At 49.1% G+C, this 144,179-nt stretch overlaps 1 protein-coding gene across 3 annotated transcripts; it reads left to right on the top strand.

The window, feature by feature from the left end:
- Positions 1-61,135: 61,135 nt before the first annotated feature.
- Positions 61,136-134,318, top strand: Cplx2 (complexin 2). 3 transcript variants are annotated; one of them, XM_028863779.2, is made up of 5 exons: positions 61,136-61,439; positions 70,378-70,457; positions 129,061-129,179; positions 129,305-129,480; positions 130,293-134,318. In XM_028863779.2, exons 3-5 carry the CDS (start codon positions 129,149-129,151, stop codon positions 130,488-130,490), a joined length of 405 nt encoding a protein of 134 aa, XP_028719612.1. In that variant the 5' UTR covers positions 61,136-61,439; positions 70,378-70,457; positions 129,061-129,148; the 3' UTR covers positions 130,491-134,318. The 3 variants fall into 3 exon arrangements, with proteins under 3 accessions (XP_028719612.1, XP_028719613.1, XP_028719611.1); XM_028863780.2 differs by lacking the exon at positions 70,378-70,457; XM_028863778.2 differs by lacking the exons at positions 61,136-61,439; positions 70,378-70,457 and adding an exon at positions 121,948-122,203.
- Positions 134,319-144,179: the final 9,861 nt, after the last annotated feature.

The following is a 144,179-nucleotide window of genomic DNA, read 5'->3' as shown; positions in this document are numbered from 1 at the left end:
CCTCTGCATCATCAGGAAACAGGCTGCAAGCCCTACACGCTGACTTGAGTGAAGTTCATCTATCAGAAAGATGTCCAGAAGCCGAGAAAAATGAGCAGAGGCTGGAGGGCTGAATTCAGTACATGCTGAGGCAGCCTGGGGCTGAGGTCTCTTCTCTCAGCCAGGGTAACCACTTCTGTGATGAATGGTCTGTGATAGGCTGTGAGTCAAAATCCCTGGCAACAGGACACACCCAACCCCAGCTGGCTAGCCTGAAGAACACAAGGCATCCTGATGAGCAACCCCAGGACAATGCGACATGTAATGGAGAAAGGGTAAGTTCCCCCAGGGAGTGGAGGAAGGGATCTGAGTAGCTCAAGGCCAGGCAAGCTTCATGTCACAAACCAATACAGCCAGTCTGGGTTGAGAATCAAGCCTCCCATCACCACACACACACACACACACACACACACACACACACTGATCACTGGGTCAGACTCTGTATCAGAAAGTATGGAATGGTGGGCATGGGAAAGAAACAGGCAATGTTCTTCCTTGGGAGTGTGCAGAGCTGGCTGAGAGGCAGGGCTTGTGGAAAACCAAGTAGAGTGAGCAAATGCCCGAGTGGAAGAGAGAGCCCTTTGTGCGGAAACATGAGTCGCAGCGGCTGCTATTCCCATGGCTTGGCAGTTGTTTGCTGCGTGGACACTGGCAGGTACTTAGCTACTCTGAGTCCAGCTGTATCACCAGTAAAGATTGCTGGACAAGCTCACATGCCCTTGGTTGGCCCCCAGTCCAGCAGTGCTTCCCTTACAAAGAACAGGGATATAGACTCAGTCATCATAACACCACCACACAGCAATCGTGAGCACAGCCACACATGTGCACACTCTTTCTCAATCACCAGGCTCCAGTGAAACAGGGGTCCGCTGCACCACTGGCCATTAAATGACAAGTTCCTAGAACCAGGAGGGCTGGCTTCCCAGGAGCTGATTCCCCCATTCAATAGCTGTGTGGTCCTGGCAAATCGTAAAGGTTAAAGCTCATAGGCATCTGCTTCCCTCAGACCCTGCTCTCCACCTGCAGACCCAGGCCGTAGATTCAGGATGAGACATTTAGAGAGAATGTGACTCAGTGCTGCCCATGCCTGCCACTGGAGATTCAGCCAGCGTGTGGGTCCAGAATCCTATTTATATCCAAAGGTGATATTTACCAAAATCATACGTTAGTACAGAGAGCGCTGTTGTGAAATTAGACCCGGGGACTTATGGGTATTCAAACCCTATAGAAATCTCTGATCTGCAAACATAAGCATCCAAATAAAAAAAAAGGCCCAGAGAGGACTCATTTTTGATGATGTTCTTCCGTTCCTGCTCACATCCTGAACAGTTCTCCCCGGGGTTCAGGGTGATTTTAGAATAGTACACTATGGACAGCACAGCACAGGTGGACAGGCACACAGGAGATTTTAGGCTTCTCACCTCCCCAGGGCCGGAGCCCTTGATCTTCCACATTACTTGAAGAGACAGATCGTTAAGTATTCTGCAACCACACAGTGAGTCCCTGCTTCCCTACCTGAGATCTCTATGCCCTCTCCTCCCACTGCCCATCCCCTGGGCCAGTCCCACGTGATTTAGGTTTGTTGTTATGGCAACATTCTCACTCCCAGATGCTGTTTGCATTAATTATAGTAATGCAAGATGCTGAGATAAGTGGACCCAAAGTGCTCAGAACATCAGAACTTGGTTCCTTCTTCACACGGAAGTCCCTGGGCCCTGTAGTCCTGATAAATAAAGGTTCTCCATGATGATCCTGGTCAGGTTTCCATCACAGCACCCAGCTCCCCTTGAAGAAAAGGGCCCTTTCTTCTGGCTGTGGGGAAGAGAAAATGAGGAGAGATTTGCTTCAATGTCTCAAGGTCTACCACTTCCATCCACCAGAGCAGAGCTCAGAACACAGCTGTGGCCACATTAATGCCAAGGAAGGCGGGAACTCGGAGAAAAACAATCTTCGGAGAAGCCGGCCGTCAAGAGGGATTCCCGACGGCTATCTTTAGGAGTTACTGCCTGACCCCCACATTTCTAGTGGTCCATATGTTGTCATCCGCACGTTCATCTGGCAAGTGTTTGCTTACTGTGTGCTTTGTGCTGGTCTCACACCGAATTGACACAATCCTTGTGCATTTGGCTTCCAGTCACCACAGACACCAAAGGAGCACCAACTTACACCCCAGTGTGATTCACACCAGTAGGAAAATGTGCAAAAAAAAAAAAAAAAGAGCTGATAAAAGTATCAAAGGGGTGTGTGTCAGACTTCTCAGAGGAGATGACCCTGATGCCAAGGCCTATAAGATGTGAGGCAATGTCTTGACAGAGGAGATGGTCAAAGGCAAATCTCAGGTAGTCACAGGTGTCAGGTCATAGCTAACCTGCCCAGTCGGGTGGGGCTGATGGTGAGGAAGGAGACCATTAGTGGAGAGCCCTTGGGAGATGGTTCTATCTTAGGCTGATGAAGGGGAGGCATCCACAAAGTGATATGTCTGCTGCTACGGTGTTTCTTCCATTTCTTCTGCTGCTTTAACAAATGACCACAGACTTAAGGGCTTAAAACAACACAGATGCCAGTTCAGCCAGGAGGCCTGGTGGGGACCCAAAGAGTTCAATTATGGCACAGGCGTATGCCTTCTCCTCTCCTCCTCAAGTGGTGTGCCCCTTGAGAGGCTCCTGGCCTTTTCCAGCATCTGGAGACTATCTATATTCTTGCTTCCGGCCATAATAACAGCATCCCTCCACCCTCTTCTGTCCCCACATCTTTTTCCCCTGATTTACACCTACACATCACCTTTGCAGTGAGGACACCCTCTCAGAACGGTGCCAGGATGGCATGGCACTACAGTGTGAATACTGTAGAGTGGAAAATTCTATCTCCTCAGAAGTACACAGAGTATACCCTGAAATAATAACCAGTGTTACAGTATAGGAAATATACAAACTGGGTCCCCTGGATATTGATTGTTACTATCAAGTTCTCTGTCCTGTCCATCATCCCATATGCTGTACTTGGCAATGACTAAGCAGTGCAATGGTTTATCTGTCTCAGCCTCACCCTATGAGTGAAGCATTATACCATGATGTTAGGACAGCTAAAGAGGTACAAAGTGATGGGCTTTTCAGCTTGCTTTTATTCTGTGATTAGTCATTGACCAAAACACGGCCATTGTGCAGCACATGCCTGGCTTACACAGATAAGCCAGGGTAGCCTCCCTTCTTCAAACTCCTAACTTACCTTTGCCGTTCCCCTTCGCAGTGGAAGGATGAGGAGATGAACATCTCTGGGGGTCGTTATTCAGCCTCCAGAAACTCTTCAACTCTGTCAACAGGCACCAAGGGCGCTCAGACAGGAACAGGGGCATCTGCAGATGGCCGCACTCAAGGACAGAAGAGCCCTCAGTTCTCAGTCAGAAGGAAAAACATCAGCATGGAGTCTGGCAGCCGGTCCTGGCCCCTGCTGAGGACAGCTGTGCATCTAGTCCTGAATCCTTGTCACTTTTTCTGGTGACAATTGCATCCCAATTGTCCTAAGGGACCCAGACCTCCTAAGACAGCCACCTCCTCTATGGTACTGCCTTCAGTGCCCTCGACTCATGGATGCTTTCACCTCTGTCACCCTGGTCTTCTCTCTGATCGCTCATCTCCAGCGAGAACACAGCCTTCCATGAGTCTGTCAGAACCAGATCTGAAACTGCAGGAAGGCCAGCAGCTGCTGTCTGAGCAGGAGAAAAGAAGTGCCATTGGCCCCTTGCCAGAGGTTACCACGACCTAGACTTCACAGGGCACAAAAAGCCAGGCGGGGTTCCTCATTCTGAAATCTCTGCAAGGGCATGGTCATCCCCCAGAGAAGAAGCTGGGTCCCTGAGACTTGTCCCAGACACAGGCAATCAGGAAGCATCCTTGAGGGGCCCAGCGCCTGAGCCCTTACCATCTCTGCCTCATACTCATGTCAAGAGACAAGGTACACACCTCCCATCTGGCCGATCCCTCTCCTGATGACGGTGGGACCCAGTCTACCACATAAACTTGCCTTTTCTCCATCCTCCCAGAAATCTTGGCTGGGTACTGCTCCTCCCGGACATTCATGGGTCCCCAACCTACTGCCCCCACCTACATTTCTATGGAGCCCTTAACCCTGAGTACACCAGCTGTTTTCTGAGGATTCCTCAACAGGTGCACTATGTTCTGAAGGCAAATTCAAGATTCCAGGGCCTCCAGAGCTCTCACTGAGTACCATGACCCCCAGTCAAGTTCAAAGAGGGAAGAAACAGAGAGCCTCTTTCAGACCTGCTGGGGGTGGGTGGGACTGGCAGGAGGTAAGGTGCACGTGGGCACAGTGGTCAGGCCAGGTGTCCGTCTCTCTCCCACTGGGTCACCTATGCTGGGACCTCTGGCTGTCGGAGGCTATGTCCTCACCATAGGGACGGGTAGGTATAGCTGGCCCAGAACACTGACCCTGGGGTAAGCAGCCTATTGAAGCCGGTGTCAGTCCTTGTTCCAGCTTTGAGTTCTCCAGTTCTTCGGGGCCGCAGGGGACCTTTGAGGGCCTGCAGTCTCCGGGGGGTTCTAATGAGTGGCTGCAAGGAGAGTGGTCCTCCGTAAATGTCTGAGGTTAAAGGGGGTGACAGAAAGAAGGAGATGAACTCCTGAACACCTACTGGGTACCAGGCCCTTTCCCAAGGAAGATGGCTTGGACAGGGTCTAACCACCAGTAGTACCAGAGCAGGGATCGCAGCCCAGGCCACCGAGCTTTGCATCTCTCAGGCCTTTCTTCTAAGCACTGTCATGTTTCTGAAGAGGGAAGATCTGGTCACCACAGCCTCTTCCACAGGAAAGACGAGGCACTGCAAAGAGGGGGCTGAGAGGGAAACTCGGGGTGAAAGGCAAAGTGCATTCCTTTCTCCAGACTCTATGAGCCTGCTGCTTGGAACCAGTGGATCAAGGCTCCTGCCCTGCTCTGCTCCAAAAGCCACGCCTAGCCTGGGTGTCCAGAGTCCTTCATGGACACTCAGGTCTCAGTAACCTACAGGGCCACAGCTCTTCTGAGTTTGCCCAAACAAGGGCGGGGGCTGGACTGGCAGCCAGGGCTGTGCTGAGGCCAGGCGGCCCTTCCGCATAGCTTTGATGCTGTGATCACTGCTTACGGGTTCCCACTGTGCATGGTGTAGGTCCAGCAGTACAGCTTCCGGCAACCAGGAGTCTCACTTCCATATGCATCAACTGATGATTCTAGTGTTGGCCTTAAGGGACAGTTGCAGATGAGTAAGTCCTCGTTTGTCAAATAACACTCCACTGTTGTTATGAACCGACTACAATCCCGCCAGCAACACATGGGAGAAGGTACTGCTAGTCTCATTTCACAGAATTCAGAACTGAGGCGAAGGAGCTTCAGGACCCTGCCCAAGGTCCAAGGTGAAAACTTGATAAGAGCAAACGCCTCCTCAGCGCTCCAGGACACAGCATCAGGGAGAGCCATCTTCACTCCCAGTACATCAGGACCAAGGACAAGGAGCCACATCAGCCTGAGTCCCAGGCCAGTGAGGGAAGGCAGGCACAGACACAGAATTGTGGGTCCACGTGCTGAGAGCCGTCTGGAAAACTGGGGATGGACAGATGGGGCTTTGCTGTGGCTTGCATGTGTGCCCCCCAAAAATTCAGTGTTGGAACCTGATCCCCAAATTCAAATGTCAATGTTTAAAGATGGGGCATTTGGGAAATAATTAGGGTGAAATAAGATCATGAGGTAGGGCCCCCAAGACAACATTATCAGCTTTTTTTGTTTTTGTTTTGTTTTTTTGTTTGGTTTGGTTTTGGGTTTTGTTGTTGTTGTTGTTGTTGTTGTTGATGATGATGTTGTTGTTGTTTTGGTTTGGTTTTTGTTTTTTTGTTTTTTTTTGTTTTTTTTGTTTGTTTTTTGAGACAGGGTTTCTCTGCATAGCCTTGACTGTCCTGGAACTCGCTCTGTAGACCAGGCTGGCCTCAAACTCACAAAGATCCGCCTGCCTCTGCCTCCCGAGTGCTGGGATTAAAGGCGTGTGCGGCCGCCGCCGCCGCCGCCACCGCCGCCGCCGCCGCCGCATCCCGGCTGCACTGGCCTCTCTTTAAGCAGAGGGAGCAGACCTGAGTTACCTAGCACCTTTCGCTGTCTCATCATGCCCAAACCTCCACCATGCCCTGCGGCAGCACAAGGCCCTCACCAAATGCCAACTACAAGCTCAGGGACACCCTGGTACCCAGGACACTGTGCCAAATAAACTTCTGTCTTCTACAGATCACCCAGTCTCAGATATTTTGTGCCAGTAACATAAAACAGACTAAGACAACCTAAAGGACAGAGTGCGCAGCAAGCAGCTGGCTGGTACCTGGAAGCAACTGGCACTGGGAGCTGGTGAGCTCAGACCAGTCTCTGCCCTTAGCTGTGTGGTCGTGGAGGAGCGAGTTTGCTTCTCAGGGTGCCTGACTTTTCTAAACAGCTCTGCACTTGGTAAAAGTGAGAAAGGAAGAGGCCCTGGTGAAACAAGAATGCCTGCCTTCTTTACCTCCACTTACTGAGTGTCCCTGAATGTCCCACTGCGGGTGCCCGTTGCATGCCTCGCCATGGGTACTGAGTCGGTATCTCATTGCATACCAAGATACCTGGATCCAAAGAGCAGATGAGACTTTGTCAAGACCACACAGGGATCTGCTAAGCGCTTTCTTCACGGTCGTCATCCACCAAACTCTCCAAACATGTCCATGGAGTTACCTACCTCACCTTGCAGGTGAAGAACCGAAAGTCCCACCATTCTGGCCCAAGTGCTAATGCCAATCTTCATGCGCATCTAGACAGGTCTAGAAGTCAACACGAGATACCTTGCTCCAGAGGACTTCTTGGCCAATGTGATACCTAGGCTCCATTGTCCAAAAGAAGCACTTGTGAGAAAGGGTCGCGTTATCTGCTGACTGAAAGGCAGTGGACACGGGTTGTTTTGTCACCTGTACAACAAACATCTCACATCCTTCTTCTGGTCCTCTTCCTTGGATAGCACAGCTTCCTGCTGATTCACCCTGGGATCTTCCTCACTCCCCAGCTCCAGGCACATAGCTCAGCTGGATGGTGAGGATGTCACACCCTGCCTCTGTGGGATTTGGGGTCAAACCCCAAACTCTTGGCATCTCCTTTAGTGGGACTATGGAGAGGATGAGGCTGAAGCAAAAGTCAGCTGTGACCCCGAGTGAGGACAGCGCAGAGAGAGGTGGGGGTGGGGATCGGAAGCCCTGTGCATCCTTTGTTTCCCTGGAGCAATCTCAACTTTGGCCAAGGCAACACTTTGGCCCTGCAGAACACTTAGAGAAATAAGTAAGTGTCCCCTTTGCCTTGGGCCAGCTTGAATTGGAACTCTGATACTTGCTACAGCCTTGACAAATACAGGAACCCAAAATGGAGCCAAACTATCACGTGCCACAAAAGACTGGGAGACAGTTATTAGCATTTTAATGGTAGTAATTAAACAAACAGGAAAACAATCAAATTAAATAAGAACATTTTCCTTATCTAGAAGGCAGTATTTAAGGAGAAAATTATTTATTCAAGTTAAAACAGACAAACTCAGATGCAAAGAGGAGACTGGTGGCCACCAGGGACTGGGGGAAAGGAGGCGCTGAGCTACCGATCAACAGCTATGAAAGCGAGAGAACGAAGCTGGGGTACCTCGATGACAGAGTACTTGTCTACTGCGCTTGAGGTCTGGCCTTCCATATCCAGAACCATGACTTTTTAAACAGGTGAACAGGTTCTAGTGATCTGTTGTGCCCCGTGGAGAGCACAGGTAATCACATGGTAGTCCACACTTAAAAGTCTGTTCATGCAGTAAGCTTCATATTGTGCTCTTACCTCAAAAAAAGTTATAAATCTTTAAAGAAAGTGAAAATAATGCATAGACTGTTCCAGAGGATAAGGAAGGAGATGGTGGAGTCTTCTGAAGTGCCTGGGTCCCAAAAGGTAGCACCCACTCTGGGCTGAGGGCTGACTATGTGCAGGGAGCAACCACTGGGGGCTGAGGGCTGACTGTGTGCAAGATGCCTCCTACGATGTTTATATCTTTAACCCTCAAACACTTCACACATGCAGGGGTGTGACACCCAGTTACACTAGGGAGGAAATTGTTGTTCAGAGGGAATAGATCCTTAGCCAAGCACACCCACAGTTCACACCACTCATGCCAAATGTGAGGTCATCTTCTCATCACATCATTAATTCCACAATTGTTTGTTAAGCATCTTGACCACAAGGCCCCATAATCAGCATAGAGCATCATGGGGGGCATCTCAAATGAGAAATCATTCTGCACCTAAAGGCGGAAACACCAAAGGCCATCCATCTTCAACCATTCTAGGGTGTCCAAGCCCAAGGTGAAAACTCAGGGCTGTAGAGTCTGTAAATAGCCTATAAGGACAGGGAAACCTCTGTCTCCAGGGCCCAAATACTCTCTGCCCATAGAACCACCCATTCTTTCTCTGATTCCAAAGTCAGCATACCCTCTGTACCTAAGATCAGTAACATATCCTCTGTGTACAGCACAAGTGCATGTTCTCTCTGTCCCTGAGTGATGACAGCCGCTGCCCCAACCCTGGGCAAACACATGCTGCACCCATAGAACCAGTACTCCCAACATCCCCAGGTGCAGCACACCCGGCATCCCCAGGACCAGCACACCTGACATCCCCAGGACCAGCACACCCGGCATCCCCAGGACCAGCACACCCAATATCCCCAGGACCAGCACACCCGACATCCCCAGGACCAGCACACCCGACATCCCCAGGACCAGCACACCCGACATCCCCAGGACCAGCACACCCGGCATCCCCAGGACCAGCACACCTGACATCCCCAGGACCAGCACCCCCAGCATCCCCAGGACCAGCACACCTGATATCCCCAGGACCAGCACACCCGACATCCCCAGGACCAGCACACCCGACATCCCCAGGACCAGCACACCCGACATCCCCAGGACCAGCACACCCGACATCCCCAGGACCAGCACACCCGGCATCCCCAGGACCAGCACACCTGATATCCCCAGGACCAGCACACCTGACATCCCCAGGACCAGCACACCTGGCATCCCCAGGACCAGCACACCTGATATCCCCAGGACCAGCACACCTGGCATCCCAGGACCAGCACACCTGATATCCCAGGACCAGCACACCTGGCATCCCCAGGACCAGCACACCTGATATCCCCAGGACCAGCACACCCGACATCCCCAGGACCAGCACACCTGATATCCCCAGGACCAGCACACCTGATATCCCCAGGACCAGCACACCTGGCATCCCCAGGACCAGCACACCTGATATCCCAGGACCAGCACACCTGACATCCCCAGGACCAGCACACCTGATATCCCCAGGACCAGCACACCTGATATCCCCAGGACCAGCACACCTGGCATCCCCAGGACCAGCACACCTGGTATCCCCAGGACCAGCACACCCGACATCCCCAGGACCAGCACACCTGATATCCCCAGGACCAGCACACCTGGCATCCCCAGGACCAGCACACCCGACATCCCCAGGACCAGCACACCTGATATCCCCAGGACCAGCACACCTCTCACCTAATATGAGCACGGCTCCTGCACTTAGGATTGACACCATCTCTGCTGTGTGACAAGCCCAAGTGCTGCCTGAAAACCCTCCCACTCTTCCTTACTAAACAAAGGAGGAAACCCTTGCAGATAATTATTCAGCCTCTACCCACTGGTTCAAGTGAAAACAAACAAACCCTTTGTAAGGCAAGACAGTGCCATCCAGAAACCTGGCTCTTGATTGGAAACGCAAAGAACTCAGAATCACATAGAGCCAACTGCACCCAGCTTAGCTAGAGCAGAGTGTAGGGCAGCCACTGTGTATACATCAGGGTTGAGTCCTACCCTCTTGGATGTCCCCTGGTCCCTAGGAGGGCAGTGATGCTGGGATCCATCAAACAGAGGGGAAATGGTACTCAGAGAAGACACAGAGAGAGCAAAGGAGAACTTTAACCCAGACTCCTGAACCTCCAGAGGCCTGGAAACTTCACCCCCACCCTTGCCAACACACTGGCATTCACAGGCAGGAGCAGAGCTGAGTGCCAAACCGGTTTTTCTGTTTGTTTTTGGTTTTTTGTTTGTGTTGTTGTTGTTGTTGTTGTTGTTGTTGTTTTATTGCTGCAAAAAGAGAAACAACCCCCCCCTCCCAGATGCACAGAAAGGGTCAACAGGGACTCTAAGGAACCAAGCTGCTCACACTCTTCCCTGGCACCCTCAGAATATATCACCACGCTGTAGGAAAGAGAAACAACCCCCCCCTCCCAGATGCACAGAAAGGGTCAACAGGGACTCTAAGGAACCAAGCTGCTCACACTCTTCCCTGGCACCCTCAGAATATATCACCACGCTGTAGGAACAGGCTCCTCGGTGCCATAAATAATGGAGAACCCGTGCGTTCTGTGGCATTTCTGCTGAAGTCATCATTCACCCACACACCCTGTGCTGCCTGCACAGCCAAAGAAATTTCTTGACGAATTTTTTTTTTTAGTAATGCAGCCTTTTATTGAAGCTAGTGTTTGAATTTAGCATCCACGGAGCGTGTCCTTGGCGACACAAACTGTTTTAGGCTGTGGAGACCCAGGGACGACCTGGTAGTTCCTTACTCAGGAGAGAAGGGGGTAGGGAAAGGAGACAAGGAGACGGAGAGGGAGAGGGGGGAGGAGATGAAAGGAGAGAGGGGGACAGAGAGCTAGGGAGAGGGAGAGAGAATGAATTAGAGTTGCTATCCTGTAAATTATTCACCCACCACAGTTACCAGCGGATGGGAGGGGGGAGAACTAGGGGAAAGGCGGTAGGTAAGTATAGACAGGCCAGGCAGTTCTGGGCTTTGCAAAGAGAGGGGGCCAAAGGAGGGAGAGAGATGAGCATTCCCCCAAGACTGGGTCCAATGAGAAGACCAGGATGGTGTCCAGACGGGTGAAGGACAGTAGGGGTGACCCTAATGGTGAAAAAGCCCACTGTGAGCCCCGCGGTTCCGCGGTGAGCACACCCACAGTCAGGAGACCACCCCAGGCAACAAGCAAGATACAGAACTGAGCCTCCAGAGGAGGCAGCTCTAGGCCCTGTGGAACTTGGAGAAAGCCCTGAGAGCTGAGTGCATAAGCTGTAGACCTGGGGAGGTTAGTCAAGTTCATCAACATCTTCCAAAGGCAAGTGCCCCAACAGGCAACTTCAGCGGAGTCTGGTGTGATGGGTAGAGCCACAGAGAAAGGAGGAACTTACTGTGGGGTGTCATGTGGGGTCAGTAAAATGGGGTGATGCTAGAGGTGGGACCAAGAGATGGAGTGGGGCGTTTCATATAGAGAAAGCGGCATTTCAGACACAGGAACCCTCGAGAGCGGGGCGGGGGGTGGGGGGGGTATCTGCTGTCTTACTTCCCAGCTGCTGTTCCTCAACATATTTGATAGCCAAGCCCTGATTTTCTTTGGGGAATCCCTAGCTATGGTCCTTATGAATTAAGTGGTGCAAATGCCTTCCTAAATGCAAGTGTTAATTCCACTTAGTCAATCAACACATTTCATCTCCCACAGACATAGGTTTACTAGTGGACACATGACCCGAATCAGCCAATGAGTTGCTGCCCTAGAACTTTTGCTGAAATATCTAGGAAACAGACATTATCATTTCCTTTTTCCTGGAGTTGCTAGTTGTTACATGAAAGAGTGCCTATCTAAGAAGGGAGCCAGAGTGGAAAGACATTCTTTAAGCACCTTGCATGCCCGGCGCTCCCTCTGCCTTTGGATATTCCATTATGTAAGTCGGTAATTTCCCCTTTCTGCTTAGCAATGCTTGAGATGGCTTATCACATGCATGACCTCTAGGACCATGACTGAGTGAAAATACCTATGTGTAGAAGATGGTGTGTGCATGGAAGAAAGGATGGAATGTTCACAGTGAGCAGGGCGTGGCAGGAAATGAAGATGCATAGGCAGAATACAACTAGGACCACAAGGTAGGGACAGGTGCATTGCGCCTGCATCACCGTGACCAAACTGCCCCACAGGAGCAATGGGCAGAAGGAAAGGCTTATGGCTTTGAGACGGTTTCAGCCCATCACTGTCAGGGAGCCGCATAGGAGTTCATGGTGGAGAAAGTGAGTGCTGGGTACTCCTCGCGTGTTGGAAGATTAGAAAACAGAGAAAGCAAACAGCCTCAAAGATGGCTATAACCTTTGAAAGGTCGCCCCTAGTGACCTACTTCCTCCAGCTGGACCACATCCCACAACCTCCAAAATAGTGCAAGCTGGGCCCTCACCAATGGAGACGTTCTGATTCAAACCAGCCAGGCATAGGCTGCCGGAGCCTGGCAAGGACTGCAAAGCAGAGGAATGGCACTTTGTATTATATGTATGTGCAATCACTCTGTTTATTCAAATGTGTTTAAAACCTAGAAAGAATTCCCAAGCGTGAGCCAGACATTTTTCTTCTCAGGCGGTGTGGAACGAAGGTGCTATCCAAGGTACTGAGAGCCCCAAGGGGCTGTTCCAAGAAAGGGAGCAGGCTGAGCTTAGTGGGTGGAGATTGGCATGCTGGCTGGCACATTGAAATGCCACCAAGCTCTACCCCCTTCGCCTCTGCACAAGTGTGATCCATCCTGTGCCATGTCCCTACTCCCACAGAAGGTGAGGAAAGTCTGTTTCTGCCCCATCTTCTTGGAAGCCAAGCCCAGGACACCCCAAAACCTTCTCATAGCAATGAGTAATGCAGTCTTTTAGGGTGAGTGATAGATATCATTACTGAGCCCAGCTTTTACTTCTTCTTATATTCTTTGTTGTGTGATTTAGAGTTCTCCTCATTAAATGACTAGGGTAAACCCCCCCCCCTTCCTTTGACCTCAGTCACATGACTTGCTTTGGCCAACACAACATAGTCAGAAATGATAGTGAACCTGTTCCTGGCCTAGACCTTCAGAGGACAGACACTTAGTCTTGCCTCCTTGAGTTCCATCATCACTGTGAAGACAGCAGGCATGAGGGGAAACTACTCCTGGGAGGCCACTCCCCTGCCTCTACCCATCTTGTGAGCAGAGGCCGAGGATGGTTATGTAACTTGAAGGTTATGTAACTGCTGCCAATGATACTGCAGGGTCAAGACACCTATAGCAGGTCACTGAACCCAGCCAGGCCCCAGAAAGCCTACCCTGGTGGAGGCAGTGACAGCCGTTGTTTTGGTCAGATTGGCAGCAAACACAGGTCCTGAAAAGGCCAGTTCACCACCTGGCTTTGGACAAATCACCTAGAGCTACCAATGATTTCTATTTTCAAATAGTTATAAGATATCAAAAGAATGCCATCATTTGGTGACATTTTTAATGACATAAAACTTGAATTTCAGTGTTGAAAAATAAAGTTTTATTGAAACCTAGTCATGTTTGGTCATTGACATCTTCTCTTTCTGCAGCTGCAACAACTACAAGACTACACCATAGTAGACCAGCTGAACAGAGCTGTCATGGCAAAACCTGTATACATCTGAACTATTTACTTCCGGACCTTTTATAGAAACAGTTGACTACATGGGAGTTCTCAGTGAATCCCAGCTCAGGTCAGCACCAAGATGTGGTAGGGAGCATGCCTATTTGAGTGCTATGCTCCTGAGACCACACGAGGTACAGAACACACCAGGACCAACCTCATCCAGAGTAACCTCCGTTAATATTTCACAAAGATCCATATATGGAGGGCCTCCAATGAGGGTGGTGGAACTGTAAAGGACACTGAGTCATCGCAAGGAGCCAGTGTACACATTGTCTCCATTCCCTCTCTTCTTTCACCATGGGGAAGCTTCCTTCATGCTGGCAAGCTTTCTTTGGACACTTTTCTCCTTATTGGTGATTTTTAAAAGCAGCCGTTGAACTCCGCAGGTGATGGTATCTCTGTCGCATAGGACAAGTGCTTGCTTGCATTATACTTGCTATGATTTACTTGCTATTTGTGTAAAATACTGCTGGCCTTCTGTTTATGTCTGTGTCTTAATGTCATTTTAAAAATGCAATTATGTATGTAAAGTTTGAGTTTCTTTTTATAAAAGCTCAAATTTTATTATTTATTTATTTATTTAGCATATGTGTACACATGCAAGTGTGGAGGTCGGAGGACAATGTTCGGGAGCCTGTTCTCTCCTTCCATCATGAGAATCCCAGGGATCAAACACAGGTTATCAGGCTTGGTGGCAGGACCCTTCCCCTGCTAAGCCATCTTGACAGCCCTGAGATAAATTATTAAATTAATTTTAATAATAATATTGAGCTGATCGTTGTGCAGATACAAGACAGTTGTGAGGAAAAAAACAGTGATGGTGGGCAAGAGGCTGACCTTTGGCAAACACTGAAGGTGACGTCCAAGCCTTCCCTTCTGTGACTGCAGCAACAGCACTAAGCACATTTACTGTGAGACAATGTGATTCCAGCTCTTCCTCTGCCAGCTACAACCCCGGACAAGTCACTCGTCCTCTCTGAGCCTCGATCTCTTCGCTGTAAAATGGAGATAACATTTGTCCCCACAGCGATGATGTACAGTGAAGTCAGGCTGCCACGCTCTCTTCTCCCCATACTCACAGTCCTGGTTTGCTTTGTGTCTGCCTCTCCACATGTAGCCATGAGCTTCTCGGGGAAACTGAGCTAGAAGCTATTTAAGTGCCCTCAGCTTTTGCCGGTGTCCTGTTCAGGAGTGGGGCTCTGATCTAATACTACCCACAGGCGTGAGAGACTTGGAGAAAATCATTTAACACCTGAGAAAGTCACTGGAAATAGCGTTCTCTCCTCTGCTGGGTGTCACTGGTCTTTATGTGGATCCTGAGACCAATCTACCCATTACTCCGGTGAGGATGACACCCTCACTGAGTTTGACAGAGCAGTGGTTGGGTAGCCTGGGCTGGGCGAGGCTGTGGAGCAGTTCGCTCAGCCAGCCTGACTCACCTTCCTCGAGACACCAAGTCTGAGGGCTGCAGCTACAGACAATGTTCATGTTTTGTGTTCAGCATCCCTTATCCAGAATGCTTCAGACAACGAGCATTTGGAGTTGGATCTTTTTTCGGATTTGTGAATATGTTAATTTACATAATGAGAAACCCTGGGGTAGGAATCATGTCTAGACATGAAATTCATTCCTATTTCATATGTCCCTTTTACCCAACCTATAATATCATAGAGAGTTTTTAACAATTTGTCTATGAAATTTCATGCTGTGGAATTTTCCTCTTGTTGGAGCCTCTAGAGTTCTGAATTTTGAAACATTTTGTATTTGGGATTTCCAGAGTAGGGGCACTTGGCCAACATTTGCAGCTAAAAGAATCCTGACACAGATTCGTGCAGTGCGCCCCTCCCCCTCTGTGTGTTACTGCCCCCTGCCATTCTCCATGTGATGATACAAAGTCCCTCACCAAATGTGGATCCACCGGCTTTGAAAGTCCCGACCTCCAGAACTGTAAGAAATAAACCTCCACTCTGTATAAGCTACCCACTCTCAAGCATTCTGTTACAGCAGTACCAGTCTAAGACTGTGTTTATGACCCACTTCCTTCCTTCTTCGGGTTCTCTACTTATCTCCCTTCCAATTTCCCTACCTCCTGTAGGGGAAGTGGGAGCCGTGTGACACTGGGTGACTGACATAGCCCTGGAAGGGCATTTTAAGATGTGCCCTCCCAAGAGCCTAAACGGGTGGCCGATTGGAAGTCTCTGGGTGTCCAGTGTTCTTCCCGCTGGAGAAGGGCGCTACACACAGAACTTCATCAGTTTCTGGTACTGGCATGAAGCCAGCCAGCTTGCCTGCAGCTGATGAATTTTAAAAGAAGCATAAAATAATTTTTAATAACCTTGAAGCTGAAAGAGTAATAAATGTTTCAAAGCTTGGCTCGTCTGAAGCCTCTCTGCAGCGGATTAGCTCATTCACCGATGACAGATTTGGCGGTGGGGAAGGGGGAATAAAAAGATTAACAGATTCCAAAAGCTGGGTTGGACATGAAAGTGTCTCTGACCATTTAATTCTTTTTTTTTTTTTTTTTTTTTTTTTTGTGGTTTTTCGAGACAGGGTTTCTCTGTGTAGCTTTGCGCCTTTCCTGGAGCTCACTTGGTAGCCCAGGCTGGCCTCGAACTCACAGAGATCCACCTGGCTCTGCCTCCCGAGTGCTGGGATTAAAGGCGTGCACCACCAACGCCCGGCCCCTGACCATTTAATTCTTAGAGACCCCCATGAAACAGAAACTGTTATCACACTCCCCCAATCCAGCCATAACTAGGGACCCAGCCTCAAGCCTGGCTCATCCTCTGGGTCTGTCATGACTTAGCCTTTCTACTCCAGCCCTGAGACTCCAATCCAACCTATCCAGGCTTAACCTCCCACATGTGCTTGTCCTCTGGCAGTCCCCCTCCCAGCCTAGACAAAGAGTAAAGGCTGTGAGGCAGGGGCGTGGATCTCCCACCCAAGCCGGTTCTCGGTGGGTTAGAAGAAGAGCAAAGCAGACACACCCCTAGAACATACAAGAGAATGTGGCTCTGGGGACCCCAAGACAGAACAAGAGACCCCAGAGAAGCCACAGGGAGACAAGCTTGAAATCCATAGACGACCAATGTCTTACACAGCTGCCCAACTAGGCAGGAGTAAACTTTCTCTTCCTAGGGGTATGTAAATAGAGACTAAACTGTCACCTCCTGGAATAGGGTGTGGGTGGTTGACAATGGGATTGAAATGACCTCAGTTCTTGGAGAGTTTCTCTGAGCCAGCAGGCAATGTATTATGCCCTAAGTGCCTGCTTTGACCAGCCCTGCCTTTCCCCACAACTCTGAAACATGGAGTTACTACTCTGATTGCATGGGTGCTCAAAGAGAGTAAACAGCTTCCCCGAGGTTCCAAAGCTTGCCCCTCATCCACATGTCTCCTGTGCCAGCACGCTGGTCCTTCTGCATGCTCCTTCCGGTCAGCCCCACTTGTGGGAAACAAGATAGTGCTGCCTTGTTTATGATGGCGGTAGTCATTTCTAGGTATTGAGTTTGCGCTTGGTTCCTTCCAGCATGTCACAGTGTTGCCTTCTCTAATCCATTCAAGTCAGCTCTCTCACTGATGAAGAACTGAATCTCAAAGCCAGGGTGGCTTGTATAACACCACAGCCAGCCTGGCAGAGCTAGCCTGGTACAGAAATCCAGCTATGAGATTGCCCCTGTTTCTGCAAGGGCCAACTTGATCACAAGGCACATGAGACTACATACAGAGACAATGAGAAACAGTGGAAGAGAGGTGTTGGGGCAGTGAAAGGAGGGGACTCATATGGACGATGAGAGGCTGAGGAAGACCTTCAGGCCAGCAGCATGACTACAGAAAGGACGAGGTCAGTCCATGACCCAGTGGTTGGTGTGGGTGTCTGTGTGCTTGGGTGAAGGCCCTACCCCTCTCTGAGCTTGGGATAAGCCATGGCTTAAAGCAAAACTCAAGCCTACTAGGACAAGAGGACAATTTGGGAAACTGAGACAGGCAAGTCACTAAAAGCTCACAACTGCATAAAGCCGGAGGTCCCTGGGCTGCTCACTAGTTCCCAGCGAGAAACACAGTCACTTACCTGCTCTATCCCTGGGAGGCTCCAGCGGGGCACTCCCAACATTTGCCAAGAATGAGTCTCACCTCCTCAGAGAAAAACCTGAGGTGGCAGGAAATGAGGGGCTCCTTCCCTTCCTGTGTCTCCATAGCTTTTGTCCTGTCTCTATTTTACTTCAAGGCCACTGTCAGGCAGGTGATGTTCCAGGTCCTACTTGCTCACCCCACATGTAGTACTCTGTAGAGCACCGTGTGTCTACCCCTCTCAGATCCCATTTACGTGTTTTGCCTTTTTCCAGATAGATGCTTCATGGAGCCAAGTTTCCATACATGAGCAGTGGCAGAAAGAGACGGCGCTGCCCTGCCACCTGCCCTAGCCTGGCCCCCTCCCCCTTAGCTTTTAAGTGCCTCCACTTAGGTAAAGCCAGATGCTTCTCCATGGGAAAGAACTTAAGGCAAGCCAACATGAATCCGAGGTGGAGTTTATTGTTTTATTTTAATTTGACATAGATATTGAGCACTGGGAGATGCTCAGGGGTAACAGATATACCCACCTGTGGATATGAGCTTCCTAAGGGAGAGCCACATTGAAGAGGGTTTGTCTCTTACTCCCTGAGCATCTCCCAGTGCTTAAGATCTATGTCAAATGATTGTATATAGGATTTGGGAAGCTCTTGAAACCTCATTGTTGAATGGGTTTCTAAGGGACTCTTACCCTGGCTCTGTCTATGTTCCTCTCTTCAATGACTGAGAGTGTAGGGAGGCTCCGGAGGTTCCCTAGACAGGATTACAACCAGCCAACATAAAAGCAGGAGCCACTAAGGCTGTACAGGGTCAGAGCATGTCCTGTCACTGCAAAGGGATTTCTGATGAGACTCCCGGGAAACTTCAGGCTTACAGCTGGGATGGGAAAAAAATGTCTCAAGCAAAATAATCATGTTGGAATTCTTGATTGGCAAGAGGCTTCAACCAGACTCCAAGATGGGGGTTCTCTTTCCTTCTCCCATCCCCATAACTTTTTCACTGTCTGTCTTGCCTCACAGCCCTTTCCAAGCACTCCATGCTCCGGTCCCCCTTGATCATGTGGTCACTCGCTCCGCCTGTAGTCTTGTGGGACACCATGGGCCCATCCCCACATCAGGCACTTTCAAGACCACAATCCTTGCTGCTCTGGATCAGAGTCCATAGGTCCATAGGTCCCTCAAACCCAGATCAAGGAACAATTCAATCATGTTCACACAGCTAGGAAGAGGTGGAGGCAGTCCTCAAGTCCTGTGTCCTCGATGTCACACTGTGCTTGAGCCGTGTGTGCCTGTTTGTCTGCAGGTCCTGGTTTCCAACCGCCCTGGCACCTGTCACAGTTTAGCAGGTTACCATGGTATCGCTCCCCAGCACCAGGGCAGCAGGGACCACCATCTGTTTACACTGCTGTCAGAGGAATTGATGTCATGTGAAACTGTCAGCTCAGCAGGGAGGGAGGAGGAAGAGTGGGCGGCTACAAAAGCTTCCACGCCATCTAAACTCATCTCCATCAAGAGCCACTGCTCCCTGAGGAAAATGGAGAAGCGGGGGAGCTGTGAGAGCACTTCCCAGGCAGGGAGAAGTGAGTGGCTATTGTATTATTCTTTCCATTTGCTGCAGCCACAATTCACAAGTTCATGTTGCTCTTCTAGCCCCAGGGTGGCCATCATTAGCCATTCCTCTTTACAGATGTTCTAGGGATAAAGCAAAGGCTGGAACAAGAAGAGCTCTTTCAAGGTCAGAGGAAGCTGGGTCCACTAGGAATAGCTCCCCAGTTCTCAGACAGCAAGCCCGGGAACTTGCTCTGAGTCAAGAAAACTCATAGGCTGGCTCTTGGGCAGCAGGTCCAGGGAAACACCAGGAAACTTGCTGTTGGCCACACATGTAAAAAGAGAGAGAGGAAGGCCATGAGGAAGACTGGCTATTGGCCATGATGCTGGACTCCACGGTTCAGCCATGACCAATGCTTCAGTAAGGAGAGAGCAACTGCCCAGGACACCATTTCCAAGGAACGTCTAACTGGTCTAGAAGTATGACCAGAGGCATAGTGTGATTTGTCACTTTCCTGCTCAGAATCCAACCACTCCTCCTCAGTCACAGGCCCTTATGCTCCCGTGGGAAACTGCTGGTCTCATCCATTGGGCCTTGACAAGTCTGATAACCCAGATAAAACCCAACTGACATATCTCAATCTCCGTCCGTAATGGCTGGCCCAAGCAGAGTTCCATGATCTGAAACACAGCAATGAAAATCAGGAATCAGGAAAGGGACCCTCTCTTCTGCTGGATGGCTAGAAGTGTGCAGCCTTCTTGGTTCTGTACAGGAGGAAAGGCTAGCCTGAGAAGACAGCCAGCAGCATCAGGAAAGTAAGCTCAGGAAGTGGAGAACAGCAGGTTTTTCTCTCTGGACCCAATCAATCCCGAAGCACAGTCTTATCCTGAAGCAATCGCTGGGTTTTCAGGCACTTCTTCCTGGGATAGTCTCAGTAGGTTGACTCCATTCACCTCAGGGACAGAGCCCTGTGGAATTGGGAAGAATGGATAAAAAATCTGGGTGAGGCCAGGCTGAGATCCCCAGTAGCAAGATCAATAATAAGAGTGACTGCTTCCTTCAAGGAGAGAGGAGAATAAGTGGTGGGTTTTAACAAGGGAAGACTAGAAACGGGCTGCTAGAGAAGGAGGGCTCAGGCTGCCCCAGGACCCCCTCTTCACCTCACCTCTGCAGCACCAGCCACACCTCCAGGCTGCCCCAGGACCCCCTCTTCACCTCACCTCTGCAGCACCAGCCACACCTCCAGGCTGCCCAGGACCCCCTCTTCACCTCACCTCTGCAGCACCAGCCACACCTCCAGGCTGCCCCAGGACCCCCTCTTCACCTCACCTCTGCAGCACCAGCCACACCTCCAGTCTGCCCCAGGACCCCCTCTTCACCTCACCTCTGCAGCACCAGCCACACCTCCAGGCTGCCCCAGGACCCCCTCTTCACCTCACCTCTGCAGCACCAGCCACACCTCCAGGCTGCCCCAGGACCCCCTCTTCACCTCACCTCTGCAGCACCAGCCACACCTCCAGGCTGCCCCAGGACCCCCTCTTCACCTCACCTCTGCAGCACCAGCCACTTTTCTACAAACAAGTTGACCAGGTATTTAGAAAATTTTGCTCAGAAGAGACTCTGGCCTGCCTTAGTGACCCTCTTGTCCCCAGTTAGCCTAAGTACTTTGGGGAAATCCTTTCCCTTCCTTGGGCCTGAGTTGTCTCCTCTCTAAAGTGGAAATGCTTTCTTGGACAGTGCTGGAGAGGAGGAACACAGGGAGCACACAAGACACACACGGCCTCAGGGGCAGGAGGAGCTCGACCTCCCACAGCCCCCCTGCACACCAGACGCTACAAAACAAGCGAAGATTTCAACTAGGAAGTGCTTCCTTTGCAAGTATATCCGCCATTCGTTTTTAAAGACACAGATTGAAATATGAACAGGTCAGACCACCTGACGTCTCAGATTTCCTTCAGAGTGATGCGGGAAGGGAACCTGGGGAGGGGTAGACGCAGACACTGAGGGAGCTGTAGTGAGAGGCCAGGGAGGCTCACTGCTGTGTTTTCCTAATGGTGTATCATTTGCAATTTTTAAAATAAAATGTTGGAAAACAAATAAGTAAAAGCCTGCCTGATACCAGGGTGGACTACTCCAGTGCATGTCAGTGTAACACACAGCACTGAGCAGGGCCAAGGGATGAAAAGAGGTGATCGGAATAACCGTTGGGGAGACTGCACTTCCTGTGATTTCTCTCTTCCTCTGTCTCAAGCAAGATTCCTAATTTATGCTTTCTGATTTCCAGGGAGGCTAAGGCAGAGCAGAAACAGTTACTTGAGTCTTCATTGGAGAGAAGGAAGACTGCTATAGAAGTTGTTGGGAGACAAGTGGAGAAGTTTCCCCACAGGTAGAAGGGATCCCATCTTGACAAAGTTCCTCAGGTTCCAAGAGCAGCACAGAAGCCCCAGAACTGCCAGCCCTGTGGCATCTCAGAGCTGTTGGAGTGAGATGGGGAACATCTCCATGGTAACCAATGGATACCAATGTCCAGAGACAAGGTGACCCTCAGGGAAGATTCGACAAGTTCTAAAAATGCAAAACCACATGCCTTAAACCAGGGGTGAAATGTTCCCACAAGGTCTGACACTGACCTTCTGATCTGTCAGAGATGATTGAGTTTTAGATTCAAGAAAATAAGAACTATGGGCTAGTGAGCATATGGCAGGGTGACATGGCAAAGCTGGTCATTGTGAGGTCCAAGGAGGAGGATCTGACCTTGTGAGTGAGACCCTGGATACATCCTTTGTCTCCTCATGACATAGTTGGTTCATCTCTAAAAATAAGAATAACAGGACCTGGGAAGGAGGGGCCTGCTGGAAAGATGCCAGCAGCAGGGGCCCTGCCTAGTATGCACAGGGCAATCCTGGCCCCTTCTCCCTCCTCCACACAGGGCAATCCTGGCCCCTTCTCCCTCCTCCACACAGGGCAATCCTGGCCCCTTCTCCCTCCTCCACACAGGGCAATCCTGGCCCCTTCTCCCTCCTCCACACAGGGCAACCCTGGCCCCTTCTCCCTCCTCCACACAGGGCAATCCTGGTCCCATTGCCCTCCTCCACACAAGGCAATCCTGGTCCCATTGTCCTCCTCCACACAGGGCAACCCTGGCCCCTTCTCCCTCCTCCACACAGGGCAATCCTGACTTCTACTTCCTCCTCCTCTCTACTCCCTGCATCTAGGAAAAAGCCGTGTAAATGGAACTATAATTAATATGCACTCAGCAAAGGCTAATTAAGAATTTATTTTTGCTCCTTGACTAATGACAGTTTGAAGTCTGTTTTCTCTTTTTCTTGGTTGGCGACACAGAATCCCCAAAGTCCTCTGCAGCGAGTCAGGAGGCCCTGGTTAGATCAGCAAACAGGAATTAGTCATCACAAGAGCCAACTGCACATCTCCAGGTCATTTGTGTCCACCTGCAGCGAAGACAAACTCACACAGGCAACTCTCAGCTTCCTCTCAGCTCGCTCCTTTCCTGGTCTACTCCACCTCAAGCACTAAAACACCATCTTCCAGAACTATCTTAGATTACCTCCTTTGCCCACACCTCCCCATCCCACCCTGAGCCAAGGCTGCAGGCTGTATCCCACTCCCGCCATCTGCCCACTTGCAGGCGCATCCCCATCTTCTCCCAGTCTCAAGCTGCCGTCTCCTCCTAGCCAGAGCTCCACACTGATCTCCATGCTCCATCCTCCCTACACATGACAGTGAGTTTTTCCCAAGGATGAAGCAGAACACTTGAAATATTAATCAAAACTCTCTCCTGGCTTCACAGGGGGCTAAGAGCAGAGGCACACTCCACCCAGCAGCAGCTACCCAGTCCCCCCACCTTCTCATTAAGCAGGATTCCATCTTTGCTTATATGTGACAAAACCTCTGGGCCTTTCTGTTTCTGCCAGCCTTTTTCTTACTATTAACGTCTTTAAATCTTGCCACAGCTGCCTCCTCCTTTCTCCGGTACCAGCTCTGGTGTCTCTTTCCTCGGGAGACACGCTCCCTGACTATACCCTGTAAAGCAAGCTTCTCTGTCTCATAGCTCTTTGATGTACAAATGTGCCAAAGATAGCCCTGTGTATTGGTCCCAAGGTTATTTCTTCACATCAGGCTGAGTCTAGTTAACTCAAAAGCCCACAGTGGAAAAATCAAATTGTTACACATCTACTTGTTTTTAGAATAGCTCAATAAAGTAAAGTTTTTATTTACTCTGGACCTGAAGCTTTGCATATTTCATAAAACTACACCTTCCTCTGCTGGATATTAACAAAAATAACTTATAAATCTCCGGGCTCTACTGCCTTTGGGGAAAACTGACACGGAGTCCCTGATGTCATCCTGAGCAACATCACCTAGATATGTTAACATAGCCTCCAGCACCTTAGCTTTTAGGTGCTCTTGTCCTCCACCACTTTTGGATGGTGGATCCTTGAATAGCACTTCTTTTAAAAGCCCCTAGGCTCTCCCATTCCCCACACCCTTCATTAGCCATGCTGTATCATTTCCTTCATACTGTTACTTTCCGAGACTGTGTGGTTAGTTTGTTTTTTGTCTCTCTCCCTCGTTAAGATATAACATCCATCTAAACAGCCAAGAAGGCTATGAAGAATACATTTGCATGCTGCCCTAGCTACTCTTCCACGGCTGTGAAGAGACCATGGCAAAGGCAACTTACACAAGAGTTTATTTGGGCTTGCAGTTCTGGAGGGAGAATCCATCATGGTGGGCACATGCAGATGCCTAAGGTCAAGCACTTGTACTTTTCAGTCTCTACCCCAGAGAAGCATCCCCACATCCTTCCAAGGAAGAATGTCTAAAAATGTCCTGGGTATGGTGGCATACACCTTTAATCCCAGCACTCAGGGAGCAGAGCAAGGTGCATTTCTGTGAGTTCAAGGCCAGTCTGTTCTACAAAGTGAGTTCCAGGACTTCCAGAGCTATATAGAGAGATCTTTGTAGATGTAACCAACCGTCTTATTAAATAAGAAACACAGAACCAATGCAAAGAAGAAAGCCAAGAGATCAGAGCTAAGAGTCTTGCCCATCTGCTGCAGCTAGCCTCTTCAGCAAGAGACCTACTTCCTATGTGTTTGTCTTTATATAGACTTTCTGTTCTGCCTTCTCATTGGTTGTAAACCCAACCACATGACTGCCTCATCACTGCCTGTCTGTACAGACCTCCAGGTCTTCTATGGTTGGTGTTGAGATTAAAGGCATGTGTCTCCAATGCTGGCTGTATCCTTGAACACACAGAGATCTATCTAGCTCTGCCTACCAAGTGCTGGGATTAAAGGCGTGCACCACCACTGCCCACCTTTCACTATGGCTCTAATAGCTCTGACCCCTGGGCAACTTTATTTATTAACATACAAATAAAATCACATTTCAGTACAAATAAAATATCACCATAGATCTTATCTCAAAAAAGGATGCTTAAAAACTGTAAAATAAGGCTTTGAACCACCAGGAAGATCAAGTAGACATAGTTTTCCATATTCTTCATGTAGGTATATACAACTGAAACCCCTGGGAATTATGTATACAGCAAACAACAAAGGACTCGAATGTAGAAGAAAGAAGGCAGATTGAACAGGGGCCTTAGGACATAAGGAACACACCTGTGATGTCACAAATTAAAGCTAAGGAAGACAGCTGCTGAGAAATGTCTATGTATGCTGGCCAAAATCATAAAGCCCAAAAAAGGGCTTCCTCTGGGCTAGTTAAGGCTGTTTGCTGCTATGACAAAATATCTGAGAGAAACAATTTGAGTTTATTTTGGCTGGTGGTTTCGGTGTATGGTCAGCTAGCTCCTGTTGCTGGGCCATGGTGAGCAGAGCACCGTGAGAGAGGACAGGAAAGAACAAAGTTGCTCACTGTGTAGCAGCCAGAGACAAAAGAGATGGGCTGAGAGAAAGGGCCCCGGGGAAAGGATGTCTAGCAAAGGCATGGTAACCCTACCTCCTAAGTCTCTATTCCAATTGACGCTGTCAAATTATAACTCTATCAACAGATTAGTCCATTCAAAAAGTCAGAGCCCTCTTATTCCAATCACTTCCAAAAACCTTCAGGGGGATGTTTTACATGCAAAAGACCAGCAAATGTGCAGCCCAGAAAGACAGAAAGCCATTTGTCAACAACTGACAAATTGAGAGGAAGACCCACCTCTTGTCACCAAGCTATGGCCAAGCTGGGAGACTTGGCCTCCACCCCACCTGGCTATAAGCTTCCCATACCCAACCTTAGATACTATCAGCAATGGTCAGATGGGGAGCAGTAGTAAGCCCCTCTCACCTGAGGTAGCAGGGAAGTCTACCCGAGGAAAGATTATCCCTTCCAACCAGGAAATATAAATGGAGATGTTGTAAGGAGCTAGATAAAATGGGTCAATTCCCTGAAAAATACAACGACTTTTATCTTCCCAAATAAGAAGTAGATCATTTGGGTAGCCCCATTAAGGACATCCAATTCATAATTTTAAACCTTCCAAAAACAATCTCCAGACCCAGATGGCCTCACTGAAGAATTCTACCAAATGTTTAAAGTAACACCAGTTCTGTGCAATTTCTCCCAGAAAACAGCAAAAGGAGAAACACATCTAAGTTCATTCTATGAAGCTAGTACTACCACGATACTAAAATCAAAGATAAACACAGAATCCAAAAGAGAGGAGAACCACAGCCAGAGAACAGTATCCTTCATGAATATAGACACAATTTCCTCAAGAAAATATTAGCGAACAGATTTGTAATATTTCACCATGAAATGCATCAATATCTAAAAACCAGTCAATGCCACCCTCTATAGTAACAAACCAAAGAAGAAAAATAATATGATAAGTAATTGATGTCAAAAAAATTCAACAACCCATTCATGATCAAAACTTTGAGGAAAACAGGGCTAGAGCAGACTTCTTCAACTCAATTAAAATGACTACACAAGATCTACAACAACACTGTGCGCACAGTCACGTTTTCTCCGTGAAATCAGAAAGGAATAGCATGTCCAATCTCTGCAGCTTACTCCTCATAGGCACTAGAAGCTATAGCCAGTGTCATAGTGCAAAAAAATTTTTCAAAGGTAAAAGAATTGGGCTTGCAGAGATGGCTCAGCAGTTAAGAGCTCAGCGTGCTCCTCCAGAGGACTGGGGTTTCATTCCCAGCACCCACGTGGCAGTTCACAGCCACGTGTAACTCCAGTTCCAGGTAATCCAATACCCTTTTTTGGCTTCCACAGGTACCAGACACACATATGGTACACAGACATACGCACAGGTAAAGACTCATCCACATAAAATAATAAATTCTTAAAAAGTTAAATACAACAAAGGAAATTAAAAGTATGCAGACTAAGGCTGGGGAGACCACTCAGTGAGCCAAGTACTTCTAGTACCAGAGTGAGGACAGAAGTTCAGATCCCTAGACACCTTGTAAAAGTTGGGGATGTGTGTCCTACCTCTACCTCAGCACTCAGGGGTGGAAACAGGATGTCTCTGGAGCAGGATGGCTAGCCAATCAATCCAGAACTGAGCTCTGGGGTCAGCAAGAGACCCTGCCTCAGTATGTCATGTGGAGAACTTAGTGCCAACCTCGGGCCTTCATATTACACACACACACACACACACACACACACACACACACACACGCATGCATATATGCACATGCACACATGGGCACCCACACACATATGAACATACATATATGTTTGCATGCACACTGTATTCACATCATACGTGCATACAGATGCCCCCTAGAAGTATGCAGACCATACAGGAATAAATGAAAGTATCAATTGCTGCGGATGTCTTTCTGTATGCTGTGAATATGTGTTGCTCTGATTGGTTGGTAAATAAAGCTGTTTGGCCTATGGCAAGGCAGCTTAGAGGCAGGCAGGAAATACAAACAGGAAGAGAAAGGAGAGGCAAGGCAGACCCTGCTAGTCGCCACCAGGGGAAGCAAGATGTAAAGGTATCGGTAAGCCACAAGCCACATGGCAAAGTATAGATTTATAGAAATGGGTTAATTTAAGATATAAGAGCTAGCTAGCAAGAAGCCTGCCATGGCCATAGTTTAAAAATAATATAAGCCTGTGTGTGTTTATTTGGGACCAAGTGGCTGTGGGATGTGGGTGGGAGAGATTCTACATTTCCAGAGAAAACTTCTGGCTACAATCAATATTTTCAGATGCCTTAGTTATATATGTATAACAATATAAGGAACGTAAATATAAAACCAAAATCTGGAACTATGAGTGAATTTGGTAATATTGGGAAGTAAATAAGTGTGCAAAACTCAAGCATGTTTCTGTATGCTAGTGCCAAGACGCAGCAAGCTCCCATTCAATGTCACTTGTAATCACTCAGAAAAGAGGACGTGCCATACCTAACAAGACATGTGCAGGACTTACGTGCTGAAAATATACAATGCTAATAAAAGAAATCAAAGGCCTAAATAAAATTATATAAAGACTGCCATGTTCATGGGGCAGAAGGCTTGACATAGCAAAAATATCAATTTCCCCCAAAATTAATGTACAAATGCAACACATTATCCAAACCCAGGAAATGTGTCTATAGCTATAGGAAAGACTATTCTAAAATTCACATAAAATAAAAAAGCAGCTAGAATAGCTAATGTAATTTTAAAAATCAAGGATAGTGTGAGAGAAATTGGTCTACTTGATTTCAAAACATAGGCTATCCTCACTGTATAGAAGTTCACTGAGGTGTATGGACTTGGGGTCAGGTTAATACTGGTGTACAATGTTGGTTTTATTTGCAACTTTTCATAATAACATGTATAAAATTATTATTTTAAGATTATATAGTTACAGGAATCAAGGCTGTGGTGTTGGTCAAGGACAGATGCACAGATCAATGGGACAGATTAGAGAATCCAGGAAGAGACCCATGTGAATACACCCAAGAGATCTGACAGAGGAGCAAAGGCTGGACAGATCCAGACAATTGGTGCTGAAAGCACTTGGATGTTCACAGCCAAAAAAAAAACCCTTCAAACTAAAGCTCACATCTTATACAAAATTTAAAACGGATCATAGACTTACACAGAAAATGTTAAGCTATAAAACCTTTTTTAAAAATAGAAGATCTTCTGGGTCTAGAGCTAGGCAAAGAATCTCTAGGCTCAACATCAAGACTCTAATTTGCAAAAGGAAAAATTGAAAATGGATCTCATTAAAATTTTAGTTTCTCCTCTGTGAACGATATTGTTACTGGGATGGATGAAAAGGTGAATGGCTGACAAGAAAAAACACAAAACGCTCACCCAACAAAGGACTGGGGGAACAGCCACAAGTGGCAAGTCTAGATCCGAGCTTCACTATTTCATTATACTGAATAGTGAGTGATATGCAGAACTGTTCAAATTCATCATATCAAGCCTGGCCTGGTAGCACCTTCCTGTAATCCCAGCTACTCAGGAGCTGAGGCAGGAGGATGACAAGTTTAAGGCCTGCCTGGGCTACAAAGGGAGTTCAAAGAGAGACTCTGTCTCAAAATATACAAAGAAAACAAAAGGTTCTGGGGATCTAGTTCTGTGGTAGGGTACTTTTCTAGGAATTGAACAATGAGTTCAACCCCCAAAGCTGTAAATTGTATAATTCCAGTTATATCGCATATGTTCTGGTTAATTTTATGTCAACTTGACACACACTAGTCATCTGGGAAGAGGGAACCTCAACTGAGAAGATGCCTCCATCAGAGCGGCCTGTAGGCAAGCCTGTGGTACATTTTCTTGATTAATGATAGATGTGGGAGGGCCCAGCTCACTGTGGATGATACCATTCCTGGGCAGGTGGTCCTGAACTGTATAAGAAGGCAGGCTGACCAAGCCATAGGGAACAACCTAGTAAGCAGCATTCCTCCACGATCTCTACTTCAGTTCCTGCCCCAACTTCTCTCAGTGATGGACTGTGACCATGGAATGTGACCTCAGAGTTGCAGGATGAAGTAAACTCTTTCCTGCCCAAGCTGCCTTTGGTCATGGTGTTTTACTGCTGCAGTAGAAATCCTGACAAAGACATACTACTTTCCAGAAAATGCAAAACTATCAACTATTAAGCAAGGGTGAAAAACACATCTGTGTTGCTTGGCATGGGGTTGACTAAAAAGAGGAATGAGGGAATGTGGGAGATAGTGATAGAAATATTTTATATATTGTTTGAGGTAGTAGTTGCATAATTGAACACATTTACCAAAATTAATAGAACTAGGTACCTAAAATATACCCAATCGTACATAAATGTCACAATAATAGATCTAATTTAAAATGACTCTAAGAATTTAGCAGCAAAGCAATGAACAGTCCAACTGGAAAATAAGCAAGAGCTGTGAAGAGATGTTTCAGCTGAGAAGGAGCACAGCGGACAGTGGTCAGCAGCACTGGCCATCAAGAGGCGGAAAGCAAGGCCCCGGGGCATGTTGCTACAACTGCTGGGAGGGCTCCAGGGGGAAATGATGACAGCATTGAACACTGATGAAGACGCAGAGACATCGCACCACCCCTCTGTTGCTGGGATCAGTGTGAAGTGCTAGTCACTGTTGTAATCAGTTTGGCTGGTTCTTAATAGAACAAACTGCACACCTACCACACAACCAATCATCGACCCCACTCTTGGAACTTCTCACAGAGGAGTCAAACCTAAGCTTATACAAACAACCCATGCAGGGATGTTTAGGATGGTCACAGTAGGATCTAACAAACCAACCGATGGCTGAGGAAAACATCACCAAGGCACAGCAGCCTCGATGACTCTCCAGAGAGTCCTGCTGGGTGAAAAAGTCAGCGTGAAAGATTGCATATTACGGCTGGAGAGATGGCTCGGTGGTTAAGAGCACTGGCTGCTCTTTCAGAGGTCCCAGGTTCAATTCCCAGCAACCATGTGGTGGCTCACAACCATCTGTAATGGGATCTGATTCCCTCTTCTGGTATGGATGAAAATTAGGCACTCATATACATAAAATAAACTAAACAAATAAGATTGCATATTACGTGACTCTATCTGCAGTGTCTTTGGAATGACAAAGCTGGGGGGGGACAGCTTAGTGACCATCAAGGGTGAGTGGAGAGTGGGGTAGAAATGGGTGTGGCTCTGACCAGGCAACCTGAGAGACCCTGTGCTGTGACTTGACTGTAGCCATGTTGTAGACAGGTCCCACCCAGTCCTGCAGCTGTTCAGTCCCAAATAAACACACGGAGGCTTGCATTAACTATAAACTGTTTGGCCTATTGCTCAGGCTTACAGCTAACTAGCTCTTACGCTTAAATTAACCCCTAAGTCTTGTCTATGTTTAGCCACGTAGTTGGTGCCTCTTCTCAGCGCCTTACTGTCGTCTCGCTTCCCGTGCATCTGGCTGGTGACTCCATCTCTGCCTGTCCTCCTGCCAGCCTTCTCCTAGTCTGGTCACCTGCCTGCACTTCCTGCCTGGCTCCTGGCCAATCAGCATTTTATTAAACCAATCAGAGTAACAAATCTTTACAGTGAACAAGAGCATTAGCCCACAGCACCATGTCAATATCCTGATTTTAGCCGGGCGTTGGTGGCGCACGCCTTTAATCCCAGCACTCGGGAGGCAGAGCCAGGCGGATCTCTGTGAGTTCGAGGCCAGCCTGGGCTACCAAGTGAGCTCCAGGAAAGGCGCAAAGCTACACAGAGAAACCCTGTCTCAAAAAACCAAAAAAAAAAAAAAAAAAAAAAAAAAAAAAAAAAAAATATCCTGATTTTTTATTTTTATATAACTTTGCAAGAAACTGGGTAAAGAGACATAAGACTTCTCTGTATTGTGCAAGTATCTCAAATTAAAAGTTTTAATTAAAACTAATGATACTTGGGGCTAGAGAGACAATTCAGTGGCTAAGGGTGCTCACTGCCCTTGCAGTGGACCTGAGTTCAGTTCCCAGCACCCATGCCAAGCAGCTCACAACTGTCTCTAATTCCTGTTACAGGGACTCCTATGTCTGTCTCTTCTGGCCTCTTAGAGCACCTGCGCTCATGGGCACATACCCTGCATAGACACACACTCACATACACAAAATTAAAAATAATAAAAATGAATTTTTTTAAAGTCATAACACTGCAATTGTTAGCAGCATTGCTTGTATTCAAAAGAGAAAAATCTGGAAACCACCTAACTGTTCATCGGTAGAGAAATGGTAGACCATAATGGAATGTTGAACAAAGTATCTAAAGTTATAACACTTCTGTATGCACAAATGTGGTGTGTGTGTGTGTGTGTAAACCTAAGTTTTAATTCCTTGGTGGCAAATGCCCAGAAGTGTAATTACTGGCTTGCAAGATAGATAGATAGATAGATAGATAGATAGATAGATAGATAGATAGATAACAGAACTCTTTATACAGCATGGTATCATTTATAAGAAAATATATACACACAAGTACACACACACACACACACACATACACGTGAACAAACACAGTGTGGCTTCTGTGTAAATACTTTTGCCTTGAATTCTAGGCAATTTATTGTCTCCTAAGGGTCAATAACTGATTATTGGGAACCTAAAAGACTCTTGCAGTTCTTATGTCTAGTGCAGATCTAAGTGAGCTTATCCACACGTTAAAATCCTTCATGGGAGGAGGTGGGACACAACTGGGGGGAAATGTCTAAAAGGCCTCTTCAGAGAACAAGAGCACAAAGAAAGGTTCACTGCCTGGCGGGGATCAAAGCCCCTCGGCTGCAGCACTGCTGGCATTTGGAGTTTGAAAACAACACAAAACAAAAGCACAACAAAACCACAGGCTGCTGCGTCCCCTTCAGCTGCTTGCCAGATGCCAGGAACACACATCCCCAGAGGTGAAGGCCAAAAACATCCTCCTGACAGTGTCTCAGCTCCCCAGCTGGGATGGGAAGGGGGATGGCAGTGAGGAACTGCTGGAAGTGTCAGCCCAGCTGTGGGGCGGAGCTTGCGTGGGGGAGGGGCACCAAGTGTGATGGGCACCCTGCTTCAGTTTTGGCAGGGAGACTATATGCAGGTCTGACTAAGGTCATTAAAATTTCATTTTCCAAGAGCAGCTCTCACCGGGAAATAGCGCCGAGGAGTGGAGAAGAGGCCTGGCAGCCCTGAGATTCCCAGCTTTGCCGGCCCTTCCTCCACTGCTGTAGGAAGGGGGCGCCTGACTCACTGAGGAGGCCACCCTCTGGCAACTGCGCCTGCTCCCCAACTCTTGCACACAGCCCCACACTGACCATCTCCACCTTCTCCCTCAGTCTCCACACTCAGGCCAGTCTGTGAGGAATGCTGTCTGTCCCTCCTGGCCGCTAACCCATCCTTGGACATCCATGGCCTTCGCCTTAGAAAGTTCCCCATCACCTTCCAAGCATTAAACAGTGTGGGGCTGTGATGCCCCAGGATCTCAGTACCCACCTCCACACCACCACCACCCCATGCCTTCCATCTGTGTCTAGGCCCAGCTCCTCTGTTTCCAGATTCATCTTGGCTCAGAAAATACTGACACCAGGAAAAGATGGCAGAGTGGTATGCAATTAGTTTCCACATGCTTCCTGCCAGATCACACCACAGAGAACTTGGTAGCCCCAAGTTCTCTAAGTTCTCTCTGTGGGCTTTCTCCCCTAGGCTGCTGAGCTCCCGGGGTTCCAGTAACCATTCTTCCTTCTTGCCCCTTGAAACTAGCTTCACTGTGGACATGACCTTCAGAGTCCCTTAACCTGGTCCACAGTGCAGAAATCACCGCTTCCTTCACTGAGCTGTTGGTTTCCCTCCCCTGGTCAGTTGCACACATCCCCACTCACCAGCCACCGGAGCAGCACAGCAAGTGTGCCCTCCGGATCTGTGCTCTGGCATGTCCTCAGAAATCCCAAGGGTGGCAGCTGGTTTGGTTCCCAGCACCCACATGGGGCAGTTCACAGCCACCGGTAACTGCAGTTCCAGAGCATCAAATGCCTTCTTTTGTCCTCACAGACACCAGGAACACATGGGGTGCACGTACATACATACATACAGGCAAAACATTCATATCCATAAAATTAAATATTTGAATAAACAAACAAAAAGAGTCTGGGATGGTGCTCACCTTTAATCCCGGCATTCAAGAGGTAGAGGCAGGAAGATGTCTATGAGGCCAGCCTGGTCTACACAGAATAGTACAATACCAGTCAGAGCTACATAGTGAGACCCTGTCTAGAAAGAAAATAAAGAATGAAAGGAATGAAGGAAGCAAGCAAGCAAGATCCCACAGGCCGACTCTGACCGGACTAGGTAATGGGCAGGGTCCAGTAACAGCTCCCTGGATAAATAAGTGAATAGATGACATATGATGGCCAGACATATGGATGGGCAAAATGGCGGGGGGACGTAGGCCTGGATAGACAAATGGGTGGGTGGGTATCCAGATCTCACTTTCACAAACGTTAGTCTCAGCTGAGATGTCTAGAGACCTCACCACTCACCGGGGACAGTGTGGACTCTGTAAAAGAAAAGACAATCTTTTCTTCCACCCACTCACACCCAGGGCAGTACTACCCTACCCCCACCTGTGGTTTTACTTTCCCTTTGGAAAATAATCAACTGGAGTCTTTAATATTAAATGGAAAATTCCAGAAACACATAGTCTGTGAGTTTTCAATTGTGTACCATCCTGACTTGTACAATCCCTTGATCTTCCGGGGATGTGACTCATCCTTTGACCAGCATATCCAGGCTGCATATGCTCCCAGCTGTGCGGTCACTTCGTCACAGTGGGGTTGTCAGATCTACCGTCGCAGCAATCCGCTGTTTGTGTTCAAGTAATCCCCATTTTACTTATTTATAGTCCAAAGTGCAAAAGCGGAGATGTTAGTCACTCGGATATGCCCAAGGGAAGCCAAGAAATGTTTGAAGTGAAAAATGTGTATCATAGACGCATACTGTACATATAGGAATCTTCCAGTTCGCTTCAGCTGTCAACTTAACAAGCCCAGAGTTATCTGAGGGAATCCCAGTTGGGGGAATGCCTCCATCAGATTGGCCCACGGGCATGTCTGTGGGCATTCTCTTGTTCTTGATTATTGACTGGTATGGGAGGGCCCAGCCTACTGTGGGCAGTGCCATCTGGGCAGGTGGTCCTGGGTTGTATAATGAAGCTAGCTGAGCAAGAGCCAGGTGAGCAAGCCACTAAGCAGCATTTCTCGTGGTCTCTGCTTCAAGAGCCTCTGTGAGTCCCTGCCTTGCTGTGGGATGGTCTGTATGTCAAATTGCTCCGATTGGTCAATAAATAAAACACTGATTGGCCAGTGGCCAGGCAGGAAGTAGGTGGGACAAGGAGAGAGGAGAATTGTGGGAAGCAGAAGGCTGAGGCAGAGAGACACTGTAGCCGCCACCATGACCAGCAGCATGTGAAGACGCGGGTAAGCCACCAGCCACGTGGCAAGGTATAGATTTATGGAAATGGTTAATTTAAGCTATAAGAACAGTTAGCAAGAAGCCTGCCACGGCCATACAGTTTGTAAGCAATATAAGTCTCTGTGTTTACTTGGTTGGGTCTGAGCGGCTGTGGGACTGGCGGGTGACAAAGATTTGTCCTGACTGTGGGCAAGGCAGGAAAACTCTAGCTACAAATGGCGCCCAACGAGAGGGCAAGAGTTTCCACCTAAAACCTGAGAAAAGATTCTAAAACGGAGCTCAAAACAGCTTCCTAATTGTCTCTCTCAAATGAGCAGCAGCTGCCGGTTTGAGTTCCTGGCGGGTTCCTGGTGTGTGCGTTTGACCTGCAGTATGGCGGGAATGAGGCCTCTGCAAGTGGCACATTAAGCTGCATGGTGGATTTAGCCTTTGCTAGTACAAAACAAAAAGAGGTTTCTGGGCTACACGCTGCTTTGATAAGAAGCATAGACCCACTATTTCTGAGAGTTGATGGCTCCCAGAGCTGGCGGAAAACGTACCACCGCCATGTTGGGAAGCTGAAGTGGGCGGAGTCAGCAGCCACAGTGCTAAGAAGGCTGCAGTTTAAAGCAATAGGCTCAAGGTAATATAAAACATAAGCCACATAAAGATGGCTACCACACAGAGAATCTGGATTATGTTCTCTTTGATATTCGTAACTGAAGAAAAACATTTGATTGCAAAAGCTGTTGAGTTATGCCAAAATGTATATTTTAAAGGTATCTTGACTTCAAAATTTGGCTATAAGGATATGTTGCTTTGGAAAAGAGGCTCTGCTTTTGTTTCTACAGAAAGCCAAAGGCTATGGATTTGTTCCAGATTAAGATACATCAGGTTTGACCAGCCAAGACCACCTGAAAGGTCTCCGATGACACCATGGCCCAGATGATCCAACATCCAGAATCGTTTCAAGGCAACTGGCTCAGACGATACGGTCTCATGGACTACTCCATGATCCTAAAATTTTGTGTCCCCATAAGATACAGCGCCCCCCTCCAGCAGGAAGTAGTAAGAGAAGCTACGCCCAAATTCCCAAATATACCAAGCTGACTTTGGAGATGTGTAAAAGTTAAAACCTTCCCTTTAAAAAAAAGAAAGGGGAAGTGCTGTGGGACGGTCTGTATGTCAAATTGCTCCGATTGGTCAATAAATAAAACACTGATTGGCCAGTGGCCAGGCAGGAAGTAGGTGGGACAAGGAGAGAGGAGAATTGTGGGAAGCAGAAGGCTGAGGCAGAGAGACACTGTAGCCGCCACCATGACCAGCAGCATGTGAAGACGCGGGTAAGCCACCAGCCACGTGGCAAGGTATAGATTTATGGAAATGGTTAATTTAAGCTATAAGAACAGTTAGCAAGAAGCCTGCCACGGCCATACAGTTTGTAAGCAATATAAGTCTCTGTGTTTACTTGGTTGGGTCTGAGCGGCTGTGGGACTGGCGGGTGACAAAGATTTGTCCTGACTGTGGGCAAGGCAGGAAAACTCTAGCTACACTGCCTTGGTCTCCCTCGATGGTGAGCTAAGCTGTAAGCTAAATAAGCCCTTTCCTTCCCAATGTTGCCTTTTGGTTAGGGTGTCCATCGTAGCAACAGGAAAGCAGCTAGGGCAAGGAAGGGTGCATAAGCCTCGACTCTCTGAGCTTTCCAGCATCCTCAGGGTATTGGGTCACGTTCCCTGACCACCTGATAAAGTGGACGCCTCATCATAGGCACTGCAGCCCAGAGCATGCTCTCTCTGGTCACTGAAATGCCCGGGAGTCTCCACACTAACAGGCAGCTGTCCAGCCAACACCAGCTGGGTGTCCTATGATTTAACCCCATCCTGGCATGATCTACCTGGAGTTACAGATCCAAGGCCAAAGTCACAGCTTGTGACCTATGCTTTTGACTTACTATGAATCACGGTCCCCATGGCCCCTCCTTCAGGTACATTTGTCTGCTAGAGCAACTCACAGGACTTACGGCCAACTACCTATTATTATTAGAGAAACGATGAAGATTTCAGACAAACTGATGCCGGGAAAGCTGCATGGAAGAAAAGTGAAGGCCTCTAGGCTCTACAGCCACTTGTTCAGGAAGGAGCGGCTCCCTGAAACCTGCCTTTTGGGGGGCTTTTACAGAAGCTTCCGTACACAGGCAGACTGAATAAAAAAGAAATCACTGGCCAGTGGTGACCAACCCTCAGTGCCCTGCCCCCACTGGAGATCAGGCAGCTATGAGAAGTTTATCCTCAATCAATTGGCTGGTCTCCCTGGCAACTGGTTCCCACCCAGAGACTAGGCAGGAGCCCCCTACTTATGAGAACAAAAGGTATTTCCATCACTTAGGAAATTGGGGAGGTCTTGGGTACTCTGTGTCAGGAACTAGGGCCAAGGATCAAATATCAGAAACCACAATTCTAGTGCCTTCCCCACCCCATCTCCAGTGGTCTCAGGAGCACTGGGAAATGGAGGGACACAGAGACCAATGTCTCCATTTCTCACTATATAACAAGATCATTATCATCCAATGTCCATGACAGACTGTTAGATAGGAACACTGTAAAAAAAAAAAGGGGGGGGGGGACACCCAGGAAAGCAGTAACTCAGAAGGTGGGAGTCGTTTGCTCAAGGTCACAGGTATGATCACAAGGTCAATGCACACACTTTCAGTCTCCTGGACTTGGGATCCTGATGTCATGGAAATGACTCCAGGACACCACAGTCTGAGACAGGGACTCACCTGGACCCTCTCCTGCCTCCCAGAAACCCCCAGTCTCAGCCCCTGCCTGACTCCTGTTCTTTCAGCTCCTGCTTGGCTTCCACACACTTACGTTCAGGTTTCCGAGAATGTCTGTTCTGTGTGAGAGGCCCAGGGCAGCAGGGAGCCCACCCACGCCTGGCTGAGAACCCTGTTTACCTCTCCAGCCTGCAGGAGCTTTGTAAATCTGAAGATTTCTGTTCAAAGAAAAACTGCCCGGCTTGTGAGGAACAGCCTCAGGCAGCAGCTCTCCTTGGCTTGCCTCCCCTGGCTTTGGGGACAGGGAACACGGCCATGCCAGCTCCACAAATGGCACTGGACAGTATTCCTTGAGACTTAGGGAGCCTTAGGGCTTCCCTACCACATGACAGTGACAAGTTAACAGACTACACAGCTTACCTGGGCCCCCTCCCCCGTGACCTTCCATGGCTTCTGCTCTGCCACCTTTCTGCACTGATTTGGCCTTGGCTGTGAAGACTGATGACCAGCTTTTCCTTCTGTTTGGCTACTGGGAAGCTAAAGTGTGCAAATTTATGGGGCCTGGGAGAAGCCACGCCCCACGGCAGGACATGCAAAGCCAGGTTCCACTGCAAGGTGCAACGTTTGGGGCAGCTCAGCTCAGCCAGGCAGCATCCTCATGGAAGCTACAGGCGGCATTTGTTTCCTTCATTATTTATGCACAACACGTTGGAACAGGGCCCTTGGTGATTAAAGCGCCTCGGGACAGAAACGCCTGCTGAAACATTAGTGACAATACAAAACAACAGCAACAACAGGGACAGCTCAAGACCAACGCTGAGGAGTGCAGCTGAGGACATGACCTCATCACTTTGCACTTGGAAGATGACCCTTCACCAGGGGCTCTGCCATTTTCTAGATTCCTGCCACCCCAGGACCCGGCTGATCACTATTATCATTCTTAACTAGGAGCATCATCCCTGACTCGTATCCAGCTCTGACAGTTCTGGCTATGTGACCTGGGATAGGTAATTAACCTCTCTGAACCACAGTGTAGTAGGCCATTTACTGCTTGGGGAGTATGTGGAATAATGCACATGAAATGGTGAGCTGAAGGTCTGGCATGTTACAGACTTCTGTTCTTTGCATGTTAAAAAGCCTTTCACATACAGCTGTGGGCAGGAGCTCAAGCAGAAGCAGGCTTCTAAAGAAATCTTGTTGGCAGTGCAGTCTGGCTTCAGCTCTGACTCTGCTTGGAGAGAAATGTCTGTGACTTTTAAAGCCTTGTCCTATATGCTTCTTGATGAGTCAACAATAGTGCATCCTATCCTGCTGTATAGCAATCCCCTCATTCTGTCCTGGAGGAAGCTCCTTAAGACTCAGAAAACTCTAAAGAAAGGCTTATAAAGACTCCAGAAGCAAACAACTCACAAGTCTCAGAAATCCCTGAAGTCAACCAGATTCGCACGGCCCCTCCTTCCTCACGATTATATAAGCAGTGATGACTGTTGAGGAGACTCAACCCAGCCAACCTGCTTAGAGAAGCCTCTCTCACCTGTTGATCTGACTAAAAGTCATTCAGAGAGCTCCAGGGCTCCAACTTTTGGGAGTCCTCACCCACACTGGGTTGGGCTTTCAGTTGTCCTTTGAGTTGTCCCTACTCCTGTAAGAGACCACTCACCCAAACTCCTGAAAGAAACTACAATAAACTCATTGATCAGCCACGTTGAACTTAAATGTTATGATTATTTTGGACTGTGATCAGCCCCCTGGGGTCAGTAGATGTGTGTGTGTGTATATTTCCAGGGAAAGCACCATACAGTATCCTGCCTCATATAGCTGTGTAGGGCTTACACGGAATAATGTAAGTAGGGGTTTCATCCATGTGTCTATCCCCAAACAAAGGCTCCATCAGATGGATTGGATGTATCTCTCCTAATGTTCAGGACTTGCCAATGGATCAGAGGTGGGCATGTAAGGAACAGGACCATAACATCATCAAAAACAGGACCAGCTGCCCTGGAAGGGCCCACAGAGGGAGAGCAGGCCTGATCTACTCTTCTACATTTTGCCACACGAGGACACAATTGAGGCACTAGAATAAAAGCAGAGCACAGCCTCACCAAACAACCCAATCTGCCAACACTTTAAGCCTCAACTTACCAGATTGTGAAAGCTTAAGAAACGCAAACCATTTCTGTTCTTTGTGTCATCTAGTCCTGGATATTATGTTACAGCAGTGTAGGAAGTCTCTGACCCCTCTGGAGCCGCAAGCCAGTACTCTTATTAGGGGACTCCTAAGGTGTCGGTTCAACACTGTTTGTAGTCTTCCCAACAGAACAGACTGGAGGAAAGGTCAAGCCACAGCTTCAGGCTGAGCAGGTTCAAGTCTCCTCTTAGCTCTGTGGCATCAGTTGGAACACTCAACCTCTCCAGGCTTTGATTTCTCATCTCTGATTCATTGGTAGTAACTAGCCTTGTCCCTCCAGGTCAATGTGAGTAAAAATTGGGACGTGCATTAACGTGCCTAGCACCCTGCCCCAAACAGCATTGCCTCTATTCCCATCCGTACATCCGTCACCACTTTCCCCGAGGCTTCTGGAACCAGTCAAGTTACCACCCAAGGACTTGAGTGACCTACCCAGTTGACATCCAATTGATAGAGCAGCTCTGCCTCCCTCAGGGCCCTGCAGCCTCCCAGGCTCAGCCCAGTGCTGCTGTCCTGTTTTCTCCTCTGGTCCTCTCTTCCTCTACCCCACTCCCCTCCCAACCATGATGCCTCCCTCTTTCCTCCCACGCCTGTCAAGGAAGCATCTCCAAGGCTTCAAACAGCAACCCAAACATTACTAACATGTCATAAAGGAACAAGACGGCTGACTTCTTCCACAGACTCAGAGCATCCTGGTCAAGGGGCCCTACAAGGACATGAGAGGACAGTAGAATAAGACAGTCTTACCTTGGGAAACCTCCAATAGAACAACCAGGCAGCCATAGCGAAGTGGAAACAATAGGGTGCTCACATGAGTAATCCTCACTCTGCAACGCTCTGTGTGGGCCCCTGTTTATGAACACAGTCAAGGTTCAGAGAGATCATATGTCTTCCCCAAAGTGCCACAGACACTAAAGAATGGTGCTGAAATGCAGACCCAAATCCACTCAATATCAAAATGTGTATTCTAAATTGGCAAGTAAAAATGCTTGCCACCAAATCTGACAACCTGAGTTTGATCCCCAGAACCCACATGGTAAAAAGGAGAGAACTGACTCTTGCTAGTAACCCTCTGACCTCTACATGCACACTGTAGCACATGCGCGCACACACACATACACATGCACGCATATACACACATACAATAAATAAATAAATTTTTAGAATTAGCTTGGGTTCTTTTAATTTGTTAAGCTTCATCTCCATTGGGAATGCCCAAAAGAAATAAATCAATATGCAGCATGGAACATGAAGAGCTCAGATCCAGAGCAACTCACTTTGGAGGAGTCCCATGGAGATGGATGTATCTGGACACAGTTCCCCAGCACCTGCATTTCTATGTCTGCACCTGTGAGCGTGTGTCTGTCCATCCCTGCATTTGTGTCTATCTACAATGGATCCCCTAGCAGCTAGACTCCCAGAACAGAAACACTCTGTGCTCTGTGTGGTTCATTTACCCTCCCGTCACCCCAGGAACCACCACACACAGAGAGTATATTGAACTCTGCAGGTGGTCAAGTTCATTATCTAAAGGGGCAGAGTGATTGCATGGAACCTGTGTATACCCTCCCCCCATCTTTTAGGTCATTTCCAGAGGACATAGTGGCTGACAATGTGTGCTATACAGATAGTGGCTTACTGCATTTTAGGAAGTAATGAAAAGGGGTGGTCTGTAGCTTTCCTGGACCAGTGAAAGTTTTCAAGTTATATTTGAGCCATAGTTGGTTGAATCCATGGCTGCAGAGCCCAAAGACACAAAGGGCCAACTACAATTGTAATTGAGTTCACAGAGTTGGGCCTCAAGTTGACTAGTCAATCAAAGAGAGGAGCAAAGTAGGAAATGTTACAAATGATGAGCTGTACATCAAGATTCTATTCGGACATAAAGCAACTTTTGGTTGTCTTTTGAGTCAGGGTCTCTTGGGTAGCCCCGGGCTGTCCTAGACTAGCTATAGAGACCAGACTGTCCTCAAACTCAAAGATCTGTCTGCCTCTGCCTCCTGAGTACCGGCATTAGAGAAGTGTGCCACCATGCCTGGCTCTCTAACTAACCTAAAACATTTAAGTGAGCTTGCATCAAACAATTTTAAAAGAAGCTTTAGGAAGAGGTCTGGGGCTAGAGATATGGTTTAGCAGTTAATAGGACGGGCTGCTCCTCCAGAGTTCAATTCCCAGCATCCACATGGTGGCTCACAGCCATCTGTAACTCCAGTTCCAGGGGATCTGATGCCCTCTTCTGATTTCCAAGGGCACTGTGCAAACAAAACACTCATACACATAAAATAAAAAATAAATGACTTTCCCAAAGCAGGTCTGTACCTATTACAGGAATGTATGGAAATCTCATAATGAAACTTATTCTGTATGATCAATATATGATAATGATCATGAAACAGTCTTGTTGAAAGACTAAATGCTGATGTAATTCTGTTCTCCTTCTACTCTGAGCCACAGCAAGAAAAATCTTCTGCACTGTACTCTAGGCTACCCACGGTGGGCAAGAAGAAGCAACTTGCCTACAGTCCTTTGGAATCTAAACTTTTTATTTTTTTTTGGGGGGGGGAGTAAATTTGCATGTCTGTGTGCCATGTGTACAGTGCCCCTAAGGTCCAGAGGAGGATGTTGGATCCCCTGGTACCAGAGTTACAGACATTTTTGTACACTATGTGGATGCTGGAAATTGAACCCAGGTCATATGGAAGATCTTACATCTGAGCAATCTCTCCAGCCTCATCTTTTAGAATAATTATGGTTTCCACCTAACACTTTCAAGTTCTCTCTCCCTCTCCCTCCCTCCCTCCCCCCAACCCCCCTCCCCCGCACACACTTTTGTGTGTCTTCCCAAAGTATTGGACTTGGCTTGCACAGAACTTCCTTCCGTTCCTGTGTTTCATTTGTAAGGAACTCACCATTGTAACCATGTATTTTAGTTTAGTCCGGTGTGAACCAATGAAACACAACACAGAAGGATCTGCTGTCCTTACAAAATCAAAACGGAAGCACTCCGCAGAAATGAGTAGTTGGCCATGGCAATGCTACAGACTCCTGCTAGGCTGCAGCCGGCTGGTGACATCATGAGGCTGAGAGTGTCACCTATGGCTGTGGGGTGCAGCTTGCCATCAACATCAGGCAATATCGCTGCAGATGACAAGTCTCTGAGGCCGAGAGGAAGGTTCACACAAGCCCCATACCCAGCTGTCCTGTGCTCACTGTGAACTCCTAAGGTCCCCCAGCAGCAGCATACGGAGTGAAGAGCAGTCCAAACTCTGTCCCACTCCTCATCCCTCTTCTTATTCTCCCAAGAGAAGGGAATGCACTTGTAACTAAGAGAGCCTACAACTCTGTGCAGAAGACTTTTACCGGAGGGCCAGCTCACTGTTACAATCATGTCTCTCCTGCTTTTCTGCAATCTTAGGTCTTATCTTCTAGCCCATACTGATGATTTCAAATTATCAAGAGATTATATTTTGAGGAGATGACAAAAGAGGGGGTATGTTAGAGAAGAGGTCAGGGAAGCAGACAAGCATCCATTATGAAGACTCTGGATGTCTCCCAAGGCATTTGGATCTAATCCTACAATGCAGTTTAACGGGTGTTGAATCTCTGCTAAAGAAATGATACCAACAAAACAGATATGGGGAATAGATGGGAGGAGACTGGAGGCAGGGAAGCTGTGAAGGAAGCTACTGTAATAACCAGAGCAAGAGATGATGAATATTAAAATAATACGGGGAGCTGAAGTGGTGTTGGGGTACCACACAACATGACTGCCCTAGTTCACTTTCCATTGCTGTGACAGAACATGGACCAGAAGCGACTTGGGAATGATAGGGCTTCTTCAGCTTCCGTGTCCCAATTCAAGTCCATCGTGGGGGGTGGGGGGGCAGCCAACGCAGGAGTTAGCAAGAAGCAGGGAGACCAGGAAGGGTGCTGCTTTCAGGCTTATTCAGTTTGATTCCCAAGGGTGGGATCATCCACAATGGGCTGGGCCCTTCCACATCTATCATTCATCAAGAAAACGCTCACAGACATGCCCGCAGGACAATCAGATACTCTCTCAATTGACATTCTGTCTTCACAGATGACTCTACTTTATGTCACACTGACAAAATAACTGTCCATCCAGCACAATGACCCATCAATAGATTAGGCATGAGAAAAGGGAAGGAAAAGGCCTCTGCTAATGACCACAGTTCTGTCTTGTTCAATGGGCCACACCCAGTGAAATGAAGAAGAAGAAAGTAGGAGCTTTGGGATGGAGGAGACGAAGGCTTTGTACTGGCCACATACCTTTGAAGCACCTAGCAGGGACATTCCTTGGACACAAATATGCTTATGCCTACTGGGAAGGTAACAGGACTGTTGTAGCTCCTTTAATTGGGTAAGAACTCTTTCTCTGAGATTTCTGATTACTCCTCTTCCATAATGAGCATTAGAACAAGTAGAGTGGAGAAGCCATGGCCTTGAGGCCATCTGATCTGACTGGAAATGCCTGATTATGCTGGCATGCATTCTGTGCAGCTTTGGGTGTATGAGTTAATTAACTCTCCTGTACCTCTGCTCCTTCATCTGCAAGGCAGAAATGGATAGTAACACATTCTTCATGAACCAAATGAGCATCCATGAGCTCACAGATAGAAAGCACTAAGCTACTACTGCCTGGCACATAGTAGGTATTCCATATATGGTGTCAACAAAATCTATAAAAGCTATCTATGGTTTTGTTAATGCAACACCAAAGATATAAATATTGAAATTCTAACGACTTGAAGAGATTTGAGAAGCAGATGTTTGTCCATCCCAATTTAACAAACCTTTGCTCCTATCTCCTGGCTCTACTAAGTTCTGGGAAAGGAGAAAGTGCCCCCATGTTTACCCATGCTCTTCTATCCCCCTACAACACACACATCCAAGCAACAATCATAATCACTGAAGTGGAGTGGAATCCCCCTCAACTGTGTACAAGCTCTCAAGAGCTCCATGCCAAATACCAGAATATAAAGAGAAGTCACACCAAACCTGGACTCCAGGGGCTCAGAGCCCAGTGTCTCAGGGAATCAGCAAATCCTGAATGAGCCTTTTCACAGGAACCAGTGTCCACCCCCGCCTCAGGCTCCCTGCCCATGCCCAAGGCTGCCAACCCATCTGTGTCCTTGAGAGCATGCTGGGCTCCTGACCCAGGCAGCAGCTGGTCCTCTACCTGCTGCCCCTGATCTGGCATTTGTCCAGTGCTGAGACAGCAAGGAGAGTGAGAGAGAATCTGAGAGCTGGGAAAGAATGGGAAGGCATCCAGAATGCAGGGTGTGCAGCTCCTTGATCCTGGAGTGAAGGGGGCCTAGACTTAACAAGCTTGGACCTAAGCCAGTTGATTCTTTAAACTGAGCCTCAGTTTCCTTATCTGTAAAACAGGAACAGTAAGTGTCTACAATAGAAGTATTTCATGAATTGGTATGCTACCCGGACTCCTGAGTGAGATGAGAGGCACCAACAAAAATCAACAAGGAAGGTGATTAATGTTTCAAAGCATTACTGAAAAGTTAAACAGAAGGTCTAGCTTTAGACACAGCTGAAAGTAGGTATGTGAATGTCACCAAAAATCCCCCCTCTCTCTTCTGTTCTAATGTGCTCCACATGGCTATGTTTTCAAACACAGTTTCCCTTCTTCGTGACAATCTGGCCACCAGTGGCTCTCGGTTCACTTTCCCCAGCCGAGAGAGTGCTTCTTTCCCAGCAGTCTTAAGGCTGGCCCTCATCACCTCTGATTAGACCACTTGAGGTTCCTTGTTTACTCCCTCAATCAACACTGCACCTGGGGAGATGCCATTTCCCATTGGCCAACACTGGGTCACGCGTCTTTGCCTGGATCCCTGGATTCCAGACTGGCTCAGCTCTAACCAGATAACAGTGGAGAAGGAAGCATGGCAAGGATATCAGGATGCTGTGCAGATGAAGGGAGAGTGGACCCTGGGAGGCCAAAATAAGAGGTGTTAATGAATGTGTGTAGAAGCCATTTCAGAAGATGCTGTCGTCTTCTCCATCAGCATCGTTTGCCATCAGCATCCACACGCATTACACTGTGTGTTCCTGTGCCCTAGTGCTCTTCTCCATACCACCTTCCTGTTCACAGAAGACTTCTGATGCTCAGGTGGAGGTTTCTAAGCACCTACGTTCTCCTGCTTGCCTGCACCCTAAAATTGACCAGCCTTCCTGTCATTGTTCTTGTGTGCCAAGGAGACCTATTAGAGCATGATCTCTTTCATTCCAGCATGGTCTCCACTCTCTCCAGCATCAGGTCTGTATTAGTTACTTTTCCATTGCTCTGATAAAACATTATGACCAAAGGTAACTTAAGAGAGAGAGAGTTTATTTTAGCTTGTGGTTTCGGCAGGATAAGCAGCAGGCATGGCAGCAGAGCAAGAAGCTGAGAGTTCGCGTCTTCAACCATGAGCACAAAGAGAGAATGAGCGGGAAGTGGCTTGCCAGGCTTTTCATCTCAAAGCCCATCCCCAGTGAAGCACTTCCTCCATCAAGGCTGCACCCACTCACTCTGCCTCTCCAAACAGCACCTCTAACTGGAAACCAAGTTTACAAATGCCAGACCCTCTAAGGGACATGCTCACTGCACATGGTACCACACTTCTGGCCTCATCTCTGGGATCTTCTCCATCAGAGGACTTTATCCTTGACCCCAGAAAACTACCATCATGGAGGAAGTATATTAGCAAACTTGTGTTTGCTCAAACTGACTTCCGAAAAACAAAAGGAATTTTTTGGTTGATGGACATAAAGTGTCCCAAAGTGGCCTAGGCCTCAGAGCACTGAACCAGAAGCTCCCACAAAGAACCCTGTCTTCTTCAGCTGACTCCACTCAAGGTGTGTCCCTGAGACTCCTAAAATAATATCAAGTAGATCCAAGAAGTGCATGCTTTTATTTGTCCATAAGGAATTGACAAATCATGTCACCAGAATTCCTAGCATATTTCTGACAAAATTCATGCTTGTTAAACCCACTTAGGTCCCATCTTGATGGGTTTAAGAGAACCATGGTATGGTCGGTCCCAAGCAACTCACCTGTCAAATGAGAGAGAGATGATTTCCCAGAGGAAAAGTGGGATCCTGTTACCATTAAGGGAGAAATCCCTGACATTCAGGCAAAAGATATCCATTATCAGTAATTTTTAAATGTGCCTGGAGGCAAGCCTGAGGTTTGCCTGTTTTCTCTGGGGTACTCTGTTCTCTCTCTCTCTCTCTCTCTCTCTCTCTCTCTCTCTCTCTCTCTCTCTCTCTCTCACTTAAGCTCTGTTTTGGAAACAGGAGGCAATTTATCAACACTATACTTCTTAGATGAGGAATACAGTAGAGTTTTTCCACATTGGTTTTGTCTTTTTTTTTCTGTGAGACTGAAATTATTTCCAAACAAGAATTTTAAAGTAACCATAGCAAATGATGCCCATCCTTTGGTCCCATTGCAAGAGTCCTGTATCCTGATACTTTTCTTATTCTTGCACAGAGATGGTGCAAAGGATAAAAACTTGGCCTGGAAAAAAATTTTGAGGTTTGGTTGGTTAGATGTACATAAAGAAACACATATACCAACCCTTCCAAATGCATTAAAGGGATGGAGCCTCTACAATTAATACCCAAACATGTTGTCAGGATCATAATTCCTGTCTCGATGGCTCTACTGCTCAGTACAGGCCGTGAGATTTCAAGGACTGACCCAGAAGTGCTTGTAGCAGTTGCCCTGAAACATGGAAGTATTTAGAACATTGGTCTTTAGAGCCAAAAGAACAGTACACAAAGAATTGTACCCACAGCAGTGCACCCAAGGATCCTTGTTGTTAGAAAACCTGGGTTAGAAGCCAAGATCATAGATCATGAGCCCAGTACCCAGGTAACAGAGAAATGAGATGTGAGGATGTAGTGTAAAGAGTGTGTTTAGCCCATGAGATAAACACAAATGACTCCCATGGGTTCCTCAGCCCAGAGGTTAGACTGTAGTGATTTTAGAAGATGACCCTAAAACTCAGACATTCCTCCCACATCAAGGTAACTGTGATTATCTCCTGTGCTGGTCAGTTTTTGTCAACTTGACCCAAACTAGAGTCATCTGCAAGAGCGAGCCTCTATTAAGGAATTACCTCCATCAGATTGTCCCATAAGCAAGTCTATGGACATTTTCTTGATTAATGATTGATATGTTATGGATGACATGTTACGGATGTCCCACGGTGGGCTGGGTTATCCTGGACCAGTGGTCCTGGGCGGTATAAAAAGGTAGCTGACAGAGTAAGCCAGCAGGCAGCCTTCCTCCATGGTCTCTCTCAGTTCCTGCCTTGACTTCCCTTCACAACAGACTGTAAACTGAAAGAAGCCACTTCCTCCCCAGGTGACTTCTGGTCATGATGTTTATCACAGCAATAGACAGCAAACTGGAACATCTCTCTTTGAGTTCCAATGTAGTGATTAGTCAACCCACAAGGCAAGAGTTAGTTTGAAATCTTAAGGCTAGACTATAAATGGTCTATAGTGCCTGTCTGTCTCTGAAGATGCTCACTCATGGCATGCAGACAAGAGAAAGAAGGAGAAGCCCACGTGGGCGAGATGAAGGTGCCCTCCGTTCTCAGTCCCAAATGAACTCCCACTACCGGTCAGCAGCCGTGTGCCGCCATGTGAGTGAGCAACCTTGCCGTGGGTGCTCCAGTCAAGCGGGCCTCACCATGTGCAGCAGAGGCCAGCTTTCCTGCTGGCTCCACCCAGACCACAGGTTTGCAAGCTAAGGAGTGATTTTCTCAAGGCACAGACTTTTTGGAGAGACTGACTCAGAAACTGACTGACACACACGCTCTCGGGTGGGAAAGCACTGCAGCGAGGATCTCTCTGATCTCACCACACTAAGGAGATTGATTCCATCAGGGAAAATGCTCGAGTCCAGGAATATTTTGTAAAATAAAATAAAGTCTTCTGGCCAAACATACTACAAAAGTCCAATGAAAATTAATGGAGGCAATAATGGTCATCCAACAATTTTATTGGGAAAATATTACATCTTCAAAAGAATTCTCTTTTAAAAAGATTTGTTTCTATTTTATGTATATGAGTGTTTTCTCCGCATGTATGTAAGTGTACCATATATGTGTCTGGTGTCCATTAAGACAAGAAGAGAGCATCCAAGCCATTGGAACTGGAATTACAGGCAGTTGTGAGCCACCATGTAGGGGCTGGGAATTGAACCCAAGTCCTCTGCAAGAGCAGCAAGTGCTCTTAACAGCTGAGCCATCTCCCCAGCATCCCACCAATAATTCTCACTTTTCATTAAAATCAGATACTATTTCATTTTTTTAACCTCTGTCCTGTTTTTGCTAAATGTAAGACATTTAATTTTATCTTATTTTAGACACTTCTAACTTGCCTCTATGTCAAATTTCTAATTCCTATTTGCAGTAATTCACATTGAGTAGAATTTTTTCCTAGTCCCCAGTTATTTATAGAAAATTCTATTAAGCTTCTGCAGAAAAACTCTGTGTGTGTTTATGTGTATATGTATGCATGTTATGTATGTGCATGCCTGTGTGTATATTTACATATGTATGTGTATATGTGTATGCATATATGTGTGTTTGTATATGTACATGTGTGCATGTGTATATGAAAGTGTGTATACATATATAGGCTTTGTTTCTCAAGAATGCATATATATATGTATATGTATATATATATATATATATCCATATATGTATGAAAAGATTTATTATAAGGAATTGGCTCACACCATTCTGGAGGCTGAGAAACCCCACAGTCTGCTACTGTCTGCAAGCTGGAACCCTAGGAAAACCAATAGTGTAGTTTGAAGGCCTGAGAGCATGAGAGCTGACGTTAAACATCCAGTCTGCATCTAAAAGACTAAGAACCAAGAGGCTAGTAAGAGACGTCAGGCCTTGGTCAGACATAGTGAATGTGCCCTTCTTACACTCCCTTGCTCTGCTCAGGCCCTTGGTGAACTGTGTGATGTCCACACACACTGGGAGGGCCATGTACATTACAGGCTCCACAATTTGAATGCTAAGCCCTTACAGAGTCTCCTTCACAGACACACTCAAATGTTCCATCTGCCTGGACATCCCAAGGCCCAACATAATGGACATAAATGAAGAAGCCAGCTACCTCTGCTGGGTGCCTGGACCATATTGCTGCATCCTTTGGCTCCAGGACTCTGTCTGTCATTCCTCTTTTTCCTGAGCATCAGGAGAAGAGAATTACCTATGTCCCAGCCTCTCAGGGTCTTCACCCCAGTTTCCCTACACATCATAAATGCACATCCCTTCTTTGCACCCACTTAGAAAGATCCTCAAAGATTCCAAAGTCTCATCATGTCTTCCCTACCACACTTTCCTGCCTGTCTCCATCTCCTTGGTGTGGCATCATTGTTCATCCTGGTTCCCTGTGCTGACTTTGGCATGCCTCTGCACTCCATGTGGATGCTTGCATATGCATCTCTGGATGCATCTAAGTATGGATTCTTGGTTATGCATGAGTTTTCCAGACAGACAGATGCTTGGGTGTGAATCTTCATTGCCTATGCATGCTTCGTTCCATATGCACCAGTCTTCTTCTTAGAGGCACCCAAACCCAATCCCAAATACCAGATAACGATGCAGACACTTATTTATATTGGTCTCCAGCAAGTATTTATGCCATACTCATGAAAACCTTTGGAATGGGTCTTGGGGCAGGAAATCTATGGATAATATTTCACACAAATAACTCAAAATCTAACCTTTTTTTCTCCTGCCAAGCTTTGGAAGCTTGTAATTCACTATATATCAGCTAGAACTCTTTGTGTTGAAAATATTAGGAAATGCAATTTAAATTGGTTTGAACAATAGGAGGAATGTGTCACCTGATGGAACAGAAAGGGAAAGTAGCAGCTAGCTTCAGGTCAGGCTTGATCCAGACACTCAGATGGTGTGTGGGAGAATTCTGTCTTCTTCCTTTGTTAGTCTTTTCCTTTTGTAAAAGTAAACTTGTCTCCAGGTCTCATCCCAAAGCTGGCCCTTTTCTTAACTAGAAGATATTGTTCAGTGTCTCCAAAGGTTACACATTCACACCCCTCAGCCCAAAGGGAGGTTCAGCACTGAAGCTATTTGGTTCCAGTTGGGTGACTTGGACTCTATGCCACTAACTCATCTTCCTGCAACCTTTGTGGTCCAGAGGATGTGGTATTGGTGAAATTATTAAGGCCACTCCACATAGATAAAAGGGAGATTTATTTAGTGGTGTAACTTACAAATGAAGGGATAGGTAGGTTGCAAGGTCTGGGAAAGATGCAGTACAGTCCGGTGGTATTCTCTGGAGAACTCTGCTCGGTCTACCTCCAGCATCCAGGGAACAGGAAATAAGAGAAGGCGATGCATCTGGATCTCGGGTCTTCAGTGTCCTCTCTTGGCCCCACCTTGTAGGCATGATAGTTACCGAAGCCTCAATGGGGGTTGGAACTTCCAGACCAAAGCTAGAATGGCCACCCACTACAATGTGGCAAACTGGTTAGTCTAAACTAATGAAGTCCACCCTCTGGAGATTCAACTCATATAGATGAGAAATGCAAGATACATTTAGGAAAAGGGAAATGGGCATTTAAAAGCTAAAGATTCACTCTAGCTCACAAGTTCCACCTACTTCCTGGATGGAGGACATGTTAAACACTTAACCATCCCAAAGATGGTTTACTGGTATGTGTCTGTCACCTTTTTCAAAATAGACTTTCTTTCTGGAAGAATTTTATATTCACAGCAGAACTAAGCTGGAGGAACCTCCCTTCCCCCACAGCACATGTACAGCCACCCACAGGAGTGACATGTTTGTTACATCTGATGGACTGTGTTGACACATAATAATCACATAAAGCCTATAGCTGGAGAGCTTCTCTCCAGGTCCCGCCGAGCCCTGGCAGTCCGACAGCCCACTTATAAAATAAACACATAGACACTTATATTATTTACAAACTGTATGGCCGTGGCAGGCTTCTTGCTAACTGTTCTTATATCTTAAATTAACCCATTCCTATAAATCTATACCTTGCCACGTGGCTCGTGGCTTACTGGCATCTTCACATGCTGCTTGTCATGGCAGCGGCTGGCAGTGTCTCCCTCACTCAACCTTTCACTTCCCAGAATTCTCCTCTCTCCTTGTCCTGCCTACTTCCAGCCTGGCCACTGACCAATCGGTGTTTTATTTATTGACCAATCAGAGCACTTTGACATACAGACCATCCCACAGCAAAAGCCCACAGTTTACTTTGGGTTCTCTCTTGGAGTCAGACAATCTAGGGTGGCATTGGGAATAGATAGTGACATCTACCCACCACTCAAGTACTGTTCAGAAAGTTTCACAGCAACCACTGAACTTTTGGCTACCTCCGTAGTTTTGACTCCTCTAGAATACCATAGAGTTGGAGTGATATGCTTTGTAGCCTTTGTGGATAATCTTCTTTCACTAATCACAAGTGTTTAAACTCTCTGTGTCTATTCAGGACTTGATAGTGCTTTTCTTTTGAACACTAAAAATGCTCCATTATCTGCTGCTCGACACTTGTTTATCTATTCACCAACTGAAGGACGTCTCCAGCTGCTTCCAGTTTTTGCAAAGCTAATGTTTACGGCCACAATAAACATCTGTGTCTAAGATTTTCATGGACATAAGTTTTCATACCACGTGTGTGTGTGTGTGTGTGTGTGTGTGTGTGTGTGTGTGTGTATTTGCATCTCTCTGTGTCTGTGTGTACATGTACCAAAGCACACTTGTCTGAGGGTACAGGTTTACATGTGTGCCCATGAGTAAGAAGACCAGAAGACAACTGTGGGTACCAATCCTCAGGCATCAGTCACCTTGCTTTTTTGAGACAGTATCAGTGATCTGAAGTTCTCCTTGTGACTGGCTGCCCACCCGCCACCACCTGAACCCTGTCTCGTCTCTCCAGTGCTAAAATCACAAACACACACTGCTTTGCTTCCCTTTTTAAAATATGTGTTCTCAGGACTGAATTCTGGTCTTCATACTTGCACGGTGGCCACTTTACTGACTGAATCAGTAACACTGTGTGCCAGACTTTTATAGTTTATCAAGTTCTTTATCATACACTCCTTTGCATAGTCCTGACTTTTTTCTGAAAGGCAGACGCCAGTAACTCTAACAGTGGGCAAAACGAGGACTTTGTGTCAAGAGCTTCTTTTGCTACCAGTCACTGAGAAACACTTGAACTCTGAAATTCTGCTTCTTACTGGCACTGGCTCTGGCTTCCTTGGAGATTGGCTTCTAGAAAGTCCGACTCTGAGCAGCTTCCTAAGGCCAGAGCATAGCCTGCACCCGTTTCATGCACAGATCTGCCCAGCAGACTGGCCTGCCTCTGGATGATCTTTGTCTTGGGGACCACCAAGTTCAAGCATCCCATGAGATTAGCTACAGTATGGCACACCCTTGGGTCCTGACTGTACCTTCATGACCCATCCGATCTACCCAAACTAGCTCCAACTAGCTCCCACTCTCCTTCTTCCCTCTCTTCCCACATTTCTTCATCCAGTGTTTATTGAGCACACGCCAGACCCAGTGCTCAGCCTGCTGTTGAAGCCTCTCATCACTAGTTTTCTGTCCCTCCCCTTAGGCACCTCCTCATTCACACCACCCCAGCCAACTGCCTCTCCACAGCCCCTCAGACATGCTGGCTGCCCATGACTTTTGCAGACTCTGTTCCCTGCCAGCGTGACTCACTCTAAGTTCCCACATAAATATCACCCCAAACATGAGGTCTTCTCCGACCCTGTAGGAAGTAAGTGCACACCCTCAGTTCAGCTAGACCACTCTAGCTTCTATTTCCCTGTGACAGTTACCGTAGGAAATGCCTCCCACAGTTGTGTATTTACTGTTGCCCCTCCATCCCAGGGGACCGTGAATACCACAAATGTGGAGCTCATTGTCCTGTTTTGTTTAATGATCAGTTCTTAAGTATCTGGAATTATACATTGCACATAGTAGGTATGGAACACAGCAGTGGTAGTTCATGCTTTCAGTCCAAGCACCCAGGAAGCTGGGCTGTAAAGACTGCTATGAGTTCAAGGCAAGGCTGAATCTAACCTCCCATTAGTGAAACCCTTTCTCAAAAGAAAAACACGTAATACATATGTACATATTATTGAAATAATGAGTGTGGCCAGCCAGCCCCTTCTTTCTGTTTAGTTTGATTTGATTTGGTTTTGGGTTTGGTTTCAGATAAGGTTTCACTATGTGTATAGTTCTTGCTGGCCTGAACTTGCTTTGTAGACCAGGCTGGCCTTGAACTCACAGAGATCCACATGCTTCTTCCTCCTAGGTGCTGGAATTAAAGATGTGTACTACCACACCCAACATCAGCCATCTCTATTTTATATCTATCAAAACTTATTTCTAGAGTCTTCCAGTCATAATGAGACCAATTTAAGTGCCCTCAAGCCAGTGGATTGGGATGAGCTTCTGGGGACCTTCCCAAAGCACTTCTCACTCAGAAGGTGCTCTGCTCTGTCCCTTATAACAGTAGTGGAGTGGAGTATCACCTGCAAAGAAACTCCTTTTTATTCTCTCTCTAATATCAAGCTTTTATCCCTCCAGCCTGGGCACACTTGTCTCAAAATCCACTCATGTGCCTTTCATGAGTGAGGCGACTCCTCACGTAGCCTGAGAATGCTCAGTGCCTATACTTCATACTGGCCACTGTAAATTTGGCTGACACTGAGATAGAAACAGCCCACTAACACGTCTCTGCACACAGCACCACTCCGTATTGCAGGGGCTCTGCAGCACACAGGCCCTTATCTCTGTTTTACAGATAGGGGAACTGAGGCACAGAGAACTCTTCCTCTCAGGGAAAAGGTTCACAGATCTTGTGTCTCTGCTCCCCAGATGGCAATAAGGAATGTTGTTCCCAGCTCTGAAGATGCCATCCTGGACAATGAGCCAGGGTGGCTGGCTACTGTTTTCACTGTGGGGTCAGCCTCCTAACAGTCATTAGAAATACCCTGTTTGCAGGCAGCCAGAACCTGGAGAAGCTGCAGACCCTGCCAGCCAGGCCTCCTGTCCACCTTAGACTAAGCGGCTTTATGGGGAGATAAATGGGTGTGATTATTGGCTCAAAGTGAGGGTTAGAGATTATCTGTGGATTTTTCTCTCCCCTTGTGGCAGACACAATGGAGAGGGGATTAGCTGTAATTTCAGAGCCCGGGGGAGGGGACCAAGCACCTCGATAACTCACATTCTTTTAAAGCTTGAGAGTTAGATGAGTAGAGGCTTGAAGTCAAGCTCTTTGTCCTTGATCAAGTCCCTTCTCTTGGGCCCATTATTTTCCTCTATACAAGGAACTAGAGACATACTGCACCAGTCAGGGTCTTCTAAAGGAAGAGAACTAGGAGGAGGAACATAACTTAAAGGGCTTTTTCCTTTACTGGATTATGGAATGTGGTCCAGGTAGTCCAGCGATGGCTGTCTTGTGGCAGAAAGGCCAAGGACCTGGTGGTTGCTCAGTCCTTGAAACTGGATGTTATCGGCAGTCCTGATCCAGTGCTGGAGTCCCAGGGGAGTCCTAGAGAGCCACTGGCCTTCTATGTACATTGGGAATCCTGAAGAGGTTGGGTTTAATACTGACTGCAGCAACAGGATGGGTGAACTATCAGCTGGAGTGAGGACCAACAGGTCAAAAGCATAGCTTCTATGTCCCATGTCCTTTATGTGGGCTGCCATCAGAAGGTGTGGCCCAGATTTAGGGTGGATCTTCTTGCTTCTAATAATCAAATTAAGAAAATCCCTGCCAAGAGTGCCCTGCAGCTTAGATTGTAATTGATTCCAGATGTGGTCAACATGACAACCAAGATTAGCCATCATACATGGTTAGATGTGTTCATTCTTTCCCTTCAGAAGAGAATCACTGTTCAAAGTCCTGCTCTGAAGAATTTTACATACAACCATAAAGTGCCACGTTAACCCTGAGCATCTCACCTCTCAACAACTCTTGTACAACATCTTGAGACAGCAAAGAAGATTACTGCGAACAACAGCACCAGCGCCAGCAGCGATGTTACTGATCTCTTTGCATAAGTGAGCACTTCACAGGCATATTACATTCATCCTTCTCAATAAACAATTCTAAGAAATGCATTCTATTTTATTCTTGCCATGCATATGAGGAAACTTAGCTTCACACAGCTTACCTAACTTCAGAAGTCAGTGAGGGGTAAAACTAGCCTAGAACACAAGTCATGGCTCCCCAGAAGCGATATTTTACCTTTCCCTTAATGTCAGAATTGCATGTGGCATGGTCTCTGAAGTGTATTCTGATGTGGATTTGAACAGGGATCATAGGACTATCTTTATGAAATCCAAATGAGCCCTCACTATATTAATACCTGAATCCATTTCTTCATCTGTGAACTAAGGCTGAGAGTTTTGCCTTCAAATGTCCATTTTAAGATCCAAATGAGATATGATGTACATGTTGAAGAATTACATGTCCATTATTCCCCTCTCAAAAAATGAATATAAGTTAAATCACTAAAACAATGACAACCGGGATTTAAGAACATCAGTAAAGACCTGGAGAGATGGCTCAGTGGTTAAAAGCACTTGCTGCTCTTCCAAAGGACCTGAGTTCAGTTCCCAAGACCCACATGGGGCAGTTCATGACTGAATTTAACTCTAGCTCCAGGAAATCTGATGGCCACTTCTGGCCTCCATGGGTACCTAACCATCTCATGTGGGCACACACCCAAGCACATATACATGAATAAAATATGAAATACTTTTTATAAAAACCATGTCAGATGTGGAATGGATAAAGGTGAAAATTCTGTAGCTAAGTGCTAGTATGTGATGTGCTAGAATTTCTGAGGTGTGGTATATTGTTCTGATGGCAAGTGCCTAACAGAAAGGTGTAGAGGGCACATCCTTCCTGACCCAGCATGTAGCAGTTGCTTTCTACAATAACCCAAAAACCCTAATGTAGTACTGTGGAAAGTGGTGCCTTAAGGGTAGTGTCCCCGATGAATTCATACTGAGTAGGAAAGGGCTCGTGGGATAACTATTTCTTCCTACGAGGACATAGTGTTTGTCCCCTCCAGGTGTCAGCTCACTGATCTTGGAGTTCCCAGCCTCCAGAATTCAGAAAATCAATTTCTACACCTTTATGAATTCCCTGGTCTCAGATACCATAGCAACATAAAGCAGACCGAAAGAACAGGTTCAGGGTAACACAGCAGCCTCGGTTCTCGTGAAGGTGGGATTCAGCGAAAGAATGAGAAATAAGGAATAAGTGGGCAGACGTTTCAAAGAGCAGAAAGTATCATCAAAACCAAAATGAGAGGTAATCATACTGTGTATCGGGGTGAAAAGGAAGCACACTGGAGAATGGAGGCAGGTCTGCCTTCTCCTAGGAGACATCTATTCCAGTCTGAATACTGAGGGAGAATCTTCCTCTGTGACTCCACACTGAGAATGAGAGATGTGCAAGGACTCAAAAGACACTGAATGGCAGGTGTGCTGCAAAGTGAGCAGTACTGACCCCAGCCGGCCCTGCAAGGCAGCCAATCCCAGAGCACACAGCACCTCCAGGAGGGGCAGGGCAAGAGGAGGCAAGAGCATCATTAGCACAGCAATCGTCCTTTTAAACCATCAACTCAAACGATGGCATATGATGTGATTGTCACACAACAGAGAACACCAGGATGAAAATCCAGGAGCCAAAAGATATCACACAGCAGAGAAGCCCAGGCCTGGCTGGGTACTGGGAGCCTGGTGCCAACATGCCTTTCTGTAAATGGCAAGGGAGATGAGCTGTGATTGTTTTTACTTGTTATTTTATTTTTTTGGTTTTTCATTCAGCAGCCATTTTGGAAAGCTGAATCCCAGTCTCCCCAAGGTGCTTGGAGGTGGGAAGCAGTAGCTCGGTGCTTTCCAGAGCAGGTATACTAAAGACCTGTGCACTCCTCATGTTCCCGTCCCTTGAGACTCCCTGTGCACAGTCCTTCCTTCTCAGCTGCTTACTGGGCCCCTGCACAGGCCCAGGTTTGCTGCCAGGTGTTATCAACCAATGAGAACCACAGGCATGGTACCCTCATGGAGCTTCTGACCCCCATCGCCTCCGAGTGATGAGTCTGGAGAAAGCACTTTGCACGTCGCCAAGGACAACGCTGATGCCGTGGGATGACAGAGGACATGACAGCAGCTGTCAAGGGGGAAGTCTTTGTCCATGGATGGGTCCCCACTGCCTGTGATAACTGAGTCCAAGCCTGTCCCAGCCTGATTTCCCCTCCTTATAGCTTCACGAGCACACAGCATTTAACTCCGTGCACATATAACAATCCCTTCATTTTCATATCCAAAGGCCCTTGGATATTCTGTCTCCATCTGAAACACTCTCCCTTTTTGTCTGCTTGTGAACACCGCTATTTAGGCCTTAAAAGTTGAAATTGAGCCTCTGTAACCATCCCCAAAGGTAGTGTTCACCCTCCTTTCCACTGCCTGGCAGCACTCCCTACACAACGTTCGCTCAGTAGGAGTGAAGACATCCTATGCACAGGCTTTTTATGACCTAATCATCATATTCAAATTCCTGCTCACCAGAAATTCAAGTTCAGTGGCTCATAATGGTTAAGCTCTCAGGCTTTGAATCAAATAAACTCAGGTTAAGCCCCACCCTACTGCTCACCAGCTTCGTGATTTCAATTTCCTTTGTAAAATGGGGAAGGATAAGCAGGATTGACTAGCTAAGACACAGCATGCAAAATTCTTACCATAGTGTGTCATATCTGGACAGTGCTCAACAAGTTGTAGCTAGTATTCAAGTCTAATTTTCTCCCGATTTGGGTGTCTGTCCGTTTATGCTGCCCCACCTCTATCCTGGGTGAAAACCGTTCTTGAGCTACAATCTACTGCTTAGCCTGTGTATGGTGGTATTTTATTTGTACTGAAATGTGATTTTATTTGTATGTTAATAAATAAAGTTGCTTGGGGGTCAGAGCTAATAGCAAGCCATAGCAGAGCTGGGCATTCGTGGCATACGCCTTTAATCCCAGCACTTGGTAGAAGAGCTAGGTAGATCTCTGTGTGGTCAAGGATACAGCCAGCATTGGAGACACATGCCTTTAATCTCAATACCATAGAAGACCTTGAGGGCTGTACATACAGGCAGTGACGAGGCAGTCATGTGTTTGGGTTTACAACCAATGAGAAGGCAGAACAGAAAGACTATATAAAGACAAACACACAGGAAGTAGGTCTCTTTCGGAGAGGTAGGACCACCGCAGGAGGAAGGGTAAGGTTTTAGCTCTGAGCTCTGACCTCTTGGCTTTCTTCTTTACATTGGTTCTGTGTTTCTTATTTAATAAGACAGTTGGTTACATCTACATCTCCCAGTGATGTGAATTCTTAGATGCAAAAAGTTGTTCCTTACCTCCAGATCCCAGCATGCATCATGGTACCAGGAACAGTATCACCATTTACAAACTATCTGACTTTGGTCAAGTTAGTCTGCTTCTGATGCCCTCGATGGTTTGGGGTATAAGACGGACAGAATAACATCCGCTGGATACAGTTGTCATGTACATCAAGTGAGAGTGATGGTGTGTATTGCCCTGAGTGGTAAGAAGGAAAGGACTACTGCTCAGGCCTGTGACTCCACCCACAGCCACTTATGGACGATTTCCCTGTTGTGACTGACCGTGTCTCTCAAGGCTGATGTATTAGAAATAGAATTCTCTCTTAGGAGGCATTAGTTCACAGTGGCTCTGTCCTCATAAATGGATAAATGACAATTGTAACAGAGCTTGAAGTGAGAAGTTTCTCTTCCCCCTCTCTCTCCTTCCTCTCCCCCTCTCCCTGTTCCTCTCTCACTCCTAACATAACGAAAAGACCCTTGCCAACTCCTCTGCTTAGGATTCACTTGAACAATGAGCCAGTACATTTCTGTTCATGATAAATTGTCCAGTCTGTGGCATATCCCATTAAAGCATGACAAAATGCCCTAAGGCCCTCTCCCAACCGTGTCTTTCCTTTTAAGGATGTCTATGTACCCTCTTTTCAAGCCCTCTCTGGTGACTTCTGGCCCAGAGGTGATTTCACAGTCACCCACATAGCAAGAAAAAGGGGGCTGTGATGTGCAGACTAAGATAAATTCGGCTCAGAATGCTGACAGTACAGTAGGCACGTGTGTCATCTAAAGAGCTGGAGGTAGGGAGGAGACCAAGCCTGGTGGCACGTGCCTGCGATCCCTGCACTTAGGAGGTGGAGGCAGGAGGAGAGGCCAGCTGTGCTACAGGAGACCCTATCCCCAACTAAGAGCATATGGGAAGATTATGTAGGCTGTATGCAAATGCGATGCCATTTTATGTAAGAAATCTAAGCATCTTCAGAGTTTTGTATCAAGTTCCTGGGACCAATCCCCCACACATAACAAGGGATGGCTGTGAAATTACTTCAGAGAAGTAACTACTAAATAATTGAAATTTGACCCTCGGTACAGCAAAGGAAAATTGTGAAGAAATGCTCCAGAGTAAATGGGGAAATCATTAAATCAGGATGCACAACCTTTTGATATTGTGATATGATGCTGTTGTCTACAAATGTGCTGGATGCACTTGTATTAAATACGTGGCCAGAGATAGCATCTTTGAGGGAGTGGTATTAGAACACTGGAGCTAGAACCCAAATGACTACACGGATTCAGCCCTGTGAGTCAAGACGATGAGTGTGGCAAGCAAAGAAAATAGCAACTTATATGTTTTAAGCAGCTCAAGGTGGAAATTGAGGTCATTGTAAGGGGAGTTGGTGACTCAGGGAAGTGTTGGCGATAAGGCTGCCAAGTGGGGCCTTGCAGGCTGCAATGAAAACCTAGACGTCAAATGAGCAGTCACACGGAGAAAGGGGAGTTCTTTGAGTTTTGCTTCACATTAGTCCCGGATCTAGCAGTTACAATTGAACAACTATTGTGTGCTAGGTGGTGGAGATCCGGAGAAGAATATGGATCCAGCTTTTACAAGACTGGTCGCTTTGGGGTGGTGATAAACTATTATAATACGGTGTGATCAAGCATCCAGCATGGGACTTACAGGCGGACCCTACAGCACAGGAGACTTCACTGACAGTGAGGACACTTTACCTTGTGGATTAAACCTAAGTAAGGTTGCAGTCAAAAGGTAAAAGACACAGGTGTAAAGGCCCTGGGGTGAGTCTGCTAAGAACGAGTAGTCCTCTGTCCCGGTGACAACCAGGGAGGAGATTCTTCTGCCTTTTGCTGATGAATGACCTTAAATATCCTATTTTCTGAAAGATGTCCCTGAGGGACGGTTAATGACATACCCGAATGAGATGTCAGAGACAGAGCTGAGGGGAGTCTGCAACTGAACAGGTAAGTGTAAGCATATGTTGTAGTTGCTGGTCACAGAAAGGGAGAGAGGTAGAAAGAGATTTCCATGACGGGATATCCTAGCAACACCCCCCTCCCTCACGCGTCCCCAAACTTCAAGACCGAGCTGTGAGTCTAGGGAACTCCCTTGTCTCCCTTTTGCTTCCCAGCCGTTTTCTTCTGCCACTCGCTGTTGTCCCAGCAGCCAGCCCCCGCCTCCCTTCTCAGGAAGCTCGGGTCTCCCTGGGAGCCCGGCTGCCCTTGGGGGAGGCCTCTGAGCTGTGTGCCCTGCAGCTCCGCCAGCTTTCGGGCCGACGGAAGAGGGGCTCTGCGCCCCCCGCGTGGCGCGCGCTAAGCTCGGCAGGAGGGAGCGTCTCGGCGGAGGAGTGAGGAGGACGGGAGGGAGAGGCGCGCCAGAGCCTCGGTCCCGGGCGCCCTGGTCGGCCCACCGCGGAGGAACTGCTGCCTCCAACAGGTTCGTAGACCGCGCTCGCTCCGTGTCGCCAGCCGAGCGGTCGGGGAGACCCTGGCGGCGGGCGGGCGCTGCCCGGAGCCCTGCACGCCCGCGCTCCGGCCTCTCCCCGCAGCGCTCCCCCCGCTCCCTTCAGCATCGCCCCGGGGACAGCTCCTGGCCTCGTCTGGGCTCAGCGAGCGCTGGGGACCGAGCCGCCCCGGGGCTCCGCGCGCGCTCGCACCGGGACTCGCCCCGCCGCCCTCGCCAGCCGCTGCATCCCGGCGGCGACCCACAAAGCGCGGCGCCCGGGCCTGGGCGCTCCGGGGGCCGAAGGCTGCCCTGTCGGGGACTCCCGCACCTCCCCGAGCGGCGGCGCCGGGGACGCGCTGGACCCGGGCCTAGTCACCGCCGCGGCCCCGGCCTGGGTCTGCAGTCACCGAGGCCTGGCGGGAGCAATGGCGGGGAAAGAGGGCGGAGGGGACGGGCATACGGGGGTCCCCGGCTCCAGCGGGGCGTGCTGGGCCTTGTCTGCGTTGGGAGGACGGAGTGCGCCGCCCCCCTTTCCTGCAAACGCCCACCCCACCTCCGGGCGGCGGACCTGGGAGAGAGCAACCCAGAAGCCCGCGGCTGCCCGCGGCAACCGCTGGCTCCGGAGGTGCCCCGAACATCCCTAGAAAGTGTGAGGCTGAGTTTCCGTCGGGGGTGGGGGGGCGAGGGAAGGGAAGGGGCTGAGGAACAACAGGGAAGCCACAGGAAGGAGCCGGGCAGCTGCAGCCTCCCCTCCCTCTTGCCCAGGGCTCCACCTCCACCTAAAGAGAAATCCCAGCTTGGCAGGGAGGGAGGGAGGCAGAGGCGACCCCGGCAGCAGGTTGCAAAGACTACAATTAAGCGACAAAAGAGGTTGAGGCTGAGAAGCTGGGAGGTTCCCAGACAGGAAAGCCAACTCCTGGGCAGAAAACCAACCGTAGAAGAAAAACCTCCTCTTGGCGAGTTGAAGCAGGGAGGGCCCTGGCATCACGTGATCCTCTAGTTCTCTCAAAGACTCTTCCAGGCAGACAGGGCCCGGGGGCACCGTTGCCCCCCAAAGTCACTCCACAATTTAGAAGCAGAATTGAGCCTAAAACCCAGGCTCTTCAACCCCTGGAACCTTAAGGAGCCAGAGGAGGAAAAACAGGTGGCTTTTATTCTGAACTCAGCCTCAGCTCTGTCACCATGTAGCACACAAGTGTGCTTAAGGGTAAAATAACCTCCGGAAAGCATCTTGACTATTCAAGAAAGGTGACAGCATTAACAGTACACACTATGTTAAGGTTTAATGTCATAGCTAAGCAAGGAGTTTAGTGAGATGCCAGGCACATTAATACTGAAAAAAATGAATAAATAAACCTTGTACTATTACCCTTTCTGAAAACATGTTCTGAGGATACATTTTGGGAGGATGGAGAAGCGCCCCAAGGATGCCACAGGCCAGCAGAGGAAGTGAAAAGTAAAATTAAAATACGGTGTGATAATTACTCGGGCTAGTAAACAAGGCTGTGGGACTTCAGAGGCAGGACTGTTGGATTGTGGGAGAAAAGGGATCTCAGACAGATGGAGCTGTGTATAAAGGCCTAGAGGTGTGAAATCACAGCTACCAGGGTAATGTCACCATGCCAAAAGGTCCTCAGGATGGGAACTATGAAATGCGAATAGAAAGACTGAGCCCGGTCCCCAAAGTGTCTTTCAGGCTGGGATATTTCAAAAAATAATTTTAATAAAGGGAAAAGGGGGGCAATGGATGTGACTCTGTCGTTGGGAACCAGCCTGGCACACACAGAGCCCTGGGTTCAATACCCAGCACCACATAGACCTGGCATAGTGACACACAAATGTGATCCCAGATGGAGACAGGACGATCAGAAGTTCAAGGTTGTCCTTGACTACAAAGTGAGTTCAAGGCCAGTCTGCACTACAGGAAACCCTGGAGAGGGAGGGAGCAGGGTAGGGGGATAACACCATCCAGCTTCAGTGTCTGGCCAGTTTAATTTTCTCTATACCCACACCCACTCTTCTCTCTCTCTCTCTCTCTCTCTCTCTCTCTCTCTCTCTCTCTCTCTCACACACACACACACACACACACACACACAGACTAGTTTTGAAAAAAAATCCCAAGACATCATATAAGACTTGGTATCATTTTGTGTAGAGATATTTTCAACATCAATAACAACTTCTGTCTCTCAGATGCTGCACTGCCTCAGATATCATTAAATCTTGACCCCTCCTGCCTCCACCAGCTCTGGAGGTTTTGAGGAGTAAGCCAGACTGTGGTGACACACACATTAGAAGGAGCGACTTAGGGAGGTGGGGGAGATGACAAGTTTTATCAAGCCAGAATTGTATGATGATGGATCCTTAATGGCTACTGAGCCACAATCCAGAAAGAAAACCAAAAGACAAACTGAGTCCTGTCAAGAAACAGTGAGTTTCCTTTCCAAGTGACCTTCATCATGAATTCATATGGATGGGGGGGCATAGCAATCAGTAAACCACATTCTACAGAAATACGGGTTTCCCTGGTGCTGAGAGCAGCGCCGGGATCTCTGAACGTATCATCCAGAGAGCGTTTCAGTTCACGAGTTTGTCTAGGTTTGTCCTTGGGGTTCCCTGGTACATACAACAGTACGCTGTTTCCTTCCCTGGCTCCTAAAAGTAGGGCAGAGAATGTTTTCCTGGTTTCCAAGATGAAGGTCATGTGTGGTGAGTGGTCCTTGAGACCTAACAAGCTGCCTTTTCATGGGCGGCTTTACAAGTGGTTTTAAGGTTGGTGGCACCAGTCTTCTGGCCCCCATGCTCATCTCCCAGGAGGGTCTTCGATTTTTGTTAACGAAGGGCTCTGAAGTTAGACACGCAGACTTCATCTCTGCGGAGTTCTGCACAGTTTCTTTTAGTCCTGGTAGGGTTAACCCGATGAGCGCGAAGCCTCCTTCTCCATTTGCCCTGAATTTGACCACACATCCCTCTGGGCCACAGACTACAGCTCCTTTGATGTACTCCATGAGTAGTGTTCCGCCCAGGCCCTGGTGGAACTCAGCACTCTTGTGTCTCTTTAAAGCATAAAATCTCTCCATGACTGATGAGATGTAACAGCTGTGTTGAGTGGGTGTGCCCTGATTGGGCTCTGGTGTTTTGACTTAAAAGTTAGCATTTTCCCTTTTCAGGGAAGCCCCTGGCCTGTGACATACTGTGAAAGATAATAGCTCATAAGTTACCCAAAGTTAAAGAAAGACAAACAAAGAAACAGGCAAGGAGCTCTTAGCATCCTTAGTGAGGAAGTCAGCAGGAAACAGCCAATGAACTTGCCTCACGCCTGAGTGTAAGATCGCAGGCAGACAAAGCTAGTGACCGATCTTGAATGCACTCGTGAAGTTAGTCCAAGCGAACAGACCCAGGTCACCACCTTCTCAGGGCAGTGCTGGATCACCTGTATAGAGTCTCAGAGGGACTCTACTCTTCCTTCAAGACACTTGTCACTGACTGGCTCTGCCACATCAGGCACCTCAGGTGCCAGTGCCACAGCAGAACCAGATACATCTGGCACCTGCTTTCCTGGGGCTCACACCTCAGAGTAGATGCTACCATTAATAACAATCCAAAGGTAACTATGGAAACACCTACACAGATAGATATGGAAATGGTGACGTGGAACTGAGGTCCAAAACAGTCAGGTCCTATTGTGGGGAAGAACACTCTGAAAGAGCAAATGGCTAAGTGTGAGCCTGGGCTGTTTGGGGCCAGGTAGGAGGTGAATATGTCTGGAATAGAGTGAATGTTCAGAGAACTGGCCACAGGTGAGGGCGGGGAAAGCCAGGGCAGGGCTAGATGGTGGAGAACCTTCAAGGCCATGGACACAAGGTGGAGTTTTATTCAAAACACATAAAAATGATTTAAAAAATGATTTTTCTTTTTAAATAAGCCTCTGGTGGCTGTGTGGAGAGTGGATGGCCCAGGATGCTGGGCTAGGAGCAGCGGAGGCAGGAGAATGACATTGCTTAACATCCAGCCAAACAAACAAGGACAGCATCAGCTCATGGCAAGGACCAGCCCGGGCAATGTCACTGAGCATAGACTAAGAAGGATTCCCTCAAATGGGGCCCCTGGGGACACCCCTGGATGCAGGCGGGAGAGGAGCAGAGCTGATGCACAGGCAGGCAGAGGCAACAGTGGCAGAGAGGGGTGCATGGCCTGGGATCTAGGCTGCCTAACTCAGATACCAGCCCTCCATGGAGAAGCTTTGTGAATTCCGAGACATTATCTCTTCCTGTGGCCTCCACTTCCTCATTCTTCAGGTGGAGATGAAGAACCCAAGTTCCCCCTTCAAGGGGATTCTGTAGGGATTAAACTGTGAGGTATCCAGAAGTGACCGTGAGGACTGGAGGAGGACGGCTCAGTCACAAGGTGCTTGCTGTGCAGGGTGAGGACCTGAGTTCAGATCCTCAGCACACAGCTAAAACGCCAGGTATGGTTATGTGTACTGTCATCCGCGTGCTGGGGAGGCAAGACAGGCGGCTTCCTGGCCAAGTAGTCTAACCGAATCAGTGAGATCCCCGTCTCAAAAAAATAAGGTAGAAAGGCAACTGAGGCAGGAACCTGACATTGACCTCTGGCATGTGTGTGTGTGCACGCGTGCGCGCGCGCGCACACACACACATGCATCACACATGCAAAATTAATAAAAATAAAAAAGAAAGAGCAGTGTGGATACTGCTAAATAAAAAGGGGGCAAAAGAGAGTGGGTGAGCAAGATGCTCTGAGGGACCTACAATCACAGGCTAGAGAGGACTGTAGTGCTCTGTAATCAGTGAGGGCCACCAGAACATTTTAAGAGGGAGTCGAGTAGTGAAGAGCACCAAAACCCCAAGGCCCAGAGAGGGGAGGGAATTAACCCATAGTCACACATCTGGTTACCAGCAGGAAGGACTCTGCCATCTGTCTCCCCCGTGTCTGTAGGATGGCAACACCAGGTCATATTTTGTCCCTCAGTGACATCCTCAGAGCCTATGAGAGTGCCTAGTATGTATACCCTCAGTCAATATTTATATAATACATGCTGGGTCAGTGACCAAATGGGACAGGATACACCAAAAACCTTGAATCCTGGAGAAGATTCGTGCGTTTAAGGCAACGAGGAAACCACTCTCCTTAAAATGGATCAAACAGCTAGAGAGGTTTGTCTTGAGGGGGTCTCAAGCTTCTCAAGCTTCAGGTTCTATTGTGACAAAAGACACCAACGTGTGCACTTCCCTAGCTGCTGCCCTCTCAAGTCCCAACAAGCAGCCCCTCCACAGGGTTCAGAAGTTAATCTTGGTAATGCACCTGCAAGGTGAAAACCGTTGTCTAGATGTTCAGTGTGGTAATTGCCAATGCAAGGAAAATGCATTTCTCCATTTTCAAGAGGCAGACCTTTGTGTTCCACAAAAACAGCCATTAGAATTCCTGTGGCTAACTGGTTGGGAAGTTGTGACAGCCAGGCAAGCAAGTGGGGTCTTTCAGTTCAAGCAGCAGATGGCTGGAGGAGCCCGGCGCCAGCTCTCTGCTGAACGCCTACTCAGAGCAGGGTAAAGGGCCAGGCACTCCTCCAGCATCAGAGAAGCCCATCCCAGCACTTCGTAGCTGGGCCGTGTAGCCAGCCCCATCCTTCTCTGTGCTTCAGTTTCACAATCCGTAAAGAGAAGGACTGGTGGGATCCCTGGGGTCATTCTGGCTTTGGTAGGCCATGTACAACTGCGTCTTCAATGCTGTCAATAACCCTTTACAGTAGGTATTACCCGCCTGTTTACCAAATGTGCAGACACAAACCCAGAAGTGTCTCCCTGAGCCATCCTTCCCAGGACAGAACAAGGACCTGGCCTTCCCAGAGCTCAAGTTTAATAGAGAGAAAGAAAACAAACACATAAAATCATTTTCCAGGTTCTATAAATTCTAAGAGGTAAATTAAAATTAAAGAGGTGGTGTGTAACAGAGAGTGGGCCTGTTTAGTAAAGCATCTAGGGAAGAATCCAGGAAGAGGTAGTGAAGCTAACATCTTAGGAAGAAGAGGAGGAGGAGGAGGAGGAGGAGGAGGAGGAGGAGGAGGAGGAAGCTGGCCACGGGAAACCTGGAGGCAGAAGAAACAGAAAGGGCAGAAAAGGCCCTGGGTCAGGGGAAAACCCAGCAAGGCTGCAGGATGGGAATGGAGTGAGTAGAGGGAAAGTGGCAGGCAGTGGGGCAGAGGTGGTGGCAGCTGTCAGAGGCTGGTTGCCGAGGTAAGCATGGGGTGATTGCTAGGATGTCATTTGGGAATAGTCAAGGAACTGCTCGGGCTCAGGCGGGAGCTGGGGCAGGGACAAGAGCCTGCCACAGAGAGTTTCTTAAGGTCTGTCGAAGAATCTCCCCAGGGTGGGTCTTCTGAAGCCTCTCCAAGTCACTGTGCCACCCGACCTGAGAGGCTGAGTCCATCTCACTCAAATGGACACCTCCTCAAGCATAAATCCTGCTTCCTGCTTCTCCTCTCCCCATACTCTGAATCTCTGTTCCATGCTCCTCACTGCCCATAGCCTGGCAAGACGATCCCAAGTTCCCATCTTCCCCCACCCAAAACCGATCCTCCCACTACTCCAGAGGCACAAATCTGGGGCCCATCAGGGGTTCTCTACCACCCCTGGCTGCTCTGAGGCCCCATGTAAGTGTGTTCTGCTGACCCCGCCCCAAGCCAAGCCACATGCTTCTAAGTGTCCATGTGGACCACATTGTCTCCATGATTTTGCAGGTGATGTCCCTTCTATTCAGCAAGCCCTTCCCATCCACTGCCCTCTTGGTCTCTCTAGGTTTCAGGCCCCGGTCCATGTTCTCAGGGAAGCCCCTGCTATTCCTGGAGGGGGGCACCCTTGAGAAGCCTGCAGCAGAGTGCAACTCATTGAATTTCAGTTGACTGCTTTCTTGGTAGCTGTCCTCATCTCACTTGTAAGGTAGGATAGGGGATCTGGGCTTCAACTATGGGCCAGATCCTTCCTGAGCCTCCTTGCCATGCTCTGTAGAAGGGAGCTGGGACACTGGACTGGCCAGTGAGATAAGGTAGGGGGCTGGAACTGAGGCCCTCCCTGTGCGGTTAGAATAGCTAACTTGTGGAAGGGTCTGCAGCCAGCCTGAGAGTTGACGAGTTTGACTCCCACAAGCCCTGAGATGGAAGGTTTCCTGACCTGCTCTCTGCCTGTTCTCCCAGTCACTCAACAGTTGACTAAGCACCTACTATGTGGCAACACTTACTATGTGTCAACACCTCAAGTAACCGTTTGGGACTCAGCAGGAGGTCGACACCAAGCAGTTAACCATACCACCCATTTTTCTTTGTTGACTTCTTAAAGGTCAGGTACTTGACCCTGCACCCAGGTGGCCCAGCCAAACACACACAAGTTGCCATTTACACTGGAGATGTTGTTCCTGTGCGGAATGCAGTCCCTCCATCCCTTTGTTCCCCAAAACACACACACACACACACACACACACACACACACACACACACACACTCACAGCTCCAACTCCCCAACCCAGCCAATCAGAAAGCAATAACTTGGCCATGGTTTCATTCCAGTTGCTGATTTTCCCTGAGAGTAGGACTCACATCTGCCCCATTTACTGCTGCACCACAACATTCGAACATGGTCTGGCCTCTCACTCAGCCACACAGTTAACTCATTCATTACCAGATACCTACCCAAGTCCTGCTCAGTCCTGGGCTCTAAGGAGCAGCCTGAAGGAGCCCCTATTCCAACAATGAGCTTAAAGGCTGGAACTGTGTATGGTGAAAGTTAGAGGGTCACACGAGGGGTGTGTGTGGTGGCGGGTGTCGGATGCATTGTCCAAAGTGGACCTGAAGGCTGATGGTGACAAACGACCCAGAGTCCTCTCGGTGGGATGCCCTGTGTCACCACACAGTGGCTCTGTGAGCCAGGCAGCCCTTCATCCTTCTGCACCTCGGTGCCCACACTGGTAAATGACAGATACACCTGCTCCTGGGGCGCTGGAAGAAGGACTGTTATTGGAAAGAAGACAGAGTCCAAGAGGAAGTAACGAGTTGTGCTGGGAGGAAGTAGATAAGCAGGCATTGAAGACCTCACCACAGCCCACATCTGGTGCTCAGTCAAGAAGAGCCCCCCACCCCCACCCCTGCAGTCCCTGAGATCAGCAGCTGGGGTGGACAGTGTAAGGAGTATGGGTTGGGGTCCCAGCTCCATGGATACTTCTGTGTACTCTTGACGGTCAGGTCAAATGCCCGCCTGCCTCTCTAATCCTCAGTGTGTAAAGACAGCTCCACCAGACCATGGGAGCAGGCTCAGTCAACAAACCCTGGCGGGGCACTGACATTGGCAGACCTGGTGCAAGGTCTGGACACAGACACAGATGCGCCAGCTCCTGCCTCTTAACAGTGAGGTTGGCACCCCCAAGACTAAAGTGAGGGAAGAAACTAGAATTTGAGGGGTGTGTGTTCTGTGTGTCTTCACAGCCAAGATCCAGTTTACATGCAAGGAGTGAGTGACGTTAAAACCCCGTAATACAGGTGAGGAGGCAGAGGGCCAGGGAGATGCAGTGGCTGATCCCAAGGCCAGGACTGGAAACCAGACATGACTGACACACACACACACACACACACACACAATGTGTCTGTTGACACCACTCACATCCTGGTGGCACCATCCTAGTGTTTTGTGAGCCAGTAAACGAGATGGGCAGCTGCCAGCAGATGAAGTGGAGAAGGAGCCAGGAGTTAGATCTGATGCCAGACAGAGCCCCATCCCTCCCAGCCCTTTGCTAGAACCGAGAGAAGCAGTGGTGGCCTTGGCTGGAGACAGTAGTGGCTGAGGACACTGGGGTCTCACGTTCACTTAGGAAGCCCAACCCCTGGCTACACTCTCTCAGCTGCAAATCCTCTCTCCTTCTCTAGGAAGTTAAGCACCTCTGACATGCTATCTACCCTCCTTGGTGCCTGAGGCTCCTGCATCCCAGTTCATCCAGGAAGTACAGGTAAGGGCGCTGCCCAAGGTCATAGCCATGGGTGGCATTGGGGGGGGGGCCTCTTGTCTGGGACGAAGACAAAAGGGGTCACTCTTCCATTCCCAAGTTGGCGTGAGATGGGTCGGCTCGGGACAGTGTGATGGTTTTGGCTGCATCTCTGAAGCATTAGCTTATCCAGTGCTATCTCTCAGGTGAGCATTCTCATCCCTGCTTCCAGGTGAGAAAACTGAAGCTCAGAGGCTAGCCTAGTGTACAGGACAGGGCTAGCCCGGTGTACAGGACAGGCAGGGGGCTAAGGCTGATTTCCCATCCACTCTCCTTGTCTGTCGCCCAGGAACCTATGCACACAGCGGGACTTGGTTAGTGTTTAACAAATGAGGAGAATTGATGAATCGTCTGTGATGAGATGACCTGGCTCTCCTGTCACCATCAACTCCTCGTCCTTTCTACTGAATCACAGCACCCTTCCCCCTCTCCTAGCCTGTCCCCATCTCTCAGTAGTGGTGTCCATTGCCCCCTTCTGCAAAGACAGGACCATGGAGGGAACAATCAACTTCACCTCTTGCAGGTTAGCAGGCCAAGCCTAGTCACCCCGCCCCAGCATCCTTCCATCCACATCGTCTCTTCCCCACCATAATGTGCATAGCTGTAAACTTGTTTCTTTAAATAAACAGTCTTGAGTTTCATAGCAAATAGTCTTTTAAGAGGAGGAACGTCTCCGGGCCACCTCATATTTAGCATACAGTGATCCACATATTTGCACAGAGAGAGAGTGTGTGGATACAGAGATCGCTTGAACGCTATAGATACCATGGCTCATCCAGATGGGAGCTATTTACGAGGCTGAGTCATTCACAGACAACGCCACTGAGGAATCCCAGGCTGGGCTCTGAGCCCCAGCACCACAGACCTCATGGCTCTCTGCCTAAGTCACAGGGGTTGGGGGGAGGGAAAGGAGAAATCCCATCACAGAACACGGACAGAGGGGGCGTTTTGGTTCGGAGAAATGGGAATTCTCTCATTAGTATATCCCGTTTCAAGTTAGTGTTCTCCACCCAGGGCATTCCACCTTCCCAGGTCATCAGAGCCAACACTTCACTGTATAGGAAAGAAAACTAAGACCTAAGAAAGTAAGGGTCCTGCCCACTATTCCACAGAGACAGAAGTGACGCCACCTCCAGCCTTCTGGCCACAGCGTGGAGGTCTTTCTGCTCTCTGGCCATCTTCTGCAGCTCCCTAAGGAGCTGTCCCTGCTGCATGAAGACTTCTCAGTCCTGCCTTCCTTGGGTGCTCTCAGCGATGAACAGAATCCTGCTTGCTCAGGCTGTCCTGTTTGGATCAGGGCTCACACACACTGTGTGCTCAGTGCCTGTAGCCTGGGCTTAGTCAAACCTAACTCAATAGCAATTCCTGGAGAACCCTAGTTCTCTGTTTGAAAAAGAGCCCATTGTCTCCACCCTCCTTCTTGTCTCGAAGCCAGTTCTCTATCCATATAAAAATAGGCTTCCTCCCACTTGCCACCCACTTCTGCCCAATTCTATAATGAATCAATTTTATTAATAGGCTTTGGGATAGAAACTTAACAAAGGCTTTTTGTGAAAGTCACCATTTATCTCCCCATATAGTTCACTTCTCAAAGAATTCTAATAAACTAGTCAGGTGGGATTCGGCCCTTCCATAAAATACCCATTAATCCTCTCTTCCCCTCCATGTAGAACGTGTTTCTTTAAGCATCGGTGACTACAGCCTAGTTGGTTGTTCTAACAGACAGCAGAGAGAGACAGGAAGAGCATGGCTTTGGTGTCAGGGCTGAGTTACATTCTCGCTGGCCACTTAAATGGCTCTAGACTTATAGTGATTACGCAGAGACCTGGACAACTTACTTGTCACAGGGAATTAAATGAGCTAATGTCTGTATATTACCGAGCACGTCTGTACTAAGCGTTTAGTGAAGCCTTGTGAGTCAATAAACAACTGACTGAATGAGGAAGGCATGACTCCAGATCCCTACCCAACAGACCCTGAAAGGGGAGGGGCCAGCTAGCTCTGCCACCTGAGGTGTGCCACTCAATACTCCAGGAGGGGGTTTAACTGTGACAGAGCACCTGCCAGCTATTTCAGGGAAGACGGACTATTTTGGCTCATGGTTACAGAGGTTTCAGTCCCCTGTGGCGGTGGGAGCTGCGTCATCTCATCTGCAGCAGCGAGTGTGTGAGGTAACAGCTGTTCGCATGGTGAAGACCGGGAGTGAGATGGGGGCTGAGGGCACACGTGGGCGCCTTCTGCCAGGCAGGCGCCACCTTCCAAAGGCTCTACACCTGGGGACCACTATTCAAACCTTAGGAAGAAGGCCAGAGGCAGAGGCTTCCCTCTCCAGCCTTTCATGCACGGGAAATGTTTTGCTCAGGGAAATTTTGAGACTGGAATCTTGATTCAAAGGAAAAAAAAAATTCCCAGAGAATCAGGAGTGCATCGTGTTCACTAATGGATTCTCTTTCCCTGATGACAGACTGGCTTAGTATGAACAAGCAGGGGCACACAGTAAGTAACTGGCTGGTGTTGACTGACTTGGTTTGACATGAGCAGAGTTATCTAATTGACTTGACATAAATTGACTTGTGAAGTTTTGAACTCAGTAATGTACGTGGGTCCACTGAGACAAAACTTTCCAGAACTTGGACTTAGCCTTAGCTGAGATTTGGCCTTATACCACAAGGGAGAGCCCCAAAGATGATGTTCTGAGGCAGTTTCAGGGCATCTCAGAGAGGACCAGAGCCATATTGAAGACTAAGAGAAATGGGTAGTAGTAGTGTTGGTATGGCCCAAGGGTACAGTGAAGTAGAGTGTCATTTAGAAATATTAAAATTTGTTGGAATTCTGTCCAGACCTGCCCATAGTTTTAAGGCAATAGGTTCCTCTCTTTCTGGGCAAACAGGAGCCTTTAGGAGCTCCCACTTCACAGGGATCCAACCTCTCAGTTAGGGGGGTCAAACAAACCCTGCAGTGAGAAGAGAAAGCAGGCCGAGGCCGAGAGCCAGGCGATTGCAGGGATACCACAAATGGCCCTCGCTGGGAAGAGGATGTAGGGTCTGAGTGAGGTGTGGCTCTACTCCAGACTAAGTCAGACACTGCTGAAGGAACAGTGTCTTAGGATCGAGGCAGGGCTGGGCACCAACCTCTGGCATCACTGTGGAAGGCAGCCAGCATCCTGGGGCATATCAACTGGCACTATCTCAGTCACTACCCAGAAAGCAACCGGGATCCTAAGGAAGACAGGAACCTGAGGAACAAATGAGCTTTGGGTGAGCAGGGGATGCTCACAGCTGCACTCTGAGCATGCCTGTCTCTGTCTCTGATACCAGTGAAAACCTGTGAAAGGAAAGATCTCCTAGTCTTCCCTGTCTGCTTTGTGCCCTCTAAAACACTGGGTACAGGCACATCAGTGGGTGATAGATGAACAATGAGGTCAGAGCAAGGCTTAAAAAGCCAGCGGGATATTTCAAGATGGAAAATTTCAAAATATCAAGGTGGCCAAAGTCTAAAAGCAGAGAGAGAGAGGCCCAACCAGGAAGGTCAGGATAGGCCCACAGCTCACCCCTCAGGGGTCTACAGAGAAAGTTGGACTAAACAGAACCAAGGAACAGTAACAGACTGGGTTTGAAACCATGTCCCTATGAGTCACAGGCTTCTGAGAAAGGGTCTGACTTTGGTGGAAGGGAAGCCACGCACACACACACACACAAAAGAAGACCTGGATTCCCAGCCCATTTTAATTCATAAAAAAATCTCTGCTTTTATTGTTTTATATACTGGACTCCCATGTAAAGTTTTATTTTTAAAGGGGTCTCTGGATTTAAAATTACACACATTTGAAAAGCATAAGTTGAAAAGGCTTAAGCATCCAGAAGTAGCCGGTTGGATTCACATCCAGCACCATCCCTTCACACTGCCGAATGGAACAGGAAGGACTGTTCCTGTCTGTAAAGCATCCTCCCAGGAGTGTGCGTCCCATTAGCTGAGGTGCCGCGGCATTTCCCAAAGGCTGGCATACACAAGATTGATGCTGTGTAAGATGACTTTAGGTGGTATACAGATGCACGTTTGTTATTTTAACAGTTCACAATCGATGCATGTTAGCAATATGGAAGCTATATATCAAACTCTGATTTATGGAAACAATATAGCATTTTCTTTGAACATAAAATTGTGCGTTTTTAAAAAGGCAAATCAGTGTAAAGAGAACCACCAAGTAAATGAATAGTACTTGTAGGGCGGAAGTCCTGGAGGTGGAGCATAAATAAAACTGGAGGAGATTTGAAATAATCTATGTAAAACACCAATCATGGTGTCTGTTGCTTAGGAAGGACTCAAAACTTTGAGTTCTTAGTTCTTAGTTCTAACTTTCTTATGTATGTGGACCTAGCGCCATGCTCATTCACTAAGGCAGAGCAGGTGCCCAGTTCCAGTCTAAAGAAAGAACTGTGTTTAAAAAAAAAAAAAAAGCCAGTTGTGGTAACACACACCGATAGAACATGATAAAGAAGCAGGGACAAGAGGAGAATGAGTTTGAGGTCAGCTGAGGCTACATCATTTGAGCCAGTGAGATGGTTCACATGTGTGTGTGTGTGGGGGGGGGGGAATGTATGCCTCCATGCCTCACAACCTGAGTTTGATCTCCAAAACCTACATGGTAGAGAGAACCAACCCCCAAAGGTTGTTCCTCTGACCTCTAAGAAGCACACAAACAAACCAATAAGTAAATAAGTAAATAAATAAATGTAGTTCTTTAAAAATGTGGACAGTGCCTGAAATGCAACACCAAAGTTGTCCTCTGGCACACATGTACGTACATGCATGCACACACACACATACATACACACACACACACACACACACACACACACACACACACACACAAATAATGTTGGAATCTTGAATTGTGATCTTTTCCTGGGCTATCAACATGCTGTATGCGCCTGTCTCCAGCATTGCCCAACAGGGGCAGGGAGCCCAGCTCCTAGTCAGCCCCCCAGTCACAAAGGGAAACACAACACTCCACCATGTACTGTGGTGCTAAGCTGGGGCATTCCGTAACGGTGTTTAAATGGGTTTCTATTTATGGTATTTTCTCTTTTTTTTTTTTTCCTATTTTACTTTTATTTTAAATCTTTTTTTTTCATTTTACGTACCAACCACAGTTCCCCCACTTCCCCTCCTTCCACTCTCCCACCTCCCCCCAACCTTCCATCTCCCCACCCCATCCACTCCTCAGAGAGAGTAAGGCTACTTACTATGTTTCCTACTTCCAATAAGTTTATCAGGATGCAACCCAATTGTAAATCAAGAAGGGTCTATACTGGATTCTTGCTTATAATGCGTCTCATGTCCCCTTTTCAAAAGCATCGCTGTTGAAGATGAGACGGTGAGACACTCCCTTTGTGACACACAAACTGTAGAGCACTACAAGCAAAATGTGCAGGAGTCACAAAGGTCAGGATAGCCCTTGACTAAGGAAGCGCTCATGAAGCAGGAACACTGTGGGGGTCCCTGAGCTCAGAGCCCACGCTATCCCAGATTCAGGATGCCTCTCACCACCACGCCTCCGACCTTTAGGGGTCATCTGGAGGGAGTAACACAGGCATCAGAGAAGGGGGAAGAATGCTAAGGAAGGAACTGAGGGTTTATTTATTGGGACAAAGGCCTAAAGACCAGGACAGCCATGTGGCCAAAAGTCAGTAAGACCTAGGCCGTGGCTAGAAGTTAGGTCTGGCACAGATCTCAGGCCTCTGGTATCTAGCAAGGCTGATCTTAAAAAGAATGATTGGGTGACTCCACCAGGAGGGAGCTGAGGGTCCAGATGAGGTCGCTTGGGCCAGCTTAGCATTCTGAAGAAGCAGGTGTGAATCCAAACTGCTCGCACCAGCCCTTGAAGGGTCATGTGTGAGTTCAGCAATGTTGATAATAGCACCCAACGTAAGGTCTGCTATCTCCGTAAAGGGGATTCCCAGGTGTCATCGGTTACCCAGGACTCAGTGGGTCTGCAAGAGGAGCTGAGATGGTTCCTCCTATGGGACGCATCAGTCACAGCGAGCTTGAGATTCACAGTCCAGTGGGTCTGGCTCTGTGTACTCTAGGCCAAGAGAAAGCATGGAGGCTAGAACACACAACATGCAGGACTGCAGCTGAGAAAGAGCTGAGACAGAAAGAAGGGAGGAGGCATCCCAGGAAGCCAAAACAGTAGTGATCCCTTCTGAAGAGCCAAGAGATCCCCAGCAATGTGATCCCCTCAGCCTGACTCTTGGGGACAGTCCCTGGGGCCTCCTTTCTCTCACTGTGGCTGGACAAGGGTCACCATCTCAATCAGGCCAGTGCATAAGCTCCTGACTCCCCCCCCCCCAGGTTTCTAGAATCTTCTAGATTAGAGCTCTAGGGAAGATAAAGAGGCTAAACCAGTGGCCTTGGCCTCGTGGTTAAGGTCTAAGATTCACGAGACTGAAAAAATCTAAATGGTGTGTCCAACCTTTTGACACTGCAATAAAGGCATTGTCATATACAAAGTTGACACTTGAGAACCAGGAAATAAAGCTACACAAAGAAAAGGGGGTGGGGGGAAGACTCATAATGTTTTAAGTACATTTGCAATTTTGTATTGAGTACAGGCCACAGGTAGTACACACCTGAAAGAATCTACTGACTAAGGCGTTGTGAACCCTGCTGTCTGTAAGGCAGAGGACAAGGTGCTCTCCAGGGAGCGGTAGCCTGTCCATGTGACGGTCACTGCAGCTCAAGGCATTGAATTGTCACCACACAGGTCCTGGCAGTTTTGTTTTTAGTCATTTTGTAATATTTATTTTGAAGTGAAATGTCAGATCCAGGCTCCTACAGGAAACTCATTCTTAAATCTCCCCAATTAACAAAAGATAGTAATATTGTGCTGACTGAACAATAAATGCCAGTTGGTCGACTCTGAATTCACTTCCGCTTGTCCACTCTAACTCAGCTGAAGTATCACTTCCTGGAGAAAGCCTCCTGTGGTCTTCCGCTCCCTCTGCCTTGTCACCCTTCTTTGGTGACCTTCTTCTACATCCCCTCTTCCTCCTGTCACAGTACTGAACCTCTCTGTTCAAAACACTTAGTGGTTCTTGTCTGCCGTTCTTGGGCTGCAAGCCCTGAGGAGTCACTATGCTGGAAGCTAGGCACTGTGCTTCATGCACAGTACTGTGGCAGTGATGGGGGGGTTACCTGTGGAAGACGGCTAGATCACACTGTGGTAACCGAGAAAAGCCGAGGTCTGTGTGGCTCGACACAGTAGTGGGCATTTCCTTTACATGACATCACCTGCAGAACATGGAGAGTTTTCCTTCCAAGGGGTGACTCTGGGGACAGACTGGCTTCATCACTATGCAGCAGGGGAGGGAAGGCGTGGAGGACCTGCCTGTTCTTAAACACCTCAGCCTGGAAGTCACAGTCACTGATTCTCTTCTCAGCCATTGGCTATAGGCTCAGTAACTGCCTCACTATTAGAGATGGAGAAATTGTTGAAAGCATATATTCCCTAAGCCTGTGTCCCCTACAACAAAGATCATGGCCTGCAGCCAGTGTCCATGAACCCTGGAGTCCAGAGGTGACCTCAGACTCCCAGAGTCTCAGGCATCAGGACCCAAGGTCCTCACAGAGCAATGGGCTCTTCACAGTGTGTGTGGAAGCACCTCTTCCTTTGCGCAATTAATTCTGGGTGCCCTGAGAGGTAGGAAGAGCAGGGAGAACATGCGGAGTTCATGACAGTAAGGCCTTCACTGATGTCAATCCCCTTCCTTTTCCCCAATGAGTCTGGAGCAGTGAGTCTAGTGTCCCCCCAGTCACTCCCAGCTGCTGCCAGCCAGTTCTCATTCGCTTATTTCCAATGACAAGAATTTCATAACTTCCCACCCTCCCTCTAATATCTTGCTCTGTGTTGAACCACTCCCATACTGTTCATAATGAGAGGATCTGGTGTCCCTAGGGAATAAGGGTTAAGGAAAGGGGTCTGCCTCGTCCCCTGACCAATCGCCACTTTGGTGTCCAGAAGTTGTTCTCTTGAACTAAGTGTGGTGAGGATGGAGGTGGTGGGGTCAGGAGAAGGGCTGTGTGCCCATTTGTGCTTCTCTAACAAAAGAAAAAGAAAGAAATCCATCCTGTGGGATACAGAGTGTAAATATGTAAATTGGGGTCATTTATCCTAGAAAAATAGAAATCTCTAGTACAGCGGTTCTCAACCTATGGGTCAACAACCCCTTTGGAGGTTGAATGATCCTTTCACAGGGGTAACCTAAGACCATCAGAAAATACAGATATTTACATTACAATTCATAACAGTAGCAAAATTACAGTTATGAAGTAGCAACAAAAATAATTTTATGGTTGGGGTCACCACAACATGAGGAGCTGTATTAAATGGTTGCAGCATTAGGAAGGTTGAGAACCAACCACTGCTCTAGAAGGTGTGTCACAAGACAACAAAGGTCTACCTACATCAAATGATGGACTCCCTAGTAAGGCAAATAAGAGCCTAAAATAAAAAAGGGTTCCTAAGTGGAGTCTAGTGGCACACGCCCTTAATCCAACACTCAAGAGGCAGAAGCAGACAAATCTCCGTGAGTTCAAGGCTATCTTGGCCTACATAGCAAGTTCCAGGCTAGCCAGGGCTATATAGTAAATCCCCATCTCAAAAAAGATTTTTTTAAGAATAATTTCCTTCAATTATCCCCCAGCATGCTGTTGGGCCACCATGCCCAGGCTCTATGCTCAGCATGGGAACATAGAAATGGATCAGTCATCGGTCCTGATGTTGGGAAACTGGCAGGATAGGATAACAATATTAAACCACATGAGAACTGCAGAGATAAATGAGGGTATGTGATGGGGCCATGGGAGCTTGGAGAGGGGCAATATGGCCCACCAGGGTGAAGTGTTCAGGAAAAGTGGACAAAAGCCGAGGTGAAAAGCAGCCTGGTGTAAAGAAAACCTCCCTACTGTCCCCTGCTGTTTAAGGTAGGGAGATGTGACAGGTGGATGGCCACAAAGCTGAGACCCTATCCCAAGCTAAGACAGAACCATTGATGGAGTTGCTATTTAACCCTTGTTTTTAGATTATTTCTTCAGAAATTTTTTCTTGACATAGAACTGTGTTAGTTAGCTTTCTATTGCTGTGACAAAACACCAAAGAAAATCAGCTCAAGAAGAGGGAAAGCTGCAGAGATGGCTCAGAGGTTAAAAGCACAAATGCTGCTCTTGCAAAAGAGCCAGGTTCAGTTCCCAGCATCCACATGGGAGTCACTGTGCCTGTGACTCCAATTACAGGGATCCCATGACCTCTTACGACCTCTGTGGGTACTGCACGTATGTGCAGACAAAACACTCATACACATGAAATAAGAATAATTCTTCAAAAAATAGGAAAGATTTACTTTGAATCAAGGTTTCATTCCATGGGTGGTAGAAGAAACGCCACAGCAGAAGGGTGGCAGAGAAAAAGCTGCTTACCACAGGACAGCCAGGAAGCTGGGAAAGGGTGGACTGGATAGGCTCTTCCAGGACACACGTAGGGAGATGACATCCTCCAGCTCTGAACTCATCAGTGAGTTACCCCACTGGGGTAGACAGTGTTCTCACTAGCCCGTTACCTCTTAAGACCCATTTACAAGCCCTGCTTCATTGGGAACCAAACCTTCTAACGAAATTTTCCCAGGGGCCTGCCTGAGAAGATTTCTTCCCGAGTCCTAGGGAAGATGCCATGACCAGAGATGGGGTAATCTGAGGGAAAAGAATCTATGTACACCAGTTTCTTATGTCTGTTTGCTTTATTTCTCTAAGACAAACCTCTATCTACACAGCTTCAGTTCCATTCTGACACTCAGTTCCTCTCTGTCCCTTCTTTTTCTGTCCTCTTATAACCCTAGTAATAACTAAGCTCTTATGCTCTTGATCTCATCTTCATCCTCTGTTCCATCTTTCCTTCCTCTCCTCCTCTCATGACCTGATTCAACCTGCAAAAACTTTTCCTTGCTCCTTACTCCTTGGCCTGAGTCACTCTCTACCAAAACTCTGCCTTCTTCCTCTCTCCTCTGGCCATGCAACTCTGACTGGACCAGGAATTCTGCCCCAGCCTTCACTTGCACCTGGATATGCAAAAAACCCTTTGTTCTGAGTCAACAGCTCTGGAATGCCATTTGGCCTGTCTGGGAAGGAAAGTCTGAGCTTCATTTGCTCAAGAAACAAGCCTATACATCTACAGTCTGCCTGTCTCCTAGGCTCTTTAGGGGTGTTACCTCGTACAGATCAGCAGTAGGTCTGAGAAGCTTATACTGCTTGCCATGTGGCATAGTAGTATATGAGTGCACAAGAAATTCATAGCAAGAAACAATTGAATATTAAAAGCTGAATAACACCAAATGTTCCCTGATATATGGATTACCTCTAGAAAGATTCCTTGACCTTTCTAGGTATAGCTTTATTATTTACAGCTGAATCTCTTTAATACATTCTTGTGGCTTGTAGCAGCCTTCAACACAGGAAGCTATTTCAACCGTGCATTCACAAAGGTTTTCATATTGTTCCAAAAGAGACAGTGCCTACATTACCCACCCCAAACCAGGAATGGATGTTGACAGCATTGCATACAGCCCTATTTTCTCTTCTTCATGGTTCCCACCTCCCTGCCAAAGGAACTGCCACCCCAACTTTTAACCTCATAAGAGCACTTGGTTTGGTTTTGAACTTCATATAAATGAAGTCACATCAAGATTAAACTCTTAACTCTCTGTCTACATTGCCTCATTGTTATAGCTAAGATTCTTTAGTGCTTTTGTACTTGGTTATAATTCTTTCTCATTGCTAGATTATATTCCACTGTCTGCTTTCATGAACTGTCTCTTCAAGCCCCTGGAGGGATTTGGACAAGACACACATTTTGTTTTGGGTGGAGTGACTTAAGTTGTGCAAAAGGCCTCAGGTCTATGGCTAATCCATATAGCATCACTTAGGTTCTTAGTAGGCTTCACTCACTTCCTCTGCCTCCTTGAATCCTTGCTGTGCCTTAGGGTTTCCAATTTGTTATCAGCATCATCACACAGATAGGGGAGATTTGCCCATTGTCCCACAGTTGGAGATAAGAATGAAGCCTATGAGTTGGGGCCCTTGTATCCATTTTCATAACAATCTCAGATAAGAACAGGCAGTCCTAGGAAGGATTAGAACAGAAAAAAAAAAAATTCTAAAAACATCCATCTCACCCCTATTTTGCTGGACAGCAATTCTACCTGTTTGTTCTTCCTGGTTGACCCTCTCACATCAAGAATCCTGGCAGAGATGAGCAGCCCACCCTGATGTCATGTTGAACACCCACTCATTTAGACCAAGGTGATCAAGCCCTGGTTATGCCACAATTGAGGGATGAACCTGGGCTGATTCCTTTAGCTCCCTGAGCTTATGTGTCTTGATAGTCTTCCTCTGAGCCCATGTTGAGAAGGGGGTGGGGGATGGGACACGATACACAAACTAGCAAAAGAAAGTGTCCAGCATGCTCTTCCTGGTTTACTTGGCACACATTCATTCATGTCCCTCCCTGTGTTCTAGGACTGATGCCCCCTTCCTGCCCAGTCCAGTGCCGAGGCTCCCTCACCTCTAAGTAGTGATGTTAGCATCCTTTTGCCCTTACAAAGACAGCCAGCCCCTCGTGGATTTCCTTGCTGCCTGCGAGCAGGTGTCCCGGGGGTTGGGTCTGCATCCCTCCCTCAGGACCTCCCTGTCTCCAGTCTCCCAGCAGCTGCTGTGCTCCAGCTCACAGCACACAATTAGCCCTAGTCAAAAGGGCCTTTTGCTTCTCAAGGGCTCTCATCTCACAGCTTAGATGCCTTTATTTTTGGAGCCTTGCTTGGTAAAATGGTTCATCAACACCGCATCAAAGCATGTCCCATCCCCACCCCATCTATCCACCTGTCCTCCCATTCACTAATCTGCCCAGCATTCTGTGAGTGTCTCCAGGTGCTAGGCTAGACACTGGGAGACCCACAGAGTCCCTGCCTTAGAGTCTTCCACAGTGGGAGAGACAGACAATAAACAAGCAGATGGACAGAATAAATGAGATTACCCTAGACAGTCCTCAGGACCACAGAGGATAAAGAGAAGAGCTATGATGGACAGGGACTGCTGGTCAGCCATCTGGTTCCAGAGCAGAGGGGAAATATTCAGAGACCAGCAACCTGTGAAGCTGGGTCCTTTCCTGGGTTAGAATCCAAAGGCAGCTACTGAAGGGAAGGATCACACCACAGACTCTGGGAAAGACCCATGATGCAGCCACACCAAGGCACCTGGCTGCTTCCAGCGGCCAGCTTTCCCACCTTTGGTGGCTGCTCCATCCTTTCGCCATGGTCTTGCATGCCATGCCCCCAGCGGCAGGGATAGGAACTATAAGGACTCTGTGCACCCATCCTATAGGATTATTCCTCCCAATTCTATGGAACTCTGAGTAGACTGAGTCCTTTCCAGATGATCCCCCCATAAAATATGATGGGGCACTTTCCAAAGACCAAGGCCAGATTAATTGGAGAAGTCCAGTGGACTCTGAGCTTCGACCTAGGCTGCACTCTGGCCTCTCCTCAGATATCCCTCTTCCCTGTCTACGTTCCTCACTGACTTGGTCTCTCTGTTTCACTTGCTTTTCCTGCCTCTATCCTCTGTCACACTTACATCCTGACTTTAAGCCTTATCTGGCATTCATTTCCTTCAAATAAACTCTTTTTAAAAATATGCATTCAGCCCCAAATGGGTGCCAGGCATGGGGTTAGGAGCTCGGGTCTAATCACAGCCGAGGAAGTCGTAGACTTCCCCAGAGGAAGATGAGTCATACTTGGTGAAACAGGGAGACCAATGTGACCAGTGATACAAAGGAAACATGGGAGGGAGGACTCAGGAGTCCCCAGGAAGGAACCTGGGGGAGGGCACTTCCTAGAGGAGGTCAGATCTTGAGATACAGTCAAGAAACAAAATACAGGCTGGCTCGGAGGAGCAAGGTCCTCTATGGTGGGCCAGTTGCCCGGATGTAAGCTTGTTTGGCCGGGATGTAGCAAACTTGGAGCTTGGATGCGGTTACCACTCGTCCACTTCTACAATTCTCCCATTCTAACTCACTCCCTTACAAGTCCAGCTCCTCTCCTCTTTTTACTCACAATGGTCTGATCACAGACCAGTGCCTCTGAGCTATCTCCAGGTCCTTTCCATCCATCCTATCCTCTCAAACCTAAGTCTTTCTCTAGCACCCTTTCTGTTTCATCTCTGCAGTCACAGAGTAAGGGCTGACTTCCCTGTCTAACAGGCCAGGGTCAGAGTCTGCTCTCTGGACTGTCTAGGCCTTCATTTCATCACCTGAAAACAGCCTCCTGGGGCTGTTGTGAAATCAAATAAGACAAAGGATGTGGAAATGTGTCCTGCTGTTACTGGAGGATCTTGGCTGTTAATGAGGGCTCTTTTGACTGCATGTGACAGAGCCCAACTCCAAATGGTGTAAAGGGAAAGCCTGGCATCGCTGTGAGCAGACAGGTCTGGATGGGGGGTTCTGGAGAAGTTTAGGACTGCCTTCCTGTCTCCATCTGCTCTCTACTTGTGGTCCTCACTCTTTGGCAAGCTCTTCCTTCAAATGGCAAAATAACAGACCACCTCTCTACCAGCCAGGAAACTCTAATGGAAATAGGCACCCTGCTTACCATGGTGATCAACAAACTTAGCCCTGCCCCCTTCCCACAGCCAGGCTCAGGTCACGTTTCATCACCTGGAACTGGTGACAATGTGATCTTCCCACCCAGGCCAAAAAAGACCAGGAGGAAGAAGGACAGGAAGAGGACTCCTCCCAAAGTGGTACTGTCACCGCGGGTAGAAACAAGGAACCGTGGGGAGAGAAGGAGGCACCCTCCTTATCTCTCAGGAGTCTGCTTAGGCATCATCACATTAAAAACTGTGTTCAGTATCCACCAGGATTACAGAGTGCCTCTCCCTCTGCTCCTGCGGCACCTCATCCTCTCCTATACCCACTGTGTCTATTACAGTAGTACTCACCTGCATGCTGTCATCACAAGATTTTAAGTATGGAGAGGACCAACCCAGTCTGTGTTGCCTGTCACTGTACTCTCAATATTGACAAATGCTAGACTCTAAGTAAACAGTGAGTGGATAGATGGACAGATGGATAAAGAGGTGGACGAATGAGTGGTAGTAAAAATGATGGACAGGTGAATGTGTAAGTAGTGAGTGGATGTATGGGTGATGGCTGGCTGAGTGAATGGTGGGCAGACGGAGGAAAAGACAGAGAACTAGGACAGATGGAAGGAGTGGATAGTTGGGAGAAAACTGGTCATGTCAACTTGGAGCTGGCTGGCTTGAACAGCCAGCAGCTGCCCCGCAAGCAGGTTGTAGATGGACCTGAAGATCAGGGTGCAGTTCTGTGTTGTAGACAGAGGTGAGGAGCCATTGATAAGGACACTAGGAAGGGAGCCATGAAATAAGTCAAGATCACAGGAGAGGGGCAAGGCGGTGCACCCAAGGTCTCTTGGTGCATAAGGAACTCTAGAGCCTGGGGCTGTGTGGTATCAAGGTCCACTGTCACCCCTCACTACAAGACACCCTGGCTGAGACCTGAGGTGGCAGTATAGAGTTAATAACTCCTCCCTCCCCTCCTCAAACCACTCAGCCAGAAGGGAGCAGCTGCCTGGGAGGACAGAGAGACAGATTATGTAAACTGTGATTGCCACCCACAGGAGGAGGGGAGAGAATAGGTATTGAAATGTGCTTTCAATAATGCATGTCCTCCTCCGCACAGGCTTGGGGCTCTGGAGAGGGAGAGGAGCCTTAAAGGGACCAAGCCTCCTGTCCAAGCAGCAGTACCCAGCTGTCTGCTGCTGCACAGGTCCTCTGTCCACAGCCAGACTCCATGGCTATCCACATAGGTCCCACCCTCTGACCCCAAAGGATACTATGATTCCCTTCTTGGCCCTCTCGGGTTTGGCTTTTTAAAGAGTGTGTTTCCCAAACACGCTGAATTGAAGTCATGATTAATTCATTTCCCCCATTTTTTATTAATCAAAGGCACTTAACTGCCAGTCAGAGCTTTGATCAGCAAGAGGCAGGCCACAAGGTGAAATTACTCTAACTCGGAGTGAAGAAATAAGACGATATTGGTAGTCAGCTTGCCTGGCTGCCAGATACTCTCCATCACTTTCCTACGTGGGGAGAACTCCGGAAATAGTCAAGCCATAGCTTGGGGAAGAGGGACACTCCACGGCACTCCCCTTACCCAGACTCTACAACTGAGACTCAGAAACAAGACCGGGCTTGCCTCCATGGCAGGATCAGGGAGATGTGAAGACAAGAGCCTGGCCCCTCCAGGTTTGACTGACCTAGAACTTGGCAATGAGACCAGCCACCCAGGAGACCCTAACAGTGGAGTGGAGAACAGGATGTGGCTTCAGAGCCAGCACCTACACTGTGTCCTCACTACACACCAGACTCGGCAGAGTCCCCTGGAGGCAAGTCCACTCCCTCCTGTACACAGAGGAAACGGAGCATTTAAGGGTTTGCATAAGCCACTCAGTTGGAAGTGAGGGGCTGGGATTCCCTCAAGCTCGCCCAACTGCCTGTGCAATTCTCTCCTCCTGGGACAGCATCTGGTTCCCAAGCCAAGATCATTCATCCCAAAGACTAGAGAGATGATTGGTTGGTGCCCATGCTCACCTCAGCACACTGTTTGGGACTGATGCCCTCTCCTTCCAACCTCCCCTCACCAAGCTGGCATAGCCAGAATGTGCCATCTTGTCTGCTTCTGTCTTTGGTGCTCTCCTGGGCCGTGGGACAAGAGACTGTTGCTTTTCTCTGTTGTCAGTTAGCTGGGCTGTTTCCTCTGGCCTGCCGATTCCAAGACAAGGTCTGAAGAAGGGCTCCATCGCTCTCCCAGATGTGGCTAGCTGCTTCGATTCCTGTTTGGTTGATGTTGTGTTGGGGATGGCTTGAAAATGTCCACACTCCCCTGGAAAACCTGTGTACTTCTGGAGGCTGCCTCGTGAAGCTGGAATGAAATCCCAGCTCCTAAAAACTAAAGGAGGTGACCCTGTCCCCTTTCCTCCTGTTTCTTGGACAAAGTAGAAGTTGAGTGTTTGACTGGTCTCTCCCTGGAAGTTGCTCTAAGTGAAAAAATTTAACACACAAACACACACACACACACACACACACACACACACACACAGAGCGCCTTTAGTAACTTAGTGACTGGGCTAGAGCAATGAGCAAATTCTCAGACAGAAATTCAATGTGCAGCCATCCCTTATATGTGTAGGGCTGTGTCCCAATGCCCAAACTCACTTGTTTTGGTGTTGGATGACAGAGGAAGTAAAGTGAGTGCGACCCTAGGTGCTGTGATAACCAAAATGGTTGCTAAGTGACCAAAAAGTGGGCATCATATATAGCATGGATACTCTGAACAAAAGGATGATTCACATCTATGGAGGGAAGACAGGGGACAGTTTGAGATTTCACCCCACTACTCAGAGGGCATACAATGTAAAACTTGTGAATTTTCTGGAATCTTCTGTTTAATATTTTGAACGATGGTGATGAAAGAAATTGAACTACTAAAAGGGAAGCTTTGGAAGTACCTCCCTGCACCAGTGTGGACAGGGCTCCAGTGTGCACAGGGCTCCAGTGTGGACAGGGCTCTAGTGTGGACAGGTCACCAGTGTGGACAGGACTCCAGTGTGGACAGGGCTCCAGTGTGGACAGGGCTCCAGTGTGGACAAGACAGGGCTCCAGTGTGGACAGGGCTCCAGCGTGGACAGAGCTCCAGTGTGGACAAGGCTCCAGTGTGGACAGGGCTCCAGTGTGGACAGGACTCCAGTGTGGACAGGGCTCCAGTGTGGACAGGTCACCAGTGTGGACAGGTCACCAGTGTGGACAGGACTCCAGTGTGGACAGGGCTCCAGTGTGGACAGGACTCCAGTGTGGACAGGTCACCAGTGTGGACAGGACTCCAGTGTGGACAGGGCTCCAGTGTGGACAGGACAGGGCTCCAGTGTGGACAGGGCTCCAGTGTGGACAGGGCTCCAGTGTGGACAAGACAGGGCTCCAGTGTGGACAGGGCTCCAGCGTGGACAGAGCTCCAGTGTGGACAAGGCTCCAGGGTGGACAGGGCTCCAGTTTGAACAGGACTCCAGTGTGGACAAGGCTCCAGTGTGGACAGGTCACCAGTGTGGACAGGTCACCAGTGTGGACAGGACTCCAGTGTGGACAGGGCTCCAGTGTGGACAGGACTCCAGTGTGGACAGGTCACCAGTGTGGACAGGACTCCAGTGTGGACAGGGCTCCAGTGTGGACAGGACAGGGCTCCAGTGTGGACAGGGCTCCAGTGTGGACAGGGCTCCAGTGTGGACAGGGCTCCAGTGTGGACAGGACAGGGCACCAGTGTGGACAGGGCTCCAGTGTGCATAGGGCTCCAGTGTGGACAGAGCACCAGTGTGGACAGGGCTCCAGTGTGGACAGGGCTCCAGTGTGGACAGGGCTCCAGTGTGGACAGGGCTCCAGTGTGGACAGGGCTCCAGTGTGGACAGGCTCCAGTGTGAACATGGACTGCAAGACAAGCAACTCACTCAGTACCCCCACAGCAGCCTGGGCTGCCCCGGGTGGCCCAGAATTACAGTAGTTGACATCCACACCATGGGATTCTACCAGGTTCCCTCAAGCCATGTGTGAAGTCCAAAGGCTGAATGAATACACTGGAATATCAACCAGCCAGAACTAGCCATATATCTGTGTCTTTGCTCCAGTGTGTGCCAGCCAGCTCTGGCAGACAGAGTTAGAGAGACCCTGGCTCTGACCTGCAGGAGTTCTCAGTAAGGAGAGGCCAATTTCGGCTGTGACAGTTTGGCATGGACAGAGCCACCTTCCAAAACCTGCATTGTACTGCACACTTCCCCCAGCCCCTGGATGCTTTCATCTGCTTGCCAACTTAACTGACTTCTGCAAAAGTCAGGAATTGAAAATGCCTTTAAAATCCTCTGTTTACTTCTGAGTCAATTTTGTTTTCACTGATAAAAATACCTAATTGTTATTACATTTATTGAACGGTCTCACAAAGGCAGCCTCTGGGAGCTTCATGGTTTATCCTCTTTCAAGTCTGGCCCTGCATTCTGAGGAAGTGTGGTCTTCAGTGGCGGGTGGGGGAGGGTCTGGAAGCCTCTGGATTAAGAGGAACTATGCAATTACAGTCCAGACAAAGACTCGGAGCATGCAAGCTCATTGTAGAGGGTCAGTGTGCAGAGCCATACTTGTTGATCTCGTGGGTAGCACGTCTAGTGACTGGGAGCAGGTTTTTAGCTCCATGTAACAGCGAGGGACCCTAGCTGCTGTAAAAGGCACAGACTGCCATAGGAGGCAGTAGACTCCTTGTCCCTAGAAGTGTGGAAGGTCTCCAGCTTTTTCTAGAGAGTAGCTCACTGAACCACGGATCATAGTTCTAGCTTCTTAGTTACTGTTCTTGTTGTGTGGCTTTGGATGAAATGTCACCCCCTCTGAGCCTTAGTGACCTAGATAACCCCTATGGCCCCTTCACTTCAGAGTGATTTGCCTACTCTTGGTATCATGCCTGCCTCTGCACATTTCAAAGCTCCCAGTGTCTGGTGTCTGCACAACCAGCCCAGCAAGCCTGCAAATGTGAAGCACTTCTGTCTCAGCCTTCTGTCTAGAGACGCTGGGATTCATCACTCCAGGGAGCACCTCCCCTGTGACAGGCAGGGAGTGAAGTCTGGGGCAGGAGACTAGCCACCAGGGCAGCACTTCCCACCCCAACAAACATGCTGCCCTGGACCTGTCCCCCCCCCTTGCCCGGCTCCCATGACAGTCTAGTCAGCCAAGGTCAGACGTAGGTCGACTCTAGAGGTAGAGGCAAGATCCACCCTAGAGCTGGAAAGTGTCCCCACTGGCCCTTCTATAAGCTGCCCAAGGCTCTTCTCATCCAGGCCTTGCTGTGACAGCCCTGCACAGGAGGCCTTGCCTTCTCCAACTTGTGGGGAGGAAACTGAGGCTCGGGGATGCTGGCAACTGTTTGTGACCAGTTAGCAAGCACGTGGTGGTGAGCGCTGGAGTCGCATGCCCCTGAGGAGAGGTGCGAGCTTGCCTTTGAGAAGTGGGACCCACCCCTCCTAGGAGACACTGCTGAGACGGACGGACGGACAGACAGACGGACGGACGGTAGGCCAGAGTCAGACCTGAGCTCCAAGTCTCTCTGTACTCCAAAGGATGGGGTGGGAAGTAGGAGAGCCCCGCATGCCCTCTGAACTCACTGGGTCGTTAGAAGCCACTCGTTTGCTCTCTCTGAGCCTCTGTTTCCCTATCATTTCACGGGACTTTGTCTTCCCAACTCTGTTCCTAGGAATCCATGCTAGGAATAGTCTCCTCACCCCAGATCCCCACCTGGCCACACTCATAATGTCTTATACCGCTAGTTTTCCCTGATATAACCCTATAATACAGACAGTATGGAGCCTGGTGTACAGAGGAAGAAACCAGAGGGTACCTCTCACTCCCAAGACCCCAGGAGGCAGAAGTCAGGGCAGAGGGCCAAACCCTTTCTGTCATACAGTGCTTACCCAGAGCTCTCCCAGAAACAAGCCGAGACCCTCACCCCCATGACAGTGTCTACCCAGGGCACTCACAAAGACAGTGTCAGACCCTCCCCACTGTGACGATGTCTTCTAGGGTTCTTCAAGAGACTTAGTCTGTGGCCCCAAGATTCACACTAATGTGAGGAAAATGTGGCTGCTAGCTCCTGTTTCCCAGGGCCTCGCCAAAGCCGTTTCTGTTCCATCAAAATGTCAGTGTTCTTTGCCTTTAATGGGATCCGGTCACCGCCTAGTGGTCCCTCTCACCCTCCCCCCTTGCCTGATGTCTCTCTGAGCTCTCTGAGATTCTGAAGATGAAAGGACGCGATGCCTGGTTATTCAATAGAAAGGCAAAGTGAGCTGGAGGGGCAAACGATGATGGCCATACACACAAAAGGGCTAGGGAGGTCGATAGGCAGGAGAGCAAGTGCTGTCGCAGCCCGGGGCACGTGACTGCAGCTGGGTAAGCCCCTCTGAGCAGAAGACTCGGTGGCCGTCTCCTGCTTCCACTCCCGCAGACATGATGAGGGCAGACAGAACTTGCTCCACTTTCTTGCTAACACTGATGCTCACAAACATGAAGCACAGCCAGTCAGGTATAAACCGCCACCGTGTGCTGTCCCCCTGGATGTGTATCAGGATATGTGTGAGGCAGGCTCCCTCCAGGAAGGCAGGTTCTATGTGGAGTCGCCAACCCTCACCCCTGCCCCCAGCCACTCTTCGTCTCTTCTTCTGCCCCGGGCTCCAGGACAGCAACGCGGACTCTGGCGGTCTCTCAGGGGGCCCCTTGCATAGGGCTCTACCAGCGGGCATGGGGCCAGGCAAATCCAGTCTTTGGAGCCTCATTCCCCAGAGATTTCCTGGAAACAGCAGGAAGTTATTTTTAAAAAGCACATCCCTCAGCAGTAACCTGGGAGACAAGCTTATCCCCATCTTCACCCCTGTGGGCTACCCCGCTCAGAGCTCAGCAGCTGTATCTCCCCCACCTGCCCAAAGGTTATGGGAGAGGCTGGGGCAATCACCTGCCAGAGGAGAGGATGTGGGTCTGCTTAAGTGACCTCATCTCCACTAGGGGGAGGGGCCTTGGATTCCCAAGGGGAGTGCTCTGTGCATGTATGCCCGGTGTCCATGTCTATGGCTTCGATGAGACTATGTTGAGTTCAGCCTTCCAAGTCCCAGCTGAGAACACCGGGTGTATGTGTTTCTGCAGCAGCCCAAGTGTCTCTACACCCTGTGCAAATGTGGCATTTAGGCCCGTGTATGCATCTACATGTCTGAAAGTCAGTGCGTGGTGATCCGCTTCTGCATTTATGTATTATATACCCCTGCATGTGTTTGCTCCTGTGTGCATATGTGTAGGTGTGTGTATACATGAGTATTTATGTGTGTCTGTCAGTCTCCAAGAATCCCAGGAAATAAACATATTGACTTCTAGAAGTAGGAGGAACATTGGCTTTCTCGGCAGCTCAATTCCTTCCCTCCCACTGCTCACTCACTCACCGCTCCAGTCAGAGACGTACTCCAAGGGTAGTTAGCTGCGAAGAGAACCAGACCCCAGATGTTCTGCTTGGCTCCCAAAGCCTAGTCATGTGGTGGCCCATCCAAGTTCCATTTCCAGGGTCAACAGCTGCTCCCTCCCTGCTTCCATGGATGACACCAACTGGACCACCCACCCACTGAGCTCCAAGGGGGTGGAGGAGAAACAGGTACATCTGATGCATGTGTTATAGACTCTGAATAGAATCCTGGCTAGCTCAACAAACCTCACTGTGAGGAAAGGGAATTAACTCAACCCGCTAGCCATCCAGCTCTGAAACCATGGAGATCCTGGGAGGTAGGACATGGCCTCGGCCTTCAAGAACTCACAGTGTAACAGGAGGCCACGTAGGTAAACTGAAAACTATGGCATGAAGCTAAAAGGGCCTAGTGAGGATGTGGGCATGGAGGCCCAAAAAGGCACAGAAGGAGAAGCAACTGATTCTGTCCAGAGGGCTAAACAAAGCTCATCAGGAGATGACATTTGGGTCAGAATTTAACAAATAAACAAGTTTGACACAGAAAGAAAAAGGGCATTGCAAGCTGAGGGCACAGTTTATGCACCAGCGCCTCCCCTTCCTTTGTTCTAGAGATTCAGCCCCTCCCCATGCTCTGCTTGGTCTGCCCTCCACGTCTCTTGTGCAAACTCTAGTTCTACCCACCATCTGGAATTCATTCACTCATTCCCACCATCTGGAATTCATTCACTCATTCCCACCATCTGGAATTCATTCACTCATTCAGCAAAAACTACCAGATTCTGAGCATGATCTGTGTCCGAAGGCAGGGGCCACTGCAAGCCCCCGTTTCTTCCATACCTGGCTTAGGGCCAGAGCAGTGAGGAGTAGAGAAGGCCTGGACAGAGGCAGGAGCTCTCTGAGCGCTGCAGGAGGGAAGTTGTCAGCCACCAGGCTTAAAGAGACCCACCTCCCCTATGGAGGGACCAGTGTGGGCCCAACAGGCTTGAGGCCAGAGTTAGGGTGATTTGGGGGTACGTGGAAAACTAAGGGGACCTCAGGCTCCTGTCCTGCCAGGAAAGTTCCTCTACCCAGAACCCTTCACGGCCCAAAGTAAAAGGAAGAAACATGCTCTGAGAAGACCTGAGCAGGCCACAGGCAGGAAGTGACTGGCACCTGCTCTTCAACTTTAGCCCAGAAAACCTGCTTCCTCCACATTGGCCTCAACTATAGAGTTTGGGAGCCTCGTGTATTGCTGAGTCTCCAGTGTGTGGCCTCTGAGGAGGAACTGCCACCCTCACTTTGCAGAGGAAAACCACTGACTGTCATGATGGAGAGACTGAAGAAGCCTAGTCCCTAGCCTCCAAGAACCTGTGCTCAATAATCACACTTGGCATGGTGGGGCACACTTTTAATCTCAACACTGAGGAGGCAGAGGCAGGTGGATCTCTGTAGTTCAAGGCCAGCCTGGTCTACAGAGTGAGTTCCAGGACAGCAAGTACTATGTAAAGAGACCCTGTCTCAAAAAGAAAGGGGAAAGGAAAGGAGGGAGGGAGGAAGGGAGGGAGAAGAATAAGAATAGGAATAGGAGGAGAAGGAGGAAGAGGAAGAAGAGGAGGAAGAAGAGGAGGAGGAGGAGAAAGAAAAGAACGAAGAAGAAGAAGAAGAGGAAGAAGAAGAAGAAGAGGAAGAGGAAGAGGAAGAAGAAGAAGAAGAAGAAGAAGAAGAAGAAGAAGAAGAAGAAGAAGAAGAAGAAGAAGAAGAAGAAGAAGAAGAAGAAGAAGAAAGTGAGCCTCCAGGCCAACACATTTGGATCAAAAGATGAGCAGGAGGGGAATACAAGGAACTCCCTTCCCAACATGGAGAATCTGAAAGGCTTCATACATGTCCAAACTGAGCCCTAAAGATGATCTAGACAGAAATGAGAAAGAACAGTCTGTGACAGTTCAAAGGCTTGGGCAACTCCAGATGCCAACCTGTGTGTCTTGTAAGAGCCCTATTTTGCTGTATGTTAGTCAGTTGTGGTCTGAAAGTTTGGTAACAAGGATGTGGAGTGAATTTCAGAGACTGGACAGAAAGTAGCTGGTCCTAGCCCCAAAGTCAGCAAGTTCCCAGACTGGAGGGGGCTCTCCACCTACAGTAGCCAGGCTCCTTGGAAATCGGGGCTGCTGCTGCCTGCCCATGCTATCTCACGTCTCCTTTCCTGCTGAGCAGAGAGCCCATCTGACTTAGAAGTGAAGCTTCTGTGGGTGCATGGCTTCAGGCCACAGATGGAGAAATGGCAGTCCTTCCTCCCTGGAACACCCTCTCTGGCTGCATTCTGTAAGAGTCCACTTACAACTGAACCCTGAGTCATCCCTAGGCCACCGCTGTCTTGGCATGGAACTGGAACTCAGAGGAATCCCTGGATTTGGAGCCCAAGGGGGCAGCCTTTGACATTAGCGCGGCCATTTGTAGAGCGTGGCAAGTCACTATGTCTCCGAATCTGTGTCCACAAATACAATGGGTGTTGTCAGCAAGTACATGAGCCTCTCTGAGATGTGAATGCCGGCGTGATGACCACCATCATGAATAGCAATAAACTCAACAAGAATTCTACCAGGGTCCCTGTGCCACCCAGTTCATGTTTCCCATGTCTTTGGGTTGCATGGAGGCCAGTCAAATGACTGACATGTCCCACCTAGGTTTCTGCCAGTGCTCTGTGACATTCACACTATGGCTCATTTCTCAGGACGTGTCTCCATTGTTAAGTGATGCATCGCTGTAATATGGCTCGTGCCTGAGTGGATCAAGCATGGGGGATAGAGTTGCCAAGGGGGTCACCTAGCCCAGCCTGGGAGGTGCAGAAAAGTCTTACGGAAGTGTCATTCCAATGGAGCAAACCAAGCCAGGCTCTAGGGAAGGTATCTGAGAGAAAGATGGCAGTGCAGGCCGAGGCCAGGAGGCAGGAGCAGGGGCCAGTCTGGGACACCCGAGTGAAAGAGGAAGCGGAATCCATGGCAGTGTAGGACCAGAGTTAACTGCATTCCTTTCATTTCTTTTAAACAGATTGCAAGCAATTTGTTGCATCTTTTGAAAAGTAAAATCTGAAAAATCACAACACATAAATTTAGATCATATTACAGTCATTGGAGCCCGGTAGAACCCAAAACAAGAATCCAGGGGAAATGTTGGGAAACAAAATGTTGGGAAATAGTTCACTCCACACAAGCCAGAAATAGTGGTTAAAACAGCTCCTTTTTTTCTAAAAGTAATTTATAGCATCAGAAATCTGAATCGTGATTCGCCGGTAAATTCCATCAAACATTTAAGGAACAAATAATATGAATTCTATCCAAGTCTTCTAGAAAACAGCAGAGAACCTTCCCAACTCATTTTAGGAGGTCAGCATGATTGTGGTCCTCAAGCCAGACAAGGCACTGTAAGAAAACTATAGCCCATGCCACATAGGAACACAGATGCAGAAACTGTACAGAACACCAACACATTTAACACAACCATCCACACCATCTCCACAGCCGCTCACATCTGAGTTACCCCTGCTGTTGAACCCTAAGTCTTGTTAGCCCCAAGCATTACTGTGGTGACTCGGTTAGAAAAGCTTCAGTTGCAAGTGAAGGTAAAGTGTTGCGTCACGTGGAAGCTCAGGTGTAGCCTGAACCCACCGCTCGTGTTCAGGGAGCCAGCTCTCTCCGTCCTTCCTCTTCCTCTTCCAGACTGTGCCAGTGTCTCAGGCAAACTCTGCCCTAGAGGTGGCAAGATGGAGCCCTTAACACCAGGTGTTTCTCCACCTGACTGCAAGGCATCCTGGGAGAGAGAGTGGGTGGGTTATCTGTGGGGTTTGTCCACACGTCCACCTCCAACACCGTCCCTGCACAGAGGCATTTGCTGAGGGTAGGAAGGAGACAGGAGTCACTGTCCCCACAGCATTGGCCCTTACTTGTAACACAGGGTCTCCTACCCTGAGCAAGGCCAGGGAAGTGCCACTGTCACAGCCGGTTTATACATAAGGAACACAAGGTCCAAAGTGGAGGCGTTCACACAGGACCAAAGCTTGGGTTCAGATGTGTCTACAAGATTCCATATCCCAAATGTTCTCTGATCTTAGGAGGCCTCTGCAGGGGAAACTTCACCCCTACCCGCACCCCCTCCCACTCCCCGACTCCCCTTCACCCCAGCTTGGGTCTCCTAAAGGAGAGAGAAAGAACTAAGGTTCCCTGTGCTTCCTCACTACTTTTATGCTTCCCTCAAGGCAATGCCACCAGCCTGAGCCTTGAGAGGTGAGGGCCCTGCTCAAGGTCATGTGTCTAGGAGGCCATGCTGCTTTCCTGTAAGCCTGGCAAGACTGCTGGAGAGACCTCCCACCACCCACGGCTCAATGGAGTTCACTGGAAACCCAAGCCTTGCTCACTTCCCACTTGGTCCCACCCTCCTTCTCCCCACCTGAAGCCAGGGCCATCTGTTCTCTCCTGTGAGGATGCGGGGAGGATGAAACTAAATTTAAATACTGATAATACTTCCCATTTGTCTGGGAAGGGTTCTGCACACTAATTGCTGATTAATCCTCTGGCCCCAGAGAGCCATCTCTGTCATTATGTCCCGTTTTGTAGACAGGCTGGTGACTTTCAGACTGAAAGAAGCTGAACCCAACATCAGAAGGGGAGATTAGGGCTTAATAAATACATTTATCCAGGCCATTGTTGCCCACCGCTAACAAAGTTAGGAGCTGGGTCCAAATGAGGCCTTGGCTCTGCAGCAGTGACTTGACCATGGGAGCTCTCAACCCACCCACCCCAACCCTTGGTTCTCTTACCTGTAAAAGGAAGACAGTCCAAGCGGTGGTGGTGCACACCTTTAATCCTAGCACTCAGAGGCGGATCTCTGTGTGTTCAAGGCCAGCCTGCGCCTGATCTACAGAGGGAGATCCAGGACAGGCACCAAAATGACACAGAGAAACCCTGTCTCAAAAAAACAAAAAAGGGAAGATAATGATCCCTGTTGGCCTGCCTGATCCTAACCAGGGTTTCACTGTGTTGCCTGAGCTGACCTTGAACTCTAGACCACTCTGCCTCAACCTCCCAAGTGCCCATATATATATATATATATATATATATATATATATATATATATAGAGAGAGAGAGAGAGAGAGAGAGAGAGAGAGAGAGAGGAGACAGAGAGACAGAGAGACAGAGAGACAGAGAGAGACAGAGAGAGACAGAGAGACAGAGACAGAGAGACAGAGAGAGAGACAGAGAGAGACAGAGACAGAGACAGAGAGAGTCATGCAGACTTCTTAAGTGCTTACCATGGCTAGTCATTGGGCCAGCACCTAAGATGCCGAACTTATCAGGCAAGGTCCTTCTCCCGTGCTGTTCACAGTCTACTTGGAGAAGTGAACATCACAGGGTTATTAAGACAACAATCTTGTATATGTATTTTTAAAACTTTATATACCTCAAAAATCCTTCTAGATGGTGGAGTCCTATTTTTCTTGCCACATTTATCAAGAAATCCCAGATGTTTTCCCTAAGAACATATCCTAAGAAATGGGAACAATGGACACAATCATGGAGCTGTGAGTTTTGCTGGGACGGTCAGGGAGCACCCTAGGGAGTCGACCCCCGGTGCTAAGGGCTACTCGGAGCCAGCAGCATGGTGCCCTCACGTTCTTTTGCAAGGGCAGCCATCTCTAGCACTTTTATTTTCATATTTTCCTCTTTTGTCACTTACCTGGACTGGGCTTTTCTTGGGGAATTGATCACTGTAGCCACATGGGTTTCCAGCTGTGTTCTTTGAAGTCCCAAGATTCCACAGCAGGTCTCACTGGCCACCTCAGAGAATGAGAGCAGATTCAGGGGTCCCTAAGGCCACCACAGCCTCAGCCAGCATCAATCACCAATTTGGTTTCCATACCAATTCACCTGAGCCATGGGTTCCCTTAAGGGCTTCAACTTGGAGTCAGAGGACCAAGATTTAAACCCTGGCTATAACTCCTAAAGGCACACAGCCCCGAGCAAGCTGAGCCCACTACCTGTGAAAACTGGAGTGCTGCCTGGCGGCAGAAAACACAAGTCACATGAGCAGCAAACTCAGTGTGATCCTAGCTCGGTGGGAGCACTTGGTCAACATTTCTAAATCTTCACCTTTCCCTCCGGTATTGAACAAGGCAAAATAAAACAAGGGTGAAATATCCAACTTGTCCACCAGGTGGACCCTGCTTGAGAAAGCCTTAAGTCTGTGAAGCCAATTCATACCTGAGTTTATAGAGCCTACAATAGCTTCAAAGATTCTGTATATCCCATTCATCTTAAATAGAAAATGTCTCTCTTGTCTGAAAGCTGGATGGCTAACCCTCCATGCAGGTGAAGTACCAGGGTAGAGGCAGAGTAAGGAAAGCCCACTTAAGCCACATTTTTCCATGCCAACACATGCAGTTATTCGGAGATCCACAGCAGGTTTATGAAGGTCTCACGTGTTCTGTACAAGCTGTTGCCAGAGAAAAGGGTGAGCATGGCTAGGATATACTAAGATTGCCTTGTAAGAGTGCCAAGGCATCATCCCTGCTTACACACACATGGGGAAGCAAGCATTCTTGTAGATGAACGGTCTTGTTAAATAAACACAGAGCCAATGCAGAGATGAAAGCCCAAAAGGTCAGAGCTAAAAACCATACCCTTCACTGCTCCTGTTGTCCTCTTCAGCAAGAGACCTACTTCCTGTCTGTCTTTTTTTATAGACTTTCTATTTTGCTTTCTCATTGGTTGTAACCCAATCACATGACCTCCTTGTCACTGCCTGTCTGTGCAGATCTCCAGGTCTTCTATGGTTGGTATTGAGATTAAAGACGTGTGTCTCCATGCTGGCTGTATCCTTGAACACACAGAGATCTACCTAGCTCTGCCTCCCAAGAGCTGGGGTTAAAGGCGTGCACCACCACCGCCCAGTTTCTGCTATGGCTTGCTATTAGCTCTGACCCCCAGGCAACTTTATTTATTAACATACAAGTAAAATCACATTTCAGTACAAATAAAATATCACCATACATTCTTGCACACAGCTTGACAAGGTTTCTTTCTACAGAACACTTGACCCAGAGATTCTCCTCAGGCACAATGGTGCCACCTCCCAGACACACACAGTCTGACTGTCCCCATCTCACGGGACATCAGCACCTAGGAATGTGGGTAACTCACTAGCCTCCAGCACAGCAAATGCTGATGGTGACATTCAAGCCAAGGACTCTCTGGGGTGCCAGGCCAGGACTGTTTGAAGGTGCACACGGGAAGCCACGCCAGGACTGTTTGAAGGTGCACACAGGGGAGCCATGCCAGGACTGTTTGAAGGTGCACACGGGGTGCCAGGCCAGGACTGTTTGAAGGTGCACATGGGGTGCCATGCCAGGACTGTTTGAAGGTGCACATGAGGTGCCATGCCAGGACTGTGAAGGTGCACATGGGGAGCCATGCCAGGACTGTTTGAAGGTGCACATGGGGGAGGGGGAGCACTGACTTTCCATGCTCCACTCATGAAGCAAAGACCCTGAGGTGAAGGAAAGCCCAAGACAGAGGTTGCCCAAGGCTCCAGTCTCCTTGTGCTCCCTCAGGTGGCTTGTCAGGCTGCACCGTCCCAGCTCCCACACAGGTGCACACATGCCCCAAGTGTGCAGCTCAGACATGGGTACAGACCCTGCGACACGTGATCTGAACTCTCAACTGCACAGAGGCCCTCTGTGGTCTCCCAGCAGGCCCACCCTGGCCTGCATGCATTCTCACAGGGACAGCACTCACCTGGGGACAAGGGCCCCCCAAGGAAGCAGCACACCTAGGAGGGAGCACAAGAGAAGCCGCTCCAAGAAGCTGCTGATGCAGTTTACAGAGGGACCTGCAACTCTGAGCTGCTCCACACTACAAACACTCAGCACCCACATTCTTGTTGCTACAAGAGCTCTGTCTCTGATCCATAGACTCTAGAAACCCTGAGGCCTCCTCCACATGGCAGGCTTAGGAGGATCAACCCCCCTCCCCCCATCAACAAGTACACAAAGCATCTTATTATACACAGTCTCAGGATCCCTCCGATACATGGGGGTCACAGGGCTCCAGGCATGGGGGCTGGGACAGGAGGTGTCTTCTGTGTCTTAGGCCAAACTGCCATAGCAGTTAAAAGCACAGACTGATAAGGCCCCAAGCTCCCCTCCTGCCTGGCTCAGAGAGACCTCAGACATACCCCCTTTTCTCTTGGAACCCTCACTGTGCCTCCTCCCCAGGTTCAGTGCTGTTATAGCTTGGATATGGAGTCTTCTCCAAAATGCAAATTTGTGTGGTCACCAGGGTCTTTGCCCAGCAGGATCTGGTGGAGCCCTTGCAGGGAGTAGCCTACCCTAAGGGGGTCCAATCTTGCAAAAGTGCCCCCCCCCCCCCGAGTGACACCTCTCCCCTTTCCTTTCCCCTAGTGCCTGCCGGGCCTTATTCCCTTCAGAGCATCTATGTCCGTCCAAACTGATCCTGCCATTTGTTTGCTTGTGTGTTGTCTGCCATTGGTGCTGGTCCCAGGGCTGGCACTCTGCCGGGCACAGAGTAAGAGAGAGGGTTTGCAAGACAGCTGGGTGAATGCTCTGCCTGTGCTGACATCCCTGGCACCTAACAGCAGCTGAGCCCGCTCTCTGCCTCTGCCTCCTTCCAGGGCTTCAAAGGGTACCCGCTGCTTCCAGCCCCTCCCCCACCCCCACCCCGCTTCATCTCCAGCAGCCTAAGTAAAAGGAGTGGCCATCTACTCTCCTACCCTTGCCAACTCTGTCCCTCCTGGAATCAGTGGGGGCCAGACCTTAGGGAATGACCAGTCCCTGGCCACACAGCTCCCGCAGATTTTCCCTCATTTTAAGGCTTGTCTTAAAACTGTCCACTTCCGGGTAGACACACAACCCTCACCCCAACACCTGACCACATCCTCTCCAGAGAAGGCAAGGACCAGGCATTAGCCATTTTGTATGCAGTCTGCAGCCCCACAGGACAAGGATGTCGCATCAGCCCTGTGCTCATTATGCTTCTGGGACAAACATGATCAGCTCCACGGTGGAAACGATACAAGAGGGCTGGGTGAAAAGCCAGGAGGAAGGGCCTCAAGTGAGCTGCTTCCTGCCTCTGAGGTTTGAGTTCCTTGTCTGCAAAATGAAATGAAAACAGGGAACTAATGTTCTCAAGGGAAGTTTTTGTTCCAGTGAGAAAGGGAGTTTTTCTTAAGATATGGTGCATTTATTAAACTCCCATTGTATACTTTTGTCACGTTATATTCTCACAACAAACCACACTCCCAGACACAGCAAACAGGAACCTGCCCGAGTCCTCACAGCTAGTGGTGGCAGAGCTGAGACTTGGCCCAGGCCTGCTTCACTCCTTACACCAGCTGCTGGGCAAACCATCACCGCTCAGGCCTCCCTCGGTGCCCACCCCAGGCCTGCAGGCACTTCTTCACTAGCCATGTGTGGATTTGTCTCCACATCTGGTATCTGGGGGACCTCACAGCAGCAGGCCTGGGGACTCAGAGGCCCCCACAGGTTTGCAGAAGCAACTAGAGTCGAGCCGGACAGCCTTGCAAGTCAGGCAGCCTCCTCTTCCTCACACATAACATAACCCGCTGCTTCTTACACTTGAGGATGCTCCTAAGACCTCAGGGTGCAAAGGGAGAGTGTGGGACTGCAGCGGGCTCCCGGGGATGGGAGGTCACAGGTAGCTCGAGGCCATTGCAGAAAGTCTCAACAGGGAGGTGACAGTGCAGTGTGATGTGCACGGTATTTCAGGAAGGTTCTTTTGGCAACAGAATGCAGGTTGAGTTGAGGAGCTGTGTGGGGGAGTATGAGTGGTATTCATGCCTGGAAAATACTTGCAAACGGTCCCCCCTCTAAGCCCTCCGGTGTCTAAGGCAATGTGAGAAATGGGCCCCCATCCCAGATTGCACCCAAAACTCCAGGGCTGTCAGCATCCCCCAGGGAATGGAACCAGGCCCTCTTCTGAGCGGCACCAACTCCTTTACCATAAAGCACTTTTGATATAGCCATCAAGCTCAGAGCAGCCACCAGAGCAGACGGGCTGGCATTGGAACTCAGGTGTGCAAGACCGCTCTGAGCTAGCATGACAGATACACACAGGAACAAAGCCTTCCATGTGGAGGACCACATGGAACCCCAGTATGCTTCTGATGGGCTTCCACAGACAGGAAGCCCTATGCAGCCCATTGCCCCACCACCCAGGGAGGGCTGTGAGCCCACAAACAACAAGGACCCCATTTCTTGGGAGCAATACTTTAGTGCTTCCCCCAGACCCCACTAGTGGAGCAACGGGCCCAGAAGGGAAGGCCTCGGATGCTCTGCCTGGACCCCAGCCCCCCCCCCTCCTGCTTAAGGAGACACCAGCTCCCGGCCACTCACACCACCGGTCCATATACATAGCTTATACACAGCAAGCGGTGGCCTGTTGCCATTCATTCCACAGTGCTTGCTCGGTGCTAGGCCTTGAGCCTGGTCCTGGGGCCAGCTGAGCATCCAGACAGTCCTGTCCTCAAGCAACCCTAAGGCTGGCAGTGGACATCATGATGGTAAAGGGTGATGGGAAAAACAGATGGCCCCAGGAGACAGGGATGTTACCTCATCCACCAGGTTCCAGGAAGGTCCCCGAAGGTGGGACAGGGTACCCAAGGTCAGGGAAGGAGAAGAACAGATGAAGGAAGACAGGGTAGGGGAAGGAGGAATCCATGAAGAGACACAATAAGGACCCAGATGGCGACTAGCAGGGCCAGTGTATAAAACAGGGTCGAGAGGTGCCCTGAACCAAGTGGTGTTGGGCTGAGCTGTGTGGACACACACGTGCAAACCAGGTGACAGGAGGGGACAGAAGGCAAAGCAGGAACAGCGTGGAGGCCAGAGAACAGGTGTCAGCAGGAGCAGCAAGTGGACCACCGTGACTAAAGCTCACGGTGACTGAAGGAGTGGCCAGGGGACTGAGGGTAAGCCACCACAGGGCAGTGTGAGTAGTGTGCTGCAGGGGGCAGAGGAATGTGTAGGGCCTGAGCCTCCTCTCCTCGTGGAGATGCGCTTGTAACAACATAGATGCAAGCAAACATAGCCAAACAAAGGCAGTTTTAGACAGCAGAGGTGCTACAAAAACAGAGCATTGTGATAGGAAGTGACGCCATGCTTTCAAACGCACCACACACCTTTAGTCCCAGCACTCGGGAGGCAGAGGCAGGCGGATCTCTGTGAGTTCAAGGCCAGCCTGGTCTCCAAAGCAAGTTCCAGGAAAGGCGCAAAGCTACACAGAGAAACCCTGTCTCAGAAAGAAAGAAAGAAAGAAAGAAAGAAAGAAAGAGAGAGAGAGAGAGAGAGAGAGAGAGAGAGAGAAAGAAAGAAAGAAAGAAAGAAAGAAAGAAAGAAAGAAAGAAAGAAAGAAAGAAAGAAAGAAAGAAAGAAAGAAAGAAAGAAGGAAGGAAGGAAGGAAAGAAACCAAAAAAAAAAAAAATCAAATGCACTACACAGTGGAGGAAGCACATTGATAAAAGATCATTGAAGCCAGAATGCAGAAACCAAGGGGCCAACCAAGTGAGGACGTAAGGCAGGAGTGCTTCGTGCAGAGGAATAGCAAAGGCCGAGGTCCTGGGGCAGGAACAAGCCTGGCAGTTCAAAGCAGACTAGGAGCCCAAGTGGTTATCTCCTGTGTTTGGACTCAAAATAGTGCCCTCCCTGTGGTGAATAGCAAGCTAGCTACCCTCCAGCCACAAGAGAAAAGTGTGCTCACCAGGCAGGATGGTGAGTTTCACGACAGGACCTCCGGGTGTGTCTTTTTGGGACTGTCCCCCAAAGGCTCAGAATCTTCCTTAGACCGAGAAATACTGGTCCCTTGTTTCGTGCATACAAGGTGCGGTGAAGCGGGACCCTGTAGAACTTGTTGGACTTGGAGGGCATCCCTCTGGAGAAGATAGATGTGCATGGGTCAGATGTCCTTCCTGACCCTGGGGTGCTGCAGTGGCCTGAAGGAGCCTCGAGGGAAGAGATGGTGCAGGGTACTGGGCAGACAGACATCGGTCCTGCCTGAGTCCTTCCAGGAAAAGAGCTGGGGAGCTGTTTCCACCCAAGGGGAATTCTCGGCGTGGTTACTTTCCAGCGTGGCATCTTGACAGGCTCTGTCACCTTTGGAGCTCTCGTTTGGCAATAACCAATGCAGTGGGCTCTCTCTCTGTCTTCAGTCCCCGCTAGGCTCTCTGTGGAACCATCTCTGCAGGGGTGATCACGTGACTGGAAGTGCAGGAAGCATGTGGTTTCTCATTTCATCTTTCTTCGGGCCATCTGTTTACTACTGAATGGACTGGGGTGGGCAGTGCACCGAATGGGCCACATGCAATTGTGCAGCCCTAGCACAGGGTCCTGCCACTCATCAGGACACAGCAGTGGTGTAATGTGGCAGGTGCCTGCTGGCAGTGCTCGTTAAAACACTGAAGTTCACGAATGAATTTTTTTTCCAAATTAGAGTGTATTCAAAAGGTTCATCAGGCTTGGTGTGACCCAACCAGCCAAATTCAGGGTCCTTGGGTAAGAGGGGAGCAGAGGCCTCCCTCCTCATTTACCTGCCTCCTTTACTCTCTGCCACTACTAGAGGAATCGGCAGCAAGGCCAGGCATGCTGGCATTTGCACTGTGCAGGTTAGGACATGTGAGGAGAGTGGTCCTGGCGGGAGGGGAGTGGGCAGCAGGCAGGCAGGTGCCCCAGGAGGCCCCACGAGCATCTGGAATGGTGTTGCTTTGGTTTGTTTTGGCTTGGTCTTTCTTTTTCCTTTTTTTTTTCATTCATCTTTTTTTCTCGCTGAAATTTTTGGATATCAGAGGATTGGCCAGAGCAGCTGTTGGATAAGTAGATGAGAGTCACCCCCGGAAGGGCCTTAGCCATCAAAGGCAGGAGTTTCAGCTCCAACCCACATACCAGCATTTCCTAAGAGTGCTGCCCCTGCCCTCCACGCTCTGCATCGGAAAAACTATGAGCGAGCAAGCTCTGGAAATATCACATTGTGTACCCTCTCTGAAAATCACAGCTCACAACGGCATATCCACAGCCCTGGGAGGTCCTACAACCCCAGCCATCCGCATCCCCTTGACCACAGGCCCTTAGCTGCACAGAGAACACCCACACACACACTTAATGCCCTGCACAGGCCACTTTGAAGAATGCCATCTAGAAAGAGGCGGTTGGGGACTGACTTTTTCAAACAGGGTCAGAGCTGAGCTTGCAGAGGCAGCTTGAGAGGCAGACAGAAATGAGACAGGGATGTAAGAGAGCCAGGGAGCTGGGCAGAGGCTGGAGGTCACACCTAGGAGGCTCCAAGGTAGCACATGGAGCGCGAAGAATGCAGAAGGCAGGGTGGGTGAGAAACGGGTGCGAGATGGATGATGCCACACACATCTGGGAATCCAAAGGTGACGTTCCTGGGAGCTGGCTGAGTCCACTTCTGAGCACCTCCTGTGGGGAGCCTGTGGCAGGTGGCTGCCCCACTCTTCTCTCTCTCTCCCTGGAATGAGAAGCTTCCTCCATGGGTTTGAGTGGCAGTACCTCACTGAAGCACACCAGCGCCACTCATCATTACTTATCAACATCTATTCGTCCCCACATCTCAGAGTTGGAGGACAAGAGGAGTCACCGGGCAGGAAAATAAGGGACCTGTGAATTTGTACAAGGGAGCAGTCCTGTCTAGGGTGAGTGCATGGGCCCTGGGCTATGAACAGTCCCAAGAGAGAAGGCTTGCAGGGAGAGGGTTAATGTGGCTTCAGGATGCAGAGGGGCTTGACTGGAAGGAAGCACCAGGCTGCGGGGAGACTCCACTACAGCTAATCAGTCCTTCCGGGCCCTGCTTACCTGCCCAGGGAACAGACACTGCTCCACTACAGCCCCTCTGTAGGGCCACAGGAGAGCGGCTTGGACACCCCGGCCTTGGGGCCACACAAGTAAATAAACCTCAATACCAAGATACCACTTCATGCCCCTCCAGAGCTTAGGAGGTGGTTGCCACTGGAACCAAAGCTGGTTGTCCTCAGCTCCCAGGAGTCAAGTTCCAGATGTAAGCGTCTGGCATCTGCACTGTGGTCCTGGCTGCGTCTCAGGATCCGTGGGCAGCGTAAGAAGAGGCAGATGTATTTTGACAAGGCTGCCACAGCTTCAGCAGCATCCTGAGTCAAAATAAGCCCTTGTCTTGGGCAGCCCCTGGGACGGGCTATTTCTGCACCATGTTCTTTCCACAGGGGGCTGAGCGGTGACTTCAGCTAAAAACAGAAGCTGCTGTGACTAGAAACTGCAATACCCCTCTTGATGGCAGCCACTTCCGCTGTCAGGGACCCAGACCCTTCCTTGGGGGCTTATATTTCCTAGGAGGCAGGCTGGCTGATCCAGGAGCACACTGGACCTGTCACTGCCAGGGAGTTATAGAGAGCAGAGATGGGACTTCACATGTGTGTACATTTTCACTGTGAGACAAGCTTGGCTCTGCAGAAACCTTGCGAGGTAGCTGCTACTGATCCATTTTAGAACGTGAGCAAGCTAAGGTGCAGAAGGGAGAGCTGACCCTGGAGGATTGTGAGGGAGGACTGTGAGGGAAAGAACTTGTACCCATGGCTGTCAGGTTCTCTGGGCAGTTTCTCAAATTGCTCAGGATCAAGGGACAGTACCAGCGTTTCCATTCTTGGTGCCAGGCAACTGGCCATCACTTCCACACACGCACAGTGCCTGACTATAATCCTTTGGAAATGAGAACCATACCTGCAGTTTCCCAATTGCTAGGACTTGGGGAAACTGAGGGGCAGAGCAGCAAGTCCATCCTTGTCTTTGGGCTACAGGATAATCCACAAAGGAAGTCTGTCTGACTCTTCAGCTCTTTTGGTGTGCATACATCATTTGTATGTGAGGATCCAACATGCCCTTAGCACCGCTCTCTCATTTACCCCCACATTTCACTGAGCATAGGGCGAGCCTCAGACTCAAGGCCCATCCTGAGACCCAGTGCCTCAGCAGCCTGAGGCTCACTGTTCCCACGGCATCTTTCTCATTGCTTTTATAGAGATTGTTCATCCTGTGCACAGAAGAAACGCAGGCTTACCAGTGTAAAGTGGCCCTCTGAGGGTTCTTTGTAAAATAAATGCAATGAAGGGTTTTATTTTTGTAAGTGAGTGCATTAGAGAGGAATGTTAAGTCAACAGCACAGGTGCCATGTAGACATGGCAAAACTCATGGAGGTGCTACTCCAGGGAGTAATGCCAGAGACACAGTGCTCCTGGGGCCAGGTCCTGGTACCTGGCACCATTCCCTGGGGTTGTCATGATGGCCACATGAGTGCAGACAGGTGGAAAATCTCCAGCGTCCCTGGCCTGCAGTCTGCACTCACACACGGTGCCTGAGACGTGGTGTAGACCATCTCTGGTGTTATTCCAGCCCTGGCGTCAGTTCTGCAAAGTCTACTCAGAGAGGTAAAGCGCCTCACCCCGGGGGCACACAGCCAAGATGTGCTGGGACCCAGATAGGAACACTTTAAGGCTTTTCCCTTTCTCCAGCCTTCCTGAGCTCTTGTCCACCCCCCACCTTTTGACCTAAGGTTCTCCCTACTCCTCACAGGTCCTCGTTCCTTTGATTGGTCCCACAAAGGTCTCTTTCTAAGAGAGGACAGCCAGGCCTCCACCAAGCAAGTCAGTCTTGCATGTCCACCATAGACTCACCAGAAAACAAGGGCTCTTGATCCCATGAAAAGGAGTCCAGCTCAAACTGACGAGACAAAAGCAGGCAGGAACCCTCCGAGCCTCGGCTTTCCACGAGTGCCGTGGGTCACAGAAGTTCAGAGGCCAGCTGCCATGGGACTAAATGGGGAGGCGGTGGGAGAGCCCCACAGCTGAGCCTGCCACACAGTGGGGAGCATTACTGGTCTATTAGTTTGTGCTGCTGCCATTATCTGTATCACCAAGGAAAGAGTCAGCAATTGGCCACTCTCTACAGAATCCAACCCACACATACAGAGGCAAAGGAGAGCGTTATGGCTAAGGAGCCACAGTACATTTATATATTCATATACGTATAAATAGATGTTACTTATTTATTTATTTACTTATTTAGTGTGTGCTTGTGTGTATGTGTGTGGTGTGTGGGGTGTGTGTATGTGTGTGTGTGTGTGTGTGTGTGTGTGTGTGTGTGTGTGTGTGTGATGGGAGGGCACATGTGTGTAGAGGTCAGAGGACAACTTGCTGGAGCTGGTTCTTCCCTCCACTTTCACGTGTGCTCTGGGGATTGTACTTAGGCTGCCAGGTTTTCGTGGCAAGTGCCTTTCTTTACCTGCTCTGCCAACTTCAACCGAGCAGGAAGGAATTCTGCAGAGTCAAAATAATTCGGCACTTTCCGACAGATGTGTGATTCATTACTGGGGGTAAGCCACAGGCCAGGCCCTGGACCAGAGCCTCGAGGCTGCCACAAAGGCCAGACCAAGGTCATCGCTGCCCCATTGCACTCCCACATAGTATAAGAGCTAAACCTGGACCAGATACGATATTGAGGTTCAGTCAAGCTAAGAAACCCATCGGGCTGTAATAACACCTTCCAGGAGACAGTTTAGTCTGAAGGTGCGGCCAGCAAAGGCTTCTTCCCTAGGGAGGCAAGGACAGGAGAGGAGAGAGAGGGGCTGCATGGGAGCTGGAGAGTAGGCAGCACATAGCCAAACTTCAGTTCCATCCCCAGTACCAAGCAGGGCAAGTAAGCCAGCCTGCCGCCATAGTACCAAGCAGGGGTGAGTAAGCCAGCCTGCTGCCATAGTACCAAGCAGGGGTGAGTAAGCCAGCCTGCCGCCATAGTACCAAGCAGGGGTGGGTAAGCCAGCCATATTACCAAGCAGGGGTGGGTAAGCCAGCCATAGTACCAAGCAGGGGTGGGTAAGCCAGCCATAGTACCAAGCAGGGGTGGGTAAGCCAGCCATAGTACCAAGCAGGGGTGGGTAAGCCAGCCTGCTGCCATAGTACCAAGCAGGGGTGGGTACGCCAGCCTGCTGCCATAGTATTAACTCGGAGGTCATTGTCAGTACCGAACGGGGGCTCAGCAGGCCTGCTGCCGTAAGATGGACTTGCAGAAGTACAGTCAGAGTCAGAATGCCCGGGTTCTAATCCCAGCCTTCCCGTGTACCCTTAGCTAATGTGACCCATGTCTCTTAGCCCTGTCCCTTTCTGCACAACAGACACATTAGCTGCCTCGCTGGCTTAAGTAGAATAACAAACAATGGCACACTGAGCACAATGTCACCAATTCTATTTTAGATGCAGTAGATGCAGTCGGTAGGAAAACGAGCTAAACTGGCTTCTCAGGGGGGATGCTGGTTCAAGCGGTGGATAAATGTAGGGAGAGAACTGGAGTTCAGGAAAGGCTTGATGCAGCTGCTTGCCCTTGTCCCCAGTCCCCAGATTCACTCCCCGCTGGCTCTGCTTACCTCCTGCCTGACCCCTGCTAAGCAAGCATTTTCCCCCACACCATGACTCTGCAGCTCTACACTTCGCTCTCTCCTGACTCAGCAATTCCAAGCATATTTCAAATATTCCTGAGCAAGTCCCAGGATTGTGTCTCACTAGCCCCTCAGGCGCATGCCCAGTCCTAAATCAAATGCCTGGGTTCCACAGCAATATCTAGAACTTAAGGGGAGAGGGATTCAATCCTGTCTAGACAGCGTGGCGGGGGCAGGGCAGCTTCCCCAAGGAGTGTTGAGGCATTCAAAGGAAGAAACTCACAGGGCCCGAGGAGGCAGCCTGTGCCCACCACGGCAATTTGCCTTAGCCCATGTTTTCTGTTGCTATAACTGAGCACCTCCGAGTGGGTGGCTTGTAAACAGCAGAGGTTTGTTGTGGTGGTGAAGCCACCCTAGGGTACGGTAGACCTGCTCTTCTGGTGGTGACAGCCTTGTGCCGCTTCTGCTTGAAGCTGAAGGTGGAAGGGCCAGTGAGCCCATGAGAAAGACACAAACATTCTGGAACAATGTTCTCCGGCAGTGACTAATCAGGCCTGACAGAGAGGACTCACATCCAGGAAGAAGGCATTCACCCAGTGTGAGGGCTCCACCCACGACTTGAGCACCTCCCAAACAGGGCTGCAATGAGAGATTTAATTTCCTTTTCAGGAACGTTGGCAAAACACTCTCAAAGCATAGCTCAGCCACGGAGACTAGGCCGTATAGGCAGTCTCCTGAGACATCTTGTACACAAGCGTGGAGTGAACCCATCTCCATTCAGAAGGACAGAAGGCCCGGGTGCAAATCCTTCTGGCCCCTTCCCAGCAGTGTGACCTTGGCCTGTTTTTCCTGCATTCTCTCTACCCTTTTCTTCATCTGAGAAACGGGCCTGGCAGTGGGATTTGTCTCTCAAGGTTGTTGCACAGCTTAATGACGTAGTGTATGTGAGACTCGTTTTTCAGTGATCCCCTCCGTGTGCCTCACACCCAGCCAGGCACTGAGTACGACAGTCTTCACTCATCTTAGACGTTAGCTGTCATACCCCTGCATTGTAACCTGGGAAACTGAGGCTCAGAGAGGTAGTGATGGGCCAAAGGTCAATCCGCGGGTAGATGCCTGAGCTAGCCCCAGCTCTAAGCCTGGCACTGCTGCCCGAGTTCCTGCCATGCTCTGCACAGAGCCGAGCAGGGAAATCTGACAACCCAAGTCCAAAGACAGAACAGGTTTCCAAGGAGAAGAGGGAGAGGTGTTGGGAACATGCAGTTATTTACAGGATGCTGTGTGGGCTGCTGCATGCAGGAGGGAGATGTCCTGAGGTGAGCAGTGACAGGAAGATGCCGGGTCCTCAGTTTCCTTACTTACAGAAGGAAACGACAGAGAAAGGACATGGCGCGTGTGACATCTGCTCTGCCCAGAGTCCAGGGAGGCCAGAGAAGGGCAGTTGGGTGGCAGTCTTCGTCAGTGAGGCCAGGATATGACCCCAACCACTGCGGGCTTTGGCTTCCCCAGAAGTGACAGAGGAGTCTGTATAGAATCTTTAGAGCCTTTGGGTCTCCAAAAACAGCCATTTGCTAAAGAAACTGACCAGATCAAAGAAATCAGTGAATTTGAAGCTAAGGACACGCCAATTCAGCCATGGATTCAGGGTGAACTTGTTTGTACAAAGAACAACCTCTCAGCAGGAATTGTGAATTTCAGCTGAGGGACACTCCAGCCACACTCTCTTCTTTGCTCCTCATCCCTGCTAACACTTTTTTGATAAAACCCGACTGGAACCCACAGACAAGGGAGCCTGCTGACTGGGCCATGTGGGCCAGGCTCCTTGGCACAAAGCAGGGTAAAGAAGAGAGGAACCAGGAGGACACATGGGAAGCGCCCTGCAAGGTCATTGCTTGGCCTGGAAAAACTTTTTGACAACTTGACTCCCTCCCCCTACTGCCCTGCTCCTGAAAGCCACATACTAAGACCATGGCTTCATGAGCCGCTGGAACCACCATGAGTCCACACACACACACATGCACACACACATGCTCACACACACACACACACACACACACACACACACACACAGCTTCCTTCTTCCCACTTTTTATTGCCTTGCATACCTAACCATGATGGTGGCGATGAAACAACCAGAAGAAGCTGAGGAGAGCTGGCAGAGAGGCCACTGGAAAACAAAGGGCACCTTTGGGAAAAGGTTTTTAAACCAGATGCCTTGGAACCAAGAGATCCACTCGAGGCAGAGAGGCCGAAAAATTACACAGTCCAAAAATACCCCAAAAGTCACCTTGAAAAAGACTATACAGCCAAGAATAAGAGACCTTTCAAATATATCAAACACAAAAGAGGTCAAAGTCCTGGGAAGATGCTCGAAGGGACAGCTCTCTGGGATAGAGCTGGGAGCTGAAGTGATCCAGAAGCCCTGTTCCCACTGGGGAGGACCTTGGGGAAAATTCCTGCCCCCAAACTGTCTTTTGTAAGCAGGGTCCCCCCAAACACTGTTACCACATGGGGAAAATTCTAGCTGCAATTGACAAACTAAACTCAGACAAGTCTTCAGGAGCAGCAGCACCCACTCAACAAAGCTGATGCACTCGTGTTGAGGGAGGTGGGTGGACTGAAGACGGAACTCTGTGACTGTTTTCATTGATACGGCCACGGGAGATGGAGCCGTGGATACGGAGCTGGGACCCAGACACAGCTCTAAGTTGAGATTCACATTGCAAGCTCCTTCTTGACCTTGTGAGTGTAGGGCCATGCCATGGCGGGCCACATGGCAGCCCGGAGGCCAGCAGTGCCTGGCTCCTCCTTTAAATGGGAAAGTATTACACAGCAGCCCTTTCTGAAAGAGAGAAGGCACACCAGAAGGTCTCCAGTGGGCAGAAACTGCCACAATGCTGCAGCACATTAGAAAGGTAGTATTTAGTGGCCGTCACCCCTGACCACATGAGCAGAGGGGGCAGAAAGGGGTCTGGTCCTCACAGTATCAACAGGGATTCACCTTTTGCCCTTCTCAAAACTCTGGGCTTCTCTGTCCTGGTATTGTCTTCAAGTGGGCTCTCCTGGAAGGTGGAAAACACACCCAGAGCCTCAGCTAACAAACCCCACAGCTAACACCCAAAGCAAATTCTTACTGGCTTAATGTCACTTGCCATGCAGGGACAGTTCCCAAGGCCAGGTAGGCACCTAGTGCTCTAATTAAGCTGGCTCTGAGTTGGATGTCCACCCACAGAAGTAGGACATGAAATCAGCTCCACCCAGATCATAATGACTGAGGTATTCCAAATAAGATCCAGAAGGACAGTTCAAAACAGTGTTGTCCCCACAGAAAATGACTTCCAAAACATTCTAAGGACAGAACACCATTGTGGGCTCAAGCATGGAAGAAATCCAAAGAGGTTATACGTGTGACTTCCAGCTAGGTGAGTAGAGGATTACAACAAGAGTCCCAGAACTATCTATTTGCCCGGGGCCTGGGTCTACAAATCCCACCCCTGAGATAGAAATATTAGGTGCCACAGGCCACCTCAAGCCATTGCAAATGGCTTGACGCCACACATGTACTCCATGCATTCTGGAAACAGTCACTGACCATCAGACAAAAGAGAGGCTTGGGTTTGACCCTGAAGATTTACAGATGAAGAAGACACGTTCTGTGTCCTCCAGCTTCTTATATCCAGTGGGAGCAAACAAGACGAAAGAAACATTTTACGGAGTGGTGTTTGGGAGCAGAGCCACAGTGCACAGGCTGGGGAGGGGGAAGAATCCTAGCCAGGGCTCATGGATCTGGACTCCGTGCTGCAGGCAGCTGTGAGTCAGAGGAGGAGCCCGAACATGGGAGTGACAGGAGCCAGAGGAAGCTTCACCGTCCTAATGGAGCCAGATGAGGCACAATGGAAAGTCACAGAGCTGATCAAAGGGGCGACAACAGGCCTGTGGAGGGAGACTGGAAAACCAAGACAGGGGGAGCCCTGATCAAAGTCATGGGAGAGCCGACTGTCCTGCCGCTGGGCTGAGGCAGGAATGAGCAGCACTGGGGAACCAAAGAGAACGTGGCTTTGTTCAGCTCCCATCAGAAGAGGTGAGTACTGCACACACAAAAAGATGTTACTTATGTAACCGTGACCCCGCCCACCCCGAGAGATACAGTCTGAAAATGGGAGAAAAAATCACCAACGAAGAGTTCTGGGAGAGTCCTGGTGACATCACAGAGGATGTCTGGGGATGGTCCCTCTTCATTTACTAAGCAAATTCTTCCTAGATCTCTGCTCTGGTGTGAAGACTCTGGACCCAATGACGCAAAACAAGCAGCTACCCCTTGTCTTACTCTGCTCCGGCCCTATCAGGAATCTCCCTGACTCTGTGCCAAATTCCACAACTAAAGAGGCAAAAGTTAGTATATGTTTTCTCAGGAGTTCCCCATACCAAGAAAGACTCCGATGTCTAGCTCATGCTCAGAGAGTCACCCCCTAGTTTTCACAGGGGACTAGTTCCAAGATGCCCTAAAGACATGGAGGCCCACAGATATGGATCATCTGTAAGCCAGGCATGGGGGTACACAGGGATAACCCCAGCACTCCAGATGTGGAGCCAAGACTAAAAGGAATTCAAGGTCATCTTTGGCTACATAGTGAGTTCCAGGCCATCCTGGGCTACATGAGACCCTATCTTTAAAACAAACTAACAAACAAAAAAAAAAAACAGAAAACATCTCTAGATTATTTATAATGCCTAACATGGTGTAAATGCTGTGTGAAATCCACTGTCCTGTATCGCTTGAGGTATAATGTAAAAGAAAACTCCATATATCCTCAGTACAGAGGCAATATTTTTCCAATGATTTTTGGATTATAGCTCAGTTGAGCCCAAGGAGATATGGAGGGCCTCTGTGTTTCTTCTGGATCACAAAGCCTAAGCCAAGAAAAATCAACACACACGGTCATCCTGGCTGCAAAACACACACCCAGGTTATATAAATAGTGCTCTGTTTTAGACAAGAGGCTTGAGCATCCAGGAATGTTGGTACCCACGGGGGTCCTGGAGCTGATTCGCCCATGGACACTGAGAGACCGCTACACAGATGGCTCCGCCAAGGCTGTCGGCACCTGAGGGAGGAGTGGGTGCTGGGTGGGAAAGGAAACCGTGGCCACCGTGTGCCTCCAGGAGAGGGATGCAGTCAGATGTATGTTCTACAAGCACCATTCTCCTATAGATCTGAAAGCAGTTAGGAAGGAAATTAGCCGGCAAGGACAGAGGCAGGAGGTTGAGGCTGAGTGGAAATGAGCAGAAGCCTGCTAGAGAAGGACGTTCTCACGAAAGTCCTCAGGGAAGCATTCTGGAGCCTTAACCTATAGCTCCCAACCCTTGACCAACTTCAGAGCTGAAACATCCAGCCCTGTGAAGGAACAATCCCTGACAAGGTCGCCAGGATGTCCCGTCAGAGTCACCCAAACTCTAGGGCCAGCTGCCCTGCAGCTACACATTCATCCTGGCCTTCCAGAAAACTACCCAGCTCTTCCCTAAACTATGACCAACTAGAAACACATACCAACTTCAAATGCTGATGCTGATATTTCTTAGCTCTGTTACCCCGGACGAGGAGTTTAACCTCTCTGCACCCAAATATCACAAACTGAAAATGAAGTGGAGGTAATAATGTGCAGCGTACGGACCAAGTCCATTAGAGACTGTGAATCTACCCACCGAGAGGCCTGGTGACAGAATCCCCTCTCTAAGCTTTTTTCTGGCTATGTCTTTGTAAGACCTTTTGCTTGCCAAATAAAAGGGGTTTTTGGTTTTATTTTCTTTTCTTACCAGAAAGAAACAAACAGCTAGAGGTTGAGAAGAAACAGAAACAGCCATTTCTGAATTTGTGTGCGGAAAATTCCTCCTGTTCTTGAGCCTGACTGGACTTCCTTCGGGTGGTTCCCAATGGGGAGTGCCGCATCCTAGTCTCCTGTGTGTAGAGAGGAAGCCAGCGAAGGGAAGAAGGAAGAAAAGGGTGGCACTACTTAGCTGAGCGTCCCCTTCTTTTCTTTCTCATCTCAACTTAAACTCTGGGGGATTTGAAGGTAGAACTCCTGGCCAAGAAGGTCATAAAAGTAGGCTGTGTCTAATGGCCACACTGTCCTGGGCTCCAGAAGAGAGCCCCATGTGTGGCCAGAGAGCTGGAGAGGGGGCTGATGCTCCAGGGGGTGAGCTGTCATTTTTAAAAGCAAAGCTCCCTCCAAGTCTTACAACCGCCCTGGGAGGTAGAGATGGCTCTCCCATTGTACTGATGAGGAAACTGAGTCTCAGTACTCATCACACAGACAGGAAGGCCGGAGGGCAATTGAGACTCCACCCTCCCCTCTCCATGGCAGAACCATGGCCGTCTCCTCTGGGGAGCATCTGAGACGATTCAGATGCCCTAGAGCCTTTGAAGTCAGGAGCATGTAGCCTGTGTCTCTTCCCTGCGTGGAGCTTTCAGTTCCATCTGGCTGGCAAGCTGTGTGTCGTCTTCTCCCTCCAGCTCCCTCTCTGTTAGGACAGCACTTCGCATGTTGTAATAGTGTGGACTGTTTGTGAGTATCTCTCCCCCGCTCCCGTCAGAGTCTGGGAACCAAAAGGACCTTGAAAGTGTGAATAAGAGCATGTGTGTCTCTTGGTGTGAAGCAGAGGAGAGCAGTTAGAAAGCACTTGGTATGCCATAGGTACTCCATCCATGTTTAACAAATAAACACACACATGAAAAACAGCTACCACAAAGGGTAGTTGTATGGCTATAGAGCTGGCATCTGTAATGTCCCTAAAATAGCACCTAGTATGAAGGGCATTGTTAAGAAAGGTGTGGCTAGGTGCTCACTTACAGCTACAAAGGAATAATTACCTAGGAATTAGAAGGTTCATGAACTTGCTGTTTGACTTTAAGAAAGGCTCTTCCCTTTTCTGGCTCCATTTTCCCAAGCGTACAAGTACAGAAAATTATTGGTTTTACCATTGACTGTTTCTCCTTTTTATGTGCTTCTCCAATTGAACTTAGGGCCATGTGTATGCCAGGCAAGCGTCCCACCACTGAGCATCATTAACTTTTGGTGCATTTTAACTGCTTTCTGTCATCCCTGTCTCCTAACGCATGTATTCCTCCCCACCATCAGTCTCAAAAAATAGCATTCTGGGGCCCTTCAGCACATTCTTTCATTTCCTGAGCAGAGGCCCAGGAGCCTATTATCATCTGTCCATGATCTTCAATACCTCTTGCTTTAATAAAACAGCAATAAAGTCCTCGCCAATTCATTTTATCAATAAGCAAGATCTGCCTGTGGGCCACCACATGCTGGTCCTAAATGGACACAGACGCCATTTTCTGCTCACCCACCCTGAGCACAGGGCCCTGGCAGTCTCCTTTGCACCAATGGGGAGAATATTGGGTCTCACAAAGGCAAGTGACATGTGACAACAGTCCTTGAAGGGGAAGGGGAGCTTTCTACAGCAAAAGGAGCAAGGAGCCTGGAAAGTAAAAGTCCTTCCCAGACGGAGAACCTCCCAACTCCAAGCTCTAGCACAGATTTGCAGAACTGAAGGCTGTGGCACCAAGTGAGTGTGTGGAACCTCTGTTAAGCCTAAGACAGTCTGTGACTCCGTGATTCATTTTTTGCATAGGATTGGGTCCTGAATCACAGCATTCTCAGGTTCTACAGGCTCAAGACTGGGGCTTTCCAGCCAGCACGTGGGTCAGAAACTCCTGGGGAGCCAAGAAAACGCAATTCTCCAGGCCCAGAGACCACTTCGTTGTATGTGGAAACAGCCCGAGAATCTGCAGAGTATTTGAAAGCATATTCCTACTCCGTATCTTCTGAGTAGGAACGGGGCCCTTTGACACACTGCATCTGAGAGAGCAGAGTCCCGTGACTTAAAGTGGGATTCCCACATGGACTTCTGCTTCCGTGAGCTGTTTCCACATGCTGAAAGAGAGGCTTCTGTGTGGTAAGGACCACCTTTGAGTAGGTTTCTCACAGGAAAGGGAAGAGGCCAAGAGTCTAGGAGGATCATCAAGAAGGGCTTCCTCCAAGGCCCGGTTAGCAGAAGTTAATGCTGCACCCACTGTACAAGAGCAAGAGCTTGGAAATTAGGGACTGATAGAACATGCTCAGGAGACCATCAGAGAACAGGGACATCTGACCATGTCCAGGAGGGCTGGAAGGGCTAGGAGTAGAAATAAGGGGGTGGAAGTCCCACGGGGAGCTTGAAAAAGAGCGTGAGACAAGAGAAGGGAGAATCGGCACCCAAACACCCTCCTTTTGGTGGCTGGTGGGGTGCTGCAGACTGGTACACAGACAGGAAAAGGCAAGGCTTCAGAAAAGCTCCAAATGAGAGGAAGCTACTGTGTAGGGATGCCCCAGGGTACACTGTGTGGGCTGGAACAAGGCTGCTTTGACATGCTAATGGGTGCCTAGATGGGAAGATGGGCATGGATAAGGGCATGCAGGACCCATGAGGAACTGGTAGGCGGATGCAGCGGGGTGGGCTGAACTGGAGACAAGGCTCTCGGGACAAGAAAGGATCCCTAGAGAATTTCCACAGACACACCCATATGTCACCAGTGAGTCAGGGTGCAGATGTGGAATCAGAACTTTCTGAAAAACTGAAGTGAAAAATGTGGGGTTCCAGGATTCTTGCTCCTTTCCAAGTGGGCTGCATGTTGGCTTGCTCGTGGCCTTTATGGCATGGAGGAAGTGGAAAGGAGAGCTCATCACCTCCAGTAACATGTTTTGCATGTTTGCACAACGGTTTCTGGCTGCACTTGTACACATCTACACACTTCTGCTGACCCACACAGTGACAGTAACCTGTGTGCCCACCCCTTGTGGGCATCCACAGCTGCTGATAGTGACACAAGACCACCATCCTAATATCTGGGTCAGCTCTAGTTGATAGCAACATTAGTAACCAGAAATAATGGCACGCTATTAGAACCTTGAATTTGGCAGTCTATGGAAATTGGGCACCATGGTACACAGACTACACAATTGTGTATACCCTTGCCTTACACCAGAATCCTCCATAGTACCGTTGACATATTACACTGTAAAAATGAAGTTAGCTATGTACCATCACATTGGTTCTTAACAGGACAGGAGGGACTCACCACCAAATAATGAGAGTCACATGGCAGCAGACCCACGCATGTCATCCAATATAACAATAATGGCACCTGCATCCTCCATGGCTGCTGTATGGTCCCACACTGGCCACATGCACAGGTACACCATTGAACAATGACAGAGTTTGCCTTCACACCGTGTCATTCCATGTTGACAGAGACTCACATCGTACCCTAGCCATTGTTGGTGACAAGAAGGAAGGCACTCGCCAGAGGAGCAAAGTGGCTTAGATCCTTTCTCTGTGCTCCAACCCCCACAGTTCTCTTTCTTCTTCTGGCCCCAGGCCACTCTTTCAAACCAAGGCCAATGCTGCCCCTCCAGGCTCAAGCTAGAACCACAGAATGTGGGGCAGCTCAGGTCTCCCTGCACCCAACCCATAGGAGGTGAGTTGAGAAGCCGGCAGCAGCAAAGCCCCAGTTCAGAGCAGATCTGTCACGGAGTGCTCCCTGGAGTGAGGTGACTGCAGGGGAGCAATGAGCTGACCTTTGGACAGACACCCTCTGGAAGCTGTTTTCACTGACGAGCACATTTGCAGTCTGTGACAGCTGTCGTTCCTCACACACTGTTCCTCGGTCCTTGTGAAAGTCCTAGCATTGGCGTTCCTAATTGGCTTCCTAGTGAACATCCAAGGCATATCCGCACCATTCTGTGAATTTTTCCAGACCTGGCTCCCTCTCCCTTCTCTCAGCACTCTGTGAGGACCAGAGGCTGCCTGCTTGTACCTTCCACGCTCCTGCTCACTCACAGTAAGCTGGATTTAGAGAGGCAGGCGGGGGAAGGAAATACTGCAGTCTGCATGACATGAGAGCCCTGATCTGACTGTAAATATATGATATGTGTGTGTGTGTGTGTGTGTGTGTGTGTGTGTGTGTGTGTGTGTGTTAGAAACTAAACAACAGAAATGACTATAAATGCCAGGGCTATATATACATATATGTGTGTGTGTGTGTGTGTATGTATGTATGTATGTATGTATGTATGTATGTATGTATATGTGCTGCAAAAGTTCCACTTGCATAGGCTGTGGAATGTTGCAGTGTGTCAGGAGAGAAGCAGCCCATGGTGACATAAGGCCCACGCAGCCCAATTCTGTATCCACTGGAACCCTGGCTCTGCTGAAAACTCACTTTCTGCCCTGGGGCATCAATGTCTGCATCTTGAAAATGAGGGTTTATAGAAATTAAATGAGAAAGTGTGATATATAAAAGCCCAAAGTCAGCACCTCGGACCCTTTGGGTGCTTAGATCGTTGCTGATGGTAGTGGCATTATTGTCATTAGGTGATGTTTGCAACAGTCGGCCACTTTTCTTAAGTAATAACTGAGAATTTGGGAACCATGTCAGGGCTGCTCACAATGAACAGGAAGAAAGGACTCCTTTCTCCACCTCTTTTTGTCCCTGGGAGAGACCCATGGCCCTGCTGTGCGTTACCCCTAATGGATCAACAGGACAAAGCCAACAAAACTTGACCGAGCTGAACTTCTGTTCATCAGAAGATTTCTATGACTAGGCTCAGTTCCTGTCAAATAATGAGGATTTTTTTTTAATAGATTCACAAAAGGCTTGGATTCAACTGTAACTCATGCCTGGATGGTCCTCTTATCCAACTGCGCTAATGGCCTCGAGCCGGGAAGCACAGGCATGGATGAACAGCATTAACTGAGAATTGGGTCTTCCTCTGAGAGCTTCATCCCACCTTTCTTTACCTTCCCCATTGCCCTGAGGTCACCCCCCAGCAATGGTAAAAATAATAATTATTATTATTATTTATTAATTAATTAATTAATTTTAAAATGGCAGTTCTGGTCTTCCCTTGCAATGGTTATTTATCCACTCAGCAAGCATACCATTAGCATCCACTTTGCCAACTATTAAACTGAGTCGATTTCAATTAAGAAAGACTCATCAGCCCTTCCAGAACAAGTGCCCCATCAGTTCTGTCCTGACAAGTAAGCCATCCTCAAATCCTTAAACCTCTCCATCCCCAGACTGGCCTCTTCTCAAGAGCAGTATCCTAGAGCTTACCAAAGTCCATCTTAAGTGCAGTGCCCAGGCCTGAGCTCGGTCTTTTTCTGAAGCCTAAGTTGGGTTTTAATCCTAGTTTGATCAATGTCCATGTCAAAGCTGTAGGCAGAGTGCTGCTGGCACAGGCTCCCTTCGCAGGGCATGTTGCTGAAGAATGTTGTAGAGAGGGAGGGGGGGAGAGGAGACTGCCACTCTCAAAATGACAGAATGTCAGATCTCTTGACTTACAACTCCCTTCAGGCATTAGTGGCAAGTCTAAGTCACTCCAATCAAACAGGAGTGCATGCACACACACACACACACACACACACACACACACACACTTTAGGTGACCTTAGGAAACGAGAGGGAAATAACGAGCATGCTATGCTCCCGCCCCAAGTGCTAAAGAGAGGGTCTGCCTTTATACAGTCGGAAGTCTGAAAAGGAAAAACAGAGGGGAACTCCACAGAGGTGCCTCTTCAGGAAAGCAGTGTGTGTACACCAATGTCTTCTGAATTATGAGGCTCCCCATTTTGCGGCTTCTGCTGCAACCCCCCCCCCATTCCTCTCCTGGAGACTGTCCTCCCACAGCTCTCCCTCCTGGGAGAGAAGCCATCCCTTTCAGAAGCAGAAGCCATCTCCACTCTGACATACCCCTGATGGATGCATGAACTCTTACACAGCTTTCAAAGGCCAGGTTCAAGGCCCTCCTCCCTGGAGCCATTTTCCTGTACCTTGGGCTGGATTAAAGGAAGAGGTTGAGAGCCAATAGACGGCAGGCAGAATGGAAAGATTCATTAGGAGAGAATAAGAGAACAAAAATGAGTGTGAAGGGGGAGAGGTGAGGCTGAGGATGGAGCTGATGCTGCCCCCATCATTGGGGTCCCTTCTCTTCCCTGGGCTTAGGAGGGAAAGGAAGGCCTTCTAGAAGAATACTACCAGAGAGAGGTCTGTCTCCTTCTGAGGGAGCTTGGGAGCAGCTCACCTAAGGCTCCCCCTGCAATTTTGCAGCAGCAAGTTGCTTCTGGGTCCAGAGCAGAGAGTCCCTCACCCCCTAGGAGGGCCTTCCTTATCCTGTGCATCAACGGTTTTGGAGTGAATGTGTAGCTGGACACTGTGGTCACAAACTGCAGAAATGATCTGACAGTGGACAGCCTAGTCCAGAAGCTGCTCACAGCAAGCAGGGAGTGATGGTGGCTGAAATTGGGGTTCCTTTAGGAAAGTGGGCACCCCACGGGGAGTATGCCTATCCTAGTGTGCCTAGAAGAGTGGAAGAGCGTTTCCCCGAGGAGGCAAGGTTTCTGCCTTAGAAACCGGTTTTCCACTGCTGCTGGCATCACCCCTCCAAAGCTGCAAGCTTGTGGTTCTTAGACTGTGGACACAGAGGGGTTGGGAAAGAAGCCTGGCTGAAGGCAGATCAGGAGGGCTATCTGCGACAAGAATCACAGTAGACAGGGAAGGTGACGGAGAAAGGGGAAAGCGGGGAGAATAAAGGAGGGAAGGGAGAAAAGGAAGGAGGGAGGAGGGAGGAGGCAGCAAGAAGAAAGGAGGAGGGAAAGGGGGAGAGGGAAGGGGGAGGAAAAGAGGGAGAGGGAGAGGGGGAGGAAGGGGAGGAGAGAGAGAGGGAGAGAGGGAGAGAGGGAGAGAGGGAGAGAGAGAGAGAGAGAGAGAGAGAGAGAGGGAGAGAGAGAGAGAGAGAGAGAGAGAGAGAGAGAGAGAGAGAGATTTTGAATTTCCCTTCTGGAAGGGGAGCTGTAAGGCGTCAGGGCCTGACTGAGGGGTGTGATTGGAGGGCGCCTTCGGCATCCGCCCGCAGCAGCCGCGGCCCCAGCTCGCCTGGCGGAGTTACACCAGGCGGCGGCGCGAGCTGGCTGAGCACACGGCACCGCCTGCTGGAGTCGCCCGGAGCCCTGCAGTGGCTTAGACGGTTGCTGGGACCACCAGGTCGGTGCTGGCCTCGGGCCGGGGAGGCGGAGCCGGGATGGGGGCAGTCGGGGACCGCTCTGGCCTCAGAACTGCGGGGAAGCCGGGCAGTGCGGCTTTGGGGGGCTCCCCAAGCCCGCGGGGCGCCGGCGTGCTGGGAACTGCGCCCCTGCCCGCTCGGCATGGTGCTGAAGGGACAGCTCCCCGCGGAAACCAGGCTGAGGGCTGGTGTGGTGGACACAGGGCAGGCAGATGTGGGAGGGCAGATGTGGGCACCTAGAGCAGAGACAGTGCGGCTCGGGGAGCCCGGACCGCCCCGAGTGCGGAGACTCAACAGCGAACCTGAAGAACAACTTCGAGCCCACAAGACTAGGGTGGGAGACGTGGTCCTCAGCTACTTCGGGGTGTGGCTACCCCCAAGCCCTCCAGGGCCCTCTGCTCCCTCAGCAGAGAGCCGCCCTCAGGGGCAGTGTTCGGTTCCCCAGGGGAGTCTGAGGGTGGCAGAGGCCAGTTGGAGAGAGGAGTGCCCACGTCGATGGGGGGGAGGGGGACTATTTGTCCTCTTCCCGCAGGAGTGCGTTTGGGGCAGCTCGAGCCCGCGTGGGAGTCAGGATGCTCCCCACTCTGGCTGCCCCTTCTACAGCAAAGTTTAAGATCAGTCTGGGGCTCAGGGTTTAGAGGTGTGGGCTCGGGGAAGGGAATGCGCAGTGGCCGCCTGAAAGCCCCAGGGCAGAGCTGTCGCGAGGGCTGGTCTCCATGAGGGCCTGGGGAGCAGCGCCTGGGAAGCCTACCCTCTCTTCCGTAGGGGGAAGCCCCGCCACTTTCGTGACCCAGACAGGCATCCATTACTCTCACCCATCCTTGGCCGCCCCTTCTCCTCCCCCCAGGACGTCTTGCTTCAAGGGGCGTGGGATGGGGAAGTAAGGGAGATGTCCTCTGTCTTGGCCACCACCATTAGCGTGGGGTCCCTTGCAAAAAGGAGCTGAGTGTTGAATTGAGTTGTGATTGTAGTCCGTACTCGAATCAGAAAAATCAGAAAAACAGCCGCAAAGACAAACACTGCAGGTGCTCGAGTGTGTTTGTCAGAAGGAGGGGGCCGGGTCCCTGGGACTCGACGGAACTGGAGCAGGTGCCTTGGCTGCCTTTGGGCTGGGACTGACTGTAGGAGTGTTGGGGGGGGGGCGGTCTGGAGGGAAGGTTGAGAGCCTGCCCTGGCTCTTCCGTGACTGACAGCATGGAAGCCTTTGCATCAGCCTACCTCCCCCTCTCCTTCCCCAGTCCAACACCCCACCAGCAGCCTCCACCCCCACCAGCACCCTTCCCGCGCGGAGACAGACGGCAGCTTTCCGCAGCCGCTGAGGAGCGCCTCCTGGCGGTGAGGCCGTAATCCTCAACTACACACAATCCGCAGGACCTCTTCTTCCCAAAACCACCCGTGTGTGGTAGCTACAGGCACATGGACGGACGGGGACACACACACACACACACACACACATACACACACACACACACACACACACATACACACACACACACATACACACACACACACACACACACACACACACACACACACACACACACACACACACCAGTGTCTAGGAAGCTCAGAATCAGACATGCAAGCTTACCCTTTGAACACATGCACACAACATTAAATTCCACTGAGCAAACAAGCTGAGGATGTCCTGTGGGGATACTCCTGATAGGTGAAATGGATAAGACACAGGCAACAGAAAAGCTTCTGTGATAAAAATTAAAGATACCCAGGCCGATAGAACATGAGTTAGAGGCAGAAAACTGTCCTAGAAAGTGCCTTAGACCTTTAAAAAGCAAGAATGCGTCCCATCTTGTCAAGGAGAACTGGGAAATTGCATGGAGGGAGAGTGTTGGGAAAGGATGGCAGAAAGTTAAAACTGCCACTGTTGAGGATGGTTCTGGTGACAAGAAGGACGCTTACTACAAGCAGACACTGTTTTAGACACTTGATTTGCATAATCTCGGTGCTCACAGCAGGCCTTGCACACAGCATCAACTGTCTACATTTTACACATGAGAAAACGTTAAGTCAAGTACGCAAGATCATTTCCTAAGTGGTGGTGCCAAGATCTGAACCAGTGAGGTTAGGGGGTTCTAGGGCTATAGGAATAGTACGCCCAAATCACCCTGCCTTGGGTGGAGGTGGGAGTAATGTGTCAGGGGTCTGGTTAAGACACAGCCATGTACAGAACGAGAGGCAGAGAACGATGGTGGGCACTCCACTGCAGGGTTTGAAGGTTAGAGCACAGACTGTGCTAGGTTTAACAGGGCCATGGGAAGCCAGTGCAGGGCGATGGGTTTACATGTATGTGCCTTTCAGGAAGATTAACCTGAGGACAGACAGGGCCATGAGCCAAGACACTGAAGCAGCAGGAGGTGGGGTGAAGAATGTCCAGAATTCTTCCCTGTGCCTATCGTACTCACCACATCAACTGAAGGCTGTGACAGCCAGTGTGTGAGGACACTCTTGTTCTCTTCCACAATGCCTGGTAGACAGCAGGTACTCACAGAGTACAGTATGACTAAGTGAGTGAGTGTGTACTGATGAGAAATACTGACTGGAGTTTTTGGTTGAAGCAATTTAAAGAAGGCATGCTGGAGGACAAGATGGGAGCCCGGCAAGGATGAGATTGATCTTCCAGAGATTGAATTAGAAATGGCATGTGTGGTGCTATACAGCAGAGGGTTAAAAATCTGCAGGCTTTAGAGGGAGAGACATGCGTATACGTGGCTAACTAGGGATCCTAAATCAGTAGGCAGAGATGGGAGGTTTCCATGGGAGGGGCAGAGGAAGGGAAAAGGGCGAGTTTGCTGGAGAAAAAGAGAACCAGCAAAACAGAGAACAAGGACCTGTTTGGAAAGAAGGAAAACCACAGAGTGCTGTGTCATGGAATTCAGAGCTGAGAGGCTGGAATTAGGGGGAGGGGAGTAACGATCAACATCAAATGCTACAAAAAGCGAGGTGGGCAGAGGGCTGTGAGCACTCCTGATCAAGCATAGGTCTCCTAGGCACGCTGATTAGGGTGGCTTCTGGGCTGTGTGCTAAGACAGCAGATCTCGGGCGCAGCACACCTTCACCCGGAGATGAGGGGGAAGCCGCGGCGGCGGCGGCAGTGGTGGCCCAGAGTGCAGACTCTCTGGCACACTCGAGGGCAGAGAGTCAAAGAAGTGCATTGTTTAAGGAAAGGCTTGGAAAAGGGAGGCCCAAGAGACTAGGAAAAGGGCACTAAAGATTTAGGAAGGTGTGGTGATTCGTGGAGAGAAGAAGAGATACAAAGAGAAAAATCTAGATTGCCTTCATCTAGGGGGAGGGAGTTCCCTGGAGCTAGGAGAGGGGAGGTTGCAGGTGTGTGCAATCACCACCATTAATCACTTTAATAATAGCTTTCATCTACTGAGCACCTGTCACGTGACAAACACATCCCACAGATGATTTCTAACCTTCAAACTGGCCATGAAGCCCTCCTTTTATAGAGAAGACTCAGTTTCAAAGAGCTGTCTCACTGGAAGAAAAGGCCCCTCCAACAGCATGCCTGGCCTGCAGGGGGAGGTCTCCTGTAAGAGGCAGGATAAGGAGCAGGTTGGGCCTCTGAAGTCACTTAGGATTATCTTAACCCTATGAGCAAAGAGACTGCCTAACAGCTGAGAGGGCCACACTAAGATCAGCCAACAGGACTTCGGAGTACACCTAAGAAGCCCAACTAAGTAATGCCTCAGAATTACTTAGGACCCACCCGGAACAATAGAGATATAAGCATTGAGAAGATTCAGTCCTTGAGTAGATGTACTTGGAAGATGGGGGCCGTGAGGGGTAGCAGTAATGACCATTGCTGAATGAATGCATGAATGCAAGCGTCCAAATAAGGAGGTAATTGTCGATGGATGGCGTAGTGCATTTGAGTAGTGTCCACAGAACACCCAAGAGAACACAAGTGCATCTCTTGACTTTTTTTTGCACATTTCCCCAAATGCATACACCCATACACAGACACCTCAGAATGTAATCTGCTTGCGGGCACAGCTTTGTCTCTCTAATTCACTGTTATGTCTTTGGTGTCTAAGAGACTAACACATGGTAGGTTCTCAATTAATGCTTGCTACATGAATAAATACAGGGCTCTAAAGCCAAGATAAGAGATCTAGGTGACATTTATGTCAGTGACTAATAAAGCCTCTAGTCTGAATGAACCCCACCAAAAGGAAGTTTACAGAAGAAACAGAAGCAGGGGCTGAGGCCAGAGTCTGAGAAGCAAGCAGACCATGAGCCAGTAAGGAAATGAGTGATGAGGAAATAGAAGTGGGAGACAGAAAGGAGGGAGGGGAGAGGAAAGAAGTGAGTTGCAGAACCAAGAAGAGAAGGGGTTGAGGGTACGGTGCATAGGCCAGCAGTTAAACCGCAAGGTATTGCTTCTAGGGAAGGGCTCGGGAGAACATCTGGTCCCAAGAGAGACTTGCCCGAGTCACGCAGCAAGTCAGGGACAGAGCCAAGCTACAGCCCAGGTGTCCTGCCTTCCAATTTAAATCATCTCAAATTAGAGTCCTCCGGCTTCCACTACCACCTGGTAATTCTTTGAGCTCTATGTAAACACTGCGTAGAAACTCAAGAGTTCCTGAAATCACTCAGTTTGTTCACTGTTCGTTTTCTGTTCTTAGAAATTAAGTCTTCTCCCGAGGTCTAAAATCAATGGGAAGCATCTCAACAGAGCTGGGCAACCTTCAGACTCAGATTTCTGGGTCGGGGTGGGTTCTCTCGCCCTTACTGGAAAGCCTGTGTTCCTTTTAGACTTATTGTAGTCCCATAGATACGTAGACGGCAATAACTGCCATTTGTATAAGCTCTGGCTAACATCTCCAGGTACTTGACCTGAATTTTTTCTCCTTTAAATATCAGTGCAAAGATCATTTTAACACTGCCCCATCTGGAATCAGATGGCGTGTTTCCAGAGACTCAGCCCTGTCTAGAACCTTTAACCAATTATGTCTGATGCCAAAACCCTTGGGAACTTTTTCATTTAGTACATTATGATTTTTCTCCACCAAAAACAACCCATTAAGTGGTCTAATCCTATAGATACGTTCTTGGATCCCTTGTTATGAAAAGCTTACAGTCTGCTCACTCCTGAAAGAAACAGGAAAATCCATCAACAAAGAGCCTGTGACCTTGAATTCAACTCGATTGCAATAACCAGCCTGGTAAAATTCTCTGCCATCATTTCCCCAAACCCTTTTTTTCTTCCTAGAAAGTAATAGAGACTTGAAGTCTATAAGAGATGAAAGGCCCTGGGGGTGGGGGTGACCTAATCCCAGTCAACCTCCACCCACATCACATTTAGGACAGTTCATGGGTGCAGCCACACAGAACAGAGAAATTGGCAGCTGCCTTGTCTATGAAAGAATCAGTATAACTCAGGGGCTAGAGATAACTCAGGAGTTAAGAGCACTTGCTGTTCTTGCAGAGGACCCAAGTTCAATTCCCAGCACCCACATGATGGCTCACAGCCGTCTGTAACTCCAGTGCCAGCAGCTTTGACACCTTCTTCTGAAAGGCACATATGTGGGATGCAGACAAAAACCCATACAGATGAGTTAAAATAAACATTAAAAAAAACATTTTTAAAGAAGCATTACAAGTCAACAATTAAAATAGGAGACCTCTAAGTTGGAGCACTGGGGTCAATTCTCAGAGATGGAGGACCCCCATGCTCTAATCTGCAGACCCCTCTACCGCCTGTGGGTTAGCCCACTTTCTCGTATTCTGCATACTGCATTGCAATTATGACTTTATTTGGAGAAAATCTTCTGAAACAAAATAAAAGTGATAATAAAAACTGAAAGTCAGTAATCTAGGGAGAAGGGAAGAAGAACTAAGGTCAGCAGAGAGCTCACAAGGACCTCACTCTGCAAAGGCCAGAAGCACCAAGATGATAACATCCCCAATGCCCTCATGTGTAGTTCAAAATGAAAATCAACATTAAGCTATAAGACACAAGACTTATACATATGCTACAATAACAAATAATTTGCTTCTCTATTTGTCTGATCTTTCCAGAGTCTGGATAGGTTCCCACTCATGCTGGCTATACTTTTTTAATTTTTTTCCATGCACCTCTGATTTTCTGGGACCACTTAGCACATGTTCATTTGGCCCAGCCTGTCTGCTGTCTGCAGTAGCCCAGGCCCTTCTACTTCCATTTTAGGAAAGAGGAAACTATAAGTGTAAGGAAAGGGTGTCACTCATTGAAGGTCACATGACAAATGACAACTGAGGATGTCATTAAAACACAGCTCTTCCAAGCCCAAATTCCAGTCTCATTCCAACACTCCTGGCTTCAGTCAAATTAGGAAAAACATGTTCAAATGAAGGCTTTAAAATAGGAACCAAGACTGGAGAGAGAGCTCAGAGTTAAGAGTACATAGTGCTTTGACCGAGGACCCAGGTTCTATTCCCCGCACCCACTTGGTGGCTCACAACCACCTGTAACTCCAGTTCCAGGAGATATGATGCCCTCTTCTGGCTTCCACAGGCACTGCACTTACACAGCGCACATATCCCCATGCAGGGAACTATTCATATACACAAAATAAATGAATCTTCTTTTAAAATAATATAAAATAGAAACTGAAGCTGTCTAATTGCACATCCATGCCTGGCCCATGATACATGCTCAATAAACACATCCTCCTGTCTCCTCTTTCTTCCTGGCAGGGCATTGAGCCTTACCCTCGGTTGGTGATGCCCTGTGAGAACAAGAGTAAGGCCACCTTGTGTCAGTCTCTACCGCCCAGCCTGGGGAGAGAGCTTTACCATCTGACTCCTGACCCCCCATCCTCTTTTGCAGGTGGACTCATTTCCCGGAGGCAGGCCAGCCAGGAGTGCTGAATGCGAATTCAGTCACGGGCTAGGGAGCACTAAGCAAAGCCTGCAGGATGGACTTTGTCATGAAGCAAGCCCTTGGAGGTGAGCCCCACCACCTTCCCCCCCCCCGTACCCCTGACCACGAGAAAGGGAACCTCAAACCACCTGCCTTCTCTCCCCAACTGACCACACCCTCCTCCTCCCCTGACCACTCCACATCCCTGCAGGGGCCACCAAGGACATGGGGAAGATGCTGGGAGGAGAGGAGGAGAAGGACCCTGACGCCCAGAAGAAGGAGGAGGAGCGACAGGAGGCCCTGAGGCAGCAGGAGGAAGAGCGCAAGGCCAAGCACGCACGCATGGAAGCCGAGCGCGAGAAGGTCCGGCAGCAGATCCGAGACAAGGTCAGCACCCCTGAGAGCCCCACCTCCACTCCCTGAACCCCAGCTCTCCTCTTAGAGCCAGTTCTCTCCGAGCCTCGCTCTCATCAGGAAAACGAGTGTCTTTGGAACATGTCCTCAAGGATCGTACAGTAACTCTGTAAGCACTCGGGAAATGCAACAATGTAACAGGTGAGACTAAATATAAGTGGAATTCAGAAGGTGTGGCTATTAGAGAAAATTTCCATGGTACCCTGACCACCAGGTACGGAGCGCTACCCCATGTCATTCACTTAGTGCATGTCTGACAGCACTCTGCTGCAAAGTAACACCACAAGCGGCCTTCTGTCAGCCAGCTGTACTGCAAAAGTGTGCCTCAGAACACAGGAAGACATTCAGTATTCAGAACTCAGAACTCAGGGAATTTCAAAAGGACAAAGGGGTATTATCAGTAAGTGTTAATTTTAAAAGAAACCGAGATATGGCCCTTTTTATGTTTTGGTTTGGTTTTGGGAGGCAAGGTTTCTCTGTGTAACACTCCTGGCTGTCCTGGAACTTGCTTTGTAGACCAGGCTGGCTTTGAACTCACAGTCAGCCACCTGCCTCTGCCTCCCAAGTGCTAAGATTATGCCGCTGCCACCATCGCCCAGCTTGAGGCATGGTCTTTTATGTTAGTCTTCTACTAAGGACTGGGCTCAGTGCTCCAGGGAAGGCAGCTTTCCTGGAGAGTTTAAAAGTGCTGATAAGGCACATCCCCCAAGTCTGAGTGAGTGAAAAAAGTCAGCCCTCTCTTCCCCTGACTCAACTTCATAACTTTCTGTCCTTCTCTTCCCTAGTATGGGCTGAAGAAGAAAGAAGAGAAGGAGGCAGAGGAGAAGGCAGCCCTGGAGCAGCCCTGTGAGGGAAGCCTGACCCGACCCAAGAAGGCCATCCCTGCAGGATGTGGGGATGAGGAGGAGGAGGAAGAGGAGAGCATCCTGGACACGGTGCTCAAGTATCTGCCCGGGCCGCTGCAGGACATGTTTAAGAAGTAACCCACCCTCCCGCCCCATCCACGTTATGACTTTTTTTGTTGGTGGTAGTCTTTCTTTTCTTCTCTCTTTATTAAGTTAAGTATCAGTTCCAAAGGGGAAGACCTCAGTTGGCCTCTGCCCCCTTCCCCAGCCAGGGGTGCCTCTCCCCTCTGCACTCATCCCAGGGTTTCTAGTCTTGTTTCGCTCCCAAATAGCTTGAAAAAGGAAGACAGCTTTACTCCAGCAGGGGGCATTGAACCCAGAGCCAAAGGCAGTGGGTGCCCCTCCAGAAGCCCAAGGTCTATGTTAGTGTGGTTACACCCCCCCCCATACATTCCTTCATGCTCCCCACTGCCAGGAGGACCACTGTCCCCAGCCAGCCAAAGTAATGACACATTCCAGCCCTGCCCAGCATGCTGACCATTGGCCTCTGAATTCCCAGTGGGAGTCCAGGTCAGGGCAGAGGCACCCAGTGGCCTGGCTCTGAGAAAGGCTGTTCACAGTGAGCCTGCCCTGAGAGAGCCTGCCCTGAGAGGCTGGCTGTAGCTGGATCTGGCCAGGTTAGAGTCTGGGCAAGAGGCTTGGGCTGTCCCCTTCCCTCTTCCTGGTGACACCTACCCAGGATCACACCTCTCCCCAACCCTACCTTGAAAAGCACGGCCCCTGCCAAGCTGCTCCCTCCAAATGGATCCTCTTTGGACTTTAGCACATCTGTGGAGGAGCCTAGGGCAGGGCAACCCCTTATACCCTCATCTGACTTAGGCCCTGGGACCCCACTGCCAGGCTAGGCCCCAGTTTGCCCAGCCAAGGGGCTGCCCAGGCCCCCAGAAAACACTTGGAGCCATCGGGCAGTGATGGTCTGTGCCATGGGACCTGCCACGGGTACAGCCAAACTGCCCCCATTCCTCTCCACCCTTCCTCCCTTCCATGTCCTGTTCATGTGCTTCCAAGTCCCCATTGTCCCCAGGAGGACCCTTCTTGGTCAAAGCCCAAGCAGCTGGGGAAAAGCCAATTCCCACCTGACAAAAGACTGTCCACTCGTCCCACTGGCCAAGAATCAGCTCTCCTTGGGGATGTATAGGGCTGCCATCTGTCCTCACACCCCACATTGTTGAGCTGCCTGCTCTGTGACTTGTGTAGAAATGGAGCAGGGACAGAGGGGGAGGCGCAGAAGAGGGATGAACATGTGAGTCCACACACACACATCAGATAACGTATGGCAGACCCCATCACGCATCTATGTATGGTTAGAGTGTGATGTCTTGAGATCGCATGTGTGTGTTAGTCATCACACCTCTGTGCTAGAGGTTGTTTATATGGTGTACCTTGTGTATATGTGTTTGTGGGATGTGGTGTGCCTGAGTTTCGATTATATTCTCAGTGTGTGCCCCCATCTCATGTGTTTAAAGACTGCATGTGTTAGCTTGTATATGCATGTATTTTCAAAACGGCATGTGTGTCAAGAGTGCCAGTTACCTGTTAGATGCAGAAACGAGTGTTTGAGAGAACTGTCAGATGGGCCAAGACTGGTGTTCATGTGTGTGGGTCTAGAACAGGCAGTTGAATGCATAAGTATGTGCTTGGACAGCAAGAACCAGAGTAAGATGCCCCCTCCCAGCTCTGAGACCGTTAGTCACAGGTGGCCACATCTGACAGGAGATCTTACCCTTGGCCTAGAGTCCTCCCACCCTTGGGGGTTTCCTACCTGAGGTCCTCAGAATTCTTCTGGGGCAGACCCAGGCAGTGCCCCAGGAAGCCATGTGGGCCCCCACCAGGGCCTATCCCAAAAGCAGGGGCCCAGGAGGGGCGACTTGCCCACTCCCAAAGCCTCTGTCCGCTGGCCCCATTGTGTTCTGCAGGTTTTCCATTTTAGTGGACTTACGCTTTTATTTCAGAGAAGACATGTGTCTTCCTGTCTGTTTCCAATAGTTAAAGCCATATCAGTTAGACCGCAATACTTTAAAGACGAGACTAAACAATTCATATGTTTAGGGAACCAGAAAAGTCCCCTGGTCTGTCCCTTCTCTAAGGAGCAGGGCTTTGGCAGCTCCCGCTCCTGGGACTTGCCCTTCCCCCACGCCCCCTTGTGCCCCTGTGTCATCCTGCAGGGGGCCAGTGTTTGTGTCTATGTCTGTGATGGGGAGCCATCTTGCACCCCTCTTGTCTGCTTGTCTCTGTCTTCTATCCTGGGCAGGATGGTCATTCTCAAGAGCCTTGGGGTCCTGGGCCAGAGACAGGCAGGGACCAGTCCAGGGGCCCTAGGCCTCCCTAAACCCTGAGTAAGACTCCCACCTGAACACAGGGATGGATACCAGTGTTAAGGAAGGCCTTCCCCTTGACAGGGACCCTTAGACCTCACAGGTGTTGGCAAGGTACAGAGCACCAGATGGGTAGTAGAGACCAAGACCTGGGGACCTGCACATAAGCAAGAGAACCCACATGGGCCTGAGGGAATCAGACCCTTCAATTGGTGTCCTTAATGGTTTCCATGGCCCTTCTGGGTACCCAGAGTGGGCTCAGGGCTTTTCGTCTCCACCCACAGCCCTTCAGGCTGGGCTAGCTTAGTCTAGGTCTCAGTCTCCTCTTTTCCATACCCAGGCAGCAGATTTTGAGGTTCCTTTAGAGGTGCGGGTAAGAGAGAGAATTTCTACTTGGTATATATCTGGTCCCACACAAAGCCCAGGGGGATATAATGATTGACATTTCTGACATGGACCTGACTATGGGGAGAAAACAATGGGTGATCCCTAAAGGATGCTATGTACAACATTTATGGGAGGACAAAACTTGGACACTTGAGCAGGGGAAAGGACATTTGTTCACCCGATGTGCCTAGAGCAGGAGGTGTGTGTGTGTGGCCCACAGAATGAGCAGATGAATATATCATGCAGAAATGTAATATGTAAGTGACACACGGAAAAGAGGCTCCAGAATTCACACACACACACACACACACACACACACACACACACACACACACACACACACACACAGCATGGTAGGTGGCTGGAGATCGAATGAGATGCACCACTGACATGGGACCTGTGCACTCTTGGGGAAAGCCAGGCTCCTGCGCCTGGGACTCACCATCAGAGAGAAGCAGCGGAGGGATTCTCCGGGTCTCTGTGGAGATGACACGGGGTTTCCAAAGTGCGTATCCTCCATTTCAGCTCCAAAGCACCAGGAAGTGAGTCCTTGCCAGTGAAGCTTCGTGAGTGAGGCCTCCTTCAGTAGAACGGAGAGGTCTGTAGAGAGAGCAAAAAAGAGACAGAAGTGTTGCGGCCCAGAGCCCCCTCACACATGGGGTAGTTGGTGGGCAGACCAGCCGTCCTAAAGACTTGTGGCTAAAGTAAGGATGGCATGGGATTTCCAGCGCCAAGGGCTAGCACCCAGCTGGCAAAGTTGCCCAACCATAGCACCCTGTTCCATCTGCTAAGGTTTAGCCATCCCTTGACTGTATTGGGAGGCCTGGGGATCAGACTGGCTCCCATGGGAAATGCCTCCCAGCAAATGTCCCCTGCTCTAGTCCCCAGTCCTGTTGTCCCACCCTCTTCACCAGGGAGAGAACAGAGGTGCTCCTCCTGGCCCCGGGATGGGGGTGGGGAGCCCCACTGAGACCCAGCTGAAATGACCATCCTGCTGATGTGGGGAGCCCTTTCCCACAGTTGTGCTCTGTCCTTGTTGCTCTGCTTCCTTTAAATGTGTCAGTATCTGGGGGAGGGGAGGGCCACCCCCCGCACTCCCTTGAACCTGACCAAAAGCCATGGCTGTGCTCCCCACTTTGTGTGATGCAAATGCTAAAATGTACAAAACCAACCATGACAACAAAGAAAAAGACCTTGTACAGCAGCTTCCATCTGTCTGCCTCCTTCTGTCCGTTAGCACCACCAGTGACGGGAGACAACCAACACAGACAGCTCAAGGTAGCCCAACATGCTCTATGTCCACTCCCAGCTTCCAGCCAAGACACTGTAGAAATGGCCTCAGAAATCAATGGAGGCTAAAGTTGGGGCAGGCCCAAGTTCCAGGATCACTCTGCCTCTGAAGGCCGACTCTACAATCCCAGAGGAGGGCTTGTGCAGGCTGACCCTCGCATCCCATCACAGGCTGCCCTTCTCTACCAGTTCCTTGGGGGGTGCCATCCTGAGAATACCATGAACACAATAGATGGGCAAATGTCTATCAGTAGTTCATTCCACAACATGGATGGGGCCTTCCTTCTGGGCCTGGGTAGCTTGCAGGAGGCTGAGGACACACCAAGAGGACAGCACTCAGCATTCCTCTTGGACACACACACAGCTTGTTGAGGGCTCAGTATAAGACCCCTTTTGCTTCCATGCCCCCACTTCAGATCAGTCTGAAGTGAGGCCCGTTTCTCTCTGGCTTCTCAGCACTTCCCATTGTCATACATGGGAAGTAATGTCTGTCCCCACCTACTGGTCTACCTCTTCCTTTCTGTCCATCCTTCTCCCTGACACCCCAGCCCCAGCTAGAGGGTCTATCTAAAATGGAAACATCAACCAACATGTCACTCCCTGCCCAGTACTTCCACCTGCCCATAGGATGGTATCTATCTGGCGGACAGCATCCAGACGATCAAAATGGCCCTGTGTGATATGACTCCAATGATTCCAACCTGCTCAGTCAGAGCCACAGGAACCTCAGTGTTCCATGAGCACTCAGCCCCCCCATCCAATGCTACATCACACTTGCATAAATTACCCCTCGCCCCTCCTTGTAACCTTGGCACAATCCTCAAGCTCCTCAAGATCTAGCTCGTGTCACTCCCCTCTGCACAGCCCACTGATACAGCTTCCTGTCTCTTGACCAGAGCAGGATCTGTTACCATGCACACAGAGCACAAAGCATCACGGCTTTGTGTTGCAATAAAAGCCCCAAGCATACAGACAGGCGCTTCCACCCAGCAGAGTGATCTTGAACAAGACACTTAACCCCTGTGAGCATCTTCTCACAAGGGAAATGGAATGATAATAATTATTCTAACCTCCACTGTTGTAGGAGTAAGTAGAGTTTTTCACAAATGCCCTTATCATTGAATACTAAGCACTCATCAACCAGCACTGTAAAATCTATTTTTAAGATATATGAATACACACATCTCCCCAACGACTGCAATCTCCGTAAGGACAACATATTTGTTACCTCCCAGTGTCTATGGGTCAGGAGTCTGGGCACAAGGTTATCTGGATTCTCTGCCTTCAGGTCTTCATGAGGATGCTAGTAAAGTACAAGCCAGGACTGGGGTCCTCATCAGAAGGCTCAGCTGAACAAGGATCACCCCCAAGTTCACACAGTTGCTGGAAGGATGCAATTGATGGATGTTGGCTGGAGAATATCCCCTGTTCCTTGCCATGTGGACCCCTCCATGGGGGAAACTCACAACATGAAGCTTGTCCCACCCCAGTGTGAAAACCAAGGTAACTCTAGATGAATCTGCTAGCAAAATGGACGCCACAATTTTCTATCACCTATTTGCAGAAGGATGTGCTGTGTGCTGTCAGTGAGAAGCAATTTCAAGTTCTTCCTACACTGATGGGGAGAGAACCGCACCAAAGTGAGACTAGCAGGGCTGAGCCCAAAAGCTCCCTCCTCAGGAAGTGTCAGAGCCCCGGACCTCGGCAGGCAGAGTCTTGGGAGGCGAAGATGTCTCACAGAGGTGCATTGGTGAGTTCCCTGTGGAGTTCTGCGAGACAAAGTCCAGGCCCAGAACATGGGAAAGAAAGAGAATGACTTCAGAATTCCCTGGGAGTCCACCACGAGGTGAACTCTGCCAGTCACACAAGACACTGCCCCCTCAAACCTGGCTTTGTGACAGCTTAGTCATGAACAGACAGTCAATTCTTCTCTCCTCTCTTTTCCCTACAGTGCACCTGTGTCCTGGTGGGTAAACACTACCACCCTCCCGGTTGTAATCGTGAAGTTTTTCTCCTAAGTGCCTTAATCCCCTTAGTTAAATCAAACATCTGCTATGTGCTTGGCACTATACTAGGCACCAAGAATACCAGCCACACAACCTGATCTAGCTGACCGACTACTTGCAAAGGGAAAGATAGACCATTGCCCACCGCGGTGTATCCAGTCACTCAGGTGTGTTTTGGCCTTTGGTGAAGGCTCCCTGGAAGAGGCAACAACTAAAATGAGTCTCAAATGAGGAGGAGACAGCTTAGTGGGGAAGGAGAGTGCTCTGGGTACCAAGAACAAAGGCAAAGGGAGAGGTGGAGACAAAGGTAGTTCCGTACAGGAGGCAAGAAAGGGTGGGATGTCTGCCGAGGCCGTCAGAGCTGCTGGTGAAAGCTGAGTCTGGGCATGGCAAATGCAGTGCCAAGCAATAAAATTTGGGCTCTACCTGCAGGCCACCAGGAGCCGCTGAAGGGCACTAAGGTGAGAAACCACAGGAAGCACAAATGGCATTTTGCATGGTCTAGTACCCCAGATGGAAAGGGCATTGACCGCTGACTTGACCACAGGACCAAAAGATCTTGAAGTCAAGAAGCCTAGAGTGGGCAGGGGATTAACGTCGAACCCACTCTCCTATGCGTTCAGGAATCCCTCTGTGCCACCCTTGGATGGGGGTACTCTTGTGTTTGCACTCCCCACAGTGTCCTGGAGCTCACTCTAGTTTGAAAGCTCCCTTCTTTCTCTCAACTAAAAACTGCCAGGAGGCAGAGAGTTAATGAAACCTCCTTCGATATCTCACTAATTGACTGCAAAACCCAGCTTCTAGACCATTCACTTAGCACTTGTAATTAATTGGGGTTTCTTGCCTGATCTGAGAGATGATTTGATACTGCCTGAAGACAATCTTTTCTCAGTTAGGCTCTTCCAGCTGGAGACATCCCTCACACCAGGCCTCTGCATGCATGCTGACCTGGGTATAAATTCAGACTCCAGTCCTTGCTCTTTGTGAGAGCTCAGGCAGGTCATCCCCAGTTCCAAGCATAGAGCTGACAAAAGTTTTAGACTCAGAAGGTTGGATGAGAGCTGACATCACCATATCAGTCTCCAGACCCAAAGCATCCATCCATCCATCCATCCATCCATCCATCCATCCATCCATATAGAGGCAGGCCCAGGGCTTTTCATCTCTTGGTTACATCAATTCCCTGTGTGTTCACTGTGAGACAAACTTGGAATGACCCTATCTGTGTAATGGTCATGTTGCTATAATAAGCTAGGGAGGAAAAGGAAACCCCCTCCCCTACTCAGAAAACACTTGCTCTATGCCAACCATAAGAACTGATTGCTTTAAATACATGACCTATCTCAAAAGCAATCTGTAAGTTCAGCATTATCCCCACCTTATACAATAGAATGAGAAGCTTCCTTTTCCTGGGGACACAAAACAAGCCAAGAGGATAGTGAAGAATAACTTTCTCCTTCAAGAATTCCTCTTGTATCTTAAAATGATAGCAATGTGTTACAGTTATTTATCTGCAGGCACATAACAAATGGCCCCCCAACTTAATGGCTTCAAGCAGTAAACATTCATGTTTCTTTGGGGCCATGAATTCTGGAGTGGGTGCCCTGGTGATTCACATGGGGATCTCTCATTAAGTAGTCATCAAGAGAGCAGCCTGAATTACTGGGAGTGGTGGTACATGCCTTTAATCCCAACACTCAGGAGGCAGAGGCAAAAGGAACTCTGAGTTTGAGTCCAGTCTGGGCTACATATTGAGTTCAAGACCAGCCAGGAATACATAGACCTTGTCTCAAAACACACACACAAACACACACACACACCACTACCACCACCACCACAACAACAACAACAACAAAGGTGGCAGCCTGGGGTACAATCTTATCTGAAGATTCAACTGTCCAAATGTGCCCAGATGACATGCCTCTGAGACAGCTAAATCACAGTGTGACAGTTCCGGCTGTTGGCAGGTCTCCTTGCCAGGGAAGCCTCTTTGCAGAAACTTTTGAATGCCCTCCCATCATGGCCTCCCCAGGAAAGAATCATCCAAGAGAAGCAGGTGGAAGCTGCAGTCTTTAGGACTTAGCTTCAGAACCTCACACCTCACACTGCTGCTTCTGTAGTATTCTGTTGGTCCCCAACTCCGGCTCTGACTCAATGTGGGAGACTGCACAATATGAATCCCAGAAAGGAAGATGGCTGGAGACTGAGACATGTCGGGGGGGGGGGGCACCTACTTCACAATACGTGCCTTGACCTACCTTACAGATCTTTCTTTAAGGCTTAGTCAGTAAACATTCCTTCATTGATTCATTCATACAGTAGAAGTTTCCTCATTCCCTTCTCTGTTCAGCAAAAAGAGGCCTTCCCGTGCTCATGATCTAAGTTAGGCCTACCTTTAGACTTGCATCTGCCAAAGTCATGGGAGCTTGGAGTCTGTGTGTGCAAAACAAGACACAGCCAAGCACCAGGAGAAAACATTTGGATTTTTTCCCAGGAAGCCTTGTTTGGAACTTGGGAGTCATTCAACACTGGATATTGCATTTCACCTCTTAGGAGTTGCATGGCAAAAGGATAAGGCCTGTGAAAACTAATTAGCTACAAAATGTATTTAAATGCCTCTCCCAGGCATTAACTTCTCAGTACATGATACCTAAGACTATGAATACTATAGATCTTCATCAGACATGGTGGCTCATGCTTATAATCTCAGCATTCAGGAACCTGAAACAGGAAAAGTGTGAGTTCAAGGCCAGCTAAGGCTACATAGTGAGTTCCCAGGCCAGCATGGGCTACATAGCAAAACCCTACCCGAAACAAATAAACAAGCATAAAGACTATTAATATTGCAAGTATAAATAAATTGAGATTATAACGCGCCCCCCCCCCCAAGCCTTGGAAGAGAACACTGGGTTCTTGGACCCAACACTGGCCTTCAGCTCATGCCTGCTACCTCCTCCCATAGACTAGCTGAGCCCTGACTTGGCTCAGACAGCCCCAGGCTCCCTGGCTGCCAGCCCTAATCAGCAGCTCCAGCCAAGACCTCAAATTGATTTGCCATCGTTTAGCTGGGAAACAAGAGCTCTTCTTGACTCGCAGCCAAAATCCATTCTGTGATAGCAAAGTAATCACCTCCATAGTGGGTGTCCAGAGAAAGTGATAGAGATCTGGAACAAAAAGTCTCCATCCAACCACCCAGAAGCTGAGGCCAACCGCAGCTCCATCTCCAGCCCCACTCCTTCCTTCTGCGTGGGTGTGGGCAGCCTGCCATGTGTGTCCTCCCATGGGAGTGTATGCCCACCTGCACTTCACATGGCCAGATACAGTGGCTCTCGGACTTAATAGTACAGTGGAATAAACCTGGGAAAAAAACCCTAAAAAATATAATGATGCCTAGCTTCAGACCCACCCCCTTCTGGTTCGGTTGGTGAGGTGTGCAGCCTGGGCACTGGGATTGTTTAAGAGCCCCGCAGATGGCTCTACTAGCAGCAAGGCTGCAGAACTGCTATTCCTACATACACAGTACTTGCTACCCCTGGCTGCACGCACCTCTGCATTATTTATTCAGTCACTCCAACATGACCATAGAGAACAAGGTCATTGAAGAACATGAAATTGATATTCTAGTCAACAAGCCTGACAAGGAACAGTAAAATGCAGAGCATGTCAAATAGTACATGTCTGAGATGTCCCACAAGTCCGGAGCCCTTTTCACAGGACATATGAATTGCTCATGGACCTGACCTGTGTACTGCTGACCAATGTATGAGCCATGCCCACCCCAAATTCAGACTGAGCCATCTGCTCAGCCATACCATGATCACTCCCTCACCAGTTGAGATGCACCCCCAGCCCTGACCATACTAAGCCTTGACATCAAGCACAGGGGAGGGCTGAAGTGCCATGGTAGATCAGAGCCCTGGTTCATGTTTGCTCCTGGCTGTTCATATACTCAGCCTGCAAATTCTCCAGGAACCTAATGCTTACTTCCCCTCAACAGTCCCGCTGGCCTTTTTTAAACATTATTTTATTTCATGTACATGAGTGTGTTGCCTGTATAAATGTCTATACACCACATGTGTGCAGTGCCCACAAAGGCCAAAAAATGCCATCGGGTTTCCTAGAACTGGAGTCACAGACAGTTGTTAGCCATGATGTGGGTGCTGGGAACTGAACCCAGGTCCTCTGCCAGAGCAGCAGGTGCTCTTAACCACTGAGCCATCTCTCCAGCCCCCCTCTCTCTAACTTCTTATGGAACATAAGCCCTCTCTGGAGCCCATGCAGCCCTGCTTCAAATTCTAACCATCACTCTTGCCCACAACCTTCCCTACAGAAAACACACTGTTTTCTAAGGACAGTTACTACTAACGTCTGCAAGCACAAGAAAGCAGATGGGATAGACAGATGGGGAAAGCCTCCACGTGAAAAGGTTGTAGGAGCTGGAAGGTCCCTTAAAGAGCATCCAATCCCACCCTTCCTTCTACAGAAAGGCCTAGAGACATCAATAAGTTGCTCAACATCACACAGCAAAGGGCAGCAGATCCAGGAACTCTGCCCATGCTCCCTAGGACAGAGGGGGGGCTGTCACTCATCCGGTGCATAGCAACCAGCATTTCTTGTAGGAATCCACCTTCCCCTGTGTCTGCGAATGATTTGGATTAAACACACCCTAATCAGCCTGAGGTTCAGGTGGGCTGAAGTGGGGTGGGGGGTCGGGGGCAGATGAGGGAGCAAGGCACAGTGAGGCTTGCAAGCAGGTGAGGCTGCTGTGATGTGGGAACCTCAGGTGGCCTGAAGATGAAGCCAGTCCCAGACGAAGACACCTGTGAGCCGGAAAGAAGTAGAGTTACAGACATCACCTGCACCCCAGCCAAGCCACGCCTGGAGAAGTGCCTATTCACAGCTTTTCCCCGATGCATCAATCAATTCCTCTTGAACAAGATCTGCCTTTGTCTCCAGGGAATACGTTCCAAGACCCCAGGGGAATTGGAAACCTTAGATAGTGACAACTCTGTATAGAATGTCTTTCCTATACATAGACACCTATGGTAAAGTTCTACATATAAATTAAGCACAGTAGGGGATTAACAACACTAATTAATAATAAAATGGAATGACTATAATACTATACTGTATTACAATTGCCAGCATTACTACTCCTGTGCTTTGGGGCCATTGCTAAGTAACCCAAGGCTTACTTGAACACAAGCCCAGTGGTACTGCCATGGTTAGTCTGATGAGGTGGCTGCCAGGCACCAGATAGGTGGATGATAAGCACAGTGTGGGCACATAGACCAGAGATGGTTCACAGCTGAAGGGCAGCGCCAGGCAGACCTGGAAGAGTGTGTAACTTAAAACTTCCACATTGTTTCTTTCTGTTAGTGTTCTCAGACTTTAGTTAACATGAGTAACTGAGAAGCCAGAATATGAAATGGCAGGCAAGCCAGACTGGGTTGTCTTCCCGTCAATGTCAAGCTTATCACCTCAATGGGAAGTCCCTTCTGGCTCTCCCCATGCCAAACACTCCTACCTGCATTCAACTTTCTGCTTTCTAGGGCTGGAAAGGCAGCTCCAGATAAGAGTACTTGTTGCTCTTGTAGAGAACTGGGGTTCGATTCCCAGCACCTACTTAGTGGGTCACAACTAGCTATAACATCTATAACTCCAGTTCCAGGGGATCCATGGTCCCAGGTACACATGTGGTACACATACATATATGCAGGGAAGACACTCACACAAAAAAAAAACATCATTCTCTGAAATTCCAAAGTTAGGGCAATCAGGACAGTGGAGATGAGAAAGCAGGTTTTTATTTTTTGTTTTGTTTTCAGATTTATTTTTTTTTTGTGTGTGTGTGAGTCACTAGCTTCTGTACTGACACTGTGGTGGGCAAAACAATGTCTTCTTCCTCAAAGATAGCTACATCTTAATCCTGAGGCTATGTGAATTTGGTGCTGCCATACACACCAAGTAGGAATTAAGGCTGCAGATGAAATGTAAGTCACTAAGGGTCTGACCCTAAAATAGGGAGCTTACCCTGGAGTGTCCAGCTGGGTTCGGTGTAAACACCAGTGATGTTGAAAGTGGAAGAGAGAGGAAGAGGAGGGAGGAGAGATAGTGTAAGTATTCAGCCCAACACCTCTGAGGTTAAAAGACAGAAAATGCCAAGGGCCAAGGAAAGTAAGTGAGTTCTAGGTTGCTAGGACACCAGCAAGCAGGTCCTTCCATCAGTGTCCTGAAGGGAGAGAGACAGCCTGTCCACACTTGGATTTCCACTGAGCCTGCCTGATTGCTAACCAGAACTGGTAGAGAATGGATTTGTGTCATTTCAGCCACTAAGTTTGTGGTCACTTGTTACAAAAGCAATAGAAAACCAACACTGCATCAAAAAGCCCTGATGTGGGCCTTGGAGAGATTGATTGACAGGCATCCCATTCCTTCCTGTAGTCATGGCTAAGCAACAGGCACATGCCTGGCTCCATGCTGGGTGTTGGAACCTCATGATGAACACCACACCAGCCTGGGCCCTCCATGCTCTCATAGTCAGCTGGAGGACAGAGCGAACTCTGTAATTCTGGAAGTATAAAGGATGATACCAGAGCCCTTTACATGGGCATGAAGGAACACATTCAGGGGATGTTTCATAGAGGAGTTTGAAGCTTCACTCACTCTCTGGTGAAGCTGAGATTTGAAACCAAAGGCAGGAGCTGGTGCTGTACTCAGTGCTGGAGCACAGCTCTAGCATGCAGAGGCCCTGGCTTCAGTACCTAGCACCGAAAAGGGATGAAGGAGAGAAAGAGGAAGCCATCCCAGGCAGACAGTACTGCGTGGGCAATGGATCTGGAGTGCGTGGGAATCTGACACATGGTAGGCATCGCACCTTGTAGGCATCGGGGTGTGTAAAGGTTGAAGGGGGTACAAAAGCAGCAGTGGCAAGCCACAGACCCTGGGTGCCAGCCAAGAGGAGCGCCTGCCGAAGACGCTGAGCAGCCACTAGGAATATTAGGCAGAAGAGTGAGGGGGACAGGCAGTGTGACCAAGGTTGAAGTTATGGAAGGGACAGGAAAGCAGGGAAGGTGTGTGAACTAGAGCCTGGCTTCTTAAGCACCGTCTAGCTTCCCGTCTCATAAATGAATGCCAAGGTCGAGAAAGTCTGGCGACACACACAACCAAAGGGTAATTCAGAATCAAACATGCAATGAAATCGGGGTGGCTTGCACAGTGCACACCCATGATGCATTGTGTTGTGTTGCGTGTCTTCACGGCAGCCTTGGTTCTGAAAACACACAACTGTGCATATCATGGCTCCAAGAAACACTAACAAACACTGCCTGAAGTATCAGCTCTGAATCTAGACTACTGTGTGTTATGGACTACAGTGTTTTTACTCTCTGTACAAAGTTTCCTACTCATACAGAAACATGATGAACTATGGAAAACAAAGTTTTTAGAATTTTCCATCACCATTCCTCAGCATAGAAATATCAAGTTGATCTATATTTGGATTGAGTTGTATTAGAATGTTTGGTTTTTAAATGCTGCTATTTGAGCTGCTGACTTGAGGTAAAAAAAAAAAAAATCATTAAATGAGTTTTGGCTTGGGATTAGGACAGAATTTCCAACAACTTCTGAAGTGGTCCTAAACAAACTTCTGCCATTTTGTACTATGTATTTATGATTTATTATCAGTACATGTTTGATTTGTACCCCTATTTTATATATCTATATACTAGAGAAACATACAAAGTTTCTTTAGTGTACATGGGCCGTAA

This window comes from Peromyscus leucopus, chromosome 5, assembly GCF_004664715.2.
Source record: "Peromyscus leucopus breed LL Stock chromosome 5, UCI_PerLeu_2.1, whole genome shotgun sequence".
NCBI lineage: Eukaryota > Metazoa > Chordata > Mammalia > Rodentia > Cricetidae > Peromyscus > Peromyscus leucopus.
This window is presented reverse-complemented; position numbering and strand designations above follow the sequence as displayed.

Excerpts from the sequence above, each read along its gene's own strand:
- Cplx2 (XM_028863780.2), top strand. The coding sequence starts at position 129,149 with ATGGACTTTGTCATGAAGCAAGCCCTTGGAG. Across the intron at positions 129,180-129,304 it reads CATGAAGCAAGCCCTTGGAG|GGGCCACCAAGGACATGGGG; the intron begins GTGAGCCCCACC and ends ACATCCCTGCAG. Across the intron at positions 129,481-130,292 it reads GGCAGCAGATCCGAGACAAG|TATGGGCTGAAGAAGAAAGA; the intron begins GTCAGCACCCCT and ends TCTCTTCCCTAG.